The sequence below is a fragment of the Gymnoscopelus braueri genome (assembly GCF_963280865.1).
Source record: "Gymnoscopelus braueri genome assembly, chromosome: 16".
Classification (NCBI taxonomy): Eukaryota; Metazoa; Chordata; class Actinopteri; order Myctophiformes; family Myctophidae; genus Gymnoscopelus; species Gymnoscopelus braueri.
The window spans coordinates 1,881,330-1,992,355 of record NC_137616.1 but is presented as its reverse complement, the minus strand read 5'-3'; the positions used below and the strand labels follow the sequence as shown (position 1 = coordinate 1,992,355).

Genomic DNA, 111,026 nt, shown 5'->3' with positions numbered 1-111,026 from the left:
CATTTATATAGCGCTTTTATCCAAAGCGCTTTACATAGATTGTGCATTACATTCCCCCATTCACACACACATTCATACACCGATGGCGGAGGAAACCATGCAAGGCACCAACCTGCTCATCGGGAGCAATTAGGGGTTCAGCATCTTGCTCAAGGACACTTCCACACTAACTCTGGGGGAGCCAGTCGAACTGGAAAGCTCACGGCCTCCATCCGGCCACTCTACCGGCCACTCTACCCCTGAGCCACTGCCGCCACTTAATCATAACAACATGTTATTGTAGATTAACATTCTAAGAACCCAGGCTATTTGTATCAGGTCAATTATTTTTGCCACATGTAGTTGTTGCCCAGAGAAATGGTGTGAAACCTGAAGTGTACCTTGGCGATGTGACCCATGATGGTGGCGTCTTTGGCCTTCGTAGGTCCAAATGTTTCAATGTTCCAGGCTCCCACCCTGAGCAGAGCACAGGCCAGCTGCAGCCCACCAAGCAAGAGGACCAGACAACACACTAGACGCATCCTGGGGTTGAGGAGGTATAAGGTCAGGTAAGAGCTCATCTCTCAAGAGAGACGGCACCACTGCCCTAAACATGTTGTGTTGTTGTTAGTAGGAAAAAACACAAGTGGACTAAGAAAGGGGAGGAGCCAAACCGAGTTCCTGTTTCTACTCAAAAAAGGAGGTGGCGCCCCCAGAGGCAAAAACAAAATTATCGAATGGGTTCCCAGATTGCGTAAGAGCAGATACAAAGTAAATCCAGAGTGCTCATTTAACTCTGAGAGTGTGCAAATGTAACCATATGGACCCTTACTGCTTGATTTTTTACACTCTCAGAGTTACAGGTGTGTAATAAATGAACACTGAGGATTTTACCACAAAAGGTAACATGTCACATAACACTTTAGTAGCTCTCTTATCTCTCTACTTTTAATGTCATCTCACCAACATGGTGATGTGTCCTTTCATAAACATGGACCAAACATTCTGTGATAGGCTTCTGTTTTAATATCATGCTTATTATCACTCAACCCATTAAAACCGGGAAAGTATCTGTATCATTTTCGTTTTTAGCGTTAGCTATTAAACATAACATATCTACAAGCTATACAAGCTTTGTGCTGCACTGCGAGCTTGTACAGCTGCTATTTTTGAACATTTTTGTCAAATCTTTAAAGTGTAAAAATGTTCTCTTCTGGTGGTCGTTGACACAAAACATTTTCAGATGGGGATTCGCGGAAAAATATATATCAATTTGGGGGTCCTTAAATGGCACGAAAAATTTTGAGAACTACTGATATAGAAGGCATTTGTAGAACCAGCCTCAGGTCTTAATGGGTTATTGTCTCCGCCAGGCCGAAAGGCATGGCGAGAGAGTATGTTTTGCCCCCTGTCCGTCCGTCCGTATGTCCGTCCGTCCGTCCGTGTGTCCGTCATTCTGTCTGTGGACAGCTAATCTCCGGCACCGTTGGCTTGCTCGCAGCGAAACTGTGCACACACACTCCCTGGATGCCACAGCAGAACCTCTGCCCCAAATTTTTCACATGGGCCTTTTATAGCGCCACCAGGAGGCCGATTTGTGCAAAACATATTTTTTGACAGTACTCCTACAGATTTTGTCCAAAATTCCCGTAAATCGGTACACAGTATCTCTATAGTCATTAAACGAAACGGGTCTTTCAGATTTTTCATATTCCATCCTGATTGGCTAAAAATGGCTTCCAAAGTTTGCAGGAGTGCTCCGTTTTGAACAAAATGCCTCAAATCATGAACACAGCATGCAATTTCCTTGAAATTTTGCATGCATATTCCCACTATGCAGAGGAAGAAATGCCACTTGAAAATTTTCAAATCAGCCTCATGGTGGCGCTATAACAGGCCCATTCGTGTTTTTACCTATAACTGCGCCGATCTGTGTAAAACTTTGTAAGCGCACTCCCTAGAGGTCAAGGAAAAACCCTTGCCCTGCATTTTTCACATCTGCCTTTTAGAGAGCCACCAGGAGGCCGACTTATGTAAAACACATTTTTGTATATTACTCCTTCCGATTTGATCCAAATTTCACGCAAATCGGTACACATGATTCCATCCTGATTGGCTAAGATTGACATCTAAAGTTTGCAGTAGTGGCTTGTTTTGAACAAAATGCCGCAAATCATGAATGCAGCATCCGATTGCGGTCAAACTTTGCACGCACATTCACACTATGTTGAGGAGCAAATGCCACCCTTTTGACATTGGCCTGTTATAGCGCCACCAGCAGGTCTAATTTAGCAAAACAATTTCTTTTGAACAAAATGCCTCAAATCATGAATGCAGTGTCCGATTGCCGTGCAAGGCCTAAGAAGAAATGGCACCCTTTTCACATTGGCCTATTATAGCGCCACCAGGAGGCCACAATAACCTACCTGACCTGGCGGAGACCTGTGCTCCGAGGAGCACTTTTTCTAGTTTTAATATGATTTACTCCTCACCTACTTTTTATTTCTACTTTTTGGGGTGTGGGAGGCAACAGCAGTATACCGATGTTTAACCACTTAAACCCCATTATGTTGTTGAGCGGAGTCCCTCAAGAAATATCTTCTTATCTATACACTTAAAGCCTCTATACTACTAGTACTGATATACAAGATATTTAGAACATTGTTATTTGTTATTTTAAAATATTAGCATGCAGGTGAAAAAAGCACGAGCAGGTACATTAAAATCTTTAGGTGTCAAAGAACAATTCATGCAGGAAAGGTAACAAAAAAGTATCAATCAACAGTGCATCAATATACAGTATGTATACAGTATGTATACTGTATACATTTATTATTCAATATAATAATTAAACAGTCAAATTGTTTACAACATTCAAATATTACTGATTCAAAAGTCCCACTGAAAGATCTAAAGTAAGTAAGACAATATTCAAAGTTCCAGTAATGCATTCAAATAAAAGTAATCTCTAAATACTCTCCCTTGCTTCCCTTATCCTTTTACCTGTTGTCTTTTGGAGCGGATGATGTTAAGTTGATCACACTTCTCCTCGCCTGAATACAACTTGAAAGTAGAAGCTGTTTTAAGGACAGATTTAAGTTCTGCCCATTATGACTTCCTTTGTACCTCCCTCTAACTCCTCGACCTATATCCTGACACCGTTCCCTCACTTATGTAAAGTTCTATTTTAAACATTAAAATGTCTATAAAATGTAAAGATTACAACTAAAACCCATGAGGGCCCAAAGGTCAGCTGAACCAAAAAGAGCCCACATAATAGAGATATATTTTATGAACAGGTAAAATGTAAGCAGCTACTTGTGTCCCAGAGCAATAGCGAACCCTCGAAGGTTCATTCTAGATGGTCAGATTGGCCCTGTTGGATTTTCGGCACAGGGTTCCAACAGTCTAAAGAACTGCTTTTGCTCACAAAATGGCAAAACATTTACTTTTGCTTTCTGGTTGCCCACCACCTCTAGACCTGTATACTCTAGTCTAGAACAGGGTTGTGCAATCTTTTTAGGCCTGAGATAAATCACCACCACTTTTACTTTTATGTCAATATATACTGCTAATTAAAATAATGCTAACAGAATTCGTCAATAGTTTAATATGAAAAATAAAGGCAGGACAAATTATGAAAAAGTGTCATTAAACTATACTGCAAACATGATTTATCGGACTCCATCCAGTTCCATGGTTGAAATTTCAGTTCCTAGTCAAATGATTTGTGGTTTGTCCGAATTTCTTCACCAACATTGTGCAGTTGTTGTTGAGACAAATAAAATACCGATGACAGGACTTTATCCAGTTTCATGCATGCTTTATCCAGTTCCTGCTTTATTTCTTGTTTGTATTGTCACATGACTTGTGGTTTGTCATGAGATGTCTTTCCAAGTTCCCTTTATTCACCACTGCTGCATAATGAGACAAATACACTTCCCATTCCACATGATTAAAACATAATTAATTGTATGTGTTTTGTCTCATGGCGTCTGTTCCCAAACTCATTCTAATGATGTTGCGTCTCATTAGCTGTGATTGAAAAATAGCCCACTAAACATCTAACGCACCTGGACTAATAATTGATATGATTGGTTGGGGTTCACATAGAGACACACGGGGACTACAAATTTCACGCCCACTTTTGAGACAGCGCCGCTACTCGAGGTCCGTTAGAACGATGAACTGCAGCTGCCAATGCATTCCCTATGAGAGGATATGAAAGTTAGCCTACTTTTAAAATTATCCTGCATTAACTGAAGACGATATTGATTTAAATAAAAATATGTTTCCAAATGTATGGAGTGTCTTTGTCAACATATCTTCTTGTTTTCTTAATAGTTGATGTGTTTCACATTTAATTTGCCACTTTAACGAGTTACCCATAATGTTAACACAGCAGAGGGTAGACAGCAGACAGACAAGTTGTCGCATTTCAGTGACATCACTGTCTTTACGAGCGCCGAGCGCCGACCAGTGGCATACCCACTGTAGAGGCAGGAGAGGCGGTCACCTGCCCAACTAAGACCTCGCCTCCCCTAAAAAATAAAAAATGCTTAATGTCCTCAAAGTCACGCATCCAACAAGCTTTGAACTGAGCAGATTGGACCTTCTGTTCCAGAGATAATGACCAAAACCTATTGAAAACGGCCACTTTCGCCAGTTTTCTGGGTATTGAAAACCTCAAGGGATGCGTCCGTGACGTATATACCATGCGACCACTTAAACTCTGGATCTCCGATGCTAGCGGTTTTGACATACTGATGGAGTATATTATAGTATATTGTGGGTAGTATATCGAGATGAAAGATATGGGACATTAAAAAGGACAAATTAAACAAATGGGACAGATTATTAGAACACCAAAAAAATCGCTACAGCCTCAGTAGTTAACCAGTGAAATGACGGTATTTTACAATGCCTCTCATAGAGATTGCATTGAGAGCTGCAGTTCATCGTTCTAACGGACCCCGAGTGTCAAAAGTGGGCGTGGATTTGTAGGCCTTCCGCTTCCGGCCGTGTGTCTCTATAGACCATATTCACACGGCGGCCATGTTTCTATGAAGTCAATGAAAGTAGCCACCCCGGGTGGCGGCACTTTCAATGTTAAATTCCAATATGGCCGCCGTGTGAATATGGTCTATAGGGACCCTGAGGCAGTCTCAGGCCCATGGACCCAGGATCCGCCCCTGCCCTTAGGGTTGTATTAACAATAAGAAATAATAATAATAATAAGCAGTGCAACATAACAGTTGTTTGGAGTAAGGATTAGAAGTTAGGAAACTGGAAAAAAATTTTATGTAAATAATACATTGTGTGCACCCTAGCAGAGAGGCACACTCAACTTTGATCTGGGGTAGCCAGATAAACCCCCCACTTATAAACTCCCACAACAAAGTCTCCCCATTTACACTGATCAATATGTTCATTCATAATCACTGATCTTTTAACTTGCAGCATTTGTATTTGCACTTGCAATTGGCATGGGCCCTGCTTGTGGTTTTCTGTTCCAGCTAACTCAGTTCCCCTTTCTGAGGCTTGAGCTATTCCCATTTTTAGGGAACTGTTCCCCTTTCTAGGGAACTGTACTGCTAAACACTGTCATTCATAGCCTTGTAAGTATTAAATAAATCAGTAAGCATGCAATAAGCATCTTCCTCTATGTCTGTATAACCTCTGATCCGTGTCATTACTGGCATTGACGTCATTTTTCTTGCTCACATCAGTTCCAATGGGGGGCTGCCTCTTCTGCTGGGACGTAGCTGGAGGGGGGTGACTTTGAATGTATTACTCCATACAGCCCGTGGCTTCTACCAAATACATGACATGACCGTGTTCTCGGATAACTGAATTAACCCATTAAGACCTGAGGCCGATTCTACAAAATGCCTTCTAAATCAGTAGTTCTCAAACTTTTTCATGCCAAGGATTATTCATTTTTTTTTTAAATGATCCAAAATAGCAGATTTACAAGCTTGCAACGTGGCACAAAGTGATGTGCTGTGAGCGAAGTCGGGAAAACGGCAGCAGGGTAGGGCTACAAGACAGTACAACTTAAGATAATACAAAAGTATTGCAAATACAAGCTAAAAATAGAACACACAAGATCAAAATGTAAAAATGACTTGTTAAGGTGACAGTATAACAGCTGTTCTGCCTAAATTGTGCAAATAGCATGTTGTCCATTTAAACAAGGTGGAACAGGAGATGAACATGCCAAATGGTCAGTGCAGGTGGAACGGCGGTTATATACTACTTAAGGCATTAATGCATGACACCTTTGACAGCAATAACATGTGCAAGAAGGCATACATAAATCACATTCACTTTTCCAATATTTATTTTTTAAATAGTTTTTAAAGTAGTTTAACAAATTTATTTTTTGATGGTATATTGACACATTTTGCTTGGAACCCCCTGGGGGTCCTTGGACCCCACTTTGAGAACCACTGGTCTTCATACATGACTGAGTCAACTGGCTTCACAAAGTCAGTTGACTTACAACTTCATTGTAATACTTGATATCAACCGCTTATTGGGGTATATTTCACTTTAAAACACTTCTACTCTATCTTTTCTGTGCACCCCAGAAAGTTGCTCGATTCAATATTTAGATATTTTATATCAATTTGATCATCTAACACACCGTCCTCCTTTATAAGCCTATTGAACTTCAAACTCCATGTTAACCATATTATGTTACACTCATTGGAAACACACCGCCCTGTCTCCATGGTGACCTATGTTGTCTTAATATGCATGGATGGGGATCTAAATAATGAATCATGCATCAACCCAGAAGTGTTTTATAAGCAGTGGTGGAAAGTAACTAAGTACATTTACTTAAGTACTGTACTTAAGTACAATTTTGAGGTATTTGTACTTTACTTGAGTATTTCCAATTTCCAATACTTTTACTACTCCACTACATCTCGGATCCAAATAATGTACTTTCACTCCACATTTATTTGAAAACTGTAGTTACTAGTTACTTTGTAGATTTTTATTATTATTACAAAATTATTAACCACTTCAGCCCTGAATATATTTCGGGCATTTGAAAATAGCCGATCTACAAGCTCACAATGTGCGACGCATTGTGAGCTTGTAGATCGGCTATTTTCAAATGAAAACTTGAAATGGGACATTCTGTATAATGAGTACGTTTACTTTTGGTACATTAAGTACATGCCAATACTTTTGTACATTTACTGAAATACATTTTGAATTCCAGACTTTTACTTGTAACAGAGTATTTCTATATTGCATTATTGATACTTTTAGTTAAAGGGATATTTCACCTTCAAAAAAACGTTGGGTCATTTTATCGTCTACTCAGGCTTGTGTGAGCCCCCCAAACCGTTTTTAAGTTGCTTGATCAGTATTTAGATATTTGATATTCATTTTATCAGACACGCCCCCTTCCTATACAAACCCATTATAACTTCAAACTAAATTTTTTACATGTTAGATTCATCAAAAACACCCGTCCTTGGTTCCTGGTGACTCACCCTGCCCTCTTAATACGCGAGGGGGCCGTGTTTTTTTGATTACTTTTTTCATTTATTTTTAATATTTTGTTTTGAAAAAAAAAAAATACAAATACAATAAAAAAAAAAATGAAAAAAGTAATCGAAAAAACACGGCCCCCTCGCGTCTTAGGAGGGCAGGGTGAGTCACCAGAACCAAGGACGGGTGTTTTTGATGAATCTAACATGTTACAAATAGATTTTGAAGTTATAATGGGTTTGTATAGGAAGGGGGCGTGTCTGATCAAATTAATATCAAATATCTAAATACTGAATCAAGCAACTCAAAAACTGTCTGGGGGGCTCACAAAAGCCTGAGTAGACGATAAAATGACCAAAAGTTTTTTTGAAAGTGAAATATCCCTTTAAGTAAAAAACATGAGTACTTTTTCCACCACTGTTTATAAGTGAAATAACCCTTTGAAGTCTTGCCCATGACAAATACGCCCTTAAAATAATAATAATGATAATAATAATAATAATAATGATAATAATATGAATATGAATATGAATATGAATATGAATATGAATATGAATATGAATATGAATAAGAATACTGAAACTGAAGTTTTTGATGAATCTAACATGTTACAAATAGATTTTGAAGTTATAATGGGTTTGTATAGGAAGGGGGCGTGTCTGATCAAATTAATATCAAATATCTAAATACTGAATCAAGCAACTCAAAAACTGTCTGGGGGGCTCACAAAAGCCTGAGTAGACGATAAAATGACCAAAAGTTTTTTTGAAAGTGAAATATCCCTTTAAGTAAAAAACATGAGTACTTTTTCCACCACTGTTTATAAGTGAAATAACCCTTTGAAGTCTTGCCCATGACAAATACGCCCTTAAAATAATAATAATGATAATAATAATAATAATAATAATGATAATAATAATAATATGAATATGAATATGAATATGAATATGAATATGAATATGAATATGAATAAGAATACTGAAACTAAAACTATTTGTTTTAAACAAAAACTAATTAGAAATGAGCAAAGCCACTCTGAAAACAAACTGAGATATTTAAACTGAACTTAAACTGAAGTGGATTTTTTTTTAAACAAAAACATGAATGACATACAAATATAAATAGACAAATGAAAAACATAAAACTATAACCCACCTTAATACCTTTTGGTTACATGTCATGTCGTTACGTTGTACAACCACCAGAGGGTAGTGTTGGACTAATTTTAGAATAGAGTGTGTGTGTGTGTGTGTGTGTGTGTGTGTGTGTGTGTGTGTGTGTGTGTGTGTGTGTGTGTGTGTGTGTGTGTGTGTGTGTGTGTGTGTGTGTGTGTGTGTGTGTGTGTGTGTGTGTGTGTGTGTGTGCGTGCGTGCGTGCGTGCGTGCGTGCGTGCGTGCGTGTGTGTGTGCGTGCGTTTGTGCGTGCGTGTGCATGTGTGAGTGAGTTTAGGAACAGGTATTCTTATCTTTACAATGGGTCATATTTTATGACTTTTTTAATACAATGGGTCATATTTTATGACTTTGTATGGTGACTTGAGTTGGAGAACTTATTCAGCAGCTTCTTTTCCCTGTAACAATAGGAACATGATTTTAGATATTTAACATGAATCTTTAGTTAAATCTTAGTTAAAGATAATGAACGTTCAGTTCATATTGAACATGTATTACCTTGGAGTCACGACTTTTAGTTCTCATCTTGTTGACCTGGCCTTCAGCGATGTCAGCACGCTCTTCAGCCTCCTCCAGCTCATGCTGAACCTTTCTGCACTTGGACAGGTGAGTATTGGCTGCTTCCTCCTACAATATGATAGAGATGGTTCACAGCCTCAATATTTGAAAAGAGCATCTTACAAGTAGCCTATAGTCCAAACAAGACAATTTCAGGAATGTGTGGTTGTGAATAATACAGTGGCCCATGAAGCATGTTTATGAGTGCCTTGGGACCTTGGCCCCAATGATAGCCTTGACAGGTTATCATTGGAACGGTACAATCAAGTCTGTGTTCTCGTTCTTGTACCCGAGCCAAAACATATCCACAATCAGTTGTGTAAAAATATTGGCATTATTTTTACACAACTGATTCCTATTAACCCATTAAGACCTGAGGCCGATTAAAAACATATATTTTCAATCCTAACAGTTTTCTGAAAAACGTATGTTTCTATGTCATTGGTTCTCAAAATTTCAAGTCAAGGACCCCCAAAATGATATGTAATTAGCCACAGACCCCCATCTAAAAACATATTTCTTTGCAGGGACCCCCAGGAGAAAATATTTGGGTTAAAAATGTTTGCTTTGAAAAATATATTTATTCAAAGATTTGAAAACATGTTTACGGTTTAAAACAAAATAGCAGATCTACAAGCTCGTAGCACGAAGTGACGCGCTATGAGCTTGTATATCTGCTATTTTTGAATATCCAAAGTATAAAATATTATGTTAAAGTGGTTAAAATGATTATGACACAGATGCTTTCCCAGTTTTAACGAGTTAATCCTTATAGTTACACTATGACAACAACACTATGCCCCATGGCAACCACTACTAGAAATGCATCACAATGTATATTTGTCTTACCGCTTCCTCAGCCTGCCTCTTGTAGCCCTTCACCTTCATCTGCAGCTTGTCTACCAGATCCTGAAGCCTGCCAAGATTCTTCTTGTCCTCTTCAGTCTGAAGTGAGAGTGAATTTATAACATCAGTTGTATGTTCATGCAATCTATTCATTTTGTCAATGACATGATGGTAATTAAAGTGAACATGATATACAGTACCTGGTATGTCAGCTCCTTCACTCTCCTCTCGTACTTGCGGACACCTTTAATAGCATCTGCTCCACCTCTCTGTGCAGAGTCGACCTCTCCCTCCAGTTCACGCACCTTCACAATTGAATTATACATTATCAAATGATGTCTTCTTATTTCATTGACTATGACCCGTGTTGAAGTGAACTACATCTTACCCTGCCCTCCAGTTTCTGGAGCTGCTTCTTGCCTCCCTTCATAGCCAGGTTCTCCGCCTCATCCAGACGGTGCTGCAGGTCCTTGACTGTGACCTCCAGGTTCTTCTTCATCCTCTCCAGGTGAGAACTAGTGTCCTGTTCCTTCTTCAGCTCCTCGGCCATCATAGCAGCCTGGGAAGTCATTTTTGTATTAAGATCAAATATACTTCTCCTGCAAGGAAAAGACATCTTGGTACAGTATCCATGCCGCTGCCACACACACTTGTCAAAAAAATCACAATATACAAACATGGTACAGTAGTAACCACACTATAAGCGTGCTTAAATTCACATGTTGACCAATAGCTCATTAAAATAAAATATAAATAAACAGATAATAGTGTCATAAGACCAAAAGGAATCAAACCAGGTAGTAGGTAATTCAATCACAATATCTTAGTACTGTTGTTGCTACTCATATTTTTTACATGAATATTGAAATGAGTGATTATTTTTTCCCAATGATCTTCATGGCTGTTTGAATAACACATGCAAGTTTAGGATTTAGTGTGAGCCTTCTAAAATACATCCTCTGTTGTAGCCTATAGAGCAAAGGTTTTCAACATGCGCATGTCATGAGCGGGCTGTATTGTATTATATTTATATATTAAGCATGCCATAAGGATGTCTCATTGTCCTGGCATATTGTATTGTACATATGTTTATATTTAGCATGCCATAAGGATATTTAATTGTCCTGGTATATTGGACAAGGGGCGGACATTCTAACTTACATCAGTGATGGCTTTCTTGGCCTTCTCCTCAGCATTCCTTGATTCTGAAACACTGTCATCCACTTCACCTTGGACCTGGATCAGGTCACTCTCAAGTTTCTTCTTGGAGCCCAAAAGGCTTGTGTTCTAAAATAAAGATTCAGTTTAGCAATGTAAGTTATGCATGACTTGTATGTTAAATATTTGATGTTGAGAGTTCCATTGACTTACCTGACAGTGCAACAGGCCAGCACGTTCACTAGAATCCACCAGTTCCTGTTCAGCCACTTTGCGGCCTCTCTCTGTCTGTTCCAGAGCCACTCTCAGCTCCTCAATCTCCGCGACCATGAGGCCGTTCCTACGCTCCACCATGGCAGCTTGCTCCTTAAAATCTTCTTGGGCTCTGAGAGCATCATCAAGGTGCAGTTGGGCATCCTAAAATAAATCACATTTGATTTGGTCATGTTAAGAGAAACATCAGAATGTGACCACTCTTTGTTCAGCTCCACTGTTTGGATATGTGTCTAACTATGTTTTTGTACCTTAAGCGTTCCCTGGACATTCCTCAGCTGCTTCTGGGCTTCAGCAGCCTGGCGATTGGAGTGACTCAGCTGAACCTCCATCTCGTTCAGGTCTCCCTCCATCTTCTTCTTGATTCTCAGGGCATCGTTCCTGCTCCTGACCTCAGAGTCCAGATTGTTCTGCATGGAGTCAACCACCCTCTGGCTGTTCCTCTTGATCCCCTCCATCTCTTCATCCTTCTCTGCCAGCTTCCTGTCCACCTCACCCTTGATCTGGTTGAGCTCCAGCTGGACACGAAGAATCTTGGACTCCTCATGCTCCAGAGTACCCTAAAATGTAATACAGGATCAAAAGGTTGTAGGACCTTGTAATGTCACATTGATCATAAACTGCTGCGCTGTTTGAATATAAAACCTATTGAAAGAAATCCAAGATATAGACAATTGCATTCTTCATCTAGAACCTAAAGGTTTTACCTCGGCTTCCTCCAGAGCTGTCTGGATCTCTGTCTTCTCTGTCTCCGTCTGTTTCTTGGACTTCTCCAGCTCATGGATGCTCTTTCCAGTCTCACCGATCTGTTCAGTCAGGTCTGAGATCTCCTCTGCAGTTGATTGAAAATAGGCAATGAGGAACCTTTCAATCAGCAATTGCATTCAAATTAAGTTGGTGTAGCCTAATCCACTTATTGATCTTGAACATTTAATGAATTTTAATTACTGTTATTAAAAATAAATGTGTAGAGAAAAACTCACGTTGCAGGTTCTTGTTCTCACGCTTCATGGTCTCCAAGTGGTCCAGAGACTCCTCGTAGGAATTCTTCATCTTAAACATCTCAGTGCTGAGAGAACGAGCCTCTTTCTGAGCTCCTTCCAGCTCTGCCTGTCCCTCTTCATATTTCTGCTTCCATTCTGCCAAGACCTGCACACCGTTTGTAATGAAATGTGTCATTTACCTCCACTTTAAGGACTGCACACCGTTTGTAATGACATGTGTCATTTACCTCCACTTTAAGGACTGCACACCGTTTGTAATGACATGTGTCATTTACCCCACTTTAAGGACTGGAGGATTATTTTGTTTTAAAATGATGAATGTCAAAGCACCTTATCAAAGTTCCTTTGTTTCTTGTCAAGGTTGGCAGCCAAACCGTTGGCCCTCTCCACATCAATCATGAGGTCTTCCACTTCACCCTGGAGTCTCTGTTTGGTTTTCTCCAGAGAGGCACACTTGGAATTCACAGCCTCAATTTGCTCCTCAGCTTCCTGAAGACGCTGGGCGAGCTTCTTCCTGTTGGTCGGTTTTGAATGGAATAAAATTATATTGTGGACAGTATTTTGGTTCTCCCCTGGGGTCCTTGGGGGGAACCAACGTTGCTATTTTTGACAAATATTGAAAAATCTTGAAAGTGTTTGAAAATTGTTGAATAATCTTCTCTGCTGGGGGGTCCCTGGCACAAAACATTGACAGATGGGGGGGTCTTGTGGCCAAATATCAAATGTGTGGGTCCTTGGCACAAAAAGGTTTTAGAACCACTGGTGTAAAACATTGACCACTTACTTAGCTTCCTCCAGCTCCTCAGTGCGTTGGACAGCGTCAGTCTCATACTTGCTCCTCCACTGACACACCTCAGCGTTGGTCTTGGACATTCCACGCTGCAGTTCAGCCTTGGCCTCCTGCTCCTCCTCAAACTGCTCCCTCAGAAGGTCACAGTCATGGCGAGCTGACTGCACACCATGAGCAAGGGCATTCTTTGCCTGTCAAAGGAAAACGATGCCAAAATCATGTCAGCTGGTTATAATTACAAAAAAACTAAAAAATAGGCCTATTTGTAAAAAATGAAAAAGAAAAGAAAAAGCTGTTCCTTACAATTTTAAGGCATTTAGCAGACACTCTTAATCCAGAGGGACTGCATCAAATGGATAGAAATGGTAATCTAGGATCATAGGTAAACCAAGAACCTAGCATCAGTATAATATACAAAATATGAATAATCTGTAAATTGAAACTATACAAACTGTTACAATAGGTTGCCAGGTCAACAAATGAACCTGGCATCTGTCTACATAACATACTATCTAAAACATTTTAACCTTTGCATAAGCCTGCAAGGCCATCAAGGCTATAGGGCAAGTGCTACGGTCTAAGGTGGAGTCTGAAGAGGCAGATTAGGGCGGAAGATTGGGAGTGAGACTGCAGCTCTAACTGCTTACCTTAACCTCTTCTTCAACATGTCTCTTCAACTCCTCAATCTGCTGGGTGAAGGCCTGCTTGCCTCTGGTGAGCTGAGAGACGAGACCTTCTTTCTCCTCAAGTTGACGAGCAAACTCACCTGGTTAGAAATTTGAATTTGAATCTAAATAAATCTTTGTTGAATACATATTCCTTAAAATCCTGGGATAATTGCTGATAAAAGCATTAAGTACGACAAACCATGTAGGCAAAGCACACTTTACGGTGAACATTTACCGTTTTCTGTCAACAGTCTTGCTCTCTGAGCTGAAACATCATTTATTTGGCGAACATTCTCATCACTCTTGGCCTTGATTTCACCAAGTTGGTCCTCAAGGGTGCGGCACATCTTCTCAAGATTTCCCTGTTAATTAACATTGGGACATATTCAATCACTGAAGTAACCTACCTGTTTGATCATTGTTTGTGAATTGTCATGTCGGTTCATCGTTTGTTACATGAAATGGAGAAGTGTCCTGTATGTCCATATGGGCTGGGCTTCCTTGAAAGCATTACACTTTACATATCAATCAATCAATCAATCAATCATGTATTCCCTAATTTTTTGAGGTTTTGGTTAATTGAACCAAGTATTTTGTATTACCTTTGCCTTAGCGACAGCTTCCATGTTGCTGGACAGGTCGTCGATCTCCATCTTGTATTCGCTCTTCTCCTTCTCCAGTTTCTGCTTGACTCTCTGGAGGTTGTCGATCTGTTCACCCAGTTCAGCCACGCTGTCGGCCTGTTTCTTACGGAGGCCAGAGGCGGTGGCCTCATGCTGCAGGGTGGACTCTTCAAGGTCACGACGCAGCTTCTGGAACTCAGCCTCACGCTTCTTGTTCATCTCGATCTGAGAGGCGGTGGCTCCACCAGCCTCCTCCAACCTCTCACTGATCTCTTCAAGTTCCCTGGAGAGGTCAGCTCTCTGCTTCTCAACCTTGGCACGAGCAGCGCGCTCTGCCTCTATCTCTTCCTCCAGTTCTTCAATACGAGCCTTTCAAAAGAATGATTTTAGATTAATATATTAAAATCCTAATACACATACTTATTATTAATGATTTTACAGAAAGGAAAAAAGAAATACCTGGAGTTCTTTGATCTTCTTCTGCAGCTGGGCCCCCAAAGATTGTTCATCCTCAATCTTACTCAGAAGTTGGCTTGTTTCAAAGTCCATAATTTAGTGACATTCTGCAGGTATAGTTTTTCTCCATGGCATTTAATATTGTTTATTCATTATTATTATTATTATTACACAAATTATGAATTAATTATTCATATTGTGGCCCACGTTACTTCTTTATCTTCTCATCAGACTGCTGCTTGTCATTCTCTAGGTCCATGATGGATTCCTGGGTCAGTTTCAGATCACCCTCAAGCTTTCTCTTGGCTCTCTCCAGGTCCATGCGGAGCTTTTTCTCTTGCTCCAGAGAACCCTCCAACTGCAAATAATAATATTATTGGTCTTATTATTCATTAACAACAATAAACATACAGAGTATGTCCACTTCTATAAACTCACATCGTCGACTTGCTGTTCCAGCTTGGTCTTGGCCTTGGTCAGAGTGTTGACTTTGTCTTCCTCTGCCTGCAGGTCATCCAGGGTCTGCTGATGTGCCTCTTGGAGGGCTTTCTTCTCCTTGGTCAGCTTAGCAAGTCCTTCATCCTGAGAGGCCATCTCCTCAGTCAGGTTCTTCACCTAAATGAACCCAACATAGACAGTGTTAATAAGTCCTTCATCCTGAGAGGCCATCTCCTCATTCAGGTTCTTCACCTAATGAAGCAGAACATAACTTGTTTTCGTGGAATAGATTTTTATAACACTCGGTCTCTGTCGGGTGGAAACCTCATTACGTCCAAAACAGTTACGTTTCAGGATTCACAACCAAATATAGCAAAAGTAGCAGATCGACAATCTTGTAGATCTGCTACTTTTGATGCTTTTGTGTGACGCTGTAGTATGATCAAGTAAGTTAAAATATGGAGATAGGTTTCTCCCCGACAACAACGACTACTAACTTGATAAAAAACCCCAGAGAGTGTACGATCACGAACCTTGTTTTCAGTGGCATGTTTCTCCTTCTCCACTTTGGCCAAGGTGAGCTCCAGGTCATCAATGTCCTTCTTGAGCTCAGAGCATTCGTCTTCTAGCTTCCTCTTCTTGGCGGTCAGTTCCGCGTTGATCTCCTCCTCGTCCTCCAGTCGCTCAGTCGTCTCTTTGACCTTTGCCTCCAACTGGATCTTACTTTTAATAAGACCCTCACATCTCTCCTCAGAATCATTCAATGCTTCATCTCCCTGGTTGTCAATGAAAAAGATAAGTGAGGGAACTTGTTGCAGCATTTGTTCTGGGTGAGATATATGAGATTTGTTTTGCAGCTGCTTCCTGGGGGGGGGGGGGGTACATTAACACAGGGGACATTAACTGACTGAACAAGCTGGTGAAAAAGGCAGGCTATATCATTGTCAGAGCCTGCACCGTACGGAGGCGGTGGTGGAGGTGAGGACAAGCAGAAGCTAGAGGCTCACAGTAAATAAAGCAATAGCCAGCACTCCGAAGTCCTTCTGGTACTTTTAATTCATATGCACGGACAACACAGCACACACGGACGCGTTTCGGCGTCAAGCCTTCCTCAGCGTGTATCTATGATACTATCTATGAATCTTTGTGAGCCGTGCACCCGCAAACTGCACCATATACAGACTGAGAGTGCTCGTTGTTATTTTCTATGGAGAAGCTAGAGGCTACCTCCTCCAAAAGGATTTACTATAGTAGTGCGTGGGTGAGGAGCAGTGGCATATGCAGATTCAACCTCCCCTACAGAAGAACGACAAATTGGGTCAGGCCTTTGTGCTGGTAGCCATCTAGCTATACAATGATGCCAACAGCCGTTCGACCACCAGACATTCTCTGCCATGGTCTACATCTACATTCTACATTAGATAAAAAATAGGATGATAAGCAATATGAAATATTATCAACACTTCCTGTACAAGTGTAGCTACTTACTGATGCCGTTGAATGTGCAAGATTATTCTTCTCCTGCACCACAGCCACCAGTTTCTCTTCCAGTGTCTTTTTCGTGGCCAGGGCCGCGGCCAGGTCGACCTTCATCTTTTCGTAGTTCTCCTTCATGTTCATCAGCTCCTTCTCAGTCTCAGCGCTCTGCAGAAGAGGTTTGATCTTGAAGTACAACCCCATCCATGGCCAGTGTTTCACATTGCAGAATGAGCGCACGTTGAACTGGATGGTGAAAATGGCCTCTCTGTGGAAAAAAGTAAAAGTACTCATTTAGCAGAATGTCCCATTTCACAAGTTTTAAAATGTATTAAAAAATCTATTGAAAATAGTGCAAAGTGACGTGTTGCTCTTAGATGTAGTGGAGAAGAAGAAAAAGTATTGAACATTGGAAATGTTCCAGTAAAGTAACAAATACTTCAACATTGTACTTCAGTACAGTATTTGAATACATGTACTTAGTTACTTTCACCACTGATTGTGGAACCCTGCCGAGCTGCAGATGGAGGGTTTCCATGACATACAACCGCAGGCTGTTATTATACCATTGCTATAATGGTGTCCTTATAGTTGTTACTATTGTTGTCGTTATTATTGCTGTTGGTATCATTGTCGTTGGAGAGTTTTAAGGAGAGTTTTTTCCTTGCCACTGTCATCAAAAGCTTATATTATAGTGATTTGACACAAAAAAATGTTTTATTGAAAAGTAATGGAACAATTGTGCAGTTTTATAATAAATTATTTGTATTATTACAAATGACACTAACTATTGAATAAATGAGGTTTTCAAATTACCTCCTAGCCATCATCTTGACAAACTCCTTCCTCATGACGTAAGCTCGTGCGAGAGCCTGAGTCATTGTGACCAGAGCAAACAGCTTTGCATCTCGCATCTCTTCAAGGACACCCAGCAGACCAGCTTTGAAGAACACCTACAATACAATGTTACAATGTAACTGCATGAAAAACTGTAGAATCAACTTTTAGTCCTCTGTCGATAACGTTAAACAAGATTTGCAGTGTGTTTACCTTGGTGTGTCCAAACTTGTACTCATCTACAGGTACGTCAATGGACCCAAGCAGCTTCTCTGAAGCTTTCTTGTTGTCCATGAACGCGCCGTCGGGACATGCGCTGGCATTCAGTACTTTGTACCTGTTTTGTAAAAGTTCATGGTCATTTTGCACTGACGTTCAGTACTTTGTACCTGTTTTGTAAAAGTGGGTAATTTTGCGTTAATAGGTTTGGAACTAAAAGCTGCTGGAAAAAAGGAATGAATACCTCTGCTTGAAGTCAGCATAGGGAATTCTGCTGGGGAAGCCCTTTCTACAAATCCTGATGCCCTCCAGCACACCGTTACACCTCAGCTGATGGATGACCAGGAAGTTCTCCATCAGGCCTGTAAAGATGTTGCTCCATATCATTAGGACAGAATAGTAACACACTGGCCAAAGTTACATTAAATGACCACCCCACAATCATTGTTAACATTTTTATTTTCTGTGTTTACCTGGAGTCTTGGACTCGTTGGGAATGAGGCAACGCACAAAGTGAAGATGAGTGCTCCTCAAGTTGGTCATCAGCAACCCCAAGTTTGCCTATTGAGACATACAAGAGCCAATTAGGCTTATTATTAGTAAGTCTAAAACGTACATTAACCACTTAAAGGAATAGTTCACCCAAAAAAAAAAATATATATATATTCTTACCCTGAAAGCACTAGACACAGTCTGCATGGAACCACCCTTCTTCTTGCCTCCCTTCTTTGTTGTATCTGTTTATATTCGTTAGAATCATCAAATCAGTTTATTTATATAGCACATTTTCAACGACCAAGGTCAAACCAAAGTGCTGAACAAGAACAAATTAAAAAGCAGGCAAACTGAGCAAAAGAAAACTAATTAAAGCAAAATAAAATAATTAACCTTTCCATTGTGTTAGGGTAATCAGGTGGGGGATATTATATTCATAAACATACCTTCAGGCTCAGGTAGGGGATACAACATACCCAGCAGTTTAACTGTAGACTTCTGGTACAGCTGCACCACAGAGTCGTTCAACGGGTCTTTGTTCTTCTCCAGCCAGCCTGTGATGCTGTAGTCCACAGTTCCAGCGTAGTGGACCAGGGAGAAGTGGGCCTCACCCTTGCCTTTGCCAGGCTTGGGCTTCTCAAAGGCCTTGTTCTTCCCAAGATGCGTGCCATGCAACTTGTCATTGAAAGTTTTGTCTGAAGCCTTTGGGAACATGCACTCCTCTTCAAGGATGGAGAAGATGCCCAAGGGCTTTATAAAGGAGACAAAAGAGACACATTACAAAAACAAAAACTTAGTGCCAATGACAAAAACAATATTAACTTGTCATGTCCATTAAAGCACAAAATAATTGTATACCTTCTCAATGAGTTCAATGCAGACAGCCGTCCATGTACCTACCTTCTCAATGAGCTCAATGCAGACAGCCAAGTAAGTCCATGATAATATATAATAGTATAATAATAGTTGTATACCTTCTCAATGAGCTCAATGCAGACAGCCAAGTCCATGCCGAAGTCAATGAGATCCCAGGGGATTCCCTCTTTCTTGTATTCCTCTTGTTCAAGAACAAACATAGTGTGGTTGAAAAACTGTTGCAGTTTCTCATTGGTGAAGTTGATGCACAGCTGCTCCAGGGTGTTGAACTGTGAGTGGAAATATCATTAGCCCAATCTCTTGTAATTGTGTAATTTTGACAAAAATATTTAGTCTCCCACTTGAAAAAAGTCCATGCTTACATCAAAGATTTCAAAACCAGCGATGTCCAGCACACCAATGTAGTAGTTTCTCTGCTGCTTGGTGTCCAGCATCTCATTGATCCTAATGACCATCCAAAAGAACAGCTTCTCATAGATGGACTTGGCCAAGGCACCGACTGAGTTCATTACCTAAGGAAATAGGAACATTGTTAGTAGGGGTGTGAGTTACGTAATTTACCATTTAGAATTTAGGCATTTAGCAGACGCTCTTAACACATTGACTGCCATGGACGTATGAATGCTGCTTTGACTTCCAGAGAAGGATAGAGCCAGAAGGGAGAAGAGTCTGTCCCGGGTGTTTTAAGGAAGGTTCTGACAGCTTCCCCGTGTTAGCTGATCTAAGTGAGCGGGAGGGGTTGGTTGGATACATAATATGTAGTGTTTTTTTTACAGGCACAACAATACTGTTAAAATAATATGTCAGAGGTGCATAGAACTGCACATGTTTCTGCAGAGTGATATGTTTTGCATGCTCGTCATATATTAAATAAATAAAGATTAATGAATTTGAATAATGTTGGAGGATCATTTTATTTCCAGAAGCTGATTTAAGACAGTCTGGACACAACTGAAAAAGATATGAGAGTTGTAATGGTATGTTGTGCTGAGAATATAAGGTGTGTATGAAATCAGAACATGGAAATAATGTAACTTACTCACCTGTGGCACAGTCTGTCCCTTAGTGACATACTCGTTTCCGACTTTCACTCTGGGGTAGCAGTATGCCTTAAGCATCTCTGCTGAGTTCAGACCCAACAGGTAGCAAATCTTGTCAGACTCTGAAATGTTCATACAATTTGTAATTTTCAATTAAGGCATTTAGCAGACGCTCTTAATCCAGAGAGTGACTTATAGTAAGCAAGGCAAACACGAGGTGATACGTCAAATGCATAGAGATAGTAATCTAGGATCATATAAATCAAATAAACTGTATATCAAAAAACAAACTAGAAAAAGTACTGCGTTCATGATTTGAGGCATTTAGTTCAAAACGGACCTATCCTGCAAACTTTGGAAGCCAATGTTAGCCAATTAGGATGGAATATGAAATATCGGACACATCCGGCTTGATCACATGATTATAGAGGTACTTTGTACTGATTTGCGTGATTTTTGGACAGAATCTGATGGAGTAATAGCAAAAAACTTGTTTAACAAAAGTCAGCCTCCTGGTGGCGCTGTAAAAGGCAGATGTGAAAAATGCAGGTAAAACGTTTTTCCTTGGCCTCTAGGGAGTGTGCGTGCAAAGTTTCACAGATCGGTGCAGTTATAGGTAAAAACGCGAAATGGCCTGTTACAGCGCCACCATGAGGCTGATTTGGAATTGTTCAAGTGGAATTTCTTCCTCGGCCTAGTGGGAATGTGCATGCAAAAGAACACGAAGTTCATGATTTGAGGCATTTTATTCAAAATGAATAAATAATAACAATAATTAAAAAAATTATAATAATATAATAATATCATATATATACATACATACATACATACATACATATATATATACATATATGTATTTTAAATAAATAAAGATGCAGCTCACCCTCCGTGCCATCAGGCTCAGCCTGCTCCTCACGCTGCTTCTGTTTGAACTTCAAGACTCCATGATGCATCACTGCACCAGTGAACTTGTAGATGTACTGTTTCTGCTCACCGTCGAAGCCCAGGATGTCAATAGCATCCTGATGTCAATAAGCAGAGATGTATTCAAAATATTGAGATTAACCATTAGATTAACAAACATACTTTAAAACTGTGTACAACTCAACAGTAAACAAACCAACATACAGTAAGTGTATGCAGGGTATCTGCACATTTCTAAAGTGGCAATTTAAGGACTTTCAAGACCTTTTAATACCTATAAAATAAATAAACAAAAATAAAAGAAATAAGACTATTAATATGCAAAAGTAATCAACAAACTATACTATACAAATTGTCAAACATTGGCCAAATTGTCAAATATTACCTAAGATGAAAACATGTAGATCGGCTATTTTCACAATATTTATCTGTGGAACCGAGTCAAACTAAATGTAATTCCTCAACTGCTACAATTCCAAGTGATTGTCAGGGTGGGAGGGGGGGTCCCCAGTTCAAAAATGATTATTTTGGGGGGGCACGACCTGAAAACTTTGAGAAGCACTGCTTTAGAAAATACATTTTGCAGAGTAACTGACTGCAGCAGCACAGTGAGTATTAGAACGATTAAAATAATGTTCACTGACATCAGTAGCGTCCAGCTCCTCTTTGTCATTAAGGTCTTAAAAGTCCTGAAATTGTCACTTTTACTGTCATCTGGGTCCCGACCCACAGTTTGAGAACCACAGGTCTATGAGCTTTTTAACAGCTCCAACAAATAGTCTGGCACTGGCTTAATGGGACTGGCTTCACTTGGGCACTGGCACTTGAATCATGACCATAAAAAAAGTACTCCCTGTACTCATCATGTTTCATTTCAGCATTACATTTCACCATAATTGCATTCATTAACAGACCATGCCATGTATAATTGCACACGCAGCCTCTCTCACACAGCTGATACAGTCCAAGGTAAGTGGTCACTCACAGCTTGCCCATCCAATCAAGCAGATACAAAGTAGCCTAAACCCAAATCTAGTGGGTTTAACCCATTCAATCGGGGAACGCATCTCTTGTCATTTTAGATTTATTTGGCTATTCAAAAATAGCAGATCTACAAGCACATAGCGCGTCACCTAGTGCCACGTTATGAGCTTGTAGATCTGCTTTTTTTTTATCGTGAAAATGTGTGCTTTTATCTTTGAATATATATATTTTTTAAAGCGAACATTTGTAAAAAAGATATGTTGTTCCAGGGACCCCCAGAAGCAAAGATTTGAGTTACAAATGTTCGCTTTAAAATATATATATTTGCTTATTTTTGGAACACAGTTCTTATATGAGGCGATCTAAGATTCCCCAATGGGGATTTCAACACAAAAAATAAAGCCACGAACCAGCGGAACAGCGCCCTCTAGCGGCAGTGACGTCAGGACTTCAGTGGTCTAAGCCTGGTGACACGAGGTTATCAGCAGAATCAGAATCAGAATCAGTTTTATTGTCTCATCACAGGTTTACAAGGTAAAGAAGTGGGTGAAATTCGTTTTTGTACATCGTTCCCATCGCAACGTTAATTTCCATAGAAAGAAGAGGGGGGGGGGGGGAGAAGAAGAGGGGTGGGGGGCAAGTGGGAAGGAGATCAAAACAAGAGAGCAACAGAAGGCCAGACAAGTTATCTACATATTTACAAAGTACCTGAGATAATAAAAAACTAAGGTGCCTGAGCATAGCAGCAATGTATGTATACTGTGCATGTTATACTTATACTGTGCATGATATACATATGGACGTTAAGGTGCTTAGAGAAAAAAAAGCACAATAAAAAGACAAAAAAGTCAGTGCGTTATACATGGGATTAAGGTGCAAAAGGTCAGTGCGTGTCCACCTAGGGTGGACTGACCCTAGTATAATCCGCAAGTAGCTCCATGAGGGAGTGCAGCAAAAAAGTCATTTGTACCTGGTGTAGTCCACAGGTGTGTCCGAGGGGGAGCTAAGTCCAAGTCATTGTCCCTGGTATAATCCACAGGTGTGTTCAGGAAGAGCCAGAAAGGTTTTGCACCGCCTGCTGTCAGGCTGCTGAGCAAGGCTTATGCCTCATTCAGCATCCTGACAGCAGTGGTGTAAAGTAACTAAGTACATTTACTCAAGTACTGTACTTAAGTACAACTTTTACTTTACTGGAGTATTTCCAATGATCAGTACTTTAACTTCTACTCCACTACATTTCAGAGGCAAGTATTGTACTTTTACTCCACTACAATTATTTGAAAACTTAGTTACTTTGCAGATATACATTATTAAATGATAAAACATACATTTACCACTTTAGTCCTATTTTATACCTAGGCTATTTTCACACATTTGAGTACTTTCACTTTTGGTACTTTAAGTACATTTTGATACCAATACTTTTGTACTTTTACTCAAGTAAATGTTGAATTCTGGACTTTCACTTGTAATAGAGTTTACTATTTCTACATTGTAGTATTGATGCAAGTAAGTGGTTTCGCCATGCTGTGGGGGGCGCTGTTTCACACGTAGCCAAATACCCGGATGTGAATATCTGTGGCGGAGGGCGGAGCCAGTAACATCACACGGACCAATAGATTTCTGTTGTACTCTCTGGGTGTGACTGATCTGGCCAATAACCAAGCTTCTTATTGCCGACGAACCGACCAATGGCGTGTCGTTGTGTGCAGCTCACGTGATTAATTTGAAGCTGCGTGCAGAAAGCGACCTAGAAACCTCTAGAAACGTTCATAAAATACTGTTTACTGTAATATAAATACTATATGATACCACTACTACTCTACTACTGTTGTTTAAGGTAAGATACTGTTAATACGCTGCTACTAATATTGTTGTTACTACAGCTACTAAACTAAACCTTCTGCAACAACAACAACAACAACAACAAGTTAACAACATACACCAGGGGTCTTCAACAGGGGGTCTGTGACCCCTAGGGGTCCTCAGAGTTACTACAGGGGGGCTGCCAAATCTTTTTTTTTTACATTAACCACCCCTGGCTTGCATCCCTATTCTGAGGAGAACTTAACCAAAGAATAGCAGATCTACAAGCTCACAACGCGTCGCAGCGCGAGGCGTTGTGAGCTTGTAGATTGGCTATTTTTGGCAAAGAGGTTTGGTGTAGACTGTAGAGCGAAAAAAGAGCAGACCAAGTTTTAAAAAAAAGTTTAACCTGAAACGCAATTGTATACAATATACAGAGGGGTCCCTGCTTCATTTCTCTCTCAGCTAGGGGGTCCTTGGCCTGAAAACGTTGAAGGCCCCTGACATACACAATGTAGTAGTAAAAATCATTTGAAAATAACCGATCTACAAGCTCACAATGCATCGCATCGTGAGCTTGTAGAGCTGCCATTTTCAAATTGCCTAAATGTATAATGTATAGGCTGAAGTGGTTAATGTATGTTCTGTAATAATAATGTAAATCTACAAAGTAACTAGTCACTAAAGTTTTCAAATAATTGTAGTGGAGTATATAAGTACAATATTTGCCTCTGAGATGTAGTGGAGTAGAAGTAAAAGTACTGGAAATACTCCAGTAAAGTAAAAAATACCACAAAATTGTAGTACAAAGTACAGTACTTGAGTAAATGTACTTAGTTACTTTCCACCAATGTACTGCAGTTACTACCTACTGTTGTATTAAGGTAAGGTACTGCTGTCAATAGACTACTAGTCTACTACTATTATTATTATTATTATTACTATTACTACAACAGTGGTGGAAAAAGTACTCGCATGTTTTACTCGAGTAAAAGTATCAATACTGCAGAAATGTAGAAATACTCTGTGTAAAAATTACTTGAGTAAAACTACAAAAGTAGTGGTATCAAAATATACTTGAATTAGAAAGTACAAAGTAGTCATTATGCAGAATGTCCCATTTCACAAGTTTTCAAATATATAAAATATTGTTTCTTTTTTTAAATAGCAGATCTACAAGCTCACAATGTGTGCGCATTGTTTGTGAGCGTGTCACATTGTGAGCTTTATAAAATGTTTTTTCACAGATTTGCATGCATTTTCAAGATTTTTCAAAATAATAGCAGATATAAGTGCTGCGCTATGAGCTTGTATATCTGCTACTTTTGAATAGCCAAAGAAATCTGAAATTGTGTGTGTGTGTCCAGCTCTTTTAAAAAACGGAGCATATTTTCACGGCGGGATACCAATCATATATCAGGAGATAGAACTCGTACCAGATACAGGGTAAAAGACTGAGATTGGGAGAACTGGAACACAACATTGAAGTTGATGAATGGGTTCTCTCCTGATTGGATAAGATTGGTATCCTGACCTGAACATGTATTTTCTGTATATTAAAGAGCTGTAGAGAGACCAACACGACACTCTTTAGCAATGATCACAGTCATGATATAGAGCTGTAACTGTTTAGATAAAACATTTGTTTAAAAAAACATCACACACCCTTAAATGTATACTGTATGTCAAGTGATATTATTACAGTTATTAGTACTACAACTTCTAAACCATCTGCTACTATTAATACTATGGACACAAACACTATAAGAGAGATCTCACTCAGTCAGGGTAAAGATGACATGAAGGATTACACAGTGTTTATCTTCTGTCCAGGAGAAACATATAACTGAAGGGGACTATATTATTATTTATGTTTATGTAAGTACCATCCACTCTCAACATGTTGCAAACCCTTAACCCATTCAATCCGGGAACGCATCTGTGTCATTTTAAGATTTATTTGGCTATTAAAAAATTAGCAGATATACAAGCTCATACTCTACACGCTACGAGCTTAATCGTTAACATATGTGCAAGTCTTTCATTTATATGTTTTTAAAGTGAACATTTGTAACTCGCATCTTTGCTTCTGTGGGGGACCGGGGTCTAAAATTCTGTGGAACTAAATATTTTGAGATGGAGGTCCGTGGCCAAATACATATTATCTTTTGGGGGGTCCTTGACATGAAAAAGTCTGACCACTGATATTATAACAAGATATATATATTTTTTAACTGTTAGGATGTAGAAGAAGTTAAAAATGTTTGCCTGAAAAAAAGAAATATTCAAATAAATATATAAAAAAAACATAGCAGATCTACAAGCTCATAGCGTGGCACCATTTCTTTTATAACCCAAAGTATAAAATAATGGCTATTAGCTAAAAATCTAAAATGACACCGTAAATGCGTTCCCGGTTTGAATGGGTTAACATAGTAAAAGAGACCTGCTCAATAAGACCTTTGCTTTTCTTACTAAAGCTGACACTCAATGTAGACGTTTAACGTGTTGAAACCAAAGATGTCTGTACAATTATTATTTATTTGTCAAATTGAACCAAATGTGTGAACATGACATACAATCATTGTTATGCATTGTGCTTCACAAGTTACAACTTAAATGAGCTAGCTTTTCGTAGCAAAATCCATAAAATAATAAATAAAATAATGCAACTATATATTGAAAAATAATTATTTAACTCTGCTACACTAATACACGTGCTGCTGTTACTACAAGTAGCCTACTGTCTGCTACTAGAAATACTACTAGTACTGTTGCTCATAATGTTGTTGTTGTTGTTTTCTATTCTGATATTCCAGGTGTAGCAGCCTTCCAGATCAGGGAATGTGACCGCAGACAAACATGATGGCTTCTCCTTTCACTTGCTTGGAAGAGGAGCTCATCTGTCCTGTGTGCCGTGACATCTTTAAACATCCCGTTCTGCTGTCCTGCAGCCACAGCTTCTGCAGAGACTGTGTGCAGCGATGGTGGACAGGAAGGCCAGCACAGGATTGTCCCGTTTGTAAACAAAGGACAACGACATCCTCCAGTGGCCAGCCGCCTACAAACTTGGGGTTGAAGAACCTGTGTGAGAAGTTTTTGGAGGAGAAACGCCGGAGCGCCTCGTCTGTGAGCTCAGAGGTCCTCTGTGCCGCGCACGGGGAGAAGCTCAGGCTCTTCTGTCTGGACGATGAACAGCTGGCGTGTCTCGTGTGTCGGGATTCAGAAAAACACGTTGGACACAAGTTCTTACCCCTAGATGAAGCGTCTGGGCGTTGTAAACAGGAAGTCCGGAAATGTTGGAGGCGGTTAAAGTTTAAAGCCCAAAAGTTTAATGAAGTTAAAAGAATTTACGACGGAACAGAAAATCACATCAAGGTTCAGGCCCGGAACACGGAGACGAAGATTAAGGATCGGTTTAAGAACCTTCATCAGTTCCTGCGAGAGGAAGAGGAGGCCAGGATCTCTGTGTTATGGGAGGAAGAGGAGCAGAAGAATCGGGAGATAAAGGAGAGGATTGAGAAGCTGAACATGGAGATGGCGACCCTCACAGACGCAATCCGAGCCGCAGAGGACCAGCTGAAAGCCGATGACCAGGTCTCGTTCCTGCAGAACTACAAGAGCACGATGGAAAGAGTCCAGCTCACCCCGCACTGCCCTCAGCCATTCTCAGGAGCACTGATAGACGAGGCCAAACATCTGAGCAACCTGGCCTTCAGAGTCTGGTACAAGATGAAGGACATTGCGTACTACACTCCTGTGATCCTGGACCCCAACACTGCCCAACCAGGACTCATTCTGTCCGACGATCTGACCGGTGTGAGATACGGAGGGTTTGGAGACACACAGCAGCAGCAGCTTCCTGACAACCCAGAGAGGTTTGACGTTCACGTGAGGGTCCTGGGCTCTGAGGGCTTTAACTCGGGAACTCACAGCTGGGACGTCGAGGTCGGTGACTCCACAGACTGGTCACTGGGTGTGTTAGCAGAGTCTTACCAGAGGAAAAGACACAGCGACGGTGAACGTGAATCCTGGTGTACGTGTCTCTGTCGTAACACAGGGTACCACGCGGTCTTCTCATCGGGGTCCGACCCCGATGAGCTTCACCGCGATATCACTAACCTTTCGGTGAAGCAGAAACCCCGAAAGATCAGAGTCCAGCTGGACTGGGACAGAGGAAAGCTGTCCTTCTCTGATCCCGACACCGACACACACCTGCACACCTTCACACGCACTTTCACCGAGAGACTGTTTCCGTTCATTGATAATTTAATTAACACTTCTCTGAAGATGTCACCCGCCAAGATCTGTGTCACTCTGGAAAACAGTTAGGATGTCTAGTGTCTAGGCCTGTCACAATTATTACATAATCACCTAATCGCAATTATTTTAGATAATTGCAATCATTTTTGCATAATCGTCATAATCGGTTCCTTGTTGAGAAAGGTTCATACATTTTGAAACATTTTTAAAAATAGTGGAAATAGCAGATCTACAAGCTCACAACGCGTTGCGGTGCGACACATTGTGAGCTTGTAGATCGGCTATTTCGGCAATAATACATTATTTATTTTGATTGTTGGTATAGGTCATTTGTTTGTGTATTTAAGTTCTTGTCATATCTGACCCTGTGCAACTTTTGTTTACAAGGCCTAAAAGCCACACAATGAAATCGTTAAAGGCAATTATATGTAAGAACATTTCATGATCGTGAGTAGAGAAAAAGTCGAGAAACCTGTATATACGTGTAGTTAAAGTTTGGGTTAAAACGCTGTTGTAGTGGATGGTGGATTCTGTAGGTAATTATGTTTGTGTATCTTTATTCTGTATATGTATTCTTCTATGCCACTATGGTGTTTCACAGTATATAAGTAGATAGAAATAAAAGCCTATTGAATATATTGATCTGGTATTGGTCGGTGGCTGGTAATTAATATTTTGAATTCCATGTCATTTCATTAACCCATTAAGACCGGGAACACATCTGTGTAACCACTTAAAGTTTCTTAAACCATTATTTTATACTTTGGCTATTCAAAATATAGCAGATATACAAGCTATGAGCTTGTAGATCTGCTATTTTTGAAAAATCATGAAAATGTGTGCAAATCTTTTAATATATATATATTTTTTTTTTAAGCGAACATTTGTAACTCAAATCTTTGCTTCTGGGGGTCCCTGGAACAACATATTTTGAGATGGGGGTCCGCTACCAAATACATATCATTTTGGGGGTCCTTGACATGATTTTTTTTTAGAGCCACTGATTATAGCAACATAAGTTTTTTTCAAAAAACTGTTCGGATTTAGAAGACATTTGTAGAATCCCCAGAAGAAAAGATTTGAGTTACAAATGTTGGCTTAAAAAAATATATATATATTCAAAGATTTGCACAAATTGTCATGATTTTTTTTTTTAAATAGCAGATATACAAGCTCATAGCGAGGCACTCGTATATCTAGTATTTTTCAATAGCCAAGGTTTCCCAGTCTCAATGGATTAAACTGGTGTTTACATCCAGACAGAACGTGAATATAACGAGCTGATGAAGCGACCAAATTATTCTTCGAGGTGAAGTCGATTCTGTTAACATTTTTCCATAATTTATGCCAGTGGTTCTCAAACTTTTTCATGTCAAGGACCCCCAAATTGATATGTATGTGGCCGCGGACCCCCATCTGAAAATATGTCGTGCCAGGGACCCCCTAGAAGCAAAGATTTGAGTTAAAAATGTTCGCCTTTAAAAAAATATGTATTTAAAGATTTGCACACATTTTCAAGATTTTTTTTCAAAAATAGCAGATTTACAAGCTCATAGAGCGGCTCTCTGTGCCGCTCTATGAGCTTGTAGATCTGCTATTTTAGAATAGCCAAAGTATAAAATATGGATAAAGTTGTTAAAGTGATTGTGACTAGTGTCACACAAAAGTAGCAAAAATAGCCGATCTACAAGCTCACAACGTGTCGCACCACGACGGTTGTGAGCTTGAAGATCGGCTATTTTCACTATTTTTGGGGACAATAACTACATTGGAACACGGGTTATTTTTTTCCCCATTTGCTCAATTTTGGACGTACAAGGTTTCAAGGACAATATTGATAAATATATATGGATACATTTATTATTGATAAAGAAATTGATGGATGTGTTGATTAAATATGGTCCCAATCACAAGGCTCATCATGGTTTGACCTCCATCTTTGTCCATTTATCTGACTTCCTGTTCCATCTTGGTCATCTAGTATTTAGTTATTTATTCATTTATTTCTAGTAATGCGATTCATGTATTTTCTATTAGAACCCCAGATGAAGTTGTTCTGTTGTAGATATGAATGAAACCAACTCGGAACAGTCAAATGTTAACTTATTAGAGCTAATTTTAACTGAACTACCAAGAATACAAAAGGAATGCTCGCACTCTAACAAAAGGAATGTCCACAGAGGTTTGGCAGAAAGAAAAAAAACATTAAGACCTGGAAGGGAACGCATCTGTGTGATTTTAAGATTTCTTTGCGCTGTTCAAAAATAGCAGATCTACAAGCTCATCTATGAGCTTGTAGATCTGCTATTTTTGAAACAATGTACTCGTGAAAATGTGTTCAAATCTTTGAATATATATACATTTTAACTCAAATCTTTGCGATATTTTATATTACTTTGACAAGACACACCCTCCTCCTTTATAAGCCTATTCAACATCAAACTCCATGTTAGACTCATTGGAAACACACATCCCTGGCTCTGGTTACCAACAATGTCCTAATGCATAGGTTGGAGATCAAATAAATATAAAACATCTAAATGTTGAATCAAGCAACTTAAAAACTGTCTGGGGAGTCACACAAAAGCCAGATTAGACATGAACATGGCCCCAGAAGTGTTAAATACACTTTAAAAAACATCAAAACATAAATGACATAAATGAACAGATGAAAAACACAAAACTATAACATAACGGGAGTCTGTGGAATATTGGTTTCAATCCTATCGTTACCTTGTACAACCACCAGAGGGTAGTGTTCTAGTGTATATGTGTGGCGGAGGTGGAGCCTTTAACATCACACATACCAATAGCTGTCTGTTGTACTCTCTGCGTGTGACTATCTGGCCAATCAGCAAGCTTGTTATTGATGACGACTCGACCAATGGCGTGTCGTAGTGCAGCCCATGTAGTTCACTATTCATTTGCAACCCGCCTCACGTACAGAAAGAGACCGAGAAGAGTTTATAGAATACTGTTTACTGTAAAATAAATATTACTATATGATACCAGCACTGCTACTACTACTACTACTGCAGCTACCGGCTGTTGTTTAAGGTAAGACACTGTTAATACTATTATTATTATTATTATTATTATTATTATTACTACAGCTACTAAACTAGACCTTCTACAACAACAACAACTGCAGTGGTGGAAAAAGTACTCACATGTTTTACTTAAGTAAAAGTATCATACTTCAATATAGAAGTACTCACTCAGTGGTGAAAATTAACTAAGTACATTTACTTAAGTACTGTACTTAAGTACAATTTTGAGGTATTTGTACTTTACTTGAGTATTTCCAATTTCCAATACTTTTACTTCTACTCCACTACATCTCAGAGGCAAATATTGTACTTTTATTCCACTACATTTACTTGAAAACTTTAGTTACTATTTACTTTTCAGATATAAATTATGATATAATGAAACATACATTAACCACTTTAAACCTATTTTATACCTAGGCTATTTACTAGCAGATCTACAAGCTCACACGTTGTGAGCTTGTAGATCGGCTATTTTCAAATATTTAGTACTTTTACTTTTGGTACTTTAAGTACATTTTGATGCCAATACTTTTGTACTTTTACTCAAGTACATTTTTAATTCTGGACTTTTACTTGTAACAGAGTATTTTTATATTGCAGTATTGGTACTTTTACTTAAGTAAAGAAATGTTGTACTTTTTCCACCACTGGAAGTACTCTGTAAAAGTCTGGAATTCAAAATGTACTTGAGTTAAAGTACAAACGTATTGGTATCAACATTTGAAGTAGAAAGTACTCATTATTATGCAGAACGTCCCATTTCACAAGTTATCATATGCAATCCTTTGAAAATAGCGGATCTACAAGCTCACAACGTGTTGCAAATGTGAGCTTGTAGATCTGCTATTTTCAAACGATTTTAGATTGTCGATCGGCTATTTTCAAATTGCCAAAGTATAGGTCTGATTAATAAATCAAAGTGCAATATAGATACAGTAGTATTTAAAAGTGCTATTCATCTCAAGATGTTAGTTTTGGGGGGCAGTATATATGATATATATTTGAAGCTGATGAATGTTTTCTCACGTGATTGAATAAAAATTTTGGTATCCTGACCTAAAAATGTATTTTCTGTATATTAAGAGCTGTAGAGAGCTTTAGCAATGATCACAATCATGCAATCATTTAGATAAAATATTTGGGGCGGCCATAGCTGAGTGGTTAGTGAGCCCGCCTAGGGAACCAGAGGCCCTGGTTGTCCCAGGTTCGATTCCAGGCTATCCCAGCATATATGCCGATGATATGAAATTTGTCCCTGAGCAAGACTCTTAACCCCAATTGCTCACAGGTTCTCATTGGAAACAAGACCGCAAGGATTTTCATGAACGACCTGTTAAAAGGAATTATCCTTATCCTTATCCTAAGTGATATTATACAGTTATTACTACAACTTCTAAACCATCTGCTACTATAAATACTATGGACACAAACTCTAAAGAGCTCCCACCCAGTCAGGGTAAAGATGACGACATGAAGGATTACACATTGTTTATCTTCTGTCCAGGAGAAAAGCATAACTAAAGGGGACTAAATTATTATTCCATGTTTATCTAAGTCCATCCACTCTCAACATGTTGTAAACCCTTACCATAGTAAAAGAGACCTGCTCAGTAAGACCTTTGGTTCTCATACTAATCTTCAACATTTTTGCAAATCTTTGAATATATATATATATATATATCATTTTTAAAGCAAACATTTATAAGTCAAATCTTTGTTTCTGGGGGTCCCTGGAACAAGACATTTGGAGATGGGGGTCCGGGGCCAAATACATATCTAAAAATGTTTTCTAAAGCCTACAGTATGTTAGGACAGTGGTGCTCTGCACAGAAACACAGCACTGCCATTCACAATCTAATTGCACCATCTTCTTTGTAATATAATAGTGTGTAGAAGTGATACATAACTACACTATATCATGTCAATATTTTTATTAGTCGATAATTATTTCCACAAATGCAATATTTGATACAAAGCAGCCTAAGTCAGTACACTCACATTGACTATCCATTTCCAGCCATGCCTTATCTCAGTGTAGTTCATGAATAGTAGCTGTAGGATACTATTTATTTGTATCTTCTATTCAAACTAAAACGTGTTAATTGACCAGTACCTATCTGTCCTTTGTCTAGGACCATGCATATGTATTTCTTTTGATACTTAAATGTGGTGCTAACACTATCCGTCTTTTGTCCAGGAACAACAGTGGGCTACCTTTTTTATTTCAATTCAAATAGCAATACGCATGCATGTCTATTATAGTGAAACACAGCCTGACACCCACCAGCCAGAACACTCAATGTAGATTTGAAACGTGTTGAAACAAAGAATAATCTAAACCAGTGGTTCTCAAACCTTTAATGTTCAAGGTCTCCCCTTAACTCTGACAGTATACAAGATTCCATGTGTATACTGTATACTGCAGGGGTCTTCAACAGGGGGTCCGGGACCCCTAGGGGGTCCTCAGAGTTACTACAGGGGGTCCGCCAAATCTTTGTGATATGATTTCTATGTTTTCCTGAGGAGAACTTTAGAGGTGTAGGTGTAGAGGGAAAAAAGAGCAGACCAAGTAAACAAAAAAAAGTTTAATCTGAAACAAAATTGTATACAATATAGAGGGGGTCCCTGCTTCATCTCTCTCTCAGCTAGTGGGTCCTTGGCTTGAAAACGTTGGAAGACCCCTGGTATACTGTAGCATACTGTTTAGCATACTTTGTATGCTGTATAGCACTTTCCATTTGTATACTGTATACAAATATGAGATCATGACATATCATTTTTGTTATGCATTGTGCTTCACACGTTGTAACTAAAATGAACTGTCTTTCATAGCAAAATCCATAAAATAACAGGTATTTTTTCATGGATCAGCTTTACTCTCAGCAGAGTAAAAATAGGACTGATAATGCAACCATATCACAAAATAATTATTAAACGCTGCTACACTATTACAAGTGCTGCTGTTACTACTTGTAGCCTACTGTCTGCTGATAGAAATACTACTAGTACTGTTATAGAGGTGTGCATTGGCACTGCCCTCACGATTCAATTCGATTACGATTCACCAGCTAACGATTCGGACGATTAACCTTGTAATGATTCGATTCGATTCGACGAATGCATCGCGATGCATCACACTTTTCTATATTACTGCACAACATGGCAACTTTTTCATCAGTCAATACAAGCAGTCAGATGTACTGAACAACATATACATCTGGCTGCTGCTTTGTGCTATTAGCAATATGATAACAAATATATATATATATTCATGTCCGCATCGCGATTAATCTATGAATCGATTCTTTTTGACACCACTATACTGTTGCTACTTGCTCATAATGTTGTTGTTGTTTGTTCTATTCTAGTATTCCTGGTGTAGCAGCCTTCCAGATCAGGGAATGCGACTGCAGACAGACATGGCTTCTCCTTTCACTCGTCTGGAAGAGGAGCTCACCTGTCCCGTGTGCTACGAGGTTTTCAAACATCCCGTCGTGCTGCCCTGCAGCCACAGCTTCTGCAAAGGCTGTCTGCAGGAATGGTGGACGGGAAGATCAATACAGGATTGTCCTGTTTGTAAAAAAAGGACAAAAAAATCCGCCGGCAACCAACCGCCTACAAACTTGGTGCTAAAGAACCTGTGTGAGAAGTTTCTGGAGGAGAAACGCCTGAGCGCCGAGTCATCGGTGAGCCCAGAGGACCTCTGCGCCGCGCACGGAGAGAAGCTCAGGCTCTTCTGTCTGGACGACGAAGAGCTGGCGTGTCTCGTGTGTCGGGATTCGGAAAAACACACCGGACACAAGTTCTCGCCCGTAGACGAAGCGTCGGGGCGTTGCAAAGAGAAAGTCCAGCAATCATTGAAGCCTTTAAAGGAGAAACTGGAGGTCTTAAATGAAGTTAAAACAAAGTACGATCTTACGGAAAGTCACATCAAGGTTCAGGCCCAGAACACGGAGCCACTGATAAAGGCTCAGTTTAAGGTATTGCATCAGTTCCTACAAGACGAAGAGGAGGCCAGGATCTCTGCGTTAAGGGAGGAAGAAGCACAGAAGAGCCAGGAGATAAAGGAACAGATTGAGAAGCTGAACATAAAGATGGCGTGCCTCGGAAACGCAATCCAAGCCGCCGAGGACCAGCTGAGAGCCGACAACCACGTCTCGTTCCTGCAGAACTACAAGACCACAATGGTGGGGGTCCAGCTCAAGCTCACCCTGCAGGACCCACAGCCGGTCTCTGGAGGAGCTCTGATAGACGAGGCCAAACATCTGCACAACGTGGCCTTCAGAGTCTGGGAGAAGATGAAGGACATCGTCTCCTACACGCCTGTGATCCTGGACCCCAACACCGCCTATCCGGAGTTCATCCTGTCCGATGATCTGACCGGCGTGAGGGTGGACGTCTACAAGACGCAGCAGCTCCCCGACAACCCGGAGAGGTTCGACTGGTCGGACATCGTCCTGGGTTCAGAGGGCTTCGACTCGGGGACTCACAGCTGGGACGTGGAGGTGGGAGACAACGCCAGCTGGTCACTAGGGGTTTTAGCAGAGTCCTATCAGAGGAAAGGAGACAAGGCCGGCGGCGAATCCTGGGGGATGATGAGAGACGTTACCGGATTCAAAGCCATCAACTCGTCGAGTTACGATCGCGACTACGTCACCACCACCGTCCTCTACGTGAAGCGTAAACCGCGGAGGATCAGAGTTCGGCTGGACTGGAGCGGAGGAAAGCTGTCCTTCTCCGACCCCGACGCCGACACACACCTGCACACCTTCACGTACACGTTCACAGAGAGGATGTTTCCGTTTGTTAGTATTCTGAGTCACAACATGTCTCTGAAGATGTTACCCGCCAAGATCTGTGTCACTGTGGAAAACACTTAGAATGTCTAGTGTCTAATCAAAAGTGTATTTGTCTTAACCCATTAAGACCGGGAACGCATCTGTGTCATTTTAAGATGTCTTTGGGCTATTCAAACATAGCAGATATATACAAACTCATGGCACTGCACCGAGTGCTACGAGCTTGTAGATCTGCTATTTTTTAAACATCATGAAAATATGTGCAATTTTTTAAATATATATATATTTATTTTTTTCTAACTCAAATCTTTGCCTCTGGGGATTCTACAAATGTCTTCTAAATCCTAACAGTTTTCTGAAACACTTATGTTGCTGCTATAATATCGGTGGTTCTCAAACTTTTTCATGTCAAGGAGCCCCAAAATGTCTTTGGCTGCGGACCCCCATCTCAAAATATTTTGTTCCAGGGACCCCCAGAAGCAAAGATTTTTCAAAAATATTTGGCTATTTTTGAATAGCCATTTTTAATAGCCAAAGTGAAAAATAATGGTTAAAGTGGATAAAATCTAAAATGACACAGATGCGTCACGGTCTTAATGGGTTAAGGATGTATGTAACTGTATATAATAAATATACAAAATATAAAACCTTTTGGGCTCAGGAGTCAGGACCCCACTTTAGAACCAATGGGCCAAGAGACTTGAGAGAGAATATTATGCTTTTGTTTGCACTGATTGCAAATATCTTTGTACTTTGGATTTTTAAATGTATATAACATAATAAGATTATTGGTGAATTCCAAATATTATCAAAGCATTCGATCGCACCCCTAGTTTGGCGTCACGGCCATAGATATAGAAACCTACATACCTCATTGGCCGCTGCAGTTCATTGGCGCGACCACCTGTATCCGCGGCCCGCCATATTCGGGAAGGCACGCTGCCACTCAAAGTGACTACTGGCCGATCACAACGTGTCTTTTCCGGGACTTGTCAGAATCCAGTCGTATACAAACTAGATTCTGCCATGTTCCGAGAGAAAGACGCGCTGTGATTGGCCAGTTGTCACTTTGATAGGCATGTTTTGCCTTCCCCAAAAATGGCGTCCAGCAGATACCAGACACACCAGAGTTGGAGGAGGCGTCTACCTTTATGTATATGTCTATGGTCACGGCACCCACTTTGAGAGACCCTGCAGTGGAGAAACCTGTGAATATGAAGATTTTGTTGGTTATTCTGGTATTAAGGCTCTGTTTGTAGCCCGTTTTTTCCCCCTTTGGTTTGTATGCCACTATGCCAGTGGTTCTCAATCTTTTCAGGCTGCAACCCCCCCAAAATAATCATATTTGAACTGGGGACCCCCCATTTTGTTTGACTTCGTTCCACAGATAAATATTCTGAAAATAGCAGCTCTACAAGCTCACAACGCCTCGCAACGCGAGGCGTTGTGAGCTTGTAGATCTGCCATTTTCACAATTTGGCCTCTTTCTTATATTGCTTGACAATTTTGCCGATGTTCAGTTCAGTTCAGGTTTATTTGTCATATGTATAAATACAAGTATAAATAATAAAGGAAACAATAATAATGTTTTATAGTATAGGCTAGTTTGTTGATTACTTTTGATGCAGTATTTGTTTTTTTAATTTTTAATTTTTTCTTGAGGTATTAAAAAGGTCTTAAAGTTCTTAAATGGTCACTTCACTGTCGTCTGGGGACCCCCCCCCCCCAAAAAAATGTCAGGCTGAGAACCACCACACTATGGTGTTGCACAGTCTATATACTGTAAGTGGATATAAATAAAAGCCTATTGAAAATATTGGTCTGGTGTTGATTAGGTATTTGTTTGCGTGGCTGGTAATTAATCTTTTGAATTCCATGTCATTAAGGTATCATTCACCCAAATCCAGTGGTGTAAAGTGTCTAAGTACATTTACTCAAGTACTGTACTTAAGTACAATTTTGAGGTGTTTTTACTTTACTGGAGTATTTTCCATTTTCAGTACTTTTACTTCTACTCCACTACTCCACTAAAATTATTTGAGAACTTAATTTACTGTGAGATACTTTACTTTACTCAACATTTTTTGGGGTACTTTTACTTTTGGTACTTTTAAGTATATTTTGATGCCAATACTTTTGTACTTGTATTCAAGTAACATTTTGAACACGGGCCTTTTACTTGTAACAGAGTATTTTTCTATTGTGGTATTGCTACTTTTACTTAAGTAAAATATGTGAGTACTACTTCGACCACTGACCAAATCACTTGATGTGAAATACAAGTCACATTTTTTAAATTTTTTTTTAATTAAATTAATGTCCTACTTCATCATACTAGTGTCACACAAAAGTAGTAGGGGGGCTCAAACAAGATTTCATTTGTTTTATTATAATTGTTGTATTGATGTGAGAACATTAGTTTTTATTATAGCATGCTAACTTTCTGGGAACAGAAAGCCTGCCGTTTCTATTAGCTTGGAGTCTCAGTCGATGATGTCACTGGTAGGTGTGGGTTCTGAACTGTCCCTCCTCTGAGACACAGACTGAGTTAAGAAGAATGATACACAATGAGGACCGTTTATATGAAGATAGGTTGAAAATGGGTGAAGTTGTCCTTTACTTTTTCTGGGGACCCCATCAAGGGCCCCTGGGGGTCCCACCACTGGTCTACAGGACTGTGAGTCCACTGGCTTCACAATGTGTTGTGTTTGTATTGTAAATACCTATTCTCACTGGCTTATTGGCAGTGGTGTAAAGTAACTAAGTGCATTTACTCAATTACTGTGCTTAAGTAAATGTTGAAGTATTTTTTACTTTACTGGAGTATTGCCAATTTTCAATACTTTTACTTCTACTCCACTACATCTCTAAGGAAAATATTCCACTACAATTATTTGAAAACTTTAGTCACTAGTTACTTTGCAGATATACATTATTATAAAACATAAATCAACCACTTTAGCCATGTTTTATACTTAGGCTATTTGAAAATAGTCGATCTACAAGCTCACAACGCGTCGCATCGCGACGCATTGTGAGCTTGTAGATCTGCTATTTTCAAACATTTTAGTACTTTTACTTTTGGTACTTGAAGTATATTTCGATGCCAATACTTTTGTACTTTTACTCAAGTAACATTTTGAACACAGGCCTTTTACTTGTAACAGAGTATTTCTACATTGCGGTATTGATACTTTTACTCAATTAAACAATGTGAGTACTTTTTCCACCACTGCTTATTGGGGCATTAAACTTTAAAACACCTCTGGAGTGATTTTAATGTTTAAAGGCTACTCTATCTCTGTGCACGACCCAGACCGTTTTTAAGATGCTTGATTCAATATTTAGATATTTGTTATGCATTTGTGTCAGACACACCCTCCTCCTATATGAGCCTATTCAGCTTCAATGTTAGACTCATTGTAAATGCGGGGGGGGGGGGGCATTTCTGAACAAATGAATATGAAATATATATTGAATCAAGTATCTTAAACTGGGGTCCACACAAAAGCCAGAGGTGACATGAAAATGGGCCCAGAAGTGTTTTAAAGTGAAATGCCCGAAGTCTATCCCTATGAGAAAGTACACCCCCTTAATAAAATTATAATAATAATAAAATAATAAATAAAATAATAATAATAATAAATAGATAATGTGAAAATCAACATTGAAACTAATGAAAACTAAACTAATACTAAACAGTATTACATGCAAAATTCAATGTGGAATTGAAAGTTTAACTGAAATCAAATTGAACTGATCATTTTTTTAAATAAAAACAAATCTAAATAAACAAATGAACAATACAAAACTATGATGAACTGAATAATGTGGAACCTTTGGTTTCAATCCTGTTGTTACCTTGTACAACCACCAGAGGGTAGTGTTTAGACTTTAGAGTTTAGAGTTTAGGCATTTAGCAGACGCTCTTAATCCAGAGCGATTTACACTAAGCAAGGACACAAGATAAGATAATACATCATAATACATCATAATACATCAAATGCATAGAAATAGCCATCTAATAATAAAGTAATACTTAAGTAAACCAATAATCTAATAATAACTAATACATACGTAAACCAAGAACCTATCAGCCTACCTTGAAACTATAGGCCTACACAGGATGACTAACAATGACCTGGCATCTGTCTACATAACATGCTATCTATGTTACATTTTAGCCTTTGCATAATCCTGCAAGGTCGTCAAGGCTAATGCAGTGTTGGGCTACTTTTAGAATATAGTATGTGTTAATTGTGTTCAGCTATATCAGTTTGTGTTTTAAGAGTTGTGTTGTCCTCATTAACCTTTGACCTTCATATTTGTAGTTCATTTTAATTGTGTACTATAGCAATGATGACTACCACATTATCGAGCTTTAAAAAACAAATTGTCAAATAATTTAAGAAAGAGGCAAACATGATCTATAAGCTCATAACGCCAGGCAACGCAAAACGTTGTGAGCTTGTAGATCCGCTATCTTCACAATATCTGTGGAACCGAGTCAAACTAAATGTAATGCCTCAACTCCTACAATTCCAAGTGCTTGTCAGAGTGGGGGGTCCCCAGTTCAAATATTATTATTTTGGGTGGTTCCCAGTTCACATAATGATTATTGTTTTGTGGTCCCCAGTTAAAATATGATTATTTTGGGGGGTCCCCAGTTCAAATACGTCACGCTAAGCTTGGCCAATCAAAAAGAGGACAGAAGACAGACCTCTTTTATGCCCATGTATGGACGAAAGGGGGACAGACAAAGCCTCATGTAGGCCCGACCCCCTGGGTCTGGCAAAAATTGGGGTGGGGGTCGTGGCCTGAAAAGGTTGAGAACGACTGGATTAGGGCATCGGCTTCCCTGATTGGCCAGCCCTTTGGCAGCCAATAAGCGTCGCGTGACATTCATGCCGCCCGTTCCAATATAGGCGATATAGCACACACAATGGCACTTCCACTCTTTTCAACAGAAGGAGACATGAAGATTTGAACCGAGGTTCTCCTTGTGTGCAGAATGTTGTGCTGGATGGTACATATGAACGGAGGGCCGGAGAAGGACTGCGATCACGCTGCTGTAGCAGTGGGTCACAAGGTGTACTCCTTCGGAAACTACGACGGGGAGCCCTACATGGTGGTCCACGTCTTCAACACAGTGTCTCTGCGCTGGATGAAGTTGTGTCCGGCGATAACTGGACGAGGAGGAGAACGTCGTCCCATCGAGGTTCCCTCGAGGCGCGAGAGCCACACGGCTGTGCTGATAGAAAACGTCATCTACATCTGGGGGGGACACGATTACGACACGGGGGAGTACTGCAAAACGCTTTACGCGTTTGACGTCGACACCCACGGATGGTTCAAGCCTGAGGTTTCCGGGAGCGTTCCGGAGGCGAGGGCCGGCCACTCGGCCTGTGTCTCGGGGAAGGTCATGTATGTCTTTGGGGGATACATTGACGAGAAGAATGGATGCTCTAATGGCGTCTACAGGTTGGACACCGCCGCGATGGTCTGGGCTTCAATTAAGATCGGCGGACGCGCTCCGCCGCCGCCTGCTTCACAATGTCACTCTGCCACCATCATCGGGGCGAAGATGTTTGTATTCGGGGGCCAGGGGGACCGCGATGAGGACCACTACGACAGCGTCAGGGTTTTTGACACGGAGACCAACTGCTGGCTGAGCACGCCTTCTGCACAGCTTCGTCCAGAGAGACGCGCCTGCCATTCGGCCTTCGCCTACAATGGAGAGCTGTTCATGATCGGCGGCGACAACTTGAAGCGGACATTCAACGATCTGTGGAAATTTGTTCCTGAGACCTTCTCCTGGAAGGAAGTGGAGCCCAAGGGAAGCGTCCCATGTTTATTGGAGACTGGTTTATGCTGTTGCGTGGTGGGAGATCGTGTCGTGCTCTTTGGAGGATACAGAACCATTCGGCCGGAAGTTGAAGACCTTGAACTTGATGACACAGAGATGTCCGTCTTAGACCTAAGTCCTAGTCTGAAGACACTATGCAAGCTGACAGTTATTCAGTGCGAGCTGAAGCAGTCTGGACTCCCACGCGACCTCAGGTGGGAACTGGCGGCCATGATGACTACATAAATACAACACGTGTATCCGATGGAACAGAAGAAAGGCAAAGGCTTAAAAAAAGACCCTTTGAGCAGGAATGCTGCCTGCTTCCATGCCAAAACAGTTATGGAAGATGACTTTTGTTTATAATGGAGAACTGGGATTGGGAGAAGAACATGCCTGCAAAGGTGGATACCTTTGTGTTTTTTTTACCTGCTTTTTTTAAAATTCATTCCTATTTCTAACATAGGTCTGCTCCTTTTTCCCTCTACACCAAATGTCTTTGTCGAAAATAGCTGATGTACAAGCTCACAATGTGTTGCGACGTGTTGTCCAAACTGGCTATAGTCTTCATGACAGTAATGTAGGCTCTCTCTCCAAACTGTCTCCTAGTCGCCCAAACGGTGAGACCTGGAACATCTCAGATCCAGTGACGGCTCCAGGGGGGGCTTTGCGAAGGCTTAGCGCCCCCTAAGGCCCCCCTCCCCACAAACCCAATTTTTATGAAAAATACTTAAGACATAAATAAATAAAATATGTGAAAGACAATTGACTGACTTGTAAAGTGTGGGGGTCTCTGCATCTCTCAGGCTCTTTAATAAACAGAAAATACATTTTCAGGTGGGTGGCCAATCTTTAGCCAATCAGGAGAAAGTACCTATTAATCTGCTTGAATTTGATTGTGTTCCAGTTCCAATTTTGTCTGCTCGTTTCTTTGGGTCATATACTTCCAAATTCACACCGACCTGAAAATCTATTTTCTGTTTAATCAAGAGCTGGAGGAATGGGGAAACTCCTGTTACTGAACCAACACTCTATACGGGGTCTTCAACAGGAGGTCCGGGACCCCAATGGGGTCCTCGGAGATACTGCAGGGGGCCCGCCAAATCTTTGTGTTATTTTTTACATTAACCACTTTCCTATTCCCTATTCTGGGGCGAACATTCGCCAAAAGTATTTGGTGTAGAGGGAAAAAAAGAGCAGACCAAGTACTGAGCCAAAGGTCAAGTTTACAAAGTATTGAGGGTTTAAATGGTTAAATGTCTGAAAACACACGTCCTCTCTCTCTCACCTGAAAAAGACTATTTTTCCCGATACAAGATTTGTGTTCCTAAAATGTCTTGTCTTCAACATGACTAGTGTTGAAAGATACAATAGTAACACAACTCACACATTATGTTTACTTTAGCCCACTGGTTCTCAACGTGAAAAAAATGAAAGAAAAATTAACACTGAGAATCTTACATTGTTTTGGGCTCTCAAAGATAAAATATGGTTTCATGTATTATTATTATTCTTCATTTGTATTGTTATTATTATTATTATTATTATTATTATTATTATTATTATTATTATTATTATTATTATTATTGTGGGATCGCTTTAGCGATCACACTAATGTGATTGCTTTAGCGATCACACTAATTATTAGTGGGATCGCTAAAGCGATCCCACTAATGTTATCTTCATTATTATTAGTGGGATCGCTAAAGCGATTCCACTAATGTTATCTTCATTAGTTATTATTATTATTATTCCGCCCGTTTTTGGATTGGTCAAGCTTCACGTGACATCACAATGGGTGCGTTCGGAAATTACGCACCGGAGCACACTCGCCTATTAGTTTGTATTGGCCAGTGCGCTCAGTGCTGTATTTTCGAACGCGCCCATTATGTAATACTTTCTAGTGTGATACTATCAACATTCATCCTTAGCGATCCCACACTGTTTCTTCAGGAACAGAACTTTCTAGTTATTATCATCATCATCATCATCATCATCGTCATCACCAAGAAGTGTCATCGATTATTAGTTTTAAGCATTATTTGGCTAATGAATACAGAAAGAAACACTCCGGCTCAGTAGGTGGCGGTAACCACCAAAAAAACTCAATGACAAAGCCGAAGAAAAAGTAGCTCCCTTCCGGGTGTGTGTGTTTGTTGTTGTGGTTGTGTCAATGGTTGTCTAGGTAGCATCACAACCACAACAAAGCCTTATTTTAACCACATTACTTTAGTATTGGTGGTCGAAACTATTATCCATGCAGCCTGGTCGGCGCCACAGTCAACAGAGAGGAGCAGACACTTAGAAAGGACACAGACTGTTTCTATACATTTAATTTGACAAGTACAGCTAGCATTAGCATCATTAGCATAGCATTAGCATCATGTCAGCTACAGAGGACGACACAGAGCTGAGGGACCTGCTGATCCACAACCTGGAAAACAACGGCATCCTCAACAAACTCAAGGTAAGATTTTAGTGTCTATTTATTATTTATTGAAACACTCCCACTATAGCCTGCTAGCCTAGCCTACAGCCTCCAGTCTAGCACCGAAACATGACTGGCAGTCATGGAGGAACTACCTGGTTTTTGGCACCTTATCCACAACAACCCGTACATCTACATAAACGTTCAGATTTCAAATATAAAGCGCTGACCTCACGGCCAAGGATATTACAATTTGAACCGGGTGGGTCTAAGTACCCGAATCTTCCGTATTCAATTAGCATTTTAATCCGATTGTTGGACATTTTATCAACCTTTCCTTCATATGCTTTCAACTGCGCGACCCTATCGGTTGGGGAGGTGTACTGCACTCTGATACATTAGAACAGTGGTTTTCAACCAGTGGTCCGGGGACCACCAGTGGTCCTTGAGGGAGTACCAGGGGGTCCCCAGCAAAATTAGTTAATAGCGTCACAGTCATTTTTAACCACTTAGCTTTTGGCTATTCAAAAATAGCAGATATACAAGCTCATAGCGCGGCACCGAGTGCCTCGCTATGAGCTTGTAGATCTGCTATTTTTGAAAAACCTTGAAAAAGTGGAGGGGCATATCTTTGAATATGAATATTTTTTAAAGCGGAAATTAACTGATATCTTTGCTTCTGGGGGTTCCCTGGCACAAAACATTTTCAGATGGGGGTTGAACAATACAGAAGATACGGGTACTTAGACCCGACCGCTTTAGCTGTAGTATACAACCCTCGTAGACGTATTTATGATTCTGACGTTTTCAATCTACGAGAGTTGTAGGGTGCACTTCCTATAGTGCTTTGGACTTTCTGCACTATGCCCCGTAGACACTCCAAACATTGTACAAAATGAAAATAAAGGTGCTTACCGCCGAGCCCCAAATGTTAACTACTTCTACGGGGTAGTAGTTTAATGTAATAATCCATATCTTTCAATAAAGAAGTGTTTTAATGCCGTCTGTGGCCGATTCTGTCGGAAGTTCCCAATGGGCGTTAGTGACGGGAAGTGAGGGGGCGCATCCGGTGAAAACCGGAATTACACTAAATGTAAACAGGAAGTAAACGAGGGTGAAAAAATGGCGTTCGGCCACAGACGGCATTAAAACACTTCTTTGTTTAAATATATGGATTATTACATTAAACTACTACCCCGTAGAAGTAGTTAACATTTGGGGCTCGGCGGTAAGCACCTTTATTTTCATTTTGTACAATGTTTGGAGTGTCTACGGGGCATAGTGCAGAAAGTCCAAAGCACTATAGGAAGTGCACCCTACAACTCTCGTAGATTGAAAACGTCAGAATCATAAATACGTCTACGAGGGTTGTATACTACAGCTACGACCGCTTCAACTTACATCGATGGCCGTGGGTGGGGTCAATACTTTATATTTGAAATGTTAACGTTTATGTAGATGAACGGGTAGTAAATGAGAGAGTGCCGACACCAGGAACAAGTTGCGCCATGACGCTCGTGACAGACGAGACGAGCGTCATGCTACCTTTAGTCCTGCAAGTGGGTTTCAAAGTTTGTTTTCAAACTCTCCCATTCAGTGGTGGAAAAAGTACTACGTTGCTTTACTTCAGTAAAAGTATCAACACTGCAATGTGGAAACACTCTGTTGCTAGTTAAAGTACGGAATTCAAAATTTACTTGAGTAAAAGTACAAAAGTATTTGTATCAAAATATACTTAAAGTTAAAGTACTCACTATGCAGAATGTCCCATTTCACAAGTTTTCAAATGTAAAAAATGCATACAAATCTTTTGAAAATGGCAGATCTACAAGCTCACAATGCGTTGCATCAAGAGCTTGTAGATCGGCTATTTTCAAATGGCCGAAATGTATAGGGCTGAAGTGGTTAATGTATGTTTTGTGATAATAATCAAAATCTACAAAGTAACCAGTAACTACAAATAATTGTAGTGTAGTGGAGTAAAAGTATATTTGCCTCTGAGATGTAGTGGAGTAAAAGTATTGAAAATTGGAAATGCTCAAGTAAATTAAAAATGCCTCAAAATTGTACTTGAGAACAGTACTTGAGTAAATTCCACCAATGCTCCCGTCCCATCCCATAACTATGAGAGTGTAGTCCAACCTTAGGAGTAATGTTAAGTTGATTGTACATCATGAAACCACGGTAGCCTTGGATCATCATGACTATCATAGATGTTTTTTTTGTTTTTAAAGCTAAAGTCAGACTCGATAGGATGCATCTATGATAGTCTTGATCCAAGGCTAAAGCTACAGTATATTATATGAGATACCAAGAGTCAAAGGTTGTGGCAAGAGTTATTTTATTTACACAGGTATTTCATGAGCTGCCTCTGTGTCTCAATCTAAACTGTCTTATAAAAAGAGTGTGTACCAAAAAAAGAACTGTTATGGCAAAAGCCACAGGCTAGTGATGCACTTTAATTTGTGTTTTTATGGTTAGATATTTTTTTAGGGATTTTTTTTTATGGTTTTGTATTTTGTATATCCATGTGACGTGCTGCGTGCTAAAATTTATTTTTTGCTGTCATTTATTGGACTATTTTTTTTTAGTTATGCTGCAGGACCACATTGGAAACCAGTGTTTCACTAGGCTTTAATGTGTTATCCTGGGTTTAAGTTATATTGTGATTTTACTTGTATATCTTTTACCAAAATCAAATCAAAATGGATTTGATTTTGTACACTCTCAGAGAAGAGGGTCCATTGTATTTGGAACCCTTTCAAATTAACCCTGACGGACCCAACTTTTGGACAGTAGCCAAACATATCAATGTGAGCTTGTAGATCTGCTATTTTTGGCGAGGAGATTTGGCTCTGATCTTCCTCGGACAGGTCACCATGGCCTCAGGTGTACTGTACCCCATTTTCTGTTCAGCTGTGTACACCACAGATGTGGTAGAGAATGGATGGAGAGACCATATCCCTTTCAGTTCCTGTAAAAAAAACACAATTAACAGATGCATCGCTGATTCACACTACATTACATACTGTCTGTGTTATGCGGTCCATGGCTCTTAATGCATATCAAACTGGGGGTCCTTGAAAATAACCGGTTAATCTCAAGGACCGCCAGTTTCATATGCATCAAGAGCCATGGACTGCCATTTGATCTCTGGGACCTAGCTGCAAGCAACTCAGATGCTATAATGCTAGCTGGCATCTAGAGTTGCAACACCAACCCTTGACAGCCCATACATTGAAACAGAAAAGTATTTAACAACGTTAAACTCGCCAACATTGCAGCTGTACGGAAAAGATTGGGTTATTCTCTTTGTATCTGTCAAGTTTCATAAAACTCCACCGTAGACATGTTATGAGCTACGTTCTGTCAATAAATTCCGTGCAGGTGATTATTTCTCTTGTATTATTATTTCTAATTATTATCTCTTTTTTTCTGTTGGAGTTTGGAAGCGCTCGTTTTCAATAACGAGACGTCATGCTGCCTCCTGTGCAATTTCGAGTGTGGCGCGAGGTGGTACGCAGGACCATTGAGTGATTTCCAACGAGCGCTTCCAAACTTCAACACTCCAAAAATAATCACCTGCACAGAATTTTGTGTGTGTGTGTGTGTGTGTGTGTGTGTGTGTGTGTGTGTGTGTGTGTGTGTGTGTGTGTGTGTGTGTGTGTGTGTGTGTGTGTGTGTGTGTGTGTGTGTGTGTGTGTGTGTGTGTGTGTGTGTGTGTGTGTGTGTGTGTGTGTGTGTGTGTGTGTGTGTGTGTGGGGCACGATTCTTGCTCAAATGTGAATCTCCATAAGAATTGAGATCACGATTCTCACACAATTCTCTTGTAAATATAACAAGTAAGACGCGCGAACGCAGCTCGAAAATATTGTGTATTTACGGACTTGTAATCCGTGTTATTTCACTGTGATGGGGAGAGAACTGTGTGTGTGTGTGTGTGGTGTTGCATTTAAATCAGAGCATTGTCTAAATTCCTGCACTCTGGCGCCCTCTACATAGGTAGTGCATGCACACGCCACACAGACAGACATACAGACAGACAGACAGACAGACAGACAGACCCACAACCTGAGCAGGGTTACATAGTAAGCTCCACTTGGTCGGAGGCGCGGCTTCGCCGCGGCTCCTTCCGCGTTCGCAAAAATATGAAGCAATATTAAGCATATTGAAAAAAAAATCGTCATAATTAAAAATCGAGATCGCATAGGTGTCTGAATCGAGATCACGATCTTTTTTCGATTAATCGTGCAGCACTAGTGTGTGTTTGTGTGTGTGTGTGTGTGTGTGTGTGTGTGTGTGTGTGTGTGTGTGTTGTAATGGTAAAGTGACTATGTTTCCATCTTGCAGGCAGAGATGCGTGCTGCAGTGTTTCTGGCCATGGAGGAGCAGGATAAGCTGGAGGTAATGGTCCATGTTCTGCTGATCTTATCTATGTGTTAACTATTTAAATACGTTATACTATTAACCACATGAACCCCTCCATATAGAGCACCGAAGTCTGCGAGGGCACTGTCCCCCTGGGTCATGGATTATTTTTGGGGGTCCCCGGCAAAAGTAGTTAATGTAGCGTCACAATCATTTTAACCACTTTAACTATTATTTTATACTTTAGCTATTTTTGAAAAATCTTGAAAATGTGTGCAAATCTTTGAATATCTATTTTCTAAAAGGAACATTTTTAACTCAAATCTTTTCTTCTGGGGGTCCCTGGAACAATATTTTTGAGTTGAGGGTCCACGGCCAAATTCATATAATTTTGGGGGTCCCTGACATGAAAAAGTTTGAGAACCACTGCTTTACAGGCACTGTGCCACCCGAGCGCCCTTTAGAGCAGCTATTTCCGGCGAAGTGATTTGGTGTAAAGGGAATAACAGAGTGGGCCTAGTATAGATCCATGGGGGACCCCAGTCAGAGAAGTACAGTATATCGTCACTGTCTGGTGGAAAGCTGTAACTATTTACTTCATTAACTAACTAACTGCTATTTGTCTTTTGTCCCCGAACCAGAACAAAACACCACTTGTCAACGAAAACCTGAAGAAATGCCTCAATACCAAAGATGGTAAGTTTTGCTCGCTGGGAAATACTAATTGACAAAATTCTCTAAAACATTGGTACTCAAAGTGGGGTCTGGGGACCCCCAGGGGTCCTTGAGGCGGTTCCAGGGGGTCCCCAGCAAAATGTGTTAATACAGCATCACAATCATTTTAACCACTATCCATTTATACGTTGGCTACATATATTTTTTTGCAGATATACAAGCTCACAGCGCATCACTTAGTGATGCGCTGTGAGCTGCTTTTTTTGAAAAATGTTAAATGATTTAGTAATAATGTCCTGCTCCCCATTGATTATCCCTTGCATATTGATCTGGCTAGAGCAGCTTTTAATTTCTTCTTCCCTGCAGGTCGTGTGGTAGCCAGTCTGGTGATTGACTTTCTCCAGGTGTTCAACTTGGACTTCACCCTCGCTGTGTTCCAACCAGAGATCAACTCTGTGAGTATGAACCCAAACCCAGGGATTCCTCCACTATTTACTATTGCTTACGATTTAGGCATTTTCGGCGTTTCCAGCAAGTCAGCGATCTGGTGACAAAATTGCACGAGAAACTGTCCTGAAGTGTAGCTTCGGCCGTGTCATTAATCAAATGATTATGACTATAACTAACTAATGGATATTGAGAGGAACGTGTCCGCTTCCTCAAGCTACAACACACACACACACACACACACAGTACCTTCCTTCAGAAAAAAACAACCACTAGATGAGCGTATCACTATACAGTGACAGTTTTAACAATTGTGAAACCTAAAAATAAGAAGTGCGTCAGCAGCAAAGTGAGGTGGATAATTTACTGTGTTGTCCGTCCGCACTATGCCAGTGGTTTTCAAACTTGTGTAATGTCACTTGATTTCTAAGAACCCCCATAACTCTGAGAGTGTAACAAATGGATCCTTAGGGGTCCATTTCGTTCCATTTGTTACACTCTCAGAGTTTACAGACCTGTAAGGGTCCATTTAGAAGCCCCTCAACCCAGAGGGTCCCTGCGGTCCCCACATTGAGAACCACACAGGGCATGTCTAGCAGACGCTCGAATCCAGAGCTACTTAGAAGTGCAAGAAGAACTGAATAAGCATAAGTAAGCATGTAGGGTGTCAACTATCAATTGTATTCTTGGCCATTATGGTGATTAATCGAATAATTGAGAAGCACGTTTTAAATTAGGTGAATATCATAAACAAATCGATAAACCACTTATATTAAAGCGTTATTTTTTACTTAAAAAAATGTATGCAGGTGAATGGAAACGATTATGCAAAAATAATTGAGATTATCTCAAGTAATTGCGATCAGGCAACAATGTAATAATTGTGACAGACCTACAGGTGGACGTTATTTTATTATTATTAATGTTTAATTATGATGAATGTTTTCCGGATAGATGAATGGACTGGACAGCCGCACACAGGTGTGTTGTGAGCTGGGCATGTCAGAGACGGACGTGAACAGGAACTCTCCTCTGCTGCTGGAACTGACCAAGTCTTCAAGACACACACACAGTGAGGTACACTACAACTCCCACAATCCACCTGGACTGTGTCCTGGATCACTTTCACTTCTATGGTCATTAAAGCGGCACTATGTAACTTTTTTTTCAAATGAATAAAATGTAAGTTTCTCCAGTCTGTGTGGTAGAGTATGTTAAAGCAGCAATTTAGCTTGGGGTATCAGTGGCCACTTTGGACACAAATAACATGGCAGTCAACGTCTTTGGCTTCATTACCCAAGAGTCTCTGCATGTCCGTCGACGACGCGCTGTGATTGGCCAGTCTTCGCTTTGACTGCTTAAAAAGGTAACTTTATAATTTTGTGGGACATAATATGCAATATAGTTGTTAAAAAGTTACATAGTGCTGCTTTAATAAAACCTAACAATTGGCGTGGTTGTATTTTGTCTCCCTGCTCTTCTATTAACCCATTAAGACCTGGAACACATCTGTGTCACTTTAGATTTCTTTGGCTATTCAAAAATAGCAGATATACAAGCTCATAGCGCGGCACCGAGTGCCGCACTATGAGCTTGTAGATTGTAGTCTGTTGTGAATTGAACTGTTAAAAATATAATCAATTCATATTATTGTAAGGGATATTGTTTTGTTAAAAGGTTAAAGCTCTATATTGTGATAGTAATCATTGTTATAGATAGTTTGTTCAGTAACAGTCTCTCCAGCTCTTAAAAAAAAAGAAATTTAGGTGGGTTCCTCTATCTTGTCAGGATAGAGAACCCATTTATCAGCTTGAATTCTATAGTGTTCCAGTTCAAAATTTGTTTTGCTAATTATTTTTGTTTCATCACATTTCACCAGTTTATCGGGTTCTCTATCCTGATTGGATGAACTTGATTGAATTATTTGTTTTTATAAAGCTCTTTAACTCATTGAGTGCCATTGACGCGTTTCACGTGTTTTACCGCAATGGCGCAACGTGCCAATGACGTGTTTGACTTGTTTTTGAAAAAAAAATTAAACATTTTTTTTTTCTTTTTTGAAAAAACTTTCAGAACCCAAGATATCATCATTTGAAGATTTGCTGCTCCATTCACTTCTTGTTTAACTTATTACTGAAAAAGGCTAGCCTGACACTCAGCCTGAATTTTCATTTCGTTTCACTCCATTATTCAATCTGAACGCCCTCTCAATGCAGCGGAGTTCTGAGATGGGGGCGTGGCCAAAGTGGGACTCCACTATGAACCAACGCGATTGGTTCATACTGGATTGTCCCGATCCCGATTCGTCGTACAGATTTTCAACCGAGAAACACCCGCCTTCGAAAGCGTCACCAGACCCTGAATGCTAGGAAAAGGATTCAGGGGGTGGAGCCAGGCTAGAAAAAGGCTGTATCTCTGCTCTTTTTTTTATACTATGTATTTTTCAATGTTATTATGTTATTTTCAAAAGGCAGACAATTAATGTCAACAAGGTCCAATGACCTCATTGACATTTGTGATACCACACAGTGCACCCCTAAGTGATTAGCACCCATCAGGGGATCGATTATACTGGAGATAAATATTCTGTGACTACTTGAAAAAGGCACAGTTCGCAATTATTTTTTTATTTCATTGGCACTGAATGAGACCCACACACACACACACGCGCACACACACACACCACCTAAAGTTCCATTTCTCTAACTATACGTGCTGCTGGTCTGAGGTCAGATTGTGTAAACTAAAATGCATGTGTTTCCTCTCTCATGTACCCCGTCCTGCTGCTCTGTTACCAGGGAGACAAAGCTACAAACATTCCAAAGGTAATTATCTAATTATAATGTGTGTGTATGTGTCACGATTTCCCAAAAAATAGCAGATCTACAAGCTCTACAAAAAAATATATATATTTTTAAATCTTTGAATAGAACATTTTTAACTCAAATCAGATCAGTGGAACAAAATATTTTTATAATAAAATTGTTTGGGTCCTTGACATGAAAAGGTTAGTGAACCACTGATATAGCAACATACGCTTTTCAGAAAACTGTTTCATGTGGAAGAATGTTCATATATTTTCAAACATAAAAAAAATGTGGAAATAGCCCTTCTACCAGCTCAAAACACGTCTCATCGTGACGTGCTCACAATGGTCGCATTGTGAGCTTGTAGATCTGCTATTTTCAAATGGACAAAATATAAGGCTGATGTGGTTAGCCTGTTTTGTAATAATAATCAAAATCTACAAATTAACTAGTAACTAACGTTTTCATAAAATTGTAGTGTAGTAAAAGTACAATATTTTCCTCTGAGATGTAGTGGAGTAGAAGTAAAACTATTGCAAATTGTAAATACTGAAGAATACCTCAAAATTGTACTTAAGTACAGTACTTGAGTACATGTACTTAGTTACTTTACACCACTGGTTATTTGTGTGACAATGAATCGTCAAGTAAAATGTGGTGATGGTGACATCCTCCCTAGTGGTGAGTTGTAACGGTAGGTGAGTGGAACACACACAGCTTCCTGTTGTTCAGAGTCTTATCAAGCTTTGACAAAACAAGCCTGTCCTATTTTCATTGTGATGACTTGTGTACACACATACGTCACACAGTCGCTCCATAGGAGAGTGATATTTGAATTAGGGCAGAGATTCTTAACCTTTTTCAGGCCCCAAAATATTCATATTTGAACTGGGGACCCCCCACCCCCACACACACACACACCCACACCCACACCCTGACAAGCACTTGGAATTGTAGGCGTTGAGGCATTACATTTAGTTTGACTTGGTTCCATTTAATTATTAGCATAACCAATAGTTATTACTACTGCATATGCCCTTAACTATTTTATAAGCTACCATGATGACGATGATAATAGTTATTATTATTATTATTATTATGTACATTGGACAGATACAAATCTCCCTCTTGTTCTCCAATTAGGAACTGTCCCCAAAGCAAATAGCAGACGCCAGGAAGAAGTTTGACTTTTATGACAAGGTGATGCACACACACACACACACACACACACACACACACACACACACACACACACACACACACACACACACACACACACACACACACACACACACACAGTTTAACAATGTATTTATGTCCACACACAGGGAAAGCATACAGGGACATAAATAGTTTAGGTGCAGTAGAGGTTACATTCACAAACTCATGGATATAACACGCATGTCACTCAGCACTCAAGCAGCGGCAGCGCTGCCATACAATACTTGTGCCAGCCTTTCTGCCTCGTCTTTGGGCATCCCAAAATGTCGAAACCCTCCAACAACCAGTCCGTGGGTATAATGTCCTAGGCTGGATCACCAGAGGAAACAAAGTTCTTAGTCTTTCACTGCTGCTTGGTGTTAAAGCGCTCTCTGTAGTTGTTCTCATGGGCCTGGAAGTCCCACCTGGACGTCAGGTAGCGTCGGCTGTTGGTAGATTCTACCGGTGAAAAGTGCCTTCTTGGGTGCAAGCTACATAGTCCACAGAAGTTGCAAATGCATCCATTGCACCTACTACATTGACGATGGTAGTTACAACGGGGCAGTTTAACGTAATTGATTGATTGATTGAAATTTGTATTAGGCAAAAGAATGTAAAACAACACAGTTACATTTATAATACTTTTGTCTAAAAGGTCCGACCAAAAAAGTCCCTTGCGGACTTGTTTCCGTTGGGGTCCTTGAATTAATTTCATAGACATATATAGTAGCAACCAAACAGTTCAAAAATCAACATAAGTACAAAAAAAAAATACAACCAAAAAAAAGCATGAAAAATAAAAAATATATACAAAAAAAGGGGGGGGGGGTCGCCTGTCTACAGGGAAACTGGTACTAGCTCCTCTTTTTTTTTCCGAGGTATTTATACAGATATGCGGGTATAGGGGGCATTTCGGGCAAATCTGCATTTACAATTTTGAAGACCAGTCCCATTTTTAGTTGTTTAACCCTGTCTTCCACCCTGTGCCAGCCTAGGCTGGCAAAGTGGGTGGGAGAGAGGTGGGTCATGGGCCCCAGTCCGAGAAGTAGTCGAATCAGTTTGTTTTGGGAGGTTTGAAGCTTAGTCTTCAGTGACACTGAGGTGTTGGAGTACCAAGAGGAGCAAGCATGCCCAGCGCACACACACACACACACACACACACACACACACACACACACACACACACACACACACACACACACACACACACACACACACACACACACACACTCAGTGCTCAGTGTGTTACTGTGTTGTGTTGCAGGACAGGAGTGGAGGCGTGCTGAAAGAAGACGTCAGATGTGTCTTCAGTGATCTCTTCCCTCATTTTAATAAGTACGTTCATACATACAGTAATACAATATGGATGAAAGTTCATCTTCTCAGGCCCGTGCTACACATATATGGACATTTTTCTAAACGTGTGTGTGTGTGTGCGTGTGTGTGTGGTAATAACAGGAACATGTTGGAGAGTTTCATCAGTGATGAACTAAAGACCACAGACAAAGCCTCACGAAAGAGTAAATATCATCATTATTATTATTATGTTGGTTATTATAACGTTGCTTGCTGTCATTCAGAAACCCTGTAACCATATTTAAACTTTTTCTGCGGTTTCTTTCTTTTTTTCGGAAATGGATGCTTTACATCTTCCTACTACAGTGTCAAACAAAAGTAGCAAACATCTATAAGGTCATAATGTGTCGTGATGTGACACGTTTTGAGCTTATAGATCTGCTATTTTTTATAATAGCTACATTGGAACACAGGCTCTTTTTTACATTTCCTGAAGAGTAACCAGACATGATGTGTGCTTTGTGTTTGATACAGAGACAGACTTCCAGGAGTTCTTGGGCTTGTACAAGCGGCTGTTCGCTCAGTGTCGCACTGTGGTAAGAATCCTTACTTTAACTTTATATATATATATATATATATATATATATATATATATATATATATAATATTGTGTACTGTTTTCCGTACTAGGCCCACTCCCTTGCCGGAAATAGCCGATCAACAAGCTCACAATGCATTGCAACACAACACAACACGTGGTGACCTTGTTGATTAATTTTCACCACATGTTCACCTATTATGACATGGCCAGCCTGTGGTCTTTAGGGTCCATGTGCTGATGCCAATGCGTCGTCGAGCCATCGGTGGTAGCCAGGCATTCACAGGGTCTGAAAACCCCATTCAGCATTTTTAGTCTGACTTCAGAGACAGAGAGAGAGAGAGAGAGGGATTAGAATTCGGTGGGGAATGCAAGTCTGAAGTGGTGGGTTTTGAGGATTGTTTTAAATGAGGCGAGGGTGGGGGCAGCTTTGGTGTGAGCTGGGAGTGGGTTCCATAGGGAGGGGCGGCAACTGAGAAAGCCCATCAGCCCATGTCTCGCTTTAGTCTAGGCCTAGGGGATGTCCAGGAGGTTGGCATCACCAGACCTGAGAGAGTTGGAGGGGGGGCGGGGCGGTGAAGGAGGTCAGAAAGGTAGCGGGGAGCCTGGTTGTTGAGGGCCTTGTAGGTGGTGATCAGACCGTGACCACATGCACCTTTGTGGAACACATGAACGTTGAAAGGAATGTATGTAGCACAACATGGATTGTAAAACAGTGTCATGCGTATGTGATTTAAAGATATTTTTGTCACTAAAACCAATGAATAATCATGATAAATAATTGTGATCTCAATATTGATCAGAATAATTGTGATAATTATTTTGGCCATAATCATGCATCCCTAGTTTCCGCACCCAAATCATCTTCACTAATAATTGTGAAGAGCTGAATTAATCCAGTTCCATCGTTATCAATGGACAGTCACTGTGTGAAGGGGTGTCGTTTTAACACTGTTTTGTGTCATCATGAAGGTTATGGGTGACGTCTGCGAGGTGAGCCGTCCATCCAACAGGTTTGAGGAGAAGATGACCAGTAAGGTGCGTTTGTTTTGCTTGCTGTCATTTCCAGGGCCCTGTGAAATCTGAAATCTGACCTGTCTTCAGAAGACTGGTCAGATTTATTCGCATTTAGTACCAGTGTTGGTTAATGTTACTTTTATAAGGAAGTCGTTACGTTACAGGATTACCGCCATTAAAAAGTATTCCGTTACGTTACAGGATTACCTTCTGAGAAAAGTAACTTGTTAGATTATTTTTGCGTTACCGACGATTAAAACCCACCTGCAAGGAAGTTTGGTAGACAGAAAATCAAGAGTGCAGCCTACCGGAGTGTCCACCAGTGTTGTGGAGCTGTGCTGGGCTTCACCATGGCAAATTTGCATTGACGTTCTCCTCCTTTCACCAATACATCCAAAGATAGTGTGAATACTTCCACGACCGTACTAAAGGGCAACCTCTTTGTTTTCTCTCAATCTCTGCCATGTCGCACACGTGCGACAAATTAATGTAAACAAGACCAGTAATACATAGCCATGTGTCACACCAAAAGTGGTGTCCCATTGAATACGTTAGAATGATTACGCAATCACCACAGACCGCAACGCATCAGTCACCGATTTTCGTGTAACACCTGGACCTTGCATGCGCGATATTTTCTGTTAATGGGGCTGAACAACATAGGCAATAATGTTTCTACCAAATATCTCTTAATGCTATTGTGGGGATAACTCTTAGTGAGATTTGCCATTAATGATCACCATCAGATAATACATTAGCCTTGGTTCAAGACGTGACATTTTCTTTTATCATTTGTGTATGTTTGTCAGTCTTAGATACCATCCCCAAATATCCACTGGTATTACATGTTTAATATCTGTACTTATCCTTACATGTATAAAGTGTAAAATACAATATATAAAATATAAAGTGCTTACCCTAAAGCCACCGATGTTACCTGACCTGGTCCTTTGTTGTGTATTATTCCGTAGTGTTCAATAAAGAGGTGTTATATCCCAGTGGTTCTCAACCCTTTCAGGCCGTGACCCCCCAAAATAATCATATTTGAACTGGGGACCCCCATTTTGTTTTACTCGGTTCCACAGATAAATATTGTGAAAATAGCAGATCTACAAGCTCACAATGCCTCGCGTTGCGATGCGTTGTGAGCTCTGTTGTGGTCCCGACCCACAGGTTGAGAGAACCACTGTTATATCCCATCTGTGCTGAAAAATCCCTGTATTCCTCAATGAGTGTAGTGGCGCTGTTGCAATGACATGCCAGCACAGACGGGATGTCGGAAAGTATTAAATAAAATCTGTCAGTCTTGGTCCAAGGCTAATAGAACATGTGTGTGATGTGTAGATTCCCAGGTTTAGAAGTCCACAACAGAGAGTACAGGAGCAGTGTTGTGCTGAGGTAAAAAAAAAAAACCACCTTGCAGTAGGAAGTCACTGAAACCAGTGTTTTCTCTGTGTTTATGCAGCAGCCATGTTGAATAGCACTGCTTACAGTGCAGGGATTCCGTTTTTAGGTGGGGGGGTTTAGAAGTTGAGCAACAGTGTAGCGTTCCCTGCTGCTGAATAAACCCACAGGAAACACTGGACGCACGTCAATAATCAACCAATATTCACTCACACTGATATACACCATTTGGCATCCCTTAAGGGCCTTTCACACCAAGCACGATAACTATAACGATAACTCTTATGTTGTATGTAAAAAACACACTCAACTCAAGTGGATGTTATCGTTGGTCAGTGTACTGCAGACTCTCACAATTATCGTTATAGTTATAATTATCGTGTTTGGCGTGAATGTCCATTCACTCCAAACCTCTGAGTTTAGTTGATTTAGGTAAGCCGAATAGACTACATTCTAACCAATCCATTCAGTGGACTGTATAACGATGGCACACAGTAAAATTTTACCATTTGTATTTCTGAGTGTACAAAGAACCAAAGGGATCCACTTGCTTACATTCGTACACACCCAGAGTTGAAAGAACACTCGGGTTTCTTTACAGTAAATGCTGTCATCAGGCCATGGTTGAACTGGTATGCTGTTCGCTAGCTAGCTCTCACAGACATGCTAACAACACAATCACGCTGTTCCCTTACCTGCTCCAAACCACTACATGCATCTCTACCTGATTTGCATGTTGTTTTTTTTTACTAACAACTCCAATAATCCATTAAGACAGGAAAGCATCTGTGTCATTTAATGTCATTTCTATGAGCAGATATGCAAGCTCATAGAGTGGCACAGAGTGCCACGCTATGAGCTTGTAGATCTGCTATTTTTGGATAGGCCAAAGTATAAAATATGAGCTTGTAGATCTGCTATTTTTGGATAGCCCAAAGTATAAAATAATGGTTATAGCTAAAAATCTAAAATGACACAGTATGCGTTCCCGGATTGAATGGGTTAATGTTGCTATAATAATGTGCAGTACTCTGAGAGAGACGGTAGCAATGTAGACTTATCCCTGGGTTTTTGTTCCGAAGTGACTGGGTTGTTCTGGTCACTGTACAAACCAGTGCTGATGGACTGGTTTGGTGCTGCTCCTCTCTGCTTTTAGTTGTGTTGATCAATGAAAATCCAGTCAGATCTTCTCTTCTCCATCTCCACTGGTACCATCAATGAAAGTAGAAAATGCCCCCCAAAATATATATATACAGTGGTGGAAAGTAACTAAGTACATTTACTTAAGTACAAGTTTGAGGCATTTGTACTTTACTTGAGTATTTCCAATTTCCAATACTTTTACTTCTACTCCACTACATCTCAGAGGCAAATATTGTACTTTTACTCCACTACAATTATTTGATTACTTTGCAGATTTTGATTATCGTCACAAAACATACACACACAAAAAGTAAAACAATGTTTTACTTTTTCCACCACTGTCCACTGGTACTATCAATAAAGGTAGAAAAAGACCCAAAAAAATATATATATAAAAAAAAGAAAAAGATCTTCTCCTCTCCCCTCCCCAGTCCCTCCTATGTGTTTCTTAATCTGAATTTTTTTTTTTACAGGGAGTGGAGCTGGCCCGCGGCGACCCCAGCGTGACCTCCGGGTCCGGGGTCAAAGGTGACGTGGGCCCGGGCTCCGGCAGGCCCGGCGACGCGTCCAGAGACGCCCACAGTTCCTCCTCCGTCCTGAGGAGGGCGCTAGACCTGGACGTGGAGGAAGACGGCGACGAGGGAGACTCCTTCTTTGACGACCCTCTCCCGAAACCACAGAAGACCTACGGCTGGTGAGAGAACCATTATCGCAACACTCTACAAGCTCATCGTGTCACAACTTGTGAGCTTGTAGATCTGTGTTTATTCTGAATGTTCAACTCCAGAATAGAGAAGCTCTCTACACAGTCAAATCCTTAGTTAATTTAACTCTTTGACTGCCAGAAATAAAGCATAATTCCACGGCACTGCCAGCGAGTGTTTTCACTGACATTTGAAAAATCATAGAATATTTATCTCCAGTACGATCGATCCCCCGGTCGCTTTAAAAGACTTATCCAAGTCTCGCAGAATCGGGGGGGGGGGGGGCAGTTGAATTCCATAGTTGTGGGCAGTTGAATGTAAGTTGCTTTCGCCAAAAAGCAACAGAAACAGCGGAAAAGCCATTCTTTCAGATCGAATTACAAGGGATAGAACAGGCTGTTTGTATTGCGATCACGTGACCCGCTGCTGCTCTCCTTCTCTGGGAGCCAAACGGTGACCCATTACAGGCGAGCGAACAGCACGATCAAGTGGAAAACCACGGAAAACACAAAATCTCATCATTCTCGTCATTCTCTGTGTGGGCCCTAGCAAAATATGTCGAGAAATCTCGTCATTGGCATCCAGAGGGTTAATTTTTGTAACTCAGAGTGTAGGTCCATTTGGTTACATTTGTATCTGGGATGTTCACGCACAACCATCTCATATTGTATATCTGCTTTTTTCACCAAATACTATTTGCCCCAGAATGGTGTTCATGAGATTAAATAAGTGTGTGTGTGCGTGCGTGTGTTGTGTGTTTTCATGCAGCAGTTCTCCTCTGGGTCAGACAGAGTGAGTATTGCTATCATTAACACAACACAATGCTCACAGTAACACCAGTCACACAACAAACGGTATCACCAGCCAGTTTATTTAAGAAGGAAAAGCAGTGAAAAGGTATTTTTTCATCAATCTATTTGATTAGCAGAAGTATTGTCAGCATGCAACCAAGTGTAAAATCAGCCATTAAGACACCATCAATTTGGCCGACTATAATCTTATGATATTTAGTTTGCTGTCAAAATCAACCCTGCTCCTGTGTGTATGTTCTGTTTCCTGTGACTATCCTTTCTCCTGTGTGTGTTTGTATGTAACGCCTGGGATTCGAACCCGGGTCTCCCGCGTGGAAAGCCAACATCTTAACCATTAGGCCAAAGGGAATTCCCTATAGCTCGGGGGAGATATTAGACTTTCAGGCCATCAGGCTGAGGTTGTGAACCACTCTGTTAAATATATCCTGTTTCCTGTGACTATCCTTTCTCCTGTGTGTATATCCTGTTTCCTGTGACTATCCTTTCTCCTGTGTGTATATCCTGTTTCCTGTGACTATCCTTTCTCCTGTATGTATGTCCTCTCCCTTGTTGACTACATCTCCTCTCCTGTGCTGTGTGTGTCAGTGTTGGCTCAGTGAAGGAGGACAGTATCTCTGGGTCTCTAAGGAGAGGCGAAAGCCTCAACGAGTGAGTCTGCAGTGCATGCTCGTTCACTCCCATCAGTCAGATCACTCCCATTTCACCAGCCCTTTATGCTCGTTCACCCCATCGTCGTTCGTTCATGGGCATCGGAAAAGCGGCAGATACTGCCTAAAATGCTGGATGGGCATCGGCGAGTATGCCAATCCATGCCATTCCGATACCACGTCATTTATCACATTGATGATATGCCATTTACAGACTCATTTATTTTGTATTTTGAATGTTTCAATTGATGTTGTTTTTGTTTTAATTAATTCAGTAACGTGTAGCTGCTCTTTAACACATTACCCGCCTTGATATTAAACATCGTTTTTTTATCCCCTTGCCAGCGCCCAGCATAATTACCTTAGCAGCCATTTTTGGGCTATGGCCCATTGAAAACTCCCAAGAAACCCCGAGACCCCACTTCTAGAACCACTGTCCTAGATATATTTTTAATTATACACTGGTATTGGATCGGTGCTCAGTATATAGACCGATATGCACGTTTTGGGAATCGGTATCTGGAAGGAAAAAATGGTATCGGTACATCCCTACGAACCACCCAGCAATGTGGTTCAAATCCGAATCACTGTGTTTTTTGCTGTTGAGACTTCATCAAATCTGATTCCAGTCTGAATAGGACACAAACCTGATTTAGGAGCACATCCTTTCTGTTGTTTTCACTGTCTTTCCTTTTCAATGATTCTCTCCCTCTGTCAGTCTGTCTGTCCTGGTTAGTAGGGGTGTAACAGTTAATCCATCTAATCGATATAATCAATTATACAAAATAAATACATAATAATAATCACATTTTCATTAGAAAATATCAATTGTCAGGGAAAAATTGAAATGCAGCTTTTTGGGGGGAAAAGTTACAAAAATAGCAGATCTACAACCTGACAATGCGTTGCGCCATGACACGTCAGTTTGTGCATCTGCTATTTTTGTGTGACAAGATCTACTAGTGGTTTATCAGACTACTCTATTTAGTTGATTATAAAAACAATCATTACAATTATTTTGCGTCAATTCATCAATAAAGACAATATTATTTGATTCATCTAAAAAGCTAAATTGCTGGGAAGATGATGTATAGTTTCATCCCTGCTGGTCAGTGAATATGTTTCTCTCTTCAGTCTGTCTGTCCTGGATTTGGACGGGGTCTCTGAATACAGACTCAGCCCTGAACACAGGTCAGAGTCTTTACCTCTCTGTGTGTTTGTGTCTTTACCTCTCTGTGTGTTTGTGTCTGTAATTCTGAACACACGTCAGAGTCTTTACCTCTCTGTGTGTTTGTCTCTACCTCTACCTCTACCTCTCTGTGTGTTTGTCTGTAATTCTGAACACAGGTCAGAGTCTTTACCTCCCTGTGTGTTTGTGTCTTTACCCCTCTGTGTATTTGTGTCTCTGACATTGAACTCAGGTCACAGTCTCTACCTATCTGTGTGTTTGTGTCTGTGATGCTGAACACAGGTTCAGAGTCTCTACCTCTCTTGAGTGTTTACCAGTCGTTATGCCAATTGAATCCTCCCCACACACATTTGTGTCACTGCTGTTGTATATCCTACTGACTCACCTGCCAGTGAGGAGCCCCCACCGGGAGGATGTAGAGCCTCCCACCCAACACTCCCTGCTGACAGGTGCCGCCCTCCCCAGCCCCTAGGAATACATAGTGACAATTACCACCCTCCCCGTCCGGCTTCCGTCCCTCGAACACGGGCCAATTGTGTTCTTATAGACGCTCAGCAAAGCCGGATACCTCTCTGTGTGTTTGTGTCTCTGACACTGAATCAACAAAACACTGCTATTTCACTGCTGTGTTGTGGCAAAGCAGCTATGTTCAATGCAAAGTCTATGGCAGTGGTTGACAATAGCTGTCCTACTTTTATGTTATGAAGTGTGGAGCTCCCTGTAAACCACACCACTGTTGTTGTTGCTGTGTGATGCTAATTATTAATGCCTATTAGGGCTGTCACGATTACACATTTAAGTTGACGATTAATTGTCACACAAATAATTGATTAACGATTTAATTGTTTTAGGCATTGAACATATGAAAGTATGAATATTTTTTTAATTTTATTTCTGTTTAGTTTTTAGGCTTCATGATCTCAAATGGCACAGGGCAGATATTATGATAAATAACTATATACAAAGAAATTACACATTTATAAATGTTATGCTTTGATTTTTTTTTTTAAATAGTGGAAATAGCTGATCTACAAGCTTACTGATCTACAAGCTTGTAGATCGGCTATAAGCTTATAGATCGGCTATTCCTGGTATTTTTGGAAACTTTTGTAAATGTATGAACATTTTTCAACATGGAAACGATTATGACTATTATGCAAAAATAATTGCGACTATGTTATTAGTTATTATGTACTAATTGTGACAGGCCTATTAGCACCCCTATTGAACCAGACTGAGGTTGGTTGGTTTTATATGTGTGTGTGTGTCTCAGGAGGGTGGAGTCATCCAGGACTAGAGACAGTCCCTTGGGCTCCCTGTCGGACCCCGCCCCCCAGAGGAGCAACGACAGAGACGTGCAACACTGCAGGAACGGTCAGAATACATACACACAGTGGTGGAAAAAGTACTCAAATGTTTTACTTAAGTAAAAGTATCAATACTGCAATTTAAAAGTACTCTGTTACAAGTAAAAGTCCAGAATTCAAAATTTACTTGAGTAAAAGTACAAAAGTATTGGTATGAAAATGTACTTAAAGTACCAAAAGTAAAAGTACAAACATTTTGAAAATGGCACATCTACAAGCTCACAACGTGTCGCGATGCGACGCGTTGTGAGCTTGTAGATCGGCTATTTCCAAATAGCCTATGTATAAAATAGGGCTAAAGTGGTTAATGTATGTTTTATAATATAATACTTTATATCTGCAAAGTAACTAAAGTTTTCAAATAATTGTAGTGGAGTAAAAGTACAATATTTGCCTTGGAGAAGTAGTGGAGTAGAAGTAAAAGTATAGACAATAGGAAATACTCCAGCAAAGTAGAAGTACCTCACAATTGTACTGAAGTACAGTACTTGAGTAAATGTACTTAGTTACTTTACACCACTGCATACACACACACACACACGCGTGCACGTGCAACACGGGGGCGCTTGGGTAGCGCAGGGGTACATGTGCACCGCCGTGGAGTCTAGTCGAGTTTGAATCAACCGCGGTGCATCTGGCTTGCCGAAGGTCTATACCAGTGGTACTCAACCATCTTAACTCTAACACATCGTCTACAGCTGCCCTTGCCAGCTATAGATGATTACATAAATCCTATAACGCTAAAGCTCACAACGTTTTGAGCTTGTAGAAAGTCTATTTTCAAATAGCCTAGGTATAAAATAGGGCTAAAGTGGTTAATGTATGTTTCATAATATCATAATTTATATCTGCAAAGTAACTAGTAACTAAAGGTTTCAAATAATTGTAGTGGAGTAAAAGTACAATATTTGCCTCGACAATTGGAAATACTCCAGTAAAGTAAAAGTACCTAGTTACTTAACACCACTGTCTACTACTACTATGTAACTCCATGTAAACTAAGGTTGCTGTAATCCCACTAAATCAGTGCTTTTCAACCCTTTTCATATCAAGGCAAGGTCCGTTATTTATTGGGCATTTGAGCCACAGAACCACCGTTTTAATGAGATTTAGCCTCTCAGACCCAAAACTTAGAATATTTTGTTATTGTTGGATGAGATTGTGTCCACAATTCCATCCATGCTGTATTGATGTTAGTACCATAGGAGAGATAACAGGCAAACACTGATCAAAATAACAATTCTTCTACATTCTCTAATTGTGTAGACTTCTTGTAAAATTACGGTAAGTAATGCAGATGTTTAACAATAATTTAACTCTTGAGAGCATTAAGTGAAACCAAATTAACCCATAAGGGTCCATTTGGTTTCATTTTACACTCTCAAGAGTTAGAGATCTAATAAGGGTCCATTTGGTTACCAACTCTTCATCATTTAGCTGGGGACCACCTGTAACCCCCTCAAGGACCACTGGTTGAGAACCACTTTCACTAAATGTTTGGTTTTGTCGTCTTCCTGTAGGAACGTCGACCTCCAGAGACAGAGGAACCAGGGACGTCAAGGTCATGAAGGATAGAAGTGGATCTCTGGGCTTAGGTCAGTTTCAGACATGTTTTAAATCATTTAAACTCATTTCTGAACTAGTCGGTTTCAATCACTTGAATGTTTCAGTTCAGTGATTCTCAATCTTTTTTTTATTTTTTATTATTATTTCAAATACCTCCGGTTTGTTATACATCCAAATCTTTTTAGCTCGAGACCCAAGAGACTGTGTCTCAAGGTGCCTTCTGAGCTTGTAGATCTGCTAAATTCACAAAACATATTACTGGAATTTCTTAGATATTTTTTTTTGTATGAAGTTCTTTTGAAAAATGTTAGATGTTATGTTGTTTAGTTTTTTTCCCAGACACTTGGGGATAAAAAAAAGATGTATATTTTGCAAAACATTGTAGGAAATGAAAAAGCTCACGTCACGACCCATAAAAATGGTTCCATGACCCACACATAGGTCACGACCCAGTTTTTGGGGAAACAGTGCATTAGACCACAGACCTCTATTTCTTTCTCTCTGGGATCTCAATCTACACTGTAAAATCCTTGTAAGGGTCCATTCCTTGTAAGGGTCCATTTGATTCCATTGTACTCTCAGATATAAGGGTTCGTTTGATTCCATTTGTACTCTCTGATATAAGGGTCCATTTCATTCCATTTGTACTCTCAGATGTAAGGGTCCATTTCATTCTATTTGTACTCAGATTTAAGGGTAAATTTCATTCTATTTGTACTCAGATTTAAGGGTCCATTTCATTATATTTGTACTCAGATTTAAGGGTCCATTTCATTATATTTGTACTCAGATTTAAGGGTCCATTTCATTATATTTGTACTCAGATTTAAGGGTCAATTTGATTATATTTGTACTCAGATTTAAGGGTCCATTTGATTCCATTTGTACTCTCTCAGATTTAAAGGAGTAGTTCACCCAAAAAAATATTTACAAAAGCAATCGTTCGCACTCAGAGTGAGTTGACTTTTTTTATATTTCTTACATGTCGGGTCTCTAAAATGAACAAACGTTTTGGCTATCCAGCCTCCCTCAGTGTCGAAGGCTGGATAGCAAAAACATAATCAGTATTTTATCTGTGGCGCTACGTACCGGTAACTTAGTGCATTTACTCAATCAAGTACTTTAGGTACTTTTACTCAGATTTTATTTCATTATTATTACTTGTTTTCAGATTATTAACACAACTATAGGATACTACAATATCATATCTGTAGCTGAACTTGATGGTTTTTTTTGTTTCCTCCCCCAGATGAAGACGTTGAATATGATGATGATTTTAACAGGTGAGGCTAAAATAAGTTCAGTACATTTTGTGCAGCATATTAACCCTTTAAGGCCGGGAAACTTTGGCTATTCAAAAATAGCAGATCTATTTTTTTGAAAAATCAGGAAAATTTGTGCAAATCTTTGAATATATATATTTTTAAAGCAAACATTTGTAAGTCAAATCTTTACTTCTGGGGATTCTACAAATGTCTTATAAATCCTCATGTTGCTATAATCGGTGATTCTCAAACTTTTTCATGTCAAAGACCACCCACAATGATAATGTATTTGGCCGTGGACCACCATCTAAAAATATGTTCTTCCAGGGACCCCCCAGAAGCAAAGATTTGAGTAAAAAATATTATATATAATGTAAAAAAATATATATATATTCAATGATTTGCACACATTTTCAAGATTTTTCATAAATAGCAGATCTACGAGCTCATAGCACTCGGTGCAGCGCTATGAGCTTGTATATCTGCTATTTTTGAATAACCAAAGTATAAAATAAAGTGGTTATACAGATGCGTTCCTGGTTTTAATGGGTAGAGAGAGGGAGAGAGAGCGTGTGTGTGATACAAGTATTACAAGTGTATTATACGTGTGAGGGCTAAATGTCTCCACATGTATAGTAGAATTAGAGAAATAGACATTGTGAGGACAATCTTCACGGTCACACCAGAAGTGTTCATTTTGTGTGATTATTTTTGCAATAATTTAAACTGTATATGTGTTATCAGTACAGTAAGGCGATAAAGCAACATCATCATTTATTTTTAAAACGAGGTGTGTGTGTGTGTGTGTGTGTGTGTGTGTGTGTGTGTGTGTGTGTGTGTGTGTGTGTGTGTGTGTGTGTGTGTGTGTGTGTGTGTGTGTGTGTGTGTGTGTGTGTGTGTGTGTGTGTGTGTGTGTGTGTGTGTGTGTGTGTGTGTGTGTGTGTGTGTGTGTGTGTGTGTGTCCACAGCCATCGTTCAGACCTGTCTAAGAGTGAGCTGAGTATAGGAGAGGAGATCGAGGAGGTGTCAATAGAAGGACCTGACATCAGCGACAAGGTAAAGTAAATCACATATACTTTGGTGCACTGGTTCTCAAACTGTGGGTCAGGTTTTTTTTGGGGGGGGAGGGGGACATTGTTTTCTCACTCAACAGTAAACAAACCAACATACAGTATAAAGTGTATACAGGGTCTGCTCGTTTGTAAAGTTACTATTTAATGACTGGTAAGACTCTTTTAATACCTCCAAAATAAACAAACATTGGCCAATCAAAAATGGTCAAACTAAGAAAGAGAAATAATTTAGAAAATATCAGATTGGCTATTTTCAAATGTTTTATCTGTGGAACAGAGTCAAACTAAATGTAATGCCTCAACTCCTACAATTCCGAGTGCTTCTCAGGGTGGGGGGTCCCCAGTTGAAATATGATTATGTTCGGGGGTCGCTGCCTGAAAAGTTTGAGAACCACTGATTAGTGATTCAAGCCATACTGTGTATCACATTTATATTTGTATATACTTTTTATATATTTTTTCTGTCTCTCTGTCTCTCTGTCTCTCTCTCTCTCTGTCTCTCTGTCTGTCTCTCTCTCCGTCTGTCTGTGTCTGTGTCCCTGTCTCTGTCTGTCTCTCTGTCTGTCTCTCTCTCCGTCTGTCTGTCTTCGTCTGTGTCCCTGTCTCTGTCTGTCTGTGTCTGTGTCTGTCTGTGTCTCTGTCTGTGTCACTGTCTCTGTCTCTGACTGTGTCTCTCTCTGTCGCTCTCTGTTTCTGTGTCTCTGTCTGTCTCTCTGTCTGTCTCTCTGTCTGTCTCTCTCTCTGTCTGTCTGTGTCTTCGTCTGTGTCCCTGTCTGTGTCTGTCTGTGTCTCTGTCTGTGTCTGTGTCTGTGTCTGTGTCTGTCTGTGTCTCTGTCTGTGTCACTGTCTCTGTCTCTGACTGTGTCTCTCTCTGTCGCTCTCTGTTTCTGTGTCTCTGTCTGTCTGTCTCTCTGTCTTTCTCTCTCTCTCTCTCTCTCTCGTCCAGTTTGATGAGACCACCCAGGACCTGAGTGTGTCCCAGCTGAGTCAGACCCATGGAGCTGACTACATGGAGGACGTGGCCTGACACCCCTCCCCCCCCGCCCCCCCCCCCCACACACACACACACACACACACACACACACACACACACACACACACACACACAGACAGACAGACAGACAGACAGACAGACAGACAGACAGACAGACAGACAGACAGACAGACAGACAGACAGACAGACAGACAGACAGACAGACAGACAGACAGACAGACAGACAGACAGACAGACAGACTTATTTATCTCTGTAAAGTTGCGCTGTAGACTTGAAAATAGACTTTCAACACAGACGGACTCACAGACATGTGTGTCCTCTGCTAGGGGTCCTATAGACAGACAGATAGTCAAAAACGAGAGATGTTGACTCGTACTTTGTTATATTTATAATGCTATGAGTAACATTTAAGCATAAAAGAATGTTACTGTATCTTATTAAACAGGGTTGGTCTGAACGTTCGATGGAATGCATTGCAAGTCAATGAGAGCTGGCCTGACAAGCTCATGAATAAACACACATTAACACATTGAGTGCCAGAGGTTTTTTAAAACAAGGTACAGCCAATGCCAGCGTTTTTTACCGATTATCATTTATTGATCTTTTTAGAGCTGCAGAAGCGACAATGAGGACCCGGATGTAAACAAACGGTGTCTGGGCGATGGCCGAGGGTCCCGTCTAACGACTGGAACAATAACATTTCTACCGCGATCCGCCATTGCAGAGAGATCGCCCGTCAAAAATGGCTTGTTTTAACCACACAAAAAAAGATATGGACCTTTTTCTCAAGATCCCATCATTGGGGCGGATGCACGCCCGTTTTTTGGGATGAAGTCACAGCCGTTTATTCCCTTTTTAAAGGGTCCTAGGATCATTCCTAAGTTGCGTTAGAGCGCCCTCTTGTGTAAAAGAAATAAGAAAAGTAAGATTACGTTTATGGCACTCATTGTGTTAATATGAATGTCAATTTTATATTTTTTACAAATCCAACCCTGCCAATGACTTATTATTATTACTTAAAAATTAAAGGTTTCTAAGGCCTCTAGTTTGAGAGTGGGAATTTTTTTTTTAACGGCACAACTGATTGTTTTCAAGGTTAAAAACTTCAATCTTGAACGTATCTTAACGAATAAAAAGTTATTTTAACCAATGTGTGTGGTAGAGTATGTAACTGTCCCCTTCTACCCTGGATTTGAACCCAGGACTCCTGAGATTTTGGTCCCCGGAGAAATTGAATTTTGACCTTCAGGTCTGCTGGACAAAGTTGTACTGCCTGATGCTCATAAGCATAACGTCTCTGTCGGCTGGAAACCTCATATATCCAAAACTGTTACTTTTCAGGATGCAAATTCAAAAGTAGCAGATCGACAAGCTAGAAACGTGGTGTGGTGCGACGCGTTTCGAGCTTGTGGATCTGCTAAAAAAACAGAATGTAGAATGTGGAGCTAAAATACGAATACATATCATTTTGGTGGTCCTTGACATGAAAAGTTTGAGAACCACTGATATTATAGCAACATAAGTTTAAAATGAAATAAAAATGAATTAGGTATTTGTAGAATCCCCAGAAACAAAGATTTGCGTAAATCTTTTTTGCTTAATATATATAAATATATTCAAAGATTTGCACACATTTTCACCCAAATCTACAAGCTTGAGCACAGCAATCTATGCTGCGCTATGAGCTTGTAGATCTACAATTTTTTAATAGCCCCAAGTATAAAATAATGGTTATAGCTAAAAATCTAAAATGACACAGTATTCGTTCCAGGATTGACTGGGTTAAAATGGCCATAATGAACAGGAACAACCGCATCAAAAGAACAATTGGTTGCTGTCGGGCAGAAACCTCTTATCTCCATATTCTAACTTTTTGTGTTTTGTTTTTTTTGTTGTAAATTAAGGCCTCTACTTGATCACACTACAGCGTCACAAAAAAGTAGCAGATCCGCAAGCTCGAAACGTGGCGTGAAGTGACACGCTTTGAGCTTGTAGATCTGCTACTTTTGATGTTTTTGAACTTGAATTGTGAAAGGTTTTGGACATATGAGGGTTCCACCTGGACAGAGACGATGTGTATTTTATTGTACTGTGTTATATGGTTCAGTTTGTTCTGCAAATAAAGCGGAAGAGGCACATGATGTGTTTTTACTGCAAGGTTACATAACACAGTGGTTCTCAAAGTGAGAACCACTGTGGGTCCTTGAGTGCGGTCTATAACCAGGGGGTCCTTGTGTGGGGTCCAGAGGGTCCCCAGCAAAATGTGTTCATCTAGCATAAAACTATTAGCCACTTTAACCGTAATACATATTAAGTTCACCCATTAAAACGAAAGCATTTGTGTCAACATAAGTTTTTCAGAAAACTTTTGATTGGTTTAAAACAGGTTTTCAACCGATTTTGACCCAGAGACCACCATCCTGACTAAGAGCAACCTGGGGACCACCACTATTGTGTCGGGTGGGTCCATCATAGACCCACCCAACGCAATAGTGGTGGGGGGTTCATGCACCATTCCATGGGTCAAGATTAGGTTTTTACTCTATAATCACACTATCTCAGGCTACATTCATGAGCTGGACAAAAAAAAAGTTTTCAAAGCATTTTATTATCAGTAAACCACGGCATCTATTAACCGTATTTTTTCTTGTTACGTTTATGAAACCATCCATGGTGGTTCACTGCAGGCCGACTCCAGGATCAACTTCAGCAGCAAGTTGCAAGTTCACCTCCAAGTACAATACCACAGTCTAAACTTCAAAATCAATGAATATGTTGTACACGCACGCGTGGGGTCCACCGCCAAAAACAATAACGATGAACCACAGACATAATAATAAACCTGTTGAACATTGCTGACTGAAACCCGACTCATGCCAGAGTTCTGGAGAGTTGTAAGACCACAAAGATTACCTGTGTTATGAATATGATATTTTGTCCCAAAAAAAAGTGCACCATTTGCTTTTTACTATTTTTATTTAACTTAATAAGCAAACAAATAAATAAAAATAAACACTTCATTGTATGAAAGAAATTACTTTAATTATACAGTGATCAAGCAAACAGATAGAACAATTAAATATGCAAAGTGAACTTAAATTTATTTAACCACTTGAGTCCTATTTAACGTAAAAATAAATATATAAAAATATGTTTTTTTAAACCAAATCACTGGCTGACCAGGAGTTCCCCAGGGAGGTGATTGACAGTTAAACTTCCACCCAAAAGGCAATTTTAACCCGTTCAATCCGGGAACGCATCTGTGTCTTTTTAGATGTATTTGGCTATTCAAAAATAGCAGATATACAAGCTCATAGTGAGTGTCACACTATGAGCTTGAAGATCAAAACATGGGATCAGAAATGGGACATTCTGCACAATGAGTACTTTCTACTTTTGCTACATTTTGATACCAATACTTCTGTACTTTTACTGAAGTAAATTTAGAATCACAGACTTTTCCTTGTAACAGAGTATTTCTACGGATTGATTGATAATTTAACTTAAGTAAACAATTTGAGTACTTTTTCCACTTCTGTGGCTTACACACCTGACTGGAAACCACTTATTTTTTTTAACTGAGAAAACTTTCCCCACATCTTCGTATGAAGCGAACCGACCGGATGGTTTGATGTCAGCCTCAGACAGCCTTATGGTATCAAACGAACGTCTTCCAAGCCACTTGTGAGTGGCACAGTGTTAAAGTGCCTGCCTAACACCACCACGGAGCAGTGTTGATTACGATAAATATTCGTATATATTTTTTCACAACAAAAACGAAAGAAAAACTAAGCTATGACGACTAAAACTGAGACAAAATATACTGACAATTTCGTCAACAAATAAAAACTAGACTAAAATGTTAGTGAGGGACGAGTGGAGAAGAGATCCAGTAGAACTAAAAGAAGTCATTTTGTGTTTGGTTGCGCTCGGGTGTTGCGCTCTGAAAATAGCAGATCTACAAGCTCACAACGCGTCGCGCTGCGACACGTTGTGAGCTTGTAGATCGGCTATTTTCAGCATGCAAACAAGTGTAAAATCAGGCATTACGACGCCATCAAGGCACCGCCAAAATACATTATAGTCGACTAAATCAACTGTAGATTTAGTCGACTATAATCTTGGGATATTTAGTTGACTAAAACTAGACAAAATCTAAAACATTTCAGATGACTAAAATATGACTAAAACTAAATCAAAATTTGGTGTCAAAATCAACACTGCCAAACACCACCGCGGAGGTTGTCGGTTAAAATCCACTGCGGCGGTAGCCTGATTATCAGACTGAAGCTGTGTGGAGAGTCCCACTCGGAGAGTCGGCGGGGTCTATGGTCTGGAACACAGGCTACCGCGGCGGTGCACACGGCTTTGTCGAGTGTCTATACGAACACAATTGGTGTTCGGGGGGAGGGGGGGGCGGGGGAGGGGGGGCGGGGGAGGGTGATATTTGTCATTTGCACGTATTCCTACGGCACCTGTCAGCAGGGAGTGCTGGGCGGGAGGATTAGGACGAAGGCTCTATGCAACGTCCTCCTGGTGGGGGCTCCTCACTGGCACATGAGTCAGTAGGATGCAACAGCAGTGACAAGCACACAAAGGGCCCTATCTCGCGCCGCTTGCCATACCCCTTATTCCTTAACTTGTTAGGCATTTTTTACCATTTTGAAAAACAATTTAAAATAGTTTAAATGGCCATTCTACAAGCTCACAACTTGTCGATGTAGATCGGCTACAGTACTTTCACTCAAAGGGATAGTTCACCCAAAACAAAAACACTTTTTATGTTTTTGTCGCATTCCTAAGCCATTAATTTGATGACCAGCGGACCGGTAGGCAGCGGTTCTGGTAGGAGACACAAAGGAGACTCTTTGTGTCTCCAACCGGTCATCAAATTATTGGCTTAGGAATGCGACAAAAACTAAATAAATATCCATGAATTAAAGTCTCCATGGGGTGACTAATCGATAGAAAAAAATATATTTTGGGGGTGAAGTATCCCTTTAATTGGCAACTACTAAATCGGGGAGAAAAAATGGCTATAAAAAGCACCAAAAAAACTAAGGTCTTCCTTCCCGTCCTCACATGGTGAAGGAGGAGCCGTTGCCGTCGCTGGATCCGTCCACGGAGCGCCGCATGGTGGACACGTAGAAGTCGGAGGTGACCCTGGAGAAGCGGCTGGGGGACATGTACCTCTTCCCCAGGCACCACAGGTCCTCCACGATCTTCCTGAAGTGGTTCCTGAACTTCACGCCCACGAAGGCGTACAGCACGGGGTTCAGGCAGCAGTGCAGGTACGCCAGGGTCTTGGTCACCGTCTTGGCCACCTGCGTACATTAAGAGGGGTTGTCAACGTTGGGAAAATTAGTTGATGATCAACCACTTTGACCGGTGTTTCTCAAACGGGGGTGTACATGTACGCAGGTACTACAGAGAGTATATGTGAGAGAAAGTGCAAACTGAAAGGATTTATTTTACTGTTATATGTTTAAACCATTTAGACCTGAGACCGATTCCAAAAACGCCTTCTAAATCCTGACCTAAGTTTTCTGAAAAATGTATTTTTTTTATGAAAAAAAAAAGAATATTGCTATATATATAGCAATATTATTTTTTAACTATATATACTGTATATAACTATAATGGAGTGACCATGATCTGGTACCACCCAAATGTAGAACAAACATGGGAAAATTCTCATTCTACTACTCTGCCACCAAAATGTGGACCTGACACCATCCATTAACCCATTAAAACCGGGAAAGCATGCGTGTCATTTTATACGTTGGCTACTCAGAAATAGCAGATATACAAGCTCATAGATTACCGGATTTGATTTTGTATTATGGCTTTGAAAATCTTAATATATTTAAAGGCAAATGACATTTCTGTTGTGCCTTTTAGACTTTGTAGACACAATTTGCAAAAGGCAGACATGACAAGGAACTTCATTGACAGTGGAATATATGTATAGGCCTACTGTATATATGTACAATACATACATATAGGCTCTGCCATTATCAAAAGAATAAATACCGCAATAAACAGCTTATTTCCATTGCAGTCCTTAAAAGATGTATGTGTAAACAATGTACTGAAATGTACATGTATTGAATGCTGAAATATAACAAGAAATGACTGGTACCAATCATCGAAATACATAATGTACTATATGGCCAAAATCATTATCATACACATAATATATATATAGATAACCTTTTGAACTCAAATCTTTGCTTCTGGGGGGTCCCTGGAACAAAACTATTTTGAGATGGGGGGGGGGGTCCGCGGCCAAAGACATATCCTTTTGGGGGTCCTTGACATGCAAAAGTTTGAGTACCACTGATATTATAGCAACATACTGTAAGTGTTTCAGAAAACTGATTTAGAAGACATTGTAGAATCAGCCTCAGGTCTTTATGGGTTTAAAGGGATAGTTCACCCCCCAATTTTTTCCCCCCAATCGATCATTAGTCAACCCATGGAGACTTGAATTCATGGATATCTTTTTAGTTTTTGTCGTATTCCCAAGCCAATAATTTGATGACCAGCGGACCGGTAGGAGTTACAAAGGAGACTCTTTGTGTCTCCTACAGGAACCGCTGCCAGTCATCAAATTATTGGCTTAGGAATGCGAGCAAAAAAAATCCATGAATTCAAGTCTCCATGGGGTGACTAATCGATAGGGAAAAAAATGTCATTTTGGGGTGAACTATCCCTTTAACAAGTGTGACAAACCCTACCTGCACGTTGTCCACGAACGTGCAGTTCTGCGTGGAGAACTTGGTGGCGGTTTCCACCAGCAGGGACAGGTTGTAGGGCAGGTGACACAGGATGAACACGGCCACCACCGCCAGCACCACCCGCACCGCCTTGTGCCTCTGGAAGTTCTTGGTCCGCAGCAGGGTAACGATGATGCTGCTGTAGCACACCACCATCACCAGCAGTGGGAGGAAAAACCCCACCGCCATCTGGGTACTGGGCACCAGGACCTTCATCTGCCGAGCCGTCACGTTGTCCTGGAAACGAAACTCGCACACGTACCTATAGGAGGGACGGGGACGATATGTTATTGTAGCCATAAATACTGTAATTGTGATTAACGATATTATCGCGATGGTTAAAATATGCTTAAAACCCAGTGTATGATGACAATTTCACGATAAATATAAAATCTCCGCGATACGATTGTTTGTGTGTGTTTTCCCGACACTACACGTACCCGTCGGTTCCCGCCGTTGAACTGGGGGCCGTCGTCACGTCGTAGTCCTCGGGCCCCAGGAATTGGAAGTGGTACTCCTCCAGGTGCAAGGGCTGGTAGGTGTCGTAGTAGTAGAAGGTGGGGAAGGACAGGGCGAGGGCCAGGAGCCACACCACGCCGCAGACCACCCGGCCGTAGAACACAGAGCGCAGCCGGAAGCTCCGCCTGGCCTGGACGATGGCCACGTAGCGGTCGGTGCTGATGCAGGCCAGCAGCAGCATGCCGCAGTACAGGTTGACACTGGAAGGCAGAATGCAAGGTTATTTTGTCGACTAAAACTTTGAGGAATTTTTTTTGGCGACTACCTTTTTCCACTGACGAAAACTAAATGAAAACTAAATAAAAGCTAAGCTACGACGACTAAAACTGAGACTAAATATATCGACAATTTCGCCAACAAATAACAACTAGACTAAAATGTTAGTGAGGGACTAGTGGAGAAGAGATCCAGTAGAACTAAAAGACTAGTGGAGAAGAGATCCAGTAGAACTAAAAGACTAGTGGAGAAGAGATCCAGTAGAACTAAACGACAAGTCATTTTATGTTTAGTTGCGCTCGGGTGTTGCGCTTTGAAAATAGCAGATCTACAAGCTCACAACGCGTCGCAGCGCGACACATTGTGAGCTTGTAAATCGGCTATTTTCAGCATGCAACCAAGTTTAAAATCAGCCATTACGGCGCCATCAAGGGCCAGGCACCGCCAAAATAAATTTTAGTTGACTAAATCAACTGTAGATTTAGTCGACTAAAATCTTATGATATTTAGTCGACTAAAAGTAGACAAAAACTAAAACATTTCAGATGACTAAAACATGACTAAAACTAAATGAAATTTTATTCAAAAGACTCCCCGTGTCTCCCAGGGTAGGTACCCTCACAAAAATATGCAGTAATCCTGGTCTCTATACTGCCTCCCCCTGGTCAGTCAGGGCGCCTGATGGAGGGGAAAGGAACTGGTTGGAATAACGTGTTCCTTCCACGCGCTACGTCCAACCGGGGAAACTCCCCCCTCGGGCCCCCTGTCGGGTGATAAGAAGCGGTCTGCTTGCTCCTCATGCATTGAAGGAGGCATGAGCTTCAGCTTGGGCTCTCCCTAGGCTGACAGAGGGAGAGTAGCGCCCAGGATTACATAGGCAATTGGCACTGGGTGAAAAAAGAAATAACAACAACAACACTGGTCCAAAGGCGAGTGCTCTACCGACTGAGCTACCCGGACACTAAGAACGTGCTTCACATCAAACTTTAACCACTAAGACCCCTGTATACTTTGTTGACCGGTGTCCCCAGAGGTCTGTACTAGGCCCTGTACTTTTCCCCCTCTACAACAAAATTCTTCATTATTGAAAATAGCTATCAACAAGCTCACAAAGCTATTGCATTGCAACGTGTCATAGGGCTTGTCGATCTTTCTATTTTCGGAACAGTAGTAGTAAAGGGCACTTCGGTAGCTAAATGCTAAGCTAACAACATGCTAACATGCTAATTGTGTTAGCATCCGCCATTTTGTTTTTAGTGACGTCATCATTAGGGGGCGTGCCCAAGCATGCCCTGACATGTCTGACCCCCTGCTGTGTGGAGGGGGGAGTGGAGGGGGGTTTGGCGCCCCCTGCTGGTAAGGGGAGGAAGTAGGAGGGGGGTTAATTCAATTACTGTGTCTGAGTGGGTGTGTCCCAGACAGGATAACGTGTATTGAAAGGTGAAGGGAGTGGGGGGTGTAGGGGGGTGTGGTTGGGTAACCTAGACAGTGATAATTGAATACACTCAAAAAGGCTAGTGGGGTTTCTGTTTTGTTTTATTCTTAAAGAATAAGAATTGTTATTCTTTGATCAAATGTTTGCGTGTAATTGACTGCTGCAATGTCACTTGAGATTTACAGGCTTCAAGTGGTTGTTTAAAAGGTAACTTTGATTGACTTAGGGCATATTATAGTCTTATTTTAGAAAAATCACTCTTTTATAAATTATTCTTAAAGGGTATAATAATTTTAATACCTATAATGACTTTAGAACATATGCCGTAGCAGGGTTTTATTTTCTAACAGTATTCCTTACTCCCTTGTAGTTAAACTGGGGAACATGCAAAGGAATCAAGGTGCATTAAGAGTGTAACAGGCTGGCAAGTGGTTCTTTAGTCTAGTCTTTTCACACACGGTTTGATTAAAATAAAAATATATTTTTTTAAAGCAATGGTAGCTAAACCTTAATGTGAGATAAGACAACACTGAACAACATCACCATGTTAAACATTTATAACTTTTTTTTTACTGCATACACAGCTTTAGAAAAACAAGTATTTAAAAATACCCCCAGTGCATGCTGGGTAATTATTTTAGCCAATGGGAGTGGCCCCCCTAGTGACATAGCTGATTGAAAATGTCCCACTCACAGGGTGTTGTTATACAGTGTGAACAAGTAGAATGCACCATTGACACAACCTATGTATTGTGTTTAAAGCTGCATTTACTCGCTACTCTTTTAATTCCCTAAAGTACACAGTCCTTTAACAAAAAGGTTTGAACACTTTGAATGTGATTCTAAAAGATGTTAACACATCAGGATAGAGGATACATTGAAAGTCTAACAGGTTTGGTACCACTGTCTAGTTTCTAGTCCTTTCACTGCAGGTTTTAAAAATGTATATATATAAATTAAATTTTAAAAGGCTAATGGTAGCTAAACCTTAATGTGACACAAAGACAACCCTAACAATATCACCATATTAAACATTTATAACTTTTTTTTTTACAAGTGGAGTGCAACTTGATATGATTAATGTAATGATAGGACTCAGGTTGCACTTTAAAAGGGAGACAGGCTGGCAACTGGCTCTAGTCTCTAACCTTTTCACTGACGGTTTGATTAAAATAAAAATCTTTTTTTTTAAATTTTTTAAAGCAACGGTAGCTTAACCTTAATGTGACACAACACTGAACAACATCATACAAAAACATGTTCTAACTTAGTACTGCATATACAGCCATAGCATGCAAGTATTCAGAATTTACCGCAGTGCATGCTGGGTAATTATTTTTAACCAATAGCTGAGCTTTGATGTGGTTGATCCATCTTTGGAGAGCTTACACAGTAACTGTTTCACTTTCATTTTGTTTTAAGACACTTTTTATGTCTTACTACTAAACAAAAGAGTAGATTAACTTACTGACCCCCAGCCAATATATATTTTCTAACTAACTTACTGCATCTTTTAAGATGTGACACAAGACAAACCCCTAACCACCTTACCACATAAGACATTTATATCTTTTTTATTGCAATAGCTTGTAGTAAGCAAGTATTTAAAAGTTACCACAATGCATGCTGGGTATTTTTTTATTTTTTACTTCTTACTCACCGTCTCAGAGGATCATAGTGTCTCACTGTTTGTTAGTTTTTTTGCTTGCAGTATCATGTAGTATATATTTCTTCTCTCTGTGTATTACTTTTACCTAAAAAATGTATACATAAAGGTGCTAAGCTATCTATACAATGCTATATCTACATACTCAAACTCCATATTAACAAGAGTTTGGTGAAGAAACATATTTTCTGAAAATGAATTCAATGTTTTTGGCTGAAACACTACACCATTTCTATATTAAACCCAGAAGAAGTAACCTCCGTAGGCCTATTGTGAATTAGTAATTAACAGAGTACATTGGATCATGGTCTCCCGCATGCCTGCCGGGTAAGTATAACCTCCTCACGCTATTCGTGGAGGGAAGCACCCACCCCACGTACAAGTCACACTTACGGTTCATACGATTTTAAAGTTTCTCTCAATGCATGCTGGGTAATTATTTTTAACCAATGACTGAGCCTCGATGTGGTTGAACCATCTATGAGATCATTCACAATAACGGTTTCACTATCAGTTTTTTAAGACACTTTTTTACTTCTTACTTCCAAACAAAAGAGTAGATTAACTTACCGACCCAACCAATATATATTTTCTAACTAACTTACTGCAGCTTTTAAGATGGTGCACAAGGCAACCTTAACCAACATCATACAAAAACATGTTCTAACTTGATACTGCATACATAGCTTTAGTAGACAAGGATGTCAGATCATCCTGCAATGCATGCTGGGTAATTATTTTTTAACCAATGGGAGGATCAGTAAAACACTGAGTGCATTGGATCGTAGTTTCTCACCAGCCTGCCAGTGCCAGGTAACAAAGCCAGGAATCTGGTTACGATGGCTCCCCCTGCCAGGTAAGTATGACTTCCTCACGCTATTCGTGGAGGGAAGGGGCCCACACACGTACTAGTCACACTTACGGTTCATACAACACACGCTCAATCACACACTACTATGTTAACGTACACACATTTTATGAACTAGTTGATCAGCTATTTTAGAAACATTTTGAAAATAATGTGTCACCCACTTCTTTTCAGGACAAAAGTGTGGTTATTTACGCACTTTTAAAAGCTTCATGTTTTGTCTGTCTTATGTCTTGTTTAGTGTTTTTATGTGTTTTTGAATACTTTTATTAATAGTATGCAGAGACAAGCATAGGGCTGTACCGTATTGTGTTCATTCTATTGAACATGTAATATATGTAAAATTGCATTATGTACATGTTTCCAAATAACATTTCTTGAAACTAAGATCTGTATTACTTATTGTAAGTCACTGATTTTGTTAAATACTATTAGTCTACCCTAGATTGTTTTAAACTAAGTATATTGATATTATATAATGTGTGATAAATTGATGATTTAAGCTGGAAATGAGTTCTTGAGCTTTTTAATTTGTTTTTTTAACATATTAATCTCAGGGGAAGGTTAGCCAGGATTAAAGTTAACCTGTAAACAGATGACAGGCTGCTCATTATTCAGCCATGTACTCTTTTTAATCCACGGTTTTCAAAAATCTAAATTATAATTTTGAAGTCTAGGTTAGATAAAGCTGAATGTTACACCAAACATCTCCTAATAAATATATATTTTCAAACTAACTTATTTACTGTATACATAGCCTTAGAAAAAACTATTATTTTGTGTCACCCCAATGCATGATGGGTAATTACACCCCTCACATACATGGACCAATGAGAGAAGGCGGGGTTTTGAATGTATGCTAATCTGGGCCCCAATAGTGGATATCTGAGTACTCATTCCTATTTACTAGTTGTTAAGAAGACATTTTATCAAGCTGACTAACCCTTATAACTAGGATGTATAAAACTACAATACATTTTCCTCAACAGTGAAAGAAAACTCTGAGAAAATGAATGATTCGGGAATATACCACAAAGCAATTATAGTGGGCATAATATCATTGCTGTACGTGTATTAATGAAACAGCTAAATTTGGTCACATTTCGATTTTTATCATCCGCAACGTAATAGATCTTCTGTAAAGCTCATTTTCATCATGACACCGTGAACATCGATGAATAGATTATATGGCATACACAGTTTTTATTTACATGATTATTATTAAAAACGTATACCATTATCAATTATATTCATATACAACAAACATGAGGTTTCATCTAAATCAATCATTCTCTGTATAACATACATAACATTACGCATAGACCAATCACGTATACCTTGCTGATACTTTAAGACGCACATATCAATGATATATGTACACAGGACCATCACATGACATACTCCTTTTGAGTCTCCTTGTTTTTCATCATAAAAACTATCAACTACGGCCCTCACGTTTCTATCATTAATGACACGCCTATTATGACCATGGTACCCTGATATTAGCTCTTTATATGTAGTATTCCTAGTTTTTACATAATGAATATGACTTCTAAAAATATCATATCCCTCTGGTGGGTATACAATATCACCGGGCTTTGTATACTGATCAATTACAGAATTCACAAGGGTTATAAGTCTATTGTAAATAGAACCCTCAATACTAGATGTCACCCCCATTGTAATGAATATCAGTATGGTGATCTAGGTGGCCTCTTTATTCTCTGTATTTGGCAATGCCTCGCTGTCCTCCAGAGTGTACAGGAATGACAAATACTGTTGTGCATGGATCTGTCTGTATTCCTTTATCCATGTGATGAGTGTATCGTCCTCTAAATAAGATTCAGTATAATCCACTGCATTGTCTGTAGGATCACACAACTCAGGAGTGCATCGTCCTAGGTATGAAATGAAAAAGTCAGTATAGAAATAAAACCTATGGCCTGTTTCCATTGGGGTCCTTTGTATTCAACTCATAGAATAAAGACTGACCCCGACAGGATTTGAACTTTGATGAATTTGATGAATTTGATGACTATAAACCTTCTGATCTGGAGTCAGACGTGCTACCGTTGTGCCACAGAGTCCTTATAAATTAAGTTTTACTCACCAACATTTCTTGGCTATGTCATATCATGCTTTAATAGAAAAGTGAATACCACTTCAACCAACATGGATAGTATTAGTAATGATAAATAATCACAAAAATGTAAAACTCGTAATGTCTGTTGGAGATCGGCCGTTCTCCTTAGCTCGGAACGTAAAGATCGTTTTTCCTTCATAGAGTGTGCATGTATGGACATGTCTGAGTCTTGTATCAAGCCTGAGCCAAACAGAGGTCTGCAGGGCGGTTTGGAGGTGTGTCAGGGGAGTCACTTTAACCTATTCAGGCCTATGCATAGGTAAAGGGGCCCCCCACGTCACTGAGGGAGTGGTCCTACAAAACGTATATAGGCAGCTCTTTGCAAGAGCTGCTAGGAAGAGAAAACTTCTCTAACTAGAGCTGAAAGTTAACCCGAAAAACACCCCCGCCTGGACATCCTAAGAAAAATATCTTTAAAGTCACTTTCTAACATTGGACTACACTTTGTGTTCGCTGTTGAGTGGATACGCCGTGCTGCGGGGACGACAAACAGGGACCTTTTTACAGCTATTCTGGTGGACTGATTTTTGGACCTAGCAGTATCACGCAACGTTGTGTTACCTGTCGTAATCTAGTGTTATTTTTTTTCATTTCCTACATATTCGCTATGGCCTCTGTATTGGGTAAGTGTTTAATTTCTTATTTCTATGTCTATTACATGTGTGTAATCAGATCATCAATCAGATCACTTTCAATGTAAATGAATGTGGCAAAGAGTTGATCAAATTAATTATTAAATATAGTAAAATACTACATAATCATAGTATTTGTGTGTGTATATATTGTGCATGAGATATTCCATCCAATTTGATCTAATAGTTGTTGTTTTGTTTTGTTTTTGCTTATTTTCTCTCCACACGATAGATCCTCTCTCTGTGCACTCCCTCATGATCTCTAAGGATCATTTTGTGACACCACCGAATGAAGATGCAATACGTTCCGCTGGCTTCTACACATCAGGGAGCGTTAACGATGACACAAACATTCTGCAGAATCATGACTATGCCATGAATCTACGGGGCCAGAACCGTACAAGTGTGACCAAGTCGCCACCGTCACCCTCCTCAGAGGAGATGCCTGACGAAGAGGAGACCGGTTTGAGCGACGTTGAACCTTTAGATTTGTCTTCGTCTCAGCGCTCATCATCATCCACCCCTCTCCCCCCACCTCATCCCTCCCCATCAAGTTCTGAGGAGCTTGGCACCCTCGCTCGTGAACAATTTATCATCCCCAAAGGTCTGGAGCATATGCTATGTTATAGAAGAGAACCTGAACATAGAGTTTCTGTAAAAGATATCAAAAATGCAGCGAGGGAGTGGGACCGTATAGCAGAAAAGCACGAGCAGGGGCGAAAGGAGATGTTACGTAGAGGGAGTGAAATGCGGGCTATCCAAATGATGGGTCACGAGTCAGAGGAGGAAGAGGAGGAAGCACGGTTGAAGGAGGAGGAAGAGGAGATGAGGATAGCTGATAGGGCACGAGAGGTGGCTAGAGAGAGGAAAGTGACCATGTCTGATTATGAGATGGAGCGTGGTGGATCCCTTACAGGTCATCAAATGCTAAAGCTTGGCATGAAAAGACAGATGGACGTACTTTACGTTCCCTTAGCTGATAACGGTTGTATGCTGGTACAGGATGTTAGTTATGCCGTCATTGTATTCAACCGTAGTCGGATGAAGAAGATGAAGGAGATGATGGATTAGTGAGTATGCAGAATTAACTCAAACATTGTTTGACATTGTAAATAGGACAGGACAAGTTACAAATGACATTGAGACTTGGACCCATGAGGTTACTAATTCGTTAGCCTCAAATTCGTCCATTGACTGTATTGGTCCATGAGGCTGTTGCCTATATTCTTTTGCGTCCAAAGACACCTCATCTGACTGACAAAGTAGAAGTCGAAGTCGAAGACTATTATCTGAATTTGCCACGTCACTTTAAAAAGATGTAATGTGTTAAATTCTGCTACTTTCCTACCAACTGAGCTGGATACATGATACATGCATGTCATGCAAAGGGTTGTATAGTAGCTAGACTACTGCTCATTGTTTTATTTTAGACTTTTTATTTATTTATTCAGTAAATAACTCTACATGTCTAATGTATTTAAAACCTATTTTGCTTTAGGTGATAGATTATTTAGTCTTATATATATATATACTCACACACTTTTCCAAATCATGAACAGGAATAGTGATAGTAACTACTAACTACTGACTTGATGTATTGAAAATAAAAAACATTCATTACAACATGTGTCTGTTATTATTTCTTTAAGGGTACACAATCTAGCTAAAAAGCTACCTTATGAAGAACACCATCAATTGTACTCTTCTCGTTGTCTGACTAAAGTATCAATTAAATTGTGCTTGGTAAGTTTTCTGTCTTACAAAGATGTTAGAAATAACCAACAAAATAAAAGATGACTATTTCATGGAAAAAGCATATACTTTTTTTTTTAATTTATTATTATTGTGATTACATGTTCAAGAATATATGTTCAATAATATCTGCTAAACTACACAAATAATGATGATCTATGAAAATCTAATAATTCTATAGCGCTGACCATGGTACTCTAGGCGGTGAGTTTCTCTAGAACGGAACGAGTTTGTTCATTATATTATGACGCTGATCATATCCCAGAGTATCAGCTGTGATATCTAGCCTCAGCTCATTTAAAATAACTTCACACACTCCTTGCACTCTGGATTCTGTAGTAACAATGCCCCGAGTTTCCAACACATGCATGATTCCTGAAAGAAATAATAACAGACACATGTTGTAATGAATGTTTTTTATTTTCAATACATCAAGTCAGTAGTTAGTAGTTACTATCACTATTCCTGTTCATGATTTGGAAAAGTGTGTGAGTATATATATATATAAGACTAAATAATCTATCACCTAAAGCAAAATAGGTTTTAAATACATTAGACATGTAGAGTTATTTACTGAATAAATAAATAAAAGTCTAAAATAAAACAATGAGCAGTAGTCTAGCTACTATACAACCCTTTGCATGACATGCATGTATCATGTATCCAGCTCAGTTGGTAGGAAAGTAGCAGAATTTAACACATTACATCTTTTTAAAGTGACGTGGCAAATTCAGATAATAGTCTTCGACTTCGACTTCTACTTTGTCAGTCAGATGAGGTGTCTTTGGACGCAAAAGAATATAGGCAACAGCCTCATGGACCAATACAGTCAATGGACGAATTTGAGGCTAACGAATTAGTAACCTCATGGGTCCAAGTCTCAATGTCATTTGTAACTTGTCCTGTCCTATTTACAATGTCAAACAATGTTTGAGTTAATTCTGCATACTCACTAATCCATCATCTCCTTCATCTTCTTCATCCGACTACGGTTGAATACAATGACGGCATAACTAACATCCTGTACCAGCATACAACCGTTATCAGCTAAGGGAACGTAAAGTACGTCCATCTGTCTTTTCATGCCAAGCTTTAGCATTTGATGACCTGTAAGGGATCCACCACGCTCCATCTCATAATCAGACATGGTCACTTTCCTCTCTCTAGCCACCTCTCGTGCCCTATCAGCTATCCTCATCTCCTCTTCCTCCTCCTTCAACCGTGCTTCCTCCTCTTCCTCCTCTGACTCGTGACCCATCATTTGGATAGCCCGCATTTCACTCCCTCTACGTAACATCTCCTTTCGCCCCTGCTCGTGCTTTTCTGCTATACGGTCCCACTCCCTCGCTGCATTTTTGATATCTTTTACAGAAACTCTATGTTCAGGTTCTCTTCTATAACATAGCATATGCTCCAGACCTTTGGGGATGATAAATTGTTCACGAGCGAGGGTGCCAAGCTCCTCAGAACTTGATGGGGAGGGATGAGGTGGGGGGAGAGGGGTGGATGATGATGAGCGCTGAGACGAAGACAAATCTAAAGGTTCAACGTCGCTCAAACCGGTCTCCTCTTCGTCAGGCATCTCCTCTGAGGAGGGTGACGGTGGCGACTTGGTCACACTTGTACGGTTCTGGCCCCGTAGATTCATGGCATAGTCATGATTCTGCAGAATGTTTGTGTCATCGTTAACGCTCCCTGATGTGTAGAAGCCAGCGGAACGTATTGCATCTTCATTCGGTGGTGTCACAAAATGATCCTTAGAGATCATGAGGGAGTGCACAGAGAGAGGATCTATCGTGTGGAGAGAAAATAAGCAAAAACAAAACAAAACAACAACTATTAGATCAAATTGGATGGAATATCTCATGCACAATATATACACACACAAATACTATGATTATGTAGTATTTTACTATATTTAATAATTAATTTGATCAACTCTTTGCCACATTCATTTACATTGAAAGTGATCTGATTGATGATCTGATTACACACATGTAATAGACATAGAAATAAGAAATTAAACACTTACCCAATACAGAGGCCATAGCGAATATGTAGGAAATGAAAAAAAATAACACTAGATTACGACAGGTAACACAACGTTGCGTGATACTGCTAGGTCCAAAAATCAGTCCACCAGAATAGCTGTAAAAAGGTCCCTGTTTGTCGTCCCCGCAGCACGGCGTATCCACTCAACAGCGAACACAAAGTGTAGTCCAATGTTAGAAAGTGACTTTAAAGATATTTTTCTTAGGATGTCCAGGCGGGGGTGTTTTTCGGGTTAACTTTCAGCTCTAGTTAGAGAAGTTTTCTCTTCCTAGCAGCTCTTGCAAAGAGCTGCCTATATACGTTTTGTAGGACCACTCCCTCAGTGACGTGGGGGGCCCCTTTACCTATGCATAGGCCTGAATAGGTTAAAGTGACTCCCCTGACACACCTCCAAACCGCCCTGCAGACCTCTGTTTGGCTCAGGCTTGATACAAGACTCAGACATGTCCATACATGCACACTCTATGAAGGAAAAACGATCTTTACGTTCCGAGCTAAGGAGAACGGCCGATCTCCAACAGACATTACGAGTTTTACATTTTTGTGATTATTTATCATTACTAATACTATCCATGTTGGTTGAAGTGGTATTCACTTTTCTATTAAAGCATGATATGACATAGCCAAGAAATGTTGGTGAGTAAAACTTAATTTATAAGGACTCTGTGGCACAACGGTAGCGCGTCTGACTCCAGATCAGAAGGTTTATAGTCATCAAATTCATCAAATTCATCAAAGTTCAAATCCTGTCGGGGTCAGTCTTTATTCTATGAGTTGAATACAAAGGACCCCAATGGAAACAGGCCATAGGTTTTATTTCTATACTGACTTTTTCATTTCATACCTAGGACGATGCACTCCTGAGTTGTGTGATCCTACAGACAATGCAGTGGATTATACTGAATCTTATTTAGAGGACGATACACTCATCACATGGATAAAGGAATACAGACAGATCCATGCACAACAGTATTTGTCATTCCTGTACAGTATTTGTCATTCCTGTACACTCTGGAGGACAGCGAGGCATAGCCAAATACAGAGAATAAAGAGGCCACCTAGATCACCATACTGATATTCATTACAATGGGGGTGACATCTAGTATTGAGGGTTCTATTTACAATAGACTTATAACCCTTGTGAATTCTGTAATTGATCAGTATACAAAGCCCGGTGATATTGTATACCCACCAGAGGGATATGATATTTTTAGAAGTCATATTCATTATGTAAAAACTAGGAATACTACATATAAAGAGCTAATATCAGGGTACCATGGTCATAATAGGCGTGTCATTAATGATAGAAACGTGAGGGCCGTAGTTGATAGTTTTTATGATGAAAAACAAGGAGACTCAAAAGGAGTATGTCCTGTGATGGTCCTGTGTACATATATCATTGATATGTGCGTCTTAAAGTATCAGCAAGGTATACGTGATTGGTCTATGCGTAATGTTATGTATGTTATACAGAGAATGATTGATTTAGATGAAACCTCATGTTTGTTGTATATGAATATAATTGATAATGGTATACGTTTTTAATAATAATCATGTAAATAAAAACTGTGTATGCCATATAATCTATTCATCGATGTTCACGGTGTCATGATGAAAATGAGCTTTACAGAAGATCTATTACGTTGCGGATGATAAAAATCGAAATGTGACCAAATTTAGCTGTTTCATTAATACACGTACAGCAATGATATTATGCCCACTATAATTGCTTTGTGGTATATTCCCGAATCATTCATTTTCTCAGAGTTTTCTTTCACTGTTGAGGAAAATGTATTGTAGTTTTATACATCCTAGTTATAAGGGTTAGTCAGCTTGATAAAATGTCTTCTTAACAACTAGTAAATAGGAATGAGTACTCAGATATCCACTATTGGGGCCCAGATTAGCATACATTCAAAACCCCGCCTTCTCTCATTGGTCCATGTATGTGAGGGGTGTAATTACCCATCATGCATTGGGGTGACACAAAATAATAGTTTTTTCTAAGGCTATGTATACAGTAAATAAGTTAGTTTGAAAATATATATTTATTAGGAGATGTTTGGTGTAACATTCAGCTTTATCTAACCTAGACTTCAAAATTATAATTTAGATTTTTGAAAACCGTGGATTAAAAAGAGTACATGGCTGAATAATGAGCAGCCTGTCATCTGTTTACAGGTTAACTTTAATCCTGGCTAACCTTCCCCTGAGATTAATATGTTAAAAAAACAAATTAAAAAGCTCAAGAACTCATTTCCAGCTTAAATCATCAATTTATCACACATTATATAATATCAATATACTTAGTTTAAAACAATCTAGGGTAGACTAATAGTATTTAACAAAATCAGTGACTTACAATAAGTAATACAGATCTTAGTTTCAAGAAATGTTATTTGGAAACATGTACATAATGCAATTTTACATATATTACATGTTCAATAGAATGAACACAATACGGTACAGCCCTATGCTTGTCTCTGCATACTATTAATAAAAGTATTCAAAAACACATAAAAACACTAAAGACATAAGACAGACAAAACATGAAGCTTTTAAAAGTGCGTAAATAACCACACTTTTGTCCTGAAAAGAAGTGGGTGACACATTATTTTCAAAATGTTTCTAAAATAGCTGATCAACTAGTTCATAAAATGTGTGTACGTTAACATAGTAGTGTGTGATTGAGCGTGTGTTGTATGAACCGTAAGTGTGACTAGTACGTGTGTGGGCCCCTTCCCTCCACGAATAGCGTGAGGAAGTCATACTTACCTGGCAGGGGGAGCCATCGTAACCAGATTCCTGGCTTTGTTACCTGGCACTGGCAGGCTGGTGAGAAACTACGATCCAATGCACTCAGTGTTTTACTGATCCTCCCATTGGTTAAAAAATAATTACCCAGCATGCATTGCAGGATGATCTGACATCCTTGTCTACTAAAGCTATGTATGCAGTATCAAGTTAGAACATGTTTTTGTATGATGTTGGTTAAGGTTGCCTTGTGCACCATCTTAAAAGCTGCAGTAAGTTAGTTAGAAAATATATATTGGTTGGGTCGGTAAGTTAATCTACTCTTTTGTTTGGAAGTAAGAAGTAAAAAAGTGTCTTAAAAAACTGATAGTGAAACCGTTATTGTGAATGATCTCATAGATGGTTCAACCACATCGAGGCTCAGTCATTGGTTAAAAATAATTACCCAGCATGCATTGAGAGAAACTTTAAAATCGTATGAACCGTAAGTGTGACTTGTACGTGGGGTGGGTGCTTCCCTCCACGAATAGCGTGAGGAGGTTATACTTACCCGGCAGGCATGCGGGAGACCATGATCCAATGTACTCTGTTAATTACTAATTCACAATAGGCCTACGGAGGTTACTTCTTCTGGGTTTAATATAGAAATGGTGTAGTGTTTCAGCCAAAAACATTGAATTCATTTTCAGAAAATATGTTTCTTCACCAAACTCTTGTTAATATGGAGTTTGAGTATGTAGATATAGCATTGTATAGATAGCTTAGCACCTTTATGTATACATTTTTTAGGTAAAAGTAATACACAGAGAGAAGAAATATATACTACATGATACTGCAAGCAAAAAAACTAACAAACAGTGAGACACTATGATCCTCTGAGACGGTGAGTAAGAAGTAAAAAATAAAAAAATACCCAGCATGCATTGTGGTAACTTTTAAATACTTGCTTACTACAAGCTATTGCAATAAAAAAGATATAAATGTCTTATGTGGTAAGGTGGTTAGGGGTTTGTCTTGTGTCACATCTTAAAAGATGCAGTAAGTTAGTTAGAAAATATATATTGGCTGGGGGTCAGTAAGTTAATCTACTCTTTTGTTTAGTAGTAAGACATAAAAAGTGTCTTAAAACAAAATGAAAGTGAAACAGTTACTGTGTAAGCTCTCCAAAGATGGATCAACCACATCAAAGCTCAGCTATTGGTTAAAAATAATTACCCAGCATGCACTGCGGTAAATTCTGAATACTTGCATGCTATGGCTGTATATGCAGTACTAAGTTAGAACATGTTTTTGTATGATGTTGTTCAGTGTTGTGTCACATTAAGGTTAAGCTACCGTTGCTTTAAAAATTTAAAAAAAAAAGATTTTTATTTTAATCAAACCGTCAGTGAAAAGGTTAGAGACTAGAGCCAGTTGCCAGCCTGTCTCCCTTTTAAAGTGCAACCTGAGTCCTATCATTACATTAATCATATCAAGTTGCACTCCACTTGTAAAAAAAAAAGTTATAAATGTTTAATATGGTGATATTGTTAGGGTTGTCTTTGTGTCACATTAAGGTTTAGCTACCATTAGCCTTTTAAAATTTAATTTATATATATACATTTTTAAAACCTGCAGTGAAAGGACTAGAAACTAGACAGTGGTACCAAACCTGTTAGACTTTCAATGTATCCTCTATCCTGATGTGTTAACATCTTTTAGAATCACATTCAAAGTGTTCAAACCTTTTTGTTAAAGGACTGTGTACTTTAGGGAATTAAAAGAGTAGCGAGTAAATGCAGCTTTAAACACAATACATAGGTTGTGTCAATGGTGCATTCTACTTGTTCACACTGTATAACAACACCCTGTGAGTGGGACATTTTCAATCAGCTATGTCACTAGGGGGGCCACTCCCATTGGCTAAAATAATTACCCAGCATGCACTGGGGGTATTTTTAAATACTTGTTTTTCTAAAGCTGTGTATGCAGTAAAAAAAAAGTTATAAATGTTTAACATGGTGATGTTGTTCAGTGTTGTCTTATCTCACATTAAGGTTTAGCTACCATTGCTTTAAAAAAATATATTTTTATTTTAATCAAACCGTGTGTGAAAAGACTAGACTAAAGAACCACTTGCCAGCCTGTTACACTCTTAATGCACCTTGATTCCTTTGCATGTTCCCCAGTTTAACTACAAGGGAGTAAGGAATACTGTTAGAAAATAAAACCCTGCTACGGCATATGTTCTAAAGTCATTATAGGTATTAAAATTATTATACCCTTTAAGAATAATTTATAAAAGAGTGATTTTTCTAAAATAAGACTATAATATGCCCTAAGTCAATCAAAGTTACCTTTTAAACAACCACTTGAAGCCTGTAAATCTCAAGTGACATTGCAGCAGTCAATTACACGCAAACATTTGATCAAAGAATAACAATTCTTATTCTTTAAGAATAAAACAAAACAGAAACCCCACTAGCCTTTTTGAGTGTATTCAATTATCACTGTCTAGGTTACCCAACCACACCCCCCTACACCCCCCACTCCCTTCACCTTTCAATACACGTTATCCTGTCTGGGACACACCCACTCAGACACAGTAATTGAATTAACCCCCCTCCTACTTCCTCCCCTTACCAGCAGGGGGCGCCAAACCCCCCTCCACTCCCCCCTCCACACAGCAGGGGGTCAGACATGTCAGGGCATGCTTGGGCACGCCCCCTAATGATGACGTCACTAAAAACAAAATGGCGGATGCTAACACAATTAGCATGTTAGCATGTTGTTAGCTTAGCATTTAGCTACCGAAGTGCCCTTTACTACTACTACTCGGAACGCTAGGTCAACGCTAAGTTGCTAAGAAAATTATAAAAGGGCGTTTGAATTCAGTAAAAGAAAAACAAAGTTAAAACTAAACAGGATATAAGAGAAAAAATTACTTTGCAGAAGACGTGATAAAACTAAAATCTCAATAAAAGGCAGCAGCAAAAATATTTAGCGGTTGTTGCGAACGCGGAAGGAGGCCTCCGCCCAAGTGGAGCCTACTATGAAACTCTGCTCGGCTTGTGAGTGTGTGTGTGTGTGTGTCGGTGTGTGTGTCTGTGTTCATGCACTACCTAGTAGAGGGCGCCAGAGTGCAGCGCCAGAGTGCAGCAGACACAGCCTGCCCCACACACACACACACACACACACACACACACACACACACACACACACACACACACACACACACACACACACACACACACACACACACACACACACACACACACAATTTTCGAGCAGTCTTTCCACCTCCGAGTACACCGACCCGCTGGGCCAGGCTTTTATTTTTTAGCAAAACTAAGCAATAAAAGCCTGGAGATCGAGGCAAATCTGCGTTCGCCTCCAGCGTTCGCGCGTCTTACTTGTTTAAATGGTAAAAGAACAAGGTAAAAACCTGTAGACGCCGTGGAGCAGCTTGCAGGCCACAGGGCCCATGGTCCAATCCCACGCCTCGTTGTAGATGATGAGGGGCAGTGCCGCCACAAACAGCAGATCTGCAAGTGCTACGTTGAGCAGGTACACGTCCGTCATGGACTTGGAACGCCTGGTAGATGTAGTAGAGGCCCGTCATGATTATTACATAACTCGCCTAATGGCAATTATTTAAAATAATCACAATATCTTTTTGCATAATCGGGATAATCGTTTCCGTGTAGAAAAAGGTTCCTGCATGTTCAAACATTTTCCAAAACATAGCGTATAAGCTTATAACTTGTTATACAGTTATACTATAACGTACAGTTATACTATAATGTATAGCTGTCACAAAGTGACGTGTTATAAGCTTGTACGTAATTAGCTATTTGAAAAAATATATATATTTTCGGGGGCTTTTCTGCGTTTAATGATAGTACACAGAGGAGAGACAGACACTTGGAGAGACAGATGACGGCCGGGGTGGAGAGGGTTGGCACCCCAAACCACTTCTTCCGTGAGGAAGAACCAAAAGCTACAGGCTGCGGTGAAACCTGCAGGGAGGGTTTAATCCATCAAGGCAGAGTGAGATGTTTTTGCCCAGCAGCAACGACGACGCAACGCACAGAGAAGCCCCGACTTCTGGTCAGACGAAGGAGGAGCCAAAAAAAATTTGTTTAATCTGAAACAATTGTATACAATATAGAGGGGGTCCCTGCTTCATCTCTCTCTCAACTAGAGGGTCCTTGGGCTGAAAACGTTGAAGACCCCTGGCCTAGAGCCTCCTAGTGTCGCCAACACCAGCTGCAACATCTCAACTAACCTGGCCTGGCATCGGCCGGACTGATGGCGTGGATTCACTCACATACGTTCCATGTGTGAGTGGATCCGCGTTGTCGGTCTGGCTATAGTGCCTGCACTACCCCTAATTAGCACTGTCTGTCTCCAACCCCCAAGATACAGTGGGGGCAGTAGCGTGACACTTGGACACAGGCCGGGATCTGATCAGCATCGGTCGGGTCGCCTGGAGGAGGGTGTCTGTTGCAAGACCCCAAACACCCAGTGACTCCAGGTAACAACACTGCAGGGTGTGCCGATATATCGTCCCGCGATACGAAACGGCTATAAGTTTGCATGTCTGAATAATGCAAAAACAGAATTATTTGTTAGCATTTGCTTTTTTTCTCCCCCATATATTTTTATAATAAAAAAGTGCGTATCGTATCGTATCGAAATCGTATCGAAGTTGTGAGCCCAATATCGTATCGTATCTTTTCGTGAAATTAGTGTATCCGTCGGCACACCCCTACTGATGATGTGTCCAAGTTTGTGCATCAGTTGATGTTTTATTAATACTAGCCTGGGATCAATACCTTTTTCGGGTGTGTGATCCGGTCGGGAGCGGAAGCAACCCTATGCCTCACCCCCAAATAACCCCGGCCGCGATCAAGGGCGTTGTAATTTTAGGGCCTACCTAATAAAATCCTTGATGCGGCGTAGTTTAGCTTATTTTTAAAATACAAAATAAATATAAATGTAAGTGTACTTTCCGGAGACTATTTAGACTAGTCTACCTTTGTAATCAATTCAGCATTTAAAATGGGGAACCAAAACAAAGCGGCTCCGCAAAACCGGAAGCAGCAAAAAACGGAAGCCGGAAGCTATTTATTTTTCTTTCTTTTTTTACCGGATCACACGGGCCATTTAATAACGAATACCAGGCTTTCCTCCGAGGTGGAAAGACTGGTGATGCGGGGTTATATTAACACAGTAGAGAGAGACAGGAAACAGGAGAGAGAGACAGGGAGTGACAAGCAGCAACAGTCGTCGGGCTCGTCGAAGCATTAGAGCCTGCATACCGTATGAGCCTTAACCACTAGGCCATAATAACTGCCCCTGTGCCATTTGTGATTTATGAAGCCTAAAAAAAAAAAACACAAACGAAAATTGTATTCATAATTATGTTCCAATGCCCAAAACTCATCAACTAAACCACTTAAACCCCAGCATCGGTATTGTGGGGAAAGCTTTAGCTGAAAATAGAAGATCGACAAGCTCACAACGCGACTAGTTGCGTCGCGTTGTGAGCTTGTCGATCGGCTATTTTCAGCCGATGAGAAAACAGAAAATACACTAGTATTCTTTGAGACACACATCCGGGTTTTTGACCAATAAGCACCTTTGTTTGGCCCAATTTCGCTACAGCTGACGTTTTTTGGGGCTAAACAAAGGCATCAAGTGACGTTGATTCCCTTCCCCTATTCGCTTACACTAGGACATGACATGCAGGCAGAAGAATGGAGCCCTGAGGGACTCCAGCTCTCCATATGGGGTTTAAGCGGTTAAATGTTGTAATCATGACAAGCCCTACTTGTAGAAGGCGTAGGTGACGATGACCAGACAGTTTCCTATCAGACCCAGGACGCAGATGACGGAGTGGATGTAGGGTCCCACCACCACCTCCACCCCACGGTTGGCGCTCATCTCGCACGGCTCCACGTAATCGAAGAGATCGTCGGGATAGTCGGTAGGCTCGTAGTCTGGTCTGTAGTCCTCCGTGTAGGCCTGTCACAATTATTACACAATCGTCTGATTAATCGCAATTATTTGAGATAATCGCAATTATTCTTTGTATAATCGTCGCAATCGTTTCCATGTTGAAAAATTTCCATATAGTTCAAAACTCTTGCAAAAAAATGCGGAAATAGCTGATCTTGCAAGCTCACGATGCGACACGTTGCGAGCTTGTAGTTCGGCAATTTCTTTTCTTTTTTTCTTAAGTTTGAAGTTATGAAATATGCCAGTTATTTCTTTGTATATTTAGGTTATTTGTCATATCTGCCCTGTACAACTTCAAAGGCTAAAAGCAGAAATAGAAATGTACAGAAATGTAATTTTTATTCATCCAGCTCCAGTGTTCAACGACAAAAACACAATTCAATTGTTAATCATAATTATTCGTGCAACAATCAATTGTCAAGTAAAATGTCATAATGGTCATAATCGCCCTACCTCCATGCTGCTGTTGGAGACGCCGCCCACACTGGCCCCTGATAGGTTGAACATTATGTCCCTTGTAGCTGTGGAGGGAGGGAGAGAGATTGATTAATTGATTGATTGATTGATTGATTGATTGATTGAATACTTTATTGCAGTGGTTCTCATTGACAATTATTAGCCTGTGGACCCCCATTTGAAAAGATATGCCAGGGACCCCCATAAGAGAAGATTTTTACGGCTCTAGCAGTGATTCTCAACCATTTTAATTTCAAGGACCCCCAGTTTGCTTATTGGCTTAGGAATGTGACAAAAGAAAAAAAAATATTCAGAATTCAAGTCTCCATGGCGACTAATCGATAGGACACATTTTTTTGCGTGAACTATCCCGTTAAGTAGCTTCAGAGGGGGAAACTAGGGATTTTTCATTATTCTGAATCCATTCCAAGTATTAATTTAGCATCAAAACCACTCCTTGGCGGAAAAATGGCACACCCACTTTTCCCTCTTGTTGCAAATCCATTTTGGAGTGAAAATAGTATACAAGCTCGCAACACGTCACATCGTGACACGTCGTGACACGTCGTGAGCTTGTAGATCGGCTATTTCCAAATAGCCAATGTATATAGGGTTAAAGTGGTTAAACTGATTTCAATGGTATATTAACTCATTGTGCTGGGGACCCCCTGTGCAGTGTAGCAGAGCTTTAGGGTTCATCTCCTCTCTTCTTACTTTGGTGAAGTAGATCAGTGGTTCTCAACTTTTTCAGGCTGCGACCCCCCAAAATAATCATATTTGAACTGGGACCCCCCAAAATGATCATATTTGAACTGGGACCCCCCCAAAAATAATCATAGTTGAACTGGGACCCCCCCCACCCACACTGACAAGCACTTGGAATTTTAGGAGTTGAGGCATTTCATTTAGTTTGACTCGGTTCCACAGATACATTTTGTGAAAATAGCTGATCTACAAGGTCAGCCTCACAATATTTTCAAAATCTTTGCCTCTTTCTTATTATTTGACAATTTGGCCAATGTTTGACCAGTTTTTATTGTATAGTTTGTTGATTACTTTTGATGCAGTAAGGGCGCGGTCACACCAAAATATTGCCCGCTGTTAAACTCAGGTTGTGCCCGACCGCATTCTAAAAAACGGAGTGACGCACCTGTCACTCACTTTCAGGACCCTCCCATGCAACAGCTACAACCAGTTGCTCTATCACAAGCACCATGTTGCTTCCTGAGTCTTGGGACGGTCCGCCTTCGACTCACCCGATTGGACAGAGGGGGAAAGCAGCATAGAGCGCATAAACGAAGGTGACACACGGAAAGATGCGCAAGACCATTAATCCACACGATTCTCATTGAAAAAGCATTGCCAGATTCCGCCCCATAGGTAAAACAAAATTGTGGTGTGACCGCACCCTAAAGGTCTTTTTTTTCTTCTCTTTCTCCACTTTTTTTTTAGGTATTAAAAACCTGCGGTAATAAAAACTCAACCTGTGGTTGAATTAAGAACCTGTGGTATTAAAAACCCAACCTGTGGGTGAATTTAAAAACCTGGTGGTATTAAAAACCTGTGGTATTAAAAACCCAACCTGTGGTTGCATTAAAAACCTAGTGGTATTAAAAACCTGTGGTATTAAAAACCTGTGGTTGGGCACCCCCCTGACCCACAGGTTGAGAACCACTGAAGTAGATGGTACTTCCTGTCAGATACGCTGATAAAGGCTACAAGTTGCTATCCATGCGGTTCCTCAGTCTTGGAAATGCAGTGAAACAGATCCACAACTACTACATGTTTAACTCTAAAATGTACAAATGGATGAGCAGATCCTGCAGCGTGCTGAAGAGCAGAGAATACACATTCACATGGTTTTGTTTTTCTTAATGGGAAAGATACATATCGACTCTGTCTAAAATGTTTTTGTACTTTTTCCACCACTGCCCACTGGGCACCACGGAGGGTTAATCCGCCCCTGCCCACGGACCACATTGTACAACCCAACCCAGCTTTACTGCTGCCAGGGGCCCCTGAGGGAGTGAAAACGATCTGGTAGCACCCAGATTTACAACAAACATGGGAATGCTCTCATTCTACTGCTGTGCCACCTACATGTGGAATAACCTGACACCGTCCATTAAAGGATGTGTGACACTGGTTTCTTTCAAAAAATTAGCCTGAAAAAACATGTATCAGGAGACCACAAGGGGAATAGAGCATTGGTTCTCAAAGTGGGGTCCGGGGACCCCCAGGGGTCCTTGTGGCGGGATACCAGGGGGTCCACAGCAGCAAAATTAGTTAATAAAGCGTTGAATATCCATATTTTATACTTTGGCTATTCAAAAATAGCAGATCTACAAGTTCGTAGCACGGCACCGAGGGCCATGCTATGAGCTTGTAGATCTGCTATTTTTTAAACTTTTTGATAAATCTTGTTTTTTAAAAGGCGAACATTTTTAACACAAATCTTTGGTTCTGGGGGTCCCTGGAACAAAATATTTTGAGATGGGGGGTTCGGCGGCCACATGCATATCATTTTGGGGGTCCTTGACATGAAAAAGTTTGAGAACCACTGATATAGCAACATAAGCTTAAACCTTTTGTCTGTAAGACCAGGTCAACACAGTGTTCCTTATTAGTCAAGTAGGCTACGAATAATGAAGCAAATCATTGATAGCTTCTGGGAAATAATATTCTTTTTATTTTATGGATGGATAAAATATGTTTATCAGTTTCCAGCAGACAGGTTTATAGGATAATGGTCTCATACTGTAACAGGTTAATGTGTGGAGCATAGTTTGAGGTTCACTAGCAGGCAGTGAATCATTCTACTGGAATTAAAGTGTCTTCAACCATAACAATACAATAAGATTCAAAAATCAGGGGGTCCTCAGCAAAAGCAGTTAATATAGCATCACAATTATTTCAACCACTTTAACCATAATTCTATACTTTGGCTATTAAAAAATAGCAGATCTGCAATTTCTATGAGCTTGCACTGTGCAAGCTCATAGAGATTGTAGATCTGCTATTTTTTTTTAATCGTGACAACGTGTGCAAATCTTTGAATATATATACAGTATATATATGTTTTAGAGTCAAATCTTTGCTTCTGGGGCGTCCCTGGAACAACATATTTTGAGGTGGGGGGGTCGACGGCTAAATACATACTGTATCATTTTGGTGGTCCTTGACATGAACAAGTTTGAGAACCACTGATATTATAGCAACATAAGCAACAGAAAACTATTTATAAGTTAAGGTTTAGAAGACATTTTTAGAATAGAAAGGTGTGCTGTGGTTCATCTGGAGGAGGAAGAGGTGGAGGAGGAGGAGGAGGCAGTGGTGTAAAGTAACTTTTACTCCACTACAATTATTTGAAAACTTTACTAGTTACTTTGCAAATATAAATTATTATTATAAAACATACATGAACCACTTTAGCCCTATTTTATTCCTAGGCTATTTGAAAATAATAAACCCTAATTTTCAAACATTTTAGTACTTTTACTTTTGGTACTTTAAGTATATTTTGATGCCAATACTTTTGTACTTTTACTCAAGAAAATTTCGAATTCCGGACATTTACTTGCAACAGAGGACTTCTGCATTGCAGTATTGATACTTTTACTTAAGTAAAACAATGTGAGTACTTTTACCACCACAGGTGGAGGCAGGCAGCGTGTTTTGGAGGAAGTTAGCTCAGAATGAGGTCATTTAACCTCAGCTAGAACGGACTGACCCATTTAGTGATGTTAGGGACGGGGTGTTGTGGTTTAGACTGCGGCGTTTAACACAACTATGCTTACGAGCATTATTCTGCTGCGTTGCAATATTGTGGTGAAATGTTTTTGTGCATGTTTTGCACGTATACCCAGATCATTTTGAGTCACAGACCCAGCAGCAACATAGTTTATATTTATCTCATTTGGCAGGCTGAAATAGATGTATTATTTTTGGCCAATTTTGGAAATGCTTTCAAAATATAAAAGTGCAATATAGTATGCAATTTATGCAGTTTACTGTGCTAGTGGGATTTTTTTTTCAGCCACTACACTCCTCAGTAGCAGTTGTGAAATAGTACAGATTATATCATACTATATCAGATTATATCAGATTATCAGCATGACCCCAGATTAACACCACGATTAACCACATAAACTCTACAATCCCATTTTTGGGGGCGAAAATAGCTGATCTACAAGCCCCACTACGTGTTTCTTTTAGTTTTTCTTACTTTTAAAATGTTCTTATGATGTTCTGCATAGTGGTGTATATCTGTCTGTTTTTTAATGTCTACATGAATTGAGTACGTGGGAATCTCGTTTGAAACAAGCAATTGCGGCTTTTATGAGCGATCCATTTTAGCTGACCTTGTATTGTAAACTGTAATTCCATGTGCTTTTTCTCTGCAAATCTTCTAAATAAAGTATAATCAATCAATCAATCAAAAACACGTTGTGGGCTTGTAGATCGGCCGTTTTCGGCCAAAGATATTTGGCATAGAGGGAGAAAAGGAGGGGGGCCTGTTAGTATAGACTCCCAGAGGACACTGGTTAAATAAGTATAAGTGGTTCAATAAGAGAATGAATGTAATTGTTAAAACGATGAAAGTCCTTCCTCCTCAAGTTTCTGTTCCCTTACTGAACTTCTGCTTGACGCACAATGACAAGTTGACAAGCCGTCAGTCAACAAAGGCTGTAGTTTACTTTACAATCACTTCCCTTCCCATCAAATGTCACTGAGCTCTGAAAACCAACACAGATTCACACGTGTTCCTGGACAAACGAGATGAACCCATTAAGACCCGAGGCCGATTCTACTCAACGTCTTCTAAATTCTAACAGTTTTCTGAAAAAAAACGTATTTTTCTATATCAGTGGTGCTCAATTTTTTTTCGTGTCAAGTACCCCCCAGAATTATGTATTTGGCCGCGGTCCCTCATCTCAAAATATTCAGTTCCAGGGACCCCCAGAAGCAAAGATTTGAGTTGAAAAGAGTTTGCTTTAATAAATATTAGTCAAAGATTTGCAAAAAAAAAAATCAGATCTACAAGCTCATAGCGCGGCACGAAGTGACGCGCTATGAGCTTGTATATCTGCTATTTTTGAATAGCCAAAGCAACAACATGTTAACATGTAGTTAAAGTGGTTAAAATGACACAGATGCTTTAATAGGTTAATAAGCAATGGGATGATACTGATGATTGATCTGATTTCATATTGCGATCGTACGAAAAACTAATAAACAAAACCACAGTCTAGAGTTACAATATGCAGATTAGGTTCTGGGGTTACAATTTCAACTAGAAACAACATCTCTAAGAAATGTTAAGTGTGCCTGCCACTCGCTAAGTCTTCTAACTCCCTTTGATTACTTGTAAGTACTTTAACTCAAATACAGTACTATAATAGACTTTCAAGTATTTTTACTCATTCTATGTACTTTTAAGTATTTTTACTCATTAGACACATTTTAATCAAATTAAATGATTATTTGCACTTCATATACTGTATCGTGGACTTTGAGAATCACCTCCAACTCTGTCTTCCAATCCTATATATTCTCAATGTTTGGTAATCAGATTACTAAACATGTTTTTAGAGTCACTTTTGAGTAATTTCTCCAAGCTGAGAGATGAATTCCTGCTGTCAGAGACATTGTTGCGTTTCCTTCAAAGATAAAACCACACATGAGGCTTTTTGTGTGTTTTCAGAAAGACCATCTAATCAAAAACATGCTGATACAAAGAGTGACGATAAAATGAAACAATAAAAATATGTAAAAGGGAGAGTGCTTACCGGCAGAACACACATGCAACACCTCTTCTCTCTCTCTCTCTCTCTCTCTCTCTCTCTCTGACTCGCTCAGGTAAAGACAGGAACCACATGAATAATGCCTCACTACCATACCGCATGGGAGGCACCCTGTGTGTGTGTGTGTGTGTGTGTGTGTGTGTGTGTGTGTGTGTGTGTGTGTGTGTGTGTGTGTGTGTGTGTGTGTGTGTGTGTGTGTGTGTGTGTACGTATGTATATTGAAAATTGGAAATACTCCAGGAAAGTAAAAATACCTCAAAATTGTACTCATGTACAGTACTTGAGTAAATGTAGGCCTATTTGTATACTTTACTCCATTTGTGTGTGTGTGTGTGTGTGTGTGTGTGTGTGTGTGTGTGTGTGTGTGTGTGTGTGCGCGTGCGTGCGTGCGTGCGTGCGTGCGTGCGTGCGTGCGTGCGTGTAAATAGGACCACAGTGGAAGCAAGCCTTCATAGTTCATGCTGCGTTCACACGGTCAGATACAAAGATACAAAGATTTGAAGATAAACAGATACACAGCATATTTGTCGCTCTGTGGCTTTGTATCTGTGTTGCTCAACATGGTCGTCAATCAAGCACGATGCGTCATCGGAAGCTTTGTAGTTTGTATCTTTGTATCCATAGTAGCAGCTACAAACGTTGGATGTTGCTTTGTATCTTCATGTCGCTGCATGGCTTCCATTGAAAATGAATGGTAGACTGCATATCTTTGTATCTGCCCATGTGAACGCAGCTTGAGGGCTGTTTGTGTTATCCTTTTAGCATCATTGTATAATCGTGCCACTGTGCTATTTGCAAACTGATAGTATGCAATCAACGTGTGCGTGTGTGTGTATTTACAAGCTCACAATGCGCCGCGATGCGCTTTAAAAGTTAAATTTCTCAAAAACTACAAAACATTTCAAAGTAAAAAGTTCAAGCGCGTGTGTCCACAGTAAGCTGAATTATCAAAATTGTAAATCGAGTTTGTGGTTAAAAGTGCATTTGTGAAATACCAAAATCTAGCATTGACTTCCATTATATATATATATGTATATATATATATATATATATATATATATATATATATATATATATATATATATTATTTTTTTATCCCGCGATTTTTGTAACCCATTTTTTTCACCCGGTGCCAATTTCCTAAGTGATCCTGGGCGCTATACCAGTCCCCCACAGCCTAGGGAGGCCAGGGCCGAGCTCATGCTTCCTTCAATGCATGAGAGCCAACTGACCTTCTTGTCACCTGACAGGGGGAGTTTCCCCGGTTGGACGTAGCACATGGAAGGAACACGTTATTCCAACCAGTTCCCTTCCCCTCCATCAGGTGCCCCGGCTGTCATGTTTTTGTGAGGGTATTAACTACCATGGTAGACACGGGGAGAACATGCAAACTCCACACAGAGTAGGCGTTAGACTTCCATTATAATTTTCTGAAATTTTAAAGCAAAATATTTCTAAAACTACAAAATATTAAAAAAAAACTACAAAATATTTCAAAGACTCATGTACAAGCACCCATGTCTGAAAGTAGGTTGAACATTTAAAAGTTTGAATTGGGTTTCTAGGTGTAAGTGTGTAGGACTAGTATCATGCTAAAGTTATATAGGGTCTTTCGAGGTTTGTACTTTGTGACAGCCGGAATGTAGACGGCATCCCGGGAGCAGTATGGGTTGGCGCCCCAGCCTGTGTCTTCCGTGAGGAAGAAGCCCAAGAAATCCACAGTGAGGCCTTTAGGAGGGCAATTCAAGCAAGCCGCAAGTGGAGCCTGCAGTACCACCACGGCCCAAGACACCATCACGCCAGAAGGATATGTTTGGATCAGAGGGAGTCTGGTGCAGCGCTCAGGTCCTGGACCTGGTGAGATGAAGGAGGAGCCCGGCCAGGAGGCCACCCACAGAGCCTAGTCCCTCCACGTGCCTGAGCCTCTCTAACTAACTAACAACTAACCTCAAATGTAAGTTTAAAGAGTTAAATATCTAAAGAACTACTGGGACTACTGGTATATTTTGATTCTCGGGGTTCTTAGAAAGTCAAATAATTCTTCATTTTCTTCTGTTGCGTTAAGTAAAAAAAAAACACTCAACAAAGATAATAAGTGACAATTACGGCCACCACAATTTGATGGATAGCCCCCCTGAAAAGTAGGCGTGGCCCATTTTATGGCCAGGAGTAATTTTTCACTAAAAACTTTGGTTGGTATGGATTCAGCACCCCCGAAAACCCATAATTAGACATCCCACAAGTTCATATTGGCCCATTTTAATTGTTCCAGTTGTTTGCCCAGGCCCTCCGGGTACCCCAACTTTGATTGGCTCCCACAAAGGTGGGAGGTGATAGTAGACACCTTTATGAACACATTTGTGAAGAAAGCTATTGGTAAGCATTTATTTTCCGTAATTGTCAAAAAAATTGGGCTTACTCTCCCTAACTATGTGGGAGGAACAAGCTATATAACCTTTGACATCAGTGACATTCTAACATGTGACCTAGTTGAAGTGAAGCCTGTGGTGACAGAGACGTGTCACCTCTGCTCTCATGGGGACACAACAAGGCTCCTATCCAGGAAACTCCTACTCTGCTGCTTTGATCCAGACCTGATGGTAGATCCAGTGCATCAGATAACACCAGTGGTGGAAAGTAACTAAGTACATTTACTTAAGTACTGCACTTAAGTAAAATTTGGAGGTATTTGTACTTGAGTATTTCCAATTTCCAATACTTTTGCTTCTACTCCACTACATCACGGATCCAAATATTGTACTTTTACTCCAATACATTTATTTTAAAACTTTAGTTATTAGTTACTTTGTTTATTGATTATTATTACAAAACATACATAGGTATGAATTCCGGACTTTTACATACGTAACAGAGTATTTCTGTATTGATACTTATACTTAAGTAAAACATTTGAGTACTTTTCCCACCACTGGATAACACACACACCGTCTGTGGGGCAGAGTGCACGGCTGTGTGTGTGTGTGTGTGTGTGTGTGTGTGTGTGTGTGTGTGTGTGTGTGTGTGTGTGTGTGTGTGTGTGTGTGTGTGTGTGTGTGTGTGTGTGTGTGTGTGTGTGTGTGTGTGTGTGTGCAGGGGCGGATATTAGCTATTATATTTACTAGGCAGACTAGGCACTTGCGTGGAGCCCCGAGGCAGGGGGAGCCCCCCTGCCATCTTTATTTATAATCTCGTGAAATTACCTTACAACATGAAATCGCGCAAAGACACCGTCTTAATGTTTTGAGGGCAAAAATAACACAAAATGAAAATTAAAATAAATTAAAAAACAGGGAAAAAATCCCAGATTTTTTTTGCCGTGGGACCCGAACCTGAGCTTTGCTTGGAGCCCCTAACTTCTAAAATACGCCCATGTGTGTGTGTGTGTGTGTGTGTGTGTGTGTGTGTGTACTGGCCTACTTAGGAACGATGAAAGTTAGGGACACAAATTGGGACTGCATGGCCCACCCTGTGATGCAGTAACCTTTATACCTGTTGTAACCGTCTGCCTGTCCCTTTTGTGCCCATACATGAAAAGGTCCTTGTGCAGCGGTAAAAGTCTGTGGAGAATGTGTGGAGAATGTCTGAAGGGTGCAAACTGACAATGGAAAGTGGATGACTATAATCAAATGGCTTGGGGCCAGTTGCACCACCTCACACTAAGTTCAAACTTAGCCTAGTTATAGCTTAAACACATTCAATCCGGGAAAGTATCTGTGTCATTTTAGATTTCTTTGGCTATTCAAAAATAGCAGATATACAAGCTCATAGCGCGGCACCGAGTGCGGCGCTATGAGCTTGTAGATCTGCTTCTTTTAGTGCAAATCTTTGTGCAAATCTTTGAATATATATTTAAAAATTATATATATTTAAAGATTTTCACAAATTTTCACATAAAAAACTAAACATAGCAGATCTACAAGCTCATATGAGCTTGTATATCTGCTATTTTTGAATAGCCAAAGAAATCTAAAAATGACACAGACTTTCCCGGCTAAATGGGTTAAATGGCTTTTTTAAAAGCCATTTAAGCCATAACTAGGCTAAGTTTGAACTTAGTGTGAGGTGGTGCAACTGGCAGGGGCCAGTTGCACCACCTCACACTAATCTCACACTGTGGGGAATTTGCCAAATCAAGCTTAGGCTCAGGGGTTGCCATGGCAATCAATTGGCTCATTTGGGCCACGGCCAGATGCCTTTTCTAGTGGTTCTGGACAACCGCCTATCCGACCGACTCGACACCGGGCACTGCACTCCCTCGGGTCGTCTGTGAAGTGCGTGGTGAATTTGAAGTTGGTTGGTCAAACAGTTCTCGGAATTCGTGGACTGGTGGGACTACATACAGAGATTCCCTGCATTTATTGTAAGATTATAAGTCACTATACGTGGTCATTGGGAGGTTTTAGTAAAGTAATGACATTCCTGTAGAGTGTAGGCAGAAACAGTTTGTGTTCTTAAATAGATTCATTGCCATTTTATTGCTATTTACTTAAAGCACCCAATGACCACTTAGTGACTTATAATCAGTGGTGGAAGAAGTACTCAGATAGTTTACTTAAAGACGGGGTGCCGTGATTTTCAGTGATCCCCCCCCCCCCCCCTAAAACATAATCATCAGGTATTATGGTTATACTAGGAGGAAGATTTTTTTCAAAAAAGTGTACAGAAATTGTTAAAATTATGTTTTTATGATGTGGACACGCCTCCAGTTCATTAAGTATACCTGTTTCTCACCTTAGCACCTCCTCTACCACCTTAGCACCACCCACCTGTCCTAGTCCCTCCTCCTCCTCATGCCCACACCTGTTGTGTTATGATAATGAGGGGGAGGGTATGTTTTTACTATGTCACTAAAGCGCTATTTTTCTATTGGCACGTTTGACCCTCAAGGTTTCAGCCTCCAGGTAGAAACTCAAAATAGTCAGAGAAGACATAAAACACCATAAAAACACCACCAGGGGGCTTAATGAAGTTCTATCAACCGCATAGACACATGAAAAACTGAAAAAGTGCAATATCACAATATAAAAATACTCTGTTACAAGTAAAAGGCTTGTGTTCAAAATGTTACTTGAGAAAAAGTACAAAAGTATTGGCATCAAAATACATGTTTGAAAATAGCAGATCTACAAGAAAATAGCAGATCGACACGTGTGAGCTTGTAGATCAGCTATATTCAAATAGCCTATGTATAAATTAGGCCTGAAGTGGCTAATGCATGTTTTATAATATAATCATTTATATCTGCAAAGTAGCCTAACTAATAAATAATTGTAGTGGAGTAGAAATAAAAGTATTGAAAATTGGAAATACTCCAGTAAAGTAACAATACATAGAAATTGTACTTAAGTACAGTACTTGAGTATATGTACTTAGTTACTTTACACCACTGCTTATGATCACCCTATAACGCATTATAAAATGAGTATGAAGAGTATTACAATGATAACAGTGATACACTATGATACTGGCCAAAAGAAAGTCTGTGAGTGTACCCAGCAATTATTATAAAACTGGACTTCATACAGTATGTTGGTTCAACAAACTGGGGGCATAGCAGTGGTGGCCATTTTCTGTTTCTATTGTTCCACACCCCATCCATTTTCCCCATAGAGATTTCCAAAAATATTTATATCAATTATTTTAAGCCTAGAATCAAACCATCCAGGCTCCTGGTGATTCATGACCATAAAACGTTTGATTCTGTGAGAAATAAATAATTGAAAACCGCAAAACAAAGGGTACTTCACAGAATCACAGAATCAATAAATGTGTTTTGGTTATGATTCACCAGGATCCTGGATGGCTTGATTCTAGGCTTAAAATAATTGATATAAATATATTTGGAAATCTCTAAGGTAAAAAATGTATGGAGTCTGGAACGATGGAACCAGAAAATGGCCGCCACTGCTATGCCCAATAGTCGCCCACACTGTGAGACCTGCAACCTCTCAGATCCACATCAACATCCCAGATCTGCAACCTGGACTCAAACAAGACTACAATGTACACAAAACGAACTACAAATATGAAGGCCAAAGGTTTAATGAGGACAACATGACTTGTCATATCAACTCTTAAAACACAACCTGATATAGTTAAACCAAATTAAACCCCCACAGACACTAAATAAAATATTTTTTATTGTGAAGCACAGGATAAAAATATTCATTTTCCCTTCAAATATATGGATTGCTTCCTTTTTTCCAACAAACACTCAATTCAAAAAGTAGCCTAACACTACCCTCTGGTGGTTGTACAAGGTAACAGCAGGATGGAAACCAAAGGTTCCACATTATTACAGTTTACAATTTACAGTTTAGGCATTTAGCCGACGCTCTTAATCCAGAGCGATTTACAGTAAGCAAGGACACAAGATAATACATCATAATACACATAATACACATAATACATCAAATGCATAATAGTAATCTAATAATATAGTAATACATAAGTTAACCAATAATTACGTTTTTTTTAAATCAAATTAATGAAATAATTTATCCGAAATAATCTCGCGATCTACTGGCAATCAGCCCACGGGTGACTGGTTGGGCAGTGGTCATCATAGATTTATAAGGGGATGCTATAGGCGCAGAATCCGACCCACACTGACTTCATTCGGGAGAAAAAGAAAGCCATAGAAACAAAAATGAGCACACACAGTCCATTCATCAGAGAATAGCCAGCACTCCGAAGTCCTTCTGGTACTTTTTAATTAGTAGGGCATGGGCATACACAGACGCGTTTTGGCGTCAAGCCTTCCTCAGCGTGTATCAGAAACAGAAAGCGGTCAGTGGTGTTGTTTGTACCAGGGGGTACTGATGGACATACAGACATGAAGAAGACAGACAAGGACTTTAGCTGCTGTTCGTGGTTGTAAATAGCCACCGTGACTCCTTAACACTGTCAATCTCAAAGACACCTGACTTAATTTATTATTATTATTTATTTCATAAATTTTTATCCCACAATTTTTGTAACCCATTTTTTCACCCAGTGCCAATTGCCTAAGCTGTAATCCTGGGTCATAAAATCACCCGTCGCTGAGCTTCAAGAGACGTTTGTACCGCATCGTGTTGTACCGCAAACTTAACTTAAACTGTCATCTTACTATCTTACTATCTTATCTTACTACTATATAATTGACAAAAGCTCCGAAAGTTCGTGCGGGATTCGCAAGCACAGGATCACTCCACATAGCTATGGCTATGTTTTAGGCATCTTACCCCACCTCGATCAGTGATCAGACTCTCGGCTTGATTGATTCTCTGATTTGCCTTTCAGACCCTCAGCCTGATCTGGCAGGTTGCCATAGCAACCAGATACAGGAAGTCTGACCTCTTTATCACATGACCGAGGTTGGACAGGAAGGTTAGGGCCGCAAAGCAAAGCGGGGAGGGAGGAGAGGAGAGGAGAGGAGCCGAGAGGAGAGGAGAGGCCAGAGGGGCCGGACTTCGTATGACGTGTGTGTGCAGAGTGACTAGGCCAGCAATGGTCGCTGGCCGTCGTTGGACGATGATGGGTTTTGGACTCTGTCTGGACCAACCTCGGATCGGGCCTAGATGTGAGGGTAACTGAGACGAGACGTTAGTTGGTCCACAAATAGTATTGTGAGAAAAAGGGATGCAGAACGTTGGTAGACAAAGAATACAGGGAGATAGAGAGAAGACACATTTTCCAGCCTCAACAGAACCTACAACTCCGTCCCCTGCTGCCATGTATAAGACCAGCTTTGAACATGAACCGCCACTCCTGGAAGGAGTGTGGTCCCTCCAATCCTCCCAGACTAAGCTCTCTTGTTCTGAGTGTACCTTCACGTCTCATCCGAGCCACGACGACCTCAACCGCCAAACGCTGAACAGATACACATGCCCACAACACTCGTGGATGCAATGCATTATGAGCTTGTAGATCTATTTTCGGTACCCCCATACACTGAAGTATACATGGAGTTCAATGGTAGGTGTGGCAGTCAATAACCATCAATGGGGACCGCCTGAACGTTTTTTTTTTAATCAAATTAATGAAATAATTTAACCGAAATAATCTTGCGGTCCACTGGCAATCAGCCTGCGGGCGACTGGTTGGGCAGTGGTCATCATAGATTTATAAGGAAATAATGCTAGACGCAGAATCCAACCTGCACAGATTTCATTTGGGAGAAAAAGAAAACCGTAGAAACAAAAACTAGCACACTCAGTCCTGAGTACTGATAGACAGACAGACATGAAGAAGACAAGGACTTCAGCTGCTGTTCATGGTTGTAAATAGCCACCATGACTCCGCAACACTGTCAATCTCAGAGACACCTGACTTAATTTATTATTATTATTTCTTTCATACATTTTTATGCAAAGATTTTTGTAACCCATTTTTTCACCCAGTGCCAACATTATTATTATTATTTCTTTCATACATTTTTATCCAAAGATTTTTGTAACCCATTTTTTTGCTAATTGCCTAAGCTTTAATCCTGGGTCATAATCACCCGTCGCTGAGCTGCGAGAGACGTTTGTACCACATGGTGTTGTACCGTAAACTTACATTAAACTGACTGTAAAGAACATTCAGGGCATACTTGCCAGCATTAGCCATAGATGGATAACACCGCAAGGTGGATCGTGGCAGGATGCCCAGAAACCTATATAAGTGGATGAATGAGGACAGCTACCACCAGGCCCAAACAGGCCTGAAGCAGTAGCAGGCAACCATCAGGCCTTACAAGTGTGGAGTGTTACTCAAAGTTGGTTTGCTGTGAAATCACCAGTAAATCGGTTCATCTGCTGTGTGACTCGTTTTTAGTCTAGATCAGCAGATTCGGGATGGGTTTGAAATTGCTGCAAAAGGACATG

General features: G+C 40.1%; 8 protein-coding genes across 10 annotated transcripts in view; 4 read left to right on the top strand and 4 right to left on the bottom strand.

Annotated features, from left to right (window-relative positions):
• Window positions 1-3,022, bottom strand: part of LOC308102524 (deoxyribonuclease-1-like) — a gene marked incomplete at its 3' end in the record, with an annotated part of 5,212 nt that extends 2,190 nt beyond the window's left edge. Inside the window, exons 1-2 of the mRNA XM_080452266.1 lie at window positions 2,983-3,022; window positions 381-522 (exon numbers count right to left, since the gene is read on the bottom strand). Coding sequence (XP_080308392.1) covers window positions 381-521 — 141 coding nt within the window. The 5' untranslated portion in view covers window position 522; window positions 2,983-3,022. The remainder of the gene's footprint in view (window positions 1-380; window positions 523-2,982) is intronic.
• Window positions 3,023-8,959: 5,937 nt separating this feature from the next.
• Window positions 8,960-15,132, bottom strand: LOC308102523 (myosin heavy chain, fast skeletal muscle-like; the record flags this gene model as incomplete). The annotated part of the gene is made up of 16 exons (XM_080452265.1): window positions 8,960-9,061; window positions 9,162-9,290; window positions 10,071-10,166; window positions 10,268-10,372; window positions 10,456-10,626; window positions 11,229-11,354; window positions 11,439-11,642; window positions 11,750-12,058; window positions 12,206-12,330; window positions 12,482-12,647; window positions 12,833-13,016; window positions 13,287-13,483; window positions 13,940-14,058; window positions 14,196-14,322; window positions 14,563-14,952; window positions 15,043-15,132. The coding sequence occupies 16 exons, from the start codon at window positions 15,130-15,132 to the stop codon at window positions 9,041-9,043; spliced, it is 2,559 nt and encodes an 852-aa protein (XP_080308391.1). The 3' UTR covers window positions 8,960-9,040.
• Window positions 15,133-15,247: 115 nt separating this feature from the next.
• LOC308102522 (myosin heavy chain, fast skeletal muscle-like) lies at window positions 15,248-22,014 on the bottom strand (the record flags this gene model as incomplete). Its single annotated transcript, XM_080452264.1, has 15 exons — window positions 21,989-22,014; window positions 21,304-21,442; window positions 20,424-20,542; window positions 19,743-19,892; window positions 19,479-19,649; window positions 18,951-19,254; window positions 18,682-18,746; window positions 18,483-18,570; window positions 18,254-18,371; window positions 18,004-18,127; window positions 17,770-17,906; window positions 16,966-17,221; window positions 16,011-16,253; window positions 15,478-15,654; window positions 15,248-15,397 (listed from the first exon to the last, which is right to left on the bottom strand). The coding sequence occupies exons 2-15, from the start codon at window positions 21,371-21,373 to the stop codon at window positions 15,248-15,250; spliced, it is 2,172 nt and encodes a 723-aa protein (XP_080308390.1). The 5' UTR covers window positions 21,374-21,442; window positions 21,989-22,014.
• Window positions 22,015-24,059: 2,045 nt separating this feature from the next.
• Window positions 24,060-29,267, top strand: LOC308102769 (E3 ubiquitin-protein ligase TRIM35-like). Its single transcript, XM_080452629.1, has 2 exons — window positions 24,060-24,168; window positions 26,954-29,267. The coding sequence occupies exon 2, from the start codon at window positions 26,997-26,999 to the stop codon at window positions 28,464-28,466; it is 1,470 nt and encodes a 489-aa protein (XP_080308755.1). The 5' UTR covers window positions 24,060-24,168; window positions 26,954-26,996; the 3' UTR covers window positions 28,467-29,267.
• Window positions 29,268-31,329: 2,062 nt separating this feature from the next.
• Window positions 31,330-37,645, top strand: LOC308102711 (nuclear factor 7, ovary-like). The gene is made up of 2 exons (XM_080452542.1): window positions 31,330-31,454; window positions 34,819-37,645. The coding sequence occupies exon 2, from the start codon at window positions 34,852-34,854 to the stop codon at window positions 36,328-36,330; it is 1,479 nt and encodes a 492-aa protein (XP_080308668.1). The 5' UTR covers window positions 31,330-31,454; window positions 34,819-34,851; the 3' UTR covers window positions 36,331-37,645.
• Window positions 37,646-41,272: 3,627 nt separating this feature from the next.
• LOC308102521 (kelch domain-containing protein 3-like) lies at window positions 41,273-42,340 on the top strand (the record flags this gene model as incomplete). The annotated part of the gene is made up of 2 exons (XM_080452263.1): window positions 41,273-41,749; window positions 41,834-42,340. The coding sequence occupies 2 exons, from the start codon at window positions 41,273-41,275 to the stop codon at window positions 42,338-42,340; spliced, it is 984 nt and encodes a 327-aa protein (XP_080308389.1).
• Window positions 42,341-44,251: 1,911 nt separating this feature from the next.
• cep43 (centrosomal protein 43) lies at window positions 44,252-70,245 on the top strand. 3 transcript variants are annotated; one of them, XM_080453905.1, is made up of 20 exons: window positions 44,252-44,561; window positions 48,873-48,926; window positions 49,532-49,586; window positions 49,932-50,020; window positions 50,967-51,089; window positions 52,811-52,837; window positions 53,963-54,019; window positions 55,284-55,354; window positions 55,478-55,539; window positions 55,850-55,911; window positions 56,886-56,951; window positions 58,275-58,328; window positions 59,951-60,171; window positions 61,579-61,641; window positions 62,775-62,831; window positions 64,103-64,203; window positions 65,717-65,791; window positions 67,012-67,045; window positions 67,996-68,083; window positions 69,047-70,245. In XM_080453905.1, exons 1-20 carry the CDS (start codon window positions 44,478-44,480, stop codon window positions 69,125-69,127), a joined length of 1,524 nt encoding a protein of 507 aa, XP_080310031.1. In that variant the 5' UTR covers window positions 44,252-44,477; the 3' UTR covers window positions 69,128-70,245. The 3 variants fall into 3 exon arrangements, with proteins under 3 accessions (XP_080310031.1, XP_080310032.1, XP_080310033.1); XM_080453906.1 differs by lacking the exon at window positions 58,275-58,328; XM_080453907.1 differs by lacking the exons at window positions 61,579-61,641; window positions 62,775-62,831.
• A 1,870-nt stretch (window positions 70,246-72,115) lies between these two features.
• Window positions 72,116-102,246, bottom strand: LOC308102667 (C-C chemokine receptor type 6-like). The gene is made up of 7 exons (XM_080452496.1): window positions 102,160-102,246; window positions 96,368-96,435; window positions 95,727-95,920; window positions 93,336-93,485; window positions 76,315-76,593; window positions 75,836-76,136; window positions 72,116-74,419 (listed from the first exon to the last, which is right to left on the bottom strand). The coding sequence occupies exons 2-7, from the start codon at window positions 96,419-96,421 to the stop codon at window positions 74,174-74,176; spliced, it is 1,224 nt and encodes a 407-aa protein (XP_080308622.1). The 5' UTR covers window positions 96,422-96,435; window positions 102,160-102,246; the 3' UTR covers window positions 72,116-74,173.
• Between the last annotated feature and the right edge of the window lie 8,780 nt (window positions 102,247-111,026).

What these genes read in the sequence shown, in the direction of transcription:
- LOC308102769 (XM_080452629.1), top strand. Translation starts at nt 26,997, where the DNA reads ATGATGGCTTCTCCTTTCACTTGCTTGGAAGAGGAGCTCATCTGTCCT.
- LOC308102711 (XM_080452542.1), top strand. Translation starts at nt 34,852, where the DNA reads ATGCGACTGCAGACAGACATGGCTTCTCCTTTCACTCGTCTGGAAGAG.
- cep43 (XM_080453905.1), top strand. Translation starts at nt 44,478, where the DNA reads ATGTCAGCTACAGAGGACGACACAGAGCTGAGGGACCTGCTGATCCAC. An exon ending in GCATCCTCAACAAACTCAAG is followed by an intron (nt 44,562 to 48,872) that starts GTAAGATTTTAG and finishes TCCATCTTGCAG; the next exon opens with GCAGAGATGCGTGCTGCAGT. An exon ending in AGGAGAAGATGACCAGTAAG is followed by an intron (nt 56,952 to 58,274) that starts GTGCGTTTGTTT and finishes TGTGATGTGTAG; the next exon opens with ATTCCCAGGTTTAGAAGTCC.
- LOC308102667 (XM_080452496.1), bottom strand. Translation starts at nt 96,421, where the DNA reads ATGTTCAACCTATCAGGGGCCAGTGTGGGCGGCGTCTCCAACAGCAGC. An exon ending in TCTCCAACAGCAGCATGGAG is followed by an intron (nt 95,921 to 96,367) that starts GTAGGGCGATTA and finishes TAATTGTGACAG; the next exon opens with GCCTACACGGAGGACTACAG. An exon ending in CTGCTCCACGGCGTCTACAG is followed by an intron (nt 76,594 to 93,335) that starts GTTTTTACCTTG and finishes TCTGCCTTCCAG; the next exon opens with TGTCAACCTGTACTGCGGCA.